Below are 103,061 nucleotides of genomic sequence, written 5' to 3' on the forward strand. Positions count from 1 at the left end.
ACTCTCCTTCCCACCCTACTTGGACTTTCTTGCTCTTTTTACTACATCAGTGCCACCGATAGGTTTACATTGGAGTTATTTGAAAACCCTGTAAGTCTCATACAGAAGCTTAGGGTAATAGGCTGACTAAAAATTATCGGTACATCATAATTGGTTAACCCCCTGTCTGTGTGTGTGTGAGACAGAGAGAGAGAGAGAGCATGTGTATGAAAAGTCTAAAGAGTGGATTAATCATTTATTGAAAAAACAGCAGAAACAAACACAGCCTTGTCAGTGCAGAAGCATCAGTGTCTTATTTGGTTTGCTGGACTGGAAGCTGCTGTTTTAGTTGGCTGGTGCTCAGAGATCCTCATATCCACAGGTCATCATCCGACTAGGAGACAACAGTAAAACACTGGAGAATCTGGATCAAATACAGTACAGCAGAGGTATGGCTAATGTAAAAGTCTAAAACCAGCCCAAAATATCTGCTTCAGGACTGCACTGCATGGACTACAACTGCAAGTGTTTAATTTGTCTTCACTGTATGATTCAACTTTCATGCACATGCTGTATTTTTTGTGGCAATGGTAATTCTAGGCACTAAATAATAAGCAAGTGGACTTGCTTGGGTTTGTTGAAGACATTTCACATTTTATTCAAGAAGCTTCTTCAGTGCAGAAATGAAGAAGAACTCAAGAACCATCTGTTCTTGTTGCCTAATCCTAGCCATCCATTGCAGCATGTGTTTTTGATGACGTCCAACCGTTGGTTGCCATCTGCTTTTGCTGCGTAAACATAACTATGTGCAGTGTAATCCCACCATGTGCTTGTGTTGACCTCTCAGATCTCGCAGCATCCTGGAATATAAATAGCAGACGCAGAAGGATGCCCAGAGCAAAATATGTAGATGTCCACTGCAAAGCAGTGGGATGTGAATGTGTTGGTCTCTCAGTACTTTCTGACTTTCTGTCATCAGAGAAGGACTCACACACAGAAAAAAAGTAATCAGACTGAGGTCTGTATTTCAAAAGTCTGTATTACACATGTTGCAGGGCTGTACAGACAGTGAAAAAGTGCAAACGTGTATGAGGGGGAAAAAGTGCATACATTTCAGTCCATGTAGGACTTTCCCCAGTGCAGAATGAAGTAGCATACTGGTTCACCACACATATATAGGCTACTCATACAGGAGCACCTATTCAGTCACCAGGAGCTTGATTATACACACAGTCAGTTACCAGGTCACATCACAACAGTCAAAAACATGGTTTCAAGAATATGCTAGAGTATATATGCATACAACGATGGAATACAAACTGGAAATGGGGCCAACTGTTGCATCACAGAAAGCAAGTTATGTCCAATTCTTTATTCAAACCATTTAGTTGCAGTGTTTTTATGTAATCAATATATTGGCACTCACACTGAAGCCGAATTTGGTCTATGTCCCCCCCACAATGGTAAGTAACATCACGTTAATGCCACAGAAAGCCAAATCTGACACAGAATGATTGCATTTTGAAAAATGAAAACTGCTGATTTGAGTTTTTACCTCAAACAGCTGCTCACTATACAACAAATGTTGCTCAAAAAAGAGGGCAATTGTTGGGAGCTATTTTTAGCGATGGATTAATTCACATGTGGTGCCCTAGTGAGGATTTGTGGCAGCAGGATGACAAATGTGGGATTGAGTCAAAATAAACTACAGTGTGTGTGTTTATGGTAATGAAGAAACATGTCACCCAGTGCAACAGTGTGGCTCACTGATGTGTTTTAATTGTTTTTGAACAACAGTGGAGGCTTGTGGTTCAGGGGAAGAAGATATCTGGCTTCGGTATCTGCAACGGTAACACTATCATAACATAGTATATAGTGTAACCATATGTTTGTCTGAGAGTCAGTGATCCCAATGTGCATAATTACCATATTGCAGTTTACCATATTCTAAGCCACAGAAACTCGTAGCATCCCAGAGGAGGAGAGCGTTTGCATGCTGTAAGATTTTAAATAAGATTAATACTGGCCCACTCTTTAGGTGACATATCCTTGATCCCTTCAGATTTCTTTTGACTGATGATAATTAAAAGTGTGTTCTAGGGAAGGGTATTTTTCTGTGCTGAATGTTATTTGTAGAGTCTGGGTGATGATAATAGATGTTTGTTCAGTATTTTTTAGATATTTTCTATCACCATTGCATCCTGATGTTTGTTTTAAAGGCCATGTTAGCTGTGGCTAATCACGCTATGTGCATCGTCAAGAAAAAGCCATTAATTGAATTGTCAATCAACCTCAGCTGCTATGACTAACAACAGGGAAAAACAGTTACTGTCAAGTGAATGCCAATTCAATTCAGTTCAGTTCAGTTCAATTTTATTTATAAAGCCCATTATAACAAAACACAGTTTGCCTGAGAGGGCTTTACAGCAAAATTATATTTGACAGAAAACTTTCAAATGTTAACTTTCGTCCTAAAACTCAGGTCTTCAAAAGTCTGTCTTAATGTGAAAGCACAATAAATAATTTTTATGTGTATCAATCAATATAAATCTGGGTTGTATTCACAGACCATATCCTAGGGCTAAAGTAGAGCCAGAGTTAGAATAATAGATACAGGACAGGTCAGTCTTTACTTTAGGAGCCTCAAGTGTTCATTCATATATGTAGCTGGTTCTAAAAGATGTAGCATCCCCGGTTGAATGATGGTCTCACTCTCCAACTGATGGTTCATAGAATCTTTATTCACGACACTGTAGCTCCAAAACATTGCTCTGAACACACCGTAAGAGCTAGGAAGAAAACAAAAAAATGACAAAAATATTACTTTAATATTCTAATTTAAAATATTATTACCATACTTCTATCCTTTTGAGCCTTACTATATTCCAATAATATTTAACCACATCAAATACATTTTACTGTAATTTAAAGTTTAAATCTGAAATGAATTAAATTTGCTATTCAAGTAAAATCATGAAATGACCCTTTTTAACCGTTTTTAACAATTAGTGACAATCTCCAATAGAGTACTATGATGTAAGCAAGCATATCTAACCTGAAATATTTATTTACAATCTGTTCTACAATAATACAACATAAATTATACAAAAATGTGCAAATTACACATAAACTGTAGTTTCAAAAGCTTTCTCCAACATTCAAATTAACTGCAGTTATTGCAAAACAAATCTTACAGCTTAAACATGAATTTCCTCTTAATAACAAGCTTAATTCAACCAAAGAATAGCAATGACAACATAATTTCGTTGTATGGTGGCTAATATACCAATTTAGCAAGCCTGCACATACAGGCTTACTCAACACAAACTCTGAAAAACTTTAAGAAAAGGCATTATAATGTGACTCAATGTTGCACACAAACGACATATAAACACAGACAAACCTTGTGCCCTTTTCAACCAGGTGCTAAGTAAACAAAAGCATGACGTTTTCCTTTGTCTGGAAGAAGCGCTTGTGAACATTTACCGTCATACACGTATTTTCCTTCCTTATTCTTCAAAATAAAAGCACCGTTTTTTATAATTTAACCAAATGAGACAAAAATCAACATAGGTCACAAGAAAACATCAATAAACGTAACAAACATCATAATTTAGGTAATTTACAAAGGAAGGTCCTCAGTCTCAGAGAGGTTTTGAGGCAGCTGAGAGGACTCCTGATTAATGTCAGTAATGAACTTTTAAGCACTTTTTGATAGGGTGTGAGTTAATAGGACTCAAATAAACCTAATGATGAAAAACAATCCAATAAGACTGGAGACGACAGATTGCAATGCTCCACTGCTGCAACTGTGGAAAAATGTAGATAGCATACAAAAATCTGAAGTGATTTTTAAAGGATCAAAGCTCAACAGTCAACAATTTATTTGTATTTTTAGACATGTTAATCAATATCAAATGGGAGCCATAGGGTGATGAGAGCACTGAGATGGAACCAAAACAGTAAAGTTGTGAATAAGGAAAAAAGCAAAACAATGAGCTAAAGGAGTCTTAAAACTGGTGTAGGGGGATTTTAACCATGTAAGCTTGAGAAAATTGCTTCCAAGTGACATGGAACAAAGCTTCACTAAGAAGTGATCAAGCCATGTCTCTTTGTTATTCCAGAGGCTTTTCACACAGCAGTGAGAGCTTCTCTTAGAGAGTCCGACAGTCTTCCCTCAAAAGTCAGGTTTTAGTTTGTGTTAATTGCTTTTCTGGCCCATGGGAAAGGGGCTTTAGAGACTATACATAAAACCCAGCTACACTCATCCATTTCATACCTTCCATGAAGATTGTAAAATAACAGCAATCAAAAAAACAACAACTTTTGCCCACTGAATTTATTTTGAGACAAGACTTCTTCCCATGCAGGCTCAGTAATGTTATAGGTCAGTACACCTGTTTCCTGGCAAGAGGTTCTGCCTCAAATGGAGAGTTTAAAATCTTGAGAAATATGCACGCCATTATGTGTTCTTGGTGAAATTGTCAAATAGCACTGCCCTGTCAGCGTTTTCAGAGTACAAGTTTGACGCAAAAGCTTGCTTCCGCATCCACATGTAACATTATTTTTTATTTATTTATTTTTTCTAAACCTTAGCATGTGCCTCTTTTGTCTAAATCTAACCATCCATGACTTTGGTGTTGTTGTGTAAACATAGGAACCTGCTGCTCCATCCCACCACATGTGCATTTGTTGACATCATGGTAACAGGCAGCATCATCCCACCATGACATCATCCCCCCATGTACATTTGTTTACATCAAGGTAACGGCATCCCGGAGAGTAAACAGCTGACATGCAGCCTTTGCTTTGGTGGTGCTTTCTGTGACTTGTACAACTTAATCAACTCACAAGCCTGTAAATTCTCCTTCTGACGACTTTTAGCTAACTGACTGCGGGCTAGCCAGGTCGATGTTTTCAACATCAGTAAACACTAAGGAAGAGAGCGAAGAATAGACACCATCTGGTCTGGTCAATGTCCAGGTGTTCATCAAGACTTTTAATATCCTTTGACTTACCAAAACTCAGCAAAATCCCACAAAACGTCATTGAACCAGGTGGCTCTTTTTCTATATGCCGATCTGACAGAGCAGAGGACTCTGCGAGAGGAGGAGAGGAGGATTGTGCTTTATGGTGAATAATGACTGGTGTGTCTGTGGGAAGGTGGGGTTCCTCCAGCTGTGGATAACTGCTATAACATTTCACTGTGCAGAGGCAACTGTGGTGCAGCGCTGCCGAGTTCAAAAGTATTTCAATTTGTTGATGTTAGGATGAGTGGATAGTTAAATCATTCCATAACCAGAAACCATGCATTAGTAGAACCATCTGGGAACATGGACAATTATAGAGGAGCATCCAAAGATGTGAGAAGGTGCAAAAAAGACTAGCAAAATATAAAGGAGCTAATGGTATTACATTTCACTGGAGTTGTACTATGTATTGTTTCTACGTGACAAATAAATGATGTCGATGGTCTTGGTTTTGATGGTCTCGACTACAACACTGTATGTGCACACAATAATAAATTATGTAAAGCTGATTGTGATTCTGATGAATCAATGCAGAGGCCTCCGCTGTCACACGGTTTTTCAACCGGCGCTACACTGAGCATTAGATGGAGACATAGGCGAAAGAAAAGAGGAGGGCCACAAAGAGAAATCCCACTCCAGGTTGCTTAGGAACCTTTCGGCAAAGTGACAAAAGCTCATTAGGAAGGAGATAACGTGATGCTCAAACACTTGCCGCTTGAGCCCTTGGAGAGGGACACAGCCCAGATGAATAACGTACAACAGAGCTTCTTTTCCATATTTAAATATGAATACAGGACACACATGTACATTTTGTTACTGTGTGTGCAATATGTTCTAATCACATTGTCAGCAGCAACAATCTTTGTTATACCCCTCTTTTCTTTGTCATTGATGCTTTTGAGTCTTAAGAATCAGAATTTTTACAAAACTGGTGCATCTAATGAAGACTTCTGTATTCAGTTATTTAAATTTCAGTGAAACCAATTCAAAGTCATTGTGTGTTATTTTAATTTCTTTGAGCATCAGAGAGATCCCATTTTAATCTATTCAAAATATTTGCATACTGGGATTTACAAAAGGTCTGACTGATATATATTTTTAAAGGACAACTTTGTGCCATGTGCATTTTTATGTACATGTCTTAATCTGGAAACTTTTGTATGTTGTCCCTGATATATAAATAAATAATAGTAAGCTAAACTAAGGTGCTGAGTCTATATTTTAGCCAATTTTCCCCTCATTTCCAGTCAGTCCTCTGTTGTTGGCATTATAAGCAAATAGAAAACAGCAAATGTCCTGAGTAGTTGCTACATGCAAAGTTTTAACCAAGAACCATTATGTTTGGCTTTTTTCTGCTTTCTTCTTCAACAGTATTCCAATTAGTGTATCACCAAATTACCACAAACGTGGGGAAAACAGCTCATTTTGCACAGTTTTTATTCTTTATTCTTATTTTTTTGCAGTGATTTTGGAGTAAGATCTGGGTGCCAAAAGGCAAGCATGTGCTTTTGTTTACGTCTCACTGTTAGTTGACATGTGCTTTTGCTGCCTAAACATAACCATGTGCTTTTGTCGTGTCCCCCCACCGTATGTGATTTCATTGACATCCCGGTGTCTGTAATGGCATCCCAAAATGTCAACAGCAGACACAGAAGGATACCTACAGCGTAATATTTAGACGCGAGAGTCTACTGCAAAGCAGCAACATGTGCTGCAGCAACTTGGGATGAGAATATGTTGCAAATACACACAAAAGATAAGACTATACACACAATTCTGAAAACTTGATGCTCATGCATCAACAACAGCACTCCAGACTGCTGAACTCTCAGCACAGTTTAATTTAAATAGGGAATCTAAATCACATTTTTGCAATATTGCAATATTCTGAGCACCAGAAGACATAGTACACATTATCTCTATAGCTTTTTTTGTTTTACTTTTTTTTGTGAGTTTTGCCCAAATAAATAGCATCTGTGTATTCTCAGAACTCAGCCTAATTAAAGCTCACTGGATTGTCAGATGTGCATTGTACATCCTCTCCTCTGCTATATTTTTTCTTGATTACCAACACACGATGGATCCTCCTCATCACCTTCTCAGAAGTCTTCTCTAGCAAATGTGTTGACAGTTTTTCATTGGTTTCATTCATTTTCACACCCTTTATCAAAACAATTTAGACACATCTCATAGAAAGACATAGACATCTGTTGGATAACCTGACATCTGTTCACCACTGATAGAAATTACTTGCATAATTATGAATCTCTAAAGCACCAGTGTGAAACTCAATCAGCAGTCAGTCCTCAACCATCTAGAAAAGATGTCACTTCTGTGGTGCTATTTGTGAACATGGATCAAAGAGGGAAACGGCAAGTAAGCAGAGGAGGAGGCAATAATTCAGCTTTTCTGAATTTGCTAAGTTTGAAAACAAGACCAGGTCAAAAAAATCTGACTGTTTCTGAGTTTGGGTGACTTTTTTTTAACTCTTTAGTGAATGAAGAATGCAGTACAAAAGCTTCACAGTATTAAATGTCTGAATGTGCCTAGTCTGGGTGCTTACTGTAGGTCTGACGTGTATGTCAATGATAGATAATAGACAAGCAAAAACTTCCACACAAAAATAAAATCAATAAAGAAAGCTTTCTTTAAAAAGATCTTCTTCAGAAAAGGAACAGAGTTCAGCAGGATGTGTTTGACTGGTAAAAAATATCTTTGGATAAAAGAATATATTTCATGCTGTAATACGCTTTCTTGCTTTTTTGGCACAGATTATGTAGCCTACAGTATCACCAAATGGCATAGACATAAAGGCAAGTTATTGCAAGGTTGAACCGGTTCATAGTCATAGGTGTTTTTTGTATTTTGCTGTCTATTGTGTGAAGGAATTTACTCTTTGACTCTTGACTACCGGTTGAGTTGTCTGATGAAACATTTTTGCTTTTGTTGCATGTTTTTAATGTTTTTTGAGTAAGAGCCTTTTGAAAACAAAGTGTGCCATTTTGGGCAAGAGACGTTCCATTCAGTTCTGTATGTTAACTGATTTGAAAAGTAATTTCTGAGCTGACGAATGTGTTCAAGTAAATGAAAAAAAACTGTAACTGATGCTAACAGGTATTCATTTGACAGCTGTGTGTATCATTTTGGTGAAAAGAATCAGTTTTGAGAAGAAGGAGAACATAAAGTTTTCACAAAATTGTTAACTCTATTGAGTTTTGTGTTTAGACTTTGGAGACACTGAGTTCTAGTTTAAGGAAATGATTTAAACGATTGGCACCTAAACAAATTCTTTCAAAAAGGCGTAAAAAAGAAATAACCCCCAAATTAGCTAGATTAGTAAAAAGTATGAGAAAATAGCTTGAAAATTAGTTTAAAAAAGAAAACAATACTAATAAAGGAAATGACCTTAAAAAGTGCCAAAAAATAATGCTGTAACATTTAAAAATTGTAATTATGATAATTAGCAATAAATATTGTTCTTCTCTAGCTTTTTTCTTTTTCCCTGGATATTTTCCCCAAACTTTTTAAAAACCATTTTTCAAAATTTAGTAATTTCTTGCAATTTGTGGAACATTTCTTATCAACTTACTTATTGCCTTTTTTTGCCATATTTTTTGATAGAAATCACACCAAGGTGTTTGAAAGCAGTGCAAGAATAGTGATGTCGCTCCAGATTTGTCATGTTAAACATGGGTGTAGGATGGGGCGCCTGGTGGCTCAGTGGATAGAGTGGCGCCCCATATACAGAGGTTGTATCCTCACCACAAGAGCCGCAGGTTCAATTCCAGCCTCAACCCTTTGCTGCGTGTCGCCCCCCTTTCTCTCTCCCCCTCTTCCACTTTCACACTAAAACTGTCCTGTCCATCAAAGGACCAAACCAAAAATAAAAAATAAAATACAACATGGGTGTAGGATTGTCATATGATCATTCTAGCTTGTATGCAAACCATTACTTGTCAAATTATCTGTCCAAGCATGAAGTCCAGTGTGTCCAGTTAAAACTTCTGTGTCAGGATGACATGCTGAGAAAAAAAAATCTTTCTTTTTGGATTTCTTCCAAAACAGTGATGCTGGATAAATGCAGCAGCAAAGGTTTACCATGGTAACCATCATACTTATTATGTTCTACATGCTATGTTTCAATTGCAGATCCATGAGCATGACTTTATGTCATCTTTGGAAAACGCTGCATTCAGTGTGTTCAGGGTCTGTTCCCCTCTGTGCAGGAGAAGGCTGACTTACTGCAGGGAAAGACAGAAAAAGAGCTTTTCAAACTCTGAATCCCCAAACTGTGTCCATCACTCATATATCTTTGGGCCAGGAAGTGATTAGTCACATCTCACACAATTGGGTCTGAATGTCGTCATCAAAGCACAACTTCCTGGCTGGTGCTACCGAAAAGCAGAGTGTCAAACAATGACAGCACAGGATGGAAATCCACCACGTCTTTCTGAAGATGTAATGATGAAATCAGTGCACAAATATAAAGAAGTTAAAGATCAGATATGTATTTGTTTGTGCTCCACTTATTCCCCCAATACAGTATAGAGGTCACCTGATATGGTGATGTGGTTGGACAGAACTTGTGTCCACATGATACGCTGCTGGATGGCATCAGGGTGAAACTCTGCCAGTAATGACATAGTGAAAGGAGCACAAAGGTCCCTATAGGGTGGGAGGGCAGGGGATGGATGGATCCAACAAACCTAGACTTTCATCTTGGAGGTCAATGTTTGCTTCCCGTGCGAATGTCTTCTCCATCTAACCATGTGCCCTTTTTATCTAAACCTAACCATCTGTGCCTTTGTTGCCAAATCCTAAGAATGTGTTTTTGTTGACGCCCCAATGCCACGTGCTTTTGTTATCTAAAACAGAACCACAAGCTTTTGAAGCTTCATCCCACCATAAGCTGTTGTTGACATTCTGGCATCAGTAGTGGCCTCTAGAAGGATCAACAGCAGACGCAGGATACCTAGAGTGTTAAGTCCACTGATGAAGCAGCAACATGTGACGACTTGGAATGAGAACTTGTTGGGCATTTTGAAGGCCATAGTTTTCCAGGAGAAAGAAATATGTTAAATGATATCATTTGTGGTTCGAGTTTTGCAAAAATGTGATTTAGAATTTCAGCTGGAGTGAGAACAATGGAATTGTGCTTAGACTTTAGCAGTGTGCAATCTTGATGATGCAAGAGCTTCAAGGTTTTAGAATGCTGTGCATGGTGTCAGTTGAAAACGCGGCCAGACGAAACCTGTGACGTCTGCATGATATGCCACTGGACAGCGTCAAGTTGAAACGCAGCGGGTAATGATGTAATATAAGGAGCAAGAAGGTCTGTATAGGGGAAGCAAGAGGGGTGGTGGATGGGTCTGACAAACCCCAGTGTCATGTGGGAGTTCGCTGTTTACTTCCCATCTGAATCTGATTCTTTTTTTTTTTTTACACCTTACCTTCTTCCCCTTATCTGAACCATTTGTGCCAGCATGTCTGTTTGTTGACTTTCTGGTGTTAGTTTACATGTGCTTTCGTTGCTTAAACATAACCATGTGCAGCATAATCCCACCATGTGCTTGTGTTGACATCAACATACATCAGGTAGCAGCATCCTGAAACATTAACAGCAGATGCAGAATGATACCTAGAGCGTAATATGGAGATGTGGAGGTCCACTGCAAAGTGGCAATATGGGTCAATTTGGGATGAGAATGTTGGGACTCCTCTTGTCTTTTCTTCTTTTAATCCCAAAAATCTGAGGAAAGTCTAGATTCTTTCCCCAAGAAGAAAGACTTTGTCTCTGCAGCCTTCTCTTGCCACTTTGTCAGTGGATTTCTGCATCTACATATTACGCTCTATCCTTATGCGCCTGCTGTTGATGTTTTGGGATGCTGCTACCTGATGTATGCTGATGTCAACACAAGCACATGGTGGGATTATGCTGCACATGGTTATGTTTAGGCAACAAAAGCACATGTAAATTAACACCAGAAAGTCAACAAACAGACATGCTGACATGTAAAAAAAAAAGAATCACATTCAGATGGGAAGTAAACAGCGAACTCCCACATGACACTGGGGTTTGTCAGACCCATCCACCGCCCCTCTTGCTTCCCCTATACAGACCTTCTTGCTCCTTATATTACATCATTACCCGCTGCGTTTCAACTTGGCACTTTTGGGATGCCGCTACTGATGCCAGGATGTCAACACAAGCACATGGTAGGATGACACTGTAACAGCATGTGATTAAATTTAGCTAACAAAAGCACGCCTACCATATACATTCCTTTTAAAAAGTTTTCTTACACCCCTTAAAATCAGGAAGGCCTTGCGACCGCCATTGGGGACCCTGAGTCTCACCTCTAACCCGGGAGCAGAGGTGGTAGCAGCGCTGAAATGAGGTTTGTGTAATAGGTAAAGCAAGAAAGACATGTTTATGTGTGCGGCCACACTGCAGAAGATTTAAAAAGCAGCTGTCAGCAATTAATACAAAGAACAGCAGCCGTAAATGAACACAAATTGAACAGTGATTTTCGGGAGCTCCTTATCTTCCGATATATTATTTGGCACCCTAGAGATTGAGGCCATTGTATCAAACGTCATGCTTTTTTTTTTTTGGTTACGTAAAGGCAGATGCTATTTAAAATACCACACTGGAGCAGAGTGTTCAATAGCTGTGTGAAAATAAACTAGTGACTGTACTGGCGAACTAAATCCTCATGGTTAAATCGTGTCACAAGTGTGTGAAAATCTCAGTTGGGCTGTGAGAGTGCTCTGTGTGTTAAAAAGATACATTTTAATTGTAGGTGTCAGCCTCCTGAGTACTGCGCAGCAGCACCTTGCACGAGCCGCAGGAGCAAAGCACATTCACAGTGTTGTGAGTGATGACATGTCGAACATAATCGTCATGGTATTTACAGAGATTCATTTTTATCTTTGAGTGAAGAATTAACTTGTATCTGAAATGAAACAAAATGTGCAAATAGAATCACATATTAACTGGAATGTTATGTACCAAGACATCTTATTTCTTACTTTGGAATAAGAAATATCAACCTCATCCCCATAAGAGACTTGTCACCAGAATGAGCAGCACATGTGTACTGTACCATGGGTTGTATGTTGTTGCTCCACACAGTTCCATGCCCAAGGTTTCTCGCCATTCCATCCCTAAAACAAGAATAAGGAGACCTTGGTCCATCAATGAGCTGCAAAAGGCTTCATCTTTGAATGAGGCCTGATCGTCATGTCACTGGGTCCTCCCACTGTACAACACAGAGCATTGGCTGACCTCGCTGCTGCTTATCTCATACACAAAGCAGCCTGAAGGCATTTACTGGCCACAGGAACCACATGAATGTAAAGATGACATACAGTGGGTGTAGATCTGCTGAGAGGCAATGGAGGTGTGAGCACATTGCACTTAGTGTAAAGAAAGCTGTGCCTGTACTGTATTATTGTTGCTGTTTGGAGAAAACCTTGAATTTGTTTTTTACCTTGAGGACAAAGTGTTGCTGTATTCGTTGTATTCATGTTTCCATTAGACGGTGTTAGACGATCATCCGTTGATGTTGAATACAGATAAACATGAAACTGTCCTGGTTGCATCAGCACTAAAGGGTTCATTCCTGTCATGCAGCAACAATTCTGTCCCCATGAGTAACGTGCTTATATTTTCTTTCAAATGTTTATACCAAATGTCTTCATATCACATTATCACAGAATAAAAATCTTTTTTTGGTTTACTGAGCTTCTACACCCCATTCTCATTTAATACTTTGTTTACTACAAAAATAGCTCCGCTTTGACATTTGGGGTAAGATCATGACGCCAAAAGCCACCTTTCATGTGCAAATGGGACAGCTGCAGGACAGCGTCAGGTTGAAACTCTACCAGTAACAACGTAATATTAGGAGCAGTCTGGAGTCTGGTTTTTACTTCTTGTCTGAATGCAATGGGGGTTTATTCTATACTTGATCGTGTGCCTCCTTCCACTAATCCTAATCTAAGGTGCCAGCCTGTGCGTTTGTTGACATTCTGGTTGGTTGCCGAAAATTACTGTGTGCAGCATCATCCCACCATGTGCAATTGTTGACATCACAGTAGCACCATCCCCAATCATAAAGAGCAGACATAAGATGATAGCTGAAAAGTAATATGTAGACGCAGAAGTCTGCTTCAAAGTGGCAACACGTGACAACCTGCAATGACAATGTGTTGGATTTTCTTGGTGCATGGGCTCGATTTTACCATGTCTCCTAGTATATAGTGACCCATTTCATGAACAGCAGACGCAGAAAGATACCAAAAACGTAATATGTCAACACGGATGTCCACTGCAAAGCGGTAACATGTGACAACCTTGGATGAGAACATGTTGGGGTTTTTTCGTGCATGTGCTCGATTTTACTGTGTCTCCTAGAACAAAGTGATACATTTCTACAAGAACTACAAGTCATGAAATTCTAAAATAATCAAATAAAACTAAATTCTTCAATTATTTTATAGTCCATGTCGAATTCTCCAAATTTATTCTTTACAAAAGTGATAAGGCTTTAACATTGCTGGATTACAGGAACAACCCAACAATAGCCAGTTTAAGGCGGGAATATTGCACCGTTACGTCCCCTCACCCTTCTCTATATAATATATGAGCGCAGAATTAGGGGCCAGAGTGGTTTCTCGCCTTTAAGCTGCCACGGGAGGGGGGAACAGCGCCGAAACAGTGTCAGTATAAACTGGACAGCCAGCAGGACGGGACCATGGGCAGGGTGGATGTGACGTTTTAAAGACATCTTCATGTGTGCGACCCACTGTGGGAGATTTCAAAAGCAGCTGTTAGCAGCTAACTCAAAGAAGAAGGTTAAGTGACCTAATGACCACTCAGCACTCTCTGTGTCCTCACTCTCAACTCAAGAAAACAAGATATTTTTCTAGCTTCTGTCGTGGTGATTAATGTTAGCTGTAAACATGAAGGGCAGTTTAAATTGTTTGGTTTTTTTTAAATAATTTGGTGTAGCAGAGCTAACAGGAATTACATTACAGTTAAACTTATTTTTACTTAACTTACCTGTGTGAAAATGCTGTCGACACACGAGCATGTGTCAGGAAATGATGCTGAAGGTGATGCTTGTTTGTTTTAAAGCTGCCCATGATGCCATGCCATGCCTGTTTGTTAAGTCGGCAACCTGAGATAAATTGTTTTCCTTTAAAGCTGGAAATCTAAAAATAAAAAACCTCACTCTATTAGCGTCACATTTCCCATTCTGGCTGTGAGAACAATGATGGCACTTCAAATGTTCATAATCACACTGTTTTCAAACTCCATAAACTGAATAACTGGAGAAACTCAACCACATCGTCTTCTTCTTCTCTTCTTGAAGTTTATTAACAGTTGGTTAACAACGTTTTGGTGCATCACTACCACCAATTGGTGTAGTACTCAGCCTCTGTAATAGCTTTTGTGTCACAAATTCCCACAATGTTTGCGCTGCTGATTAAAGTGATGTGATAATCCTATTCTTTATAGTGATGTGGTTTATTGTAAGGTTCCGTATTACATTCAGTTTGAATCTGGGCTGCTCTAATTCAACAGGTTGTGCTGTAAAATATGTTGGTGTTCCAGGTGCCCTTGTTTAACTTTGATCACCTGGCCCTCTAAAGCTCTCTGCACAGCCCTGTTCATGTTAGTGTTCTCTGTCCAGCTGAGGTTTCGGTTCATGTCTGAATTGAAAATGATTTCTTCTTCTCCTTTGTAGGTTAAATTTTAAAGATGTTACTGGAAAAGAGAAAAAAAGGTTGTTAATTGATGTTAGTATGATTTACAGCCGAGTGTTTGATCCCCCAGAGATGGAATGATGGTAGTGATAGTGATGGTGATGGTGATAGTGATGATGATAGTGATGGTGATGATGATGATGGTGATGGTGATGATGATAATGGTGATGTTGGTGGTGATGATGATGATAATGATGGTGGTGATGATGATGATGATGATGATGATGATGATGATGATGATGATGATGATGATGAGGATGATGATGATGATGTGCTTATGGGACGCACAGCGCTGCTGCTCCTATACCTCCTCTGTGTGGGCGTTGTTAGAAACTCCTGGAGCGGGAGGCGGTGGGAATATTTACGCAGTATATTTCCCTCCCATTGGTCCCTCAGTAGAAGCTGCTGTGATGCGCTGCGGTGACACAGCCAAGTCTCCGGCGATAAAAAGAGCGGCGGAGAACCGCGCAGGAGAAACAGTTGGAGAAGAGCTGGAGGACGGACATTTGATGGTAGATGCGCCTCTGCGAGTCTTAATACGGCTGGAAGTATCTGTCCAACTCCTGAGGTACCGACTCAACACTTTATACTTTCTTGTCTTTCCAGTGTGAGTTCAGACCGCATGTCAGCTTTCTCTGTTTGGAGTTAAATTACAAAGAGGTGAAAGAGGACTTGGCGCCATTACGCATTGCGCACAGGACTACATAACCCATAACACAGACTGTTTTGAGTCACAGAGTGAAGGTAGAAATTAGTATTTTTCAGTACTACAGGTAAAGTCATTTCATGAATTCTGGCACAGCAACTCTGATCCAGACTCACCGGCACTGCCTGTCATGTTTCTGTGTGTGTGTGTGTGTGTGTGTGTGTGTGTGTGTGTGTCTGTGTGTCTGTGTGTCAGGAATCTGGTGAAGAATGGAGTGGTATGTCCTGGTGCTCATGCTGAGCTTGCCGCCCTCCATCCGTGCAGATTGCTCTTCACAGTGTCAGAAATGCATGCAGCAGATCCTCAGCCGTGACGCCGCCTTCAGCAGCCTGGTAAGAGCACAGAGACAACTTCACACCCAGCGCATTGAGGCACAAAGGAGAGACAATTACTGTCATGATTTTCATGTTAAAATTAGTCAGCAGAAGCCTAAATTTGATTTTAACTTTTGATTTCTACTTGTAAGAATCTAAAATCATGTGCCAAACTTCCAAAAGCATTATTTTGTCTCTCTAGCAGTTTCATTTACTTTGTTTAATTATTATTATTATTATTATTATTATTATTATTATTATTATTATTATTATTATCTAAAGTTAAAGATAGCAAATTTGTTAGGTTGAGTATTGAGTGAATGTGCAGCCATAATGAGGCAGGATAAGCTATCGAGAATATGGGATACAGCGACCCATGACATTTTAGGTTTGAAAATTTAACTCATAAATACCGATAAAGCTGATGCCAAACCCTTAGAAATATATTTTACAAACAAAAAAAGGTGTAAAGCTGACTTCCAGCAGCATGCAGCTTGCTGTGGTGACACCCCGTGTGTGCGCACAGATGTTGGTTTCACCCTCTTGTCTCTGTGTGCCTGCAGCCGTGCAGCGCGGAGTGTGAGGGGCAGCTGGACAGCTGCGAGCAGGCTCCGGCGCTGGCGGACTTCAGCCAGGATGAAGTTGCGGGTGAGCAGGAGAGCCAGCAGGCGGACCTGGTCAAACGCTACGGAGGCTTCATCAAGAGAATCGACAAGAACAAAAACAAAATCTTCACCTCTCCCTGGCGCGATAATTACATCCTGAAGGCCGGGGCGCTGCCCAAGAAATACGAGGACTTGTTGAAGAGGCTGGAGGAGAGAGATGCAGACGCGCCGCAGGACGCAGACGGCTCTCCGGAGGACCAGATGCTCCATAGTTATGTTAAACGTTACGGCGGCTTTTTACGAAAAATCGGCCCCAAGTCAAAGAGGAGTAGTTCGGCGGAGGAGAGCCAAGAGCCAGAGGAGCTGCAGAAGCGCTATGGGGGCTTCATGAGGAGGATCCGACCAAAGTTGAACAACCTGAAGTGGGACAAGCGTTACGGAGGCTTTCTGCGCCGGCACTTCAAAATCTCTGTGCGCTCAGTGGAGGAGCCCTATTACTCCTACGATGACTTGAGCTTATAGATGAAACCTGCGGAGAGAAAAACTACAGAGAACTGGTGCAGGTTCACTTGAGATGCCGCCATGTATCCAACAGTATCGTATGCCTGCCTATATGCTTTTAACTGGGTTGCCTTCTGTGTAACAACTCATCTCTGTCTTCTTGGCATCACCGTGTGTCATTCAATAAATTATGCTTGTTTAATAAAAACATGAATAAAACCACTTTCCTGTTTGACCAACAAGGTAAAAGAAAATCCTACTTGTGCAACTGATTTCAGCCTCAATTCCGTCCCATCGCGCTAAACTCCATTCAGAATTTTGATTTAATATTTTCTAACTAATCGATAGACTCATACCTGGACTTGACTAGATTATATGTCTTCAATAAAATATCCATTCAATTCGGCATAAATAATATACACTGATTGGCATTTTAACCCCTTAAAAACCCGGAGTAACACCAATTTTCTTGCGCGGCGTTCAGACTTCTTTCTCAAGTTTTTAAACCTTTGCGCCATCAACAATTTATTGCGACTTCTTCCAAAACCTTGGAAAAGGGTAATGAGCAAATTGATCATAAAAAAATCCAAAATTTGCATGAAATAAGTACATTTAGAAAAGTGTTTTTAAAAGCTAGGAATGTCTAGGACATTTTCCGTGGAAAAGCTAGGGAGAGATAGCCCATATATTTATGATCATCATCATTACGTCTTTAAAATTATGTTACAGAATTTTTATTTATTTATTTTTTTTAAATCGTTCTCTTTCGTTTTTTAAACTCATTTTCGGGTAATTTTCTTGTACTTTATACTAATTTCTTGTTGATTTCTGAGTCGTTTCTTCTTTCCTTACTCATTGCCTTTCCCCATTTTTTGAAATTACTCAAAAAGTTAAATACATTGTAGTCCTCAATCCTAAAATTGGTACATATTCGATTAAAAGCAAAGGTAGGTTTGCAGGAGATGGGTAAAAATAATGGTGAAAATTTAGTCAAATAATTAGATATATGGTGTTTTTTGTTGTTGTTTTATACAGAATTATCCCGAATTTATAATGTGAAATGAATATTTCTCATGATGTGAGTATGAAGATAAATTTAAAATGTTGGAATGTTGAATGGATAGACTGACCCTCACTGCCACAGCACCAAAACGGTGACACATTACAACAAATGGTCAGAGCAAATACGCAGTTGTAATAGGAGTCAGGCTGTTTCACCATACAGGTGATTTTAACAGATATTATAACCTTGGTGTGTCTCGATTCTTCACATTTTCCTCCAAGTAACAGTGCGTCTATTTTTACCATTTCTTTCACAGTTTTTACAAGGTCATATCCTGCAAAATCAACCTTTTGCCAAGTTTGTGTCCATAAATCTAAATCGTTCCACTGAAATTAAGAGCTGGATTTACACATTTCTAAATTCCCCATGATGCATAATAAATAGAGTGATCGTTCACATTATTTAAGAGACCGTTTCTCTGAAGACTCCGATAACAGAAGCTTCAATCTGTGGACTCTGCTCTGAAGCTACGGCTCTGAGGCGTCTCAATCTGCTGGACAAACACACGAACCGCAGTCTGAGTGGCACAAAGGCCATTAACGGTTAGACGGTGGCGCCATCTGGTGGTGTAACTGTTTATTCATTTCTTTTCATTTTAGGCAATTTCTTGGTAAACTGCTTATATCCATGTTGCCCAGGAGCTCACTTGGTAAAGCGGGCGCCTCGTATGTAAAGGCTGTGTCCTTGTCACAGCAGCCAGAGGTTCGATTCCAATTTTTTTCCCTTTGCTGCATGTCAGTCCCTCTCTCTCTCTCCCCCTTTCACACTTAGTCTGTACTATCTAATAAAGGGAAAAAAACCTAAAATATCTTTTTAAAAAAAAAGGCTCACTTCCCTCCTCCCATGTTCTGAAAGAAATCAGACCCACTTGCTCAGGTTTCAAAGGGTTAATAGACAATATAATTTTTCTCAACAGGAATTACCATATTAGTGTATGTAAGTCGCAAAAGTTTTTTTTCTCTTTTTTTTATCATCTCAACAAGTTTGGATTGTAATAACTCCTGTCATGTGTCATGTGATGACTGCTGACACCGTCACATGATGACTGAACAAACTATTAGATGAAGACATCCGGAGAAAAGCATCAGTGGAGCGTTTTTTTGTCAGCTTTAGGTTTTTTTTCTCCTCCTTTTAAGGGTTGAGATAAAAATTTGTATTTGTCATTTATTATGACATTATGTAATAATACACGCTTTTCTTGAAAACTGAGCATTTATTACCAAACAGAACAATACTGCCTTTTTCCAGCCTATATGGTACGAATCCCTACAGAAACAGCGGTATCAAATATATTGTACATATTTACAGGAACACCACTACTGACAGACACACTCCTCACAGCAGATGCCACTCTGATAGAAATGGATCTTGAAAGTTAAAGGACATCTACACAGAAGGCTCATGGGTTTTGTTTAAGGACAAATGAAAACGCTGCATGAAATTATCAGTAAAGGTCAAAATGTGGACCATTATTGGGAAATTTTTCCTTATCATCTTGGAGGGTCTGAGGATAGAGGGATGCTGTATGCTGTACAGCCCCTTTGTAGCGAAGTGTGATCTGTGATATTCGGCTTTCTAAATGAAATTGGCTTGACTTGTAGGAGCCCTGAGCCATCTCTCAGTCCAGGGTCCACACTCGTGAAACAAAGGCAATTACCAGCTGGGAGACCACACAGAACAGCTGTGCTGCGTCTCACTGCTGCTCTGCCGGCTGCTCGCCGTCCTGCTCTTTAACCTGCTCTGGCTGACATTCCTCCTCGCCATCAGCCTGGCCCTCCTCTTGTGAATCCTCTGCAACTGTTGCCGTGGCATCCACCACACTGATGCTGCCAACCTGTTGTTGGACGCCACTTTGTGCAGTGGCCAGGCTCTGCAGCGCGGTCGGCAGCGTCACCAGCTGAAACTGAGGGCCGACCACTTTAACGAAGGCGGTGGAAGCCGTGGAGCCGCCGGCCGCGCCCTCCTGACCTGCCGTTGTGGACAGCACGGTCAGGTTAGAGGCGTCGGCCGCCAGCTCTGACCCAGAGAGCGAGGAGGTCAGGAGGGTGTACCCACCCAGGTTTGTGGCAGAAGGGGCTCCTGCCACGGTCAGCACCTTGCCCAGCGGCAGGCCGCTCAGCTGGTTCAGAGGCAGAGTGATCTGCGTGGAAGTGGCGCTCACTGAGGCGGGGCCAGAGATGGCACGGGTCAGCCGGGGGCGCTTGGGCGTGGGGGGAGCAGGGACTGGGGTGAGGGTCATCAGGACGTTGTTGAGGTGCTGGGATTTGCTCTTCAGCTCCTTGGCTCGCTTCCTGTGCTCGTCACACTGCTGCTCCAGAGCTACAGGTGGAGACACACATCAGCAGAGTGTACAAACACACACAGGCTTCCTATTAACCCCTTCATGCACAATGCAGGGGGGTCATTTCTCTAGGCAATGCAGATTTATTTATATACTGTAGCACTTTTAATAGCAGGGTTTCTCACACATTCGTTTATTCATGGTGGCCTGCCATGATTAAAACATTTGTTGCAACGTAACAAATGGAGCATGACTGTCATTAGGGGTGCTATATACAGCCTACTGCTCAGTTACTCATTTCACCACACTCTCGAAGTGAAGAACGTACTCTGGATACAGACGGAGCAGCAGAATGTCAGTTAACCAGTCATTGTGCTGAGTATAAAAGTTTGTTTTCACTCTGCAACAGCTGCTCCTCTCATCAATCAATCTAAACTGATCAGCTCTGTACGATGATAGACAATCTGATAGATCAATTATCCACACGGTGACTCCAAAACCACAAACTGCTGCTGAGGAAAAAAGGGTGTGGTGAAGAGCTCTGTGTTCATGAGCCACAAAAGCATTCAGCACACACAGAAAAAAACACAACAGAGGAGTTTGCTGAGCTGATCAGTGGTTCCCTGCTGAGCCTTTCTGGTCCTTGTTACAGCCATGGCAGCCGCATTCTGATCAGCTGAAACTGCCTGACTGCTGTCTGAGGTAGACATGTCAACAGTCCACTGCACTCTCTAGAGCTCCAGATGTTCTAAGCCCCCAAAAGCATGATGGGACAACAGTTCTGAGGACTGTTGTACTGACCTGCGAGGCTGCGAGTGTACTGCTCTCTGTAACGGTCCATCTGGCTCTTATGACTGGCCAGAACCTTCTTCACCAGGTCCAACATCCCAAAGTTCTGCACTATATTGTTGAGCAAAACAGCATCTGAAAAAAAAAACATGTTCAATGGGACACAGCCATGTTAAACATTAAAGGGCAATTCCACAGATCCCTTAAAAACGGATGTCCCCGCTGAGCCATCTGATACTTCAAATGTTGTTTTGTGTGAAAACGCTGTGCACACGAGCTCATTTCTTAGCTCCTAATCTGCCTGAACAGATGAGCATTTGGAATATTTCTCCTTGTTTAATGTGACCAAGAACAACAAAACTCTGACACATTCAACTTTGTGTTTGTCCATGCTGACATTTAAAATTAGAGACAACAAAAGATTATATTATGGATTTTTGCCTCGGGGCAGGTCAGTACTTGTAAGGCGCTATGCCAAAGCCAAGCTGTGATGACATGCATTTCCATGACAGCAGGGGATGGTGCATTATGGTGCTGCTTGGTACCAGCCCACCTCCTCCCTGAGCTGTGTCTTCAATCGTTAAACACACATACGTGTGTGTGTGTGTGTGTGTGTGTGTGTGTGTGTGTGTGTGTGTGTGTGTGTGTGTGTGTCAGAGTGCGCTCTGTGTCTCTCTGTGTGCTGAGTGTGTGTTTCTCTAACCTTTGACCTGAAGTGGTGGGTCACAGACTCTCTCCTGTAATCCCTTTAACACCTCTTGCAGCTCCTTCTGGAAATCCTCCATCACTTCCTCCAGCAGTCCAGCCTCCTTCACCGCACGCCAGAATGCCACAGAGTCCTCTGAACACACACACACAAATATATATACTTAACATCATCAAGAATGCAACAGTGTATTCAACCAACTCATTCCACATGAAGGTGAGTGTGTCTGCAGGTTTCTGATCACCTCCGATGGCTGTGACCCACTCTGAAGTTTCTTCTGACACCTCTGGAAACGAGGCTGCTGCTCCGTTCACTACAACACACATAGCAAACAACACTCAGTGAACCACATCACTGGACTTACACCCTGACAGTGTGTCTACATCTGCTGTTGTATTTATTCTGGGTTCTGATGCAGATTTCCATTATGGTTCAGAAGCTTTTCTTGTTCTGCATTGTTGTTTTTATGGCTACAGCCCGGCCAATGTCCACTATGAGTCAAAGATTTACTGAGAGTTTGGGGTTTCTTTTTGTCAAAGGTCAAGGTCACCTTGACCTCTTGTACCTCATTCTTTTGATCATAATATCTCAAGAACACCTTGAGGGAATTTCTTCTGATTTAGCACAAATTAAATCTTCACTTGGAATCAAGGATGAATGATTAGAATTTGGTGGTCGAAGGTCAAAGGTCACTGTGACCACACAATAAATGTTTTTGGCCATAACTCAAGAATTAATTGCCTAAGTATGACAAAATTTCACACAGCTGTCTGATAGGACACAATGATGAAGCACTGAAAATATCCAAACAAAGATCAACTTCACTGTGACATCATCAAAAAACCCTGAAAAAAACACTTTTCTGGCCATTAGTCAACATCCTAAGTCAGGAACAGAGGGGAAACATTTGCTCAGAGACTGAGTTGGTGACACTAATCTTGGGTGTCCAGCTTGAATCTGTGCTGATTGTAGAGATTTTAAAGTCTTCTAACAGTTCCAGCTCTGAGACCAGAACGAGCCCTGAACTCGTAGGACCGCTGATACTGTGGAACTTACAGTCAGCTGATGAGGGGGTGGCAGGAACCAGTTCAGCAGAATGATCGCTGCTGATGGACACTTTGGTTCCCACCAGGTCTATCTTGGTGCTGCGGCATGTGTTGGAGCAGACCTTTGCATGCTGGTAGAAGTCCAGCTCACCTGAGTCCATGATCTTCCTGTCAAATCAAACATATCAGAATACACTACAGTGTTGACTGACCGCCATGTGTCAACCTGAGGCACAACAACCATTCAAACACATTTTTATAGATCTGCTGACACACACTATAATCATCTATACAGCCGTGTACGACTTTGGTTTTTCTCTGGCCTGAAATCACAAACCCTTAGTCTCCCTGATGAGCCTCCTTCAGCACATCCATCTTCACCGTGCTAACATGCTAACTGGAAGCATGTCAACATGCTAATGAAACACTGGCATTGACCAAAGCGTTTCTTTCATGTCAATATTAAATTTCACATTTGTTGTTTTCCTTGAGAGAATCAATCAGAAATGTAATTAACAGAGTTGTCTTGACACTGAACATTAAGCGTTTAAGTGGAGCTTTGGGCTAACAGGTCGTGTCCACTAAAGTGTTTTTATCTGAGGCCAGTGTGTTTTTGTAGATGTTTTGCAATGGAAGCGCTGCATATTTACACCATGCTACAAATGCCAGCAGTGCAACGAGGCGCCTAGCATGAACTCTGTGCCGAGTGCTGCTGGTTGAGCTTTTCTTTGTCAGAGCTGAAAAAGAGGTGAAAAATGTTCAACTAGCCTACCACGAAGACAAACTGTCAGATCTAACATGTTCAAGTGTTAAACAACAACAACAACAACAACAACAACAATGGTGGAGAAATGTGTTCATGTAAAGTATATAGCCTATACTATGTTTCCTCTCATGAACCCACACAGATCTGCAGGTCCATTCTCTCCATCTACATGCTTCGGCCCCTCCTTATCTTAAGCGGGTTCTCTACCTTGTGCCGACTTGTTTACTTCAGCAGATATTCCGTATCATAGCAACCAGACTTATAAGATGCATAAGCAAATATGTCGGCACGAGGTAGCATATGAGGGAAAGGCTGAAGCACGCAGGGAGAGAGAGCGACCTGCTGCTCTGTGTGGGTTCAGTAACTGTTGTTGCTCAGCACTTGGAACATACATGTCAGGTGTGACAGTTTGTCTTTGTGGTATTTTTGTATACATCCTTTATTTAACAGAGAAAAGGAAAAGACTCACAGAGATTTAAAGAGAGCAACCGTGCCAAGACGGTAGCATTATACATTGTTGCAACAATATATACAAGCAGAAAAACACAACTATCACACATTACAAAGAGCAAGCACAGCCTCCAGTTAAAATGCAACACCAAACAGACAAACACATTAATATTAGAGTAGCCGTCACATTGACCAAGGGTGCTTTTTTCTCCATCTTTTAAAAGTGATTTAAATTCACTGCTAGTGATCAGCTTAGACAGTTTTAGGTCTTTCTGTAAGTTATTCTAAGAAGAGGGGGCGGCATATTTAAACCTTTTTGCCAAGTTCTGTGCGAACCATGGGGACCAACATCAAGAGAGCGCAGGCCATATTGATTCTGTTTTTTATACATGTATGTACACAAATAAGAGAAAACCAGCTCAAGTACACTTTTGTGTATAAAAACCAACCAGTGCGAGAGTCTGCAGATGGACAGAGAAGGCCATTTAGCAGCAGCATACAGTGTGCAGTGGTGCACGCGGTTTCCATCACTGTGATTGAATGGCTGAAGCAACAGTGACGAGAGCAGCGCTTTTGAAGCACTTGTTGAACAGTGTAAATACGTGGTGCTCCCACTGCAAAGTATTACAAAAAGAATTCAAAAATACCCTGGCCTCAGAAAAAAACACTTTGGTGGACAGGACCTTTCATAGTCTCAGCACCAATGAAATATATTCAAATGGATGCAGTGGCTGAAGTTTTTTGACATATGTCAGCCTGCCCAGACGCCTTAGATGCAGCCAGTGGTGAAAACTATATTGAAATTCTTTACTGATATAAAATAGGCAATACTGTGCTGCCAAACCTTCCCATTATGATAAAACAACTGACACACATCATAAATTACTGCAGAATAATTGGCTGCTGCAAACATACACTCCACACCTAAAAATACAACAGTGCTCTACCTGAGGTAAGTACCAAATGCGGAAAATAAAAAGATAGACTTTTTCCCTGTTTTTGGTGTACGCAGATAAAAACATTTTGGGGAAGCAGTGAGAGAGAGCATCCTGGACACATCATACAAATACCTCTGGGCCCAAAGCTTTTCATATGAGGCTTACATACAGCTAATCATAACATCAGAAGGAGAAAACAATATTTTGTAGAAATGGTTTCATTATTGGCTAAAAGTGTTATTGCTCTTTCATGAAAAAAGGTCAGTAATCAGAGTAATGGTAAGACTCTGCCCTGAGGAAAAATGGCAGATGGTATTATGGGTAATCAACTATCTTTCACTACCTCTGCGGTCCCTTCATGTGTTAATTAGAGAGGACAGACTGAGCCCACAGGATGAAGGCACCAGGGGGTAGACGATAAGTTAACCTCTGCTACATCCAAATCTGTCAGAGGTTTTCTGTATTTTTTGTACATTAATATAAGATGTACTTAAACTGAAGTGTATCACCCTAACACGATCCTCAACCTACATTTATTTATGTATTTATTTCATTTTGTTTTCATTCAATTATTTAATTTTCATGTTTTAATTTAGTATTAATCTTCTGTGAGTCCACTTTTATGTGTATTTGTGTACACATGTACAGGTATGTGTGTATGTGTATGTCTTTGTTTATTGTTGCTAAAATCAACAAAGGCATTGTTGGAAAAAAAGACATGAATTAAACATTTTTATAGTTTATATTTATATTAAAGTATGGAAGTATCCATTTTTAAATGTAGTTTGGTTTAAAAATTCGTGAAATTATCAATGCATCTTAATTAATCTTCAAAAATCACAATTATCAACACAAATTCATCCCATCTCTGCATTATTCGTAAACACTGGATTTTGTCAAATTCCTGCTGTATTTCTGCAACATGATCCAGTGTGGAGGATGTGTTTAAATGCCTCTCATCCGAATAATACTTAACAAGTCCAAAAGTCAGTTGAGAAATCTTGGACACCAGCGTTCTTAACAGGTATATAAACCTCCTAACTCCAAGATGTTTTCATAAAACGTCCACTGAAATCAATGGAGATTTTGTTGAGTAAATGTTGCACAAACAAGAAGACTTGGGGTTTCTATCCAATAATATCAAACCAAAATTCAGTGTTCAAGTATTTGAAGAGTGCAGACCTGAGCATGGTGCCGTTGAGGCGGATGGCTCTCTTCCAGTCCTTCAGAGTGGATTTCCCCGCTAAACACACGAACTCCTTGGGGCTGATGAGCTGCTCATTGAACTGATCACAGAGGAAAGAAAAGCTGTTAATGATCCACTTCATCTAGATTTCCTTAAGGGGTCACAGTATTTTTCATCCTTGACCCTATTTCGCCATGTTTTTTGTCTAAGTGACTCATAGAGACAGCCACATTTTTAAAAATGGTCCAGTACTGAGAGAGAGCTGTATCTGGAACAAGGAAAAGCGTGCGATGTAATCCCTGCAGGAAACAGAGCATCGTCACCTTACAACCACTGACCGTGTTTGTTTCTGACAGCGACAGGCTCAGATTGTTATAAGAAGTGTTTTACATGACACTATGCTACACCATAAACGTCCTAGCACTGCTCTCTCCAATACTCATGAATGTTTTGAATGTTATTTTTCCTGCAATAAGTCACCTTCCCTGAGATTTCAGAGTGGTCACATTAACAAACACATCTGCAAAAGGTTAGAAAAACATTTTTTTCTCAGTAGGGAACCTTTCCATAATGTTTTCAGACACTCTCAACACTTATAATAACAATCTGAATCTATCACTTTAAAGGGATACTTATTATGTTTAGATGACCTGTGGTAAACCTGAATGCATGTGCCCCCCCTTGTCTCTCAAATTCAAACCGAAATAAGATCAAACGGTAAAACCAGGCAGTGCCAATCAAATGCAAACCAAGATTCTGTTACTGCACTGCCTATTTCTCACCTCAGATGTTTCTAGAAGCATATTTTAGTGCCGCTTTAATAGCGAGAGTTTGCCAGCAGGAACTGGGTGCCATACTGTTTCCTGCACAATAAAAACAAGTCAGAAAAAAAAACAGAAACAACAGAAATGATGAAGTAAAACTAGGCAGCACTGATCAAATATAAATCAAGATTGTGTTGCTGAGTTGCATATTTCTTGCCTAAAATGTTTTCAGAAACATGTTTAAGCTTACTGTTTAAAAGGAATAAAGCATTGTTACTCAGCCAGCCACAATTGTTTCACATGGATGGGAACGCATTACGTCATCCACCTGCAGGAGCATGTATAGTGTGGTGCAGTGCATTCTGGTACTTGAGCAAAAGCGTCCTTTTTCTCGGTTTTCTCTGGTCATGTATCACCAATTTCAAAAGTATTTGTGTCTTTCTGCTGCAGAGACGGACCAGTTTTATGAAAAGTTTTATCTTTTCAGCAGTGAGACACGTCTTTAAGTGGACGTAAATTGACGGTGCTAAATTTTCCGTAGAGTTTACAATGCAGTCTATTTCCCTGCAGCAGCTGTCACGGCCTCTCTCAATCCTGGGAAAAAAAAATTAAAAACGCAAAAAAACACAAAAAAAAGTTTCTCTTTAAATATGACGGGAAATTCACACAGACTCTATTGTTTCAAAATGACAGTGAGTACCTGCACACATTTCACATTGATTCCCGGGCAGACAAACTTCTTCCACACCAGCGTGGCTTTGGCATCTCCACAGGTGATTGGGTAGAAGACATCGGCTTCCACATCCACCTCCTCAGTTAACTTCACTGCAGAGACAGAGACAGAGAGACACCCTCACACAGCCACCCTGTCAATTCTTTTATCTGATCATAATACAGAACCCCAGAAACAAGTCCCAAAATCTGTAAATGACAGCATTTCTGCACCTCTTGTTTTCTCATCTTAAATTCAGTGGGTTTTTTTTTGATTGGGTTTTTGATCAGAAGCCTGAATTAAGGTCTGTGGTTCACACAACCACGAGACTTTCACATTTTGTTCTACGACAAACAACATGTCAGTAGATACCCCAATGTGAACTTTGAAGCTTTCATGTGTCTTAAAAATACAGTTGCTGACAAGTGGCTAAATGAGACTACAGAATGCCATCGTGCCAAACACAGCTTTACAGCCTCTAGTGGTGATGGGGCCATAGTGTAGTTTGTTTATAGCCTTACATTAGCTTTTTACTTCTGGTGATTACATTTAGGCTTAAAAAATCCTGAAAGTGGTTTTCATTAGTAGGGGTGTGAATCTTGAAGTATCACATGATTCAAATCAAGTTCGATTCTTTGGGTCACAATTTGATTCAGAATCAATTCTCGATTCAAAACGATTCCTGATTCAAAATACAGTAGGTGTAATTTCAGGATCTACTCCAGTCTGTTTGCCAGTGGCAAAGTGTGTATGAAATTATGGAGGTTTTATTATGTACAAAAAAAACTTCATCATTTTTTTGCAGTTGTTTGTGTATTATCTGTGCTCCTCTCTGTGAAGATGCAGAGGGCCACATCACACTCCTGACACTTCAGAGAGGGCCCTGATTCTCCTGCCTGCTCTGCCTGCAGTGAACACAGAGTTTACATCCATATGAGGCCCTGCTGCTTGTTACACTGTCTCCTGATTTACCCTTGTCTCATTATTATTATTATAGGTGCTACCAGAGTTTATTCTAATGCACGAGTCGCTACCAATAACACAGAGTGATAGATACAGTAGGATTAGACCAATCACAGTGCAGTTTCCTCGAGATGACAAACCTCTGACCTCTCCATGGAACCATGGGAAGCCTATATGGTGATTAGCATTGATGCTAATATACTTTTATCATCGAAATATTAATAAAATACGGACAGAGGAAACCCAATATCGGATCTATCATCATGTATTTATTGAACAAGGTCCCGTAAAAACACCCTTATTCCCAGGCTGGATTCTGAGGCTTCTAAAAGAGCTACTATGCATCTGAGTCATCCCTCTGAATGGCATATTTAGTAAATATAGACTATAATCTATGTTTAGGATTTTTGAATCGATTCTGAATCCTTAAAAACGAGAATTGAGATTCTTATGTGAATGGATTTTTTCCCCCACTCCTATTCATTAGTAAAGATTTTCTTGCTGAACAAAATGTGTAAGTATCATATCCTTTCCTTCAGAAAAACATCATCCCTGAGGTAATCTACAACTAAAGATGTAAAAAGCATTTTCAACATTGTAAAGATGATTGTGTGATTTGAATTATACACTGAAAAGACCGCTCTAACTGAAACATGTACCATTGCTGAGATTTGTTGATTTCATTTACTTCACAAAATCTCAACAGAAGATTAAAGAACATTAAAGATAAACTCTTCACTACATTGAAATATATCATTCCGCTTTACATTTAAATAACACTAAAAGGTGAGCATGATAGTTTATTCTTCACCTTGGAAATAGTCTGACAAAAGGGGAAAAACCATTGACTGCTATTGATCTGCCACATTTTACAGAGTGTAATACAGTCTTGCAGGTCACATTACCGATGACTGCCTCCTCTCTTGTCAGTGAATCTGTTCTGCTGGTCTCAGCTTCTGCTTCCACTGGTGCTACCGTGAGGATGCCCTCCCTGGAAAACCACATGAAAAACCACAAGGTGTTAAGTTTCAAATCAGCAAACCGAACAGCACAAAGTCCTTAAAAAATACACACTGTACTATATGTCTTGGCACTAAGCTGTGTGTAGTGTGTATGTGTTACCCTGGCTGAGGGGTCAGCTCTGCAGTCACCAGCACAGCTTTATCCTCCTCCACCACAGAGGGGAGGTCCTCGCCCACTGCTTCAGGTATGGTGACGATCACAACTTCGCTCATTTCCTGCATGCTGACCTCTGATGAAGCCATGGAGGGCGGACTGAGCTGCACAGCACACAGCGTGGCAGCAGAGAGGAACAGTCCCTGTTATTAACATCAGATTTTAGACTGGAAAAGATTAATGACAAGAATACAGGTTTACATGATACCATCAAGAGGTAAATTAAACCGACTCAGACTCAGGAGAGCAAAGGGCAGTAATGTGAAATATGTGAAATATTGAGTGGGAGCTCCTTTCAGGGGTCACCAATGCAAAATGACAGGAGGCTAGGGGCCAGTCACTCAACAAACATTAAGAATAAATATATAAATATTTAGCCCTGACCCTCTGGTAATTTTGCTTGAATAAATGAAGCCTGTATGTCATCTTATTTCCATTAGAAGTTCAAAAATGCCAGATTTGGCCCTCAGGACACAGATTTAGTATCACTGATATACTGCTTGGTGAGGGTGCAGTAAAGAAAATCGACACAGCAAAATATTATATCTTTTTGCATGGCAATATTGTTTCTATACACTAAGCCATGTATCATTTTTATAACAATAATTCTAAATTTTACAAAAAAATCTAACTTTTGGTAGCCTACTATTCTAATAAAATCAATTGTTTTTTTTCAATCTACTACAAAAAACCTCTGCATTAAAAATGGCTGTGTGATGAACAGAATGAAAACTTTTTTTTTTTAAGTAGAATAAATAAAACAGATGTTAAAAATGATGTCCTTTGGGGTCATAATTTGCAGTTGAAAAAAAGTAATAAATCACAATACATTGCAATTTATATCATAATATCTTTAAAACTGCAATAATATTGTAATTGAAATTAAGTATTGGGATAATATCGAATCGGGGGGCCAAGACTTGAATAATTAGTAAAAAGTAAGACAGCATTTCGAGGCTATTGTAAATACAAATTTAAAAAATCCCACATTTGTGAGAAAAAAAGTTTGAAATGTATATATTATATTTTATTGTATTATACTTTGCAACTGAATTTAGCAATTAGGAAATAGCTACTCCTGATTTTAGCCCACTATCACAAAATTATAACCAGCATCCACACTTTGAATAGACATTTCTGTGAACTGGGCCTAATCAGAAGAAAACTACATACTGATTTGCCTTGTAAAATACAAGGCACAATACAAGTAAAATACTGCACTCACAGTATTCTCTTAAAGATGGTCCCCAGGGAGGAGTCACGTGGGGATACCTGGGAAATGGCAGCGCTCTAGATCCGCTCCCGGTCCCTGACCATAATTAAGGCAATTAAACCATGACAACTCTCCGCAACTAATTCTAACCACGCTAGGTAAGTTGTGGCTTTATCTACTTACGCAAGTTCTGGATTTTGAGATGAATCAACCCAAACGAAGTGTGCAGACTCGTCTGAAAACTACTGTCCCCGTGGATGCTAGCTCGGCTAGCCCCGGAACTAACCCGAAAAATAGCATGGAAGATCTTTTCTCGGAGATCACGAAGCTCGAGAAACTTTAAATCAGAAGTGGCGACTGATGTGACCGTAATACGGGCAGACACCACCGAACTCAAGAACTCGGTATGTGCGCTCCAAACAAGAATGGATGAAGCTGAAACCCGCATTTCCAATGTGGAGGATAGCGCAGCTAACATGGCCAATGATAACATGCGGCTAACAGAGCGAGTGGATAAACTTTGGCAGAGAATTGAGAACTATGAGAACCAAAGCAGACGAAATAATGTCAGGCTGGTTGGACTGAAGGAAGGCAAGGAGGCTGGAAGTAATATGAATGATTATGTCAGGAAGATACTACGAGATGGTTTTAAACTGGATGGAGAAGAATTTGAAATCGAAAGGAGCCATAGAAACGGAGGACCACGGCCGGATGATAATGCAGCCCCACGTATCATACTGGTGAAGTTTTTACGGTATACGGCCCGAGAGAAAGCTCTTGCTGCTGCTAAGAAAATAAAAGGGCTGAAATGGGAGGGATGCACCATCTCGATGTTTGAGGATTTGACCAAGGAGCGCTCTGACCGGCGGAGGCTGTTCTCTCCCATCATGAAGATCCTGTGGCAGCACCAGGTTAAACACGCTCGCACACCCAGCAACCTTGAGATTTACGTGGAAGGGAAGAGATGGAGCTTCACTGACCCGGAGAAAGCTGAATGCTTTATACGGGATAACATTACTACCGTGGAACAAGAGGACTAAGTGATATACGCAGCACGGAGAGTTGAACTTTATTCTGAAGGAGGCGTCGGGGACGGGGACCAGCTGGGAGCTGTATCATGACCAGGGGGCGAGGAGGAGAATGACGGTGCCACCAGAGGATCCAACACGGACCGGAATCAGCAGAAGATGCTTACACTGTCAGGTTCTGTGTTTGAGACAGTGTTTTTGAGTTGAAAACGTTTTCTTTTTGTTACTGTTTTTGCTGATGTGGCAGGACTTGGATTATGGTTAAGTCTAAATGTTTGTTATTGCAAAGGCAAGGCATGGATCTATTACACTGAAATTTGGAATAGTATGGTTTTACTTTTGAAGAGAGGAAAATATTGTTTTTATAAACTTTATGGGTAGTCAGTATATCAACATTGTTTCATGGAACATTAATGGTTTGCAGCACTCTACCAAAAGGAAAAAAAGATACTTACATATCTAAAATCCGAAAAACACAGATATTGCTCTTATACAAGAAACTCATTTTAAAAAGGAGAAGAAGCTCTGAAAATGAAACGTGATTGGGTGGGGAAAGTATTTCACAATTCTGTATCTAGTAAAAAGCTCTTGGAGTTGCCATTTTGGTAAACAAAAGCTTAATTTCATATTTTCAAAAAGAATTTAAGGACTCTGATGGGCGTATCCTGTGTGTAGAAGCTAAAATTAATGGAGTAATGGTTATATTATGTAATATTTACGCTCCCCAATAAGGAGAGCCCAAATTTTATTTCTAAAGTCTCTAAGATGTTGGGGAGGCCTGGATGGTCCACTTATATTAGGGAGATTTTAATCAAGTAATAGATGACCATTTAGATGTAGTAAATTAGACCTTCCCTATACTCGAAAAGAAAGAAATGCCATACACAGTCTACAGGAAGATCTGAGTTTAATTGATATCTGGAGGCTTGTTAACCCAGCAGGAGAGGAGTATTCTTTTTACTCTCATTCCCACAAAACTTATTCACGAATAGATTTTTTCTAATTTCACACTCTCTCTCATAGATAAGGTTATAGACTGTAATATAGGAGTTATAGCAATAACCGGATCATGCTCTGGTGGAGCTACATTTAGAATCTAAATGTTGATAAAATCAAAGTTGGAGATGGAGAATGAACACAAGTTTATTACAGGATGAAGAATTTGCTAAAAAACTTGGGGAAGATATCTGTAAATTTCTAGAGTTAAATATTGGTTCAACAGCGAGACTAGCTACAGTATGGGGAATGACTCTCAAAACATTCAGTAAGAGGAAAATTTATTTCTCAGAGTTCCTTCAAGAAAAAGGAAAGTCGTAATAAGTTACAATCATTAGAAAGGAAATAATTGATTTAGAAAAACTGTTAGCGGAGCAGTTAGAAGAGGAAAAATTTCATAAAAATCTGTCAATTGAAATATGATTTACATGAAATTTATAATAAAAAAACAGAATACGCATTGTTTAGGCTTAAAACTAATTTTTATGAAAAGCGGAGAAGACTGAACGATTATTAGCGAGACAGTTAAAAGTCACAGGGCATAAATAACACAATTATGACAATTAGAGAAAATAATGAACTAATCACATCCACAACTGGCATTAACAAGATCTTTAAGAGTTTTATGAGGAATTATATACATCTTCAAATATAACAAAGGAGGATGATTTGGCCACTTTTTGAAAACATCACGCTGCCACAGGTTCTCAGATGGAAAGAGATCATTTAGAAACCCCATATCAAACACAGAGGTAAAACTGCTATTATGGCTATGAAATCTGGGAAGTCACCAGGTGTGGATGGCTTCCCAGCTAGAATTATAAGAAATATCTGGATGTACTATGCCCATTTCTTACAAGGTTCTGCAGGAAGCATTTGAGTGTGGATCATTACCCGACAAGCTTTAATGAAGCTATTATAACCCTACTACCAAAAAGATAAAAAGATTTAACAGACCCTGCAAATTATAGACCTATAAAGCTTAATTAATGTTGATTGCAAAATATTATCAAAAGTATTAGCTCTGAGATTAGACAAAGTTTTACCAAAAATAATACATAAGGATCAAGTAGGCTTCATAAAATAGAACATCAACTGATAACATGAGAAGACTCTTGCACCTACTTTGGTTGAATAAATCTAACCTGCAACCTGTTGTTTGCCTTATCCTTGATGCCCAGAAAGCTTTTGATACGGGTGGAGTGGGCCTTTCTTTTTGAAACACTATCAAGATTTGGGTTTGGCTTTAATTTCTGCCGATGGAGTGCGGATCCTATATTCAAATCCGAAAGCTGCTGTTTTTACAAATGGCATGATATCTCAGTTCTTTAAAATATCTAGATCAACACGCCAAGAGTGTAGTCTTAGTCCATTATTGTTTTACAATATTTCTCGAACCTTTAGCTGTAATGATAAAGAGAGGAACCAAGAATTGAGGAGTTACTGCTTGAGGGCAGGGAACACAAACTTTTCTCTCGGATGATATTCTGGCACTGTGTGGGGATCCAGCTAGTTCTGTCGCACAATTACTAGAAACTATTAAAACATATTCTAAAATTTCCAGGGTACTGTATTAACTGGCATAAGTCAGAGGCCATGCCAGTTTCCCTGGTATGCTCCCCTACTTAATTCATTTAATTTCAAATGGCTCCCCAAAGACATGGAGTACTTAGGAATAAAACTAAATTCAGATATAAAAGAAATTATTACAAGCCAATTTAGAAAAACTATTAAACAAAATTAAGACTAATCTGGAGAAATGGGATAGGTTGAATTTAACACTATGGGGAAAGTAAATACTATTAAAATGGTCATTGCTCCCCAAATTAACTATCTTACAGGTATGCTTCCTCTATGTATTCCCCACAGCTATTACTCAAATATAACAACATGATAAAATGCTTCCTTTGAAGTGCAGAAGAAACCCAGAATCAATTTAGATAAATTATACCAGCCAAAAAGAAAGATGGGGGCTATCCCTACCAAATATATCCTATTATAGCTATTCTTTTGAAATGGCAAAACTTGCAAAACACTGGAATGTAAAAGAAATGCAGACCTAGACTGGATCTTGATTGAGCAGGAGCTCACGTTCCCTTCTCAAACCCACAGAGAATCTCTCACAAACAATTAAGCAAAAGGATGACAAATATGATGAACCCAATTTTAACTCATTCAAGGAAAACTTGGCGGGACATGCATAAAAATTGTAAAATCTCTCATAACACCCAAAAATATGCATCTATTTGGCACAATGCTAAAATAAAAATAGGTAAACAAACCATTTACTGGGCCCAATGGTTTGAAAAATGGCATTAGAACATTAGATGATATTTTTTGAGGAGGAGTAATTTGTCCTATCAAACATTATTAGAAAATTTAAACTTAAAGGAAGAGCCCATTTTTGGAAATATTTACAACTCAGACACTGCATTAAAAGATAAGATACTTCTACATGATGATGCTAATATTATTGATCAGTTCTTAAAATTACCATCAAGACTTCAAACAGCCTCCAAGTGGTGAGATATGTCCCTGGAAGACCAGCAAAGGGTGTGATTATTTAAAGGAAGCTATGGGAGAAAGATTTGGATTGTCTTTTGGATGAAGGAGTGTGGAAGGGGGATTCTTTCCGACACTGAAAAATATGTCAGAGAAGCAAGGAGCAAATATATTCAATATAAAATAATACATAGATATTACTATACCCTACTAGACTGAATAAAATGAAATTAATAAATGATGACTTATGCTGGAAATGTAAAACACAACGTGGTACATATCTACACGCAATGTGGCAATGTACTCAAGTTTTCCCATTGTGGGAAAACGTTTTGAAGGTAATAGGGAATTGGCTAGGATGTATTCTTCCAATCTCACCAAGGCTCTGTCTCCTTGGGGACAGAACAAAAGTACCAAATTTAAACAAATTTAAATATCGAATATTAAAATCTGCTCTATTAACTTGTGCTCGTCTGATTTTGAGGTGTTGGAAGAACTGAAACCCCAACTATGGAAATGTGGAAAGTTCAAATGATGGAAACGGCTGCATGTGAAGAAATGTTGATGAGACTGAACGGTGGGAATGAATCTGCTAATGAACAATGGGAAAGGTTTAGAAATTTTGTATGTACAGGAAACTGAAAAGTAAATATTTATCTGTCAATGTGACTTGATATGATGATAGTATTCAGGGTGGTTCAGGTCTCGAAGAGTAAAATTTAAGATTTTTGATGCCTTGGGGCTTGGCAAGCCAATAATTAATTAGTACTTTGAGAACCTGCAACTACCTTATACCACACCTACTGAACACCCATTATTCAAACCTTATTGTTGAACCTCTCAGTTTTATTTTAGATAATTGGTGATAGACATTGCCTGCTGGAACCTGCCAATTTGTTCTGTTTTATTGTATTTGTTGTTGTAAAAATTAAAATTCAATAAAATGTGAATTACAAAAAAAAGATGGTCCCCAGGGTTTGCACAGAACTTGGCAAAAAAGCTTTTACATATGCCTCCCCTCTACTTAGAATAACTTAGAGAAGGACCGGAAACTGTCTGAGCTGATCACTATGGGGGAATTTAAGTCACTTTCAGAAAATAGCACTGTTGGTCAATGTGATTGCTACTCTAATTGAATATTGCACATATTAATGCACTTGACTGTTGTGTGTTGCATTTTAAGAGGACATTGTGCTCTCTCTTTGTAATGTATGACTTGTGTTTGTCTGCATGTATGTATTGTTGTAACCATGTTTTATGGGTTAGGGTTAGGGTTAGGGTGCCTGGCCTGGTTGCTCTTGGAAAGGAGATTTTAAAAAGTATACATATATGCATATATATATATATATATATAAAACACATTTACATCTGGTAAGAATTTAGTCGGAGTATTTTCTGTCATATAATGTCTTCTGTAGCTGGGTGTTAACTCATTTGTTAAGCAGTTACAAACATATTCTGACCACTATTACTTGGCTGGCACTGTGACTTACCGGCTTTGTGATGGCCCCAAAGAATAAACATGAGGTCGTGAAGCCTTTCTTAATATTGAGAGGTGTGTGTGTGTGTGTGTGAAAACACCATTACAGTGCGTCTTATCGCCACATACATAAACATTTAGAGTCTCGTGAAGGACTTGAAATCAGCCTTGTGTGTATAGCATATATGCCGTAAGGCTGCTTGACAGTAAAACGGTAGTCTTCCTGGGAATATCTTGCGGTGGCTCCGTATATGTCGTCTATACATTAAGATCAATTTCCGTTTGTAAGAGTTTTGAATGCAGTTTGGTGAGCCCTCTCACTGAACGTTAGCCGACTGTGCAGGAGCGCACAGGACAGAGGAATGCGTTATTTCAGACAGCGAAGAAATCTTACCTGTTTGTCCAAATTAAAGAATCGTCTTCAATTGGTAAATGTTTCCTCTTTTTGTGGTGAAAAAGTGAGGCTGTGTGAGTGTTAGCCGACACACAGGCTAGCTAGGAGCTACAGCTAGCTAACAGGAGAGAGCAGCTGACAGAGCCGCTGAGCTGCAGGACTCTCCTTCATATCTCACACACACACGGAGCCTCCCGGTTCTTAAACATTTAAGAGACTACTGGCTGAATCTCACCCTCACACCATTTCATGTTCTTTACTCTGTCATTCCTTCTTTGTGTTTATTTGCAGTGCTGCCGCTTCTTATTCCTCTTCTTCAGTTATATTGGCGGGCAACACAGCAGCGTTACGGTGCATGCCGCCACCTGCTGTACCGGAGTGTCTTCTCCTTCTTCTTTGAGGTTTATTGGTGGTTGACAAACTTTCCGGTGCATTACCGCCACCAACTGGAGTGGAGCAAGCGATTAGACAGTAAAATAACTAACTAAATAAAAAACATAGACTCTAACTCAGTTTATCTCAGGAACTTAATAATGTCATGCTTTGTTTTACCTATTAATTTCCCCAATAGCCCTGTTAATGTAAAGTTGTGGAGTTTTGCCTTCTTTAGTGACTGAACAAGATTCTTTCTGTGGTTACCGTAATGCTTGCAGTCAAGTACCACATGTTCAGCTGTTTCTGGCTGGTTACAGTGTGTGCAGTTTCCAGTTTCCAGTTTCCGGTGCTTGTACCGGAGTGTGTGACTTCGTGACTTTCTTTTGTTCCATAAAAACTATCGAATGAAATCTTGCATGAAATCTATCCAGTAAATTCTGTAATTTCTAAATATGTAGATGTTGAAAACCCTTGTTCTTTCTGTGGGCTTGCTTATGATACTTTTATTCTCTGAAACCAAGAAATAACAAAATATCCTTAAAGAAGTAATATCCTGGACCTAAACATCGTTTCATTTCGATATAAATGAAGCTTTAGATGTAAAGCCCTTTACACCAGTACTTTTTATTTCCTATCTCTAAAAAACCCTCTAAAATAACCTGCTGCTAAAGACCAATAAAGTGCATCTATCTATCTATCTATCTATCTATATAGATGGAGGGAGTTCTACCCATGGACTGTATATAAATATATCTTTATATACTTATAGGCTATAATATAACGTTATAGTCTATGGTTCTACCTGGCAGACCAGTCTCAGGCAACAATCTCAGCCACGGAGAAGCAGACCTGCGCATTACAGCGGGCCGATGGGAGAAAAATATGGCGACCAGCTCTGTATTCACTAATGGTGTTTACGTCCAGTGTAAACAGTAGTAGACTCGTCCACTTAGTTGAACTCAAGCGCACTTACTGCTGTGGTACTTGACAGATGCTTTGCTGACAGAGAGGAAATGGCTAACTGTGCCTGGTCAGAGAAAATACTTCAACTCATCCGCCGAATGAATAACTTTTATTTAGCAGGTACACAGAGACACTGAGTGAGAATTCAACACGCGGTCGACGGTATGAAAAGCTGTTTTTTCACTAAACATTGCAATCTTGCTCCCACAGGCTCCTGTCGTGCTAAGTGCTTACGGTTTGAGATAAACAAATCTCAAGTGGGCTGGGTTCCTCCTCATGTAGCTGCACTGCTGAGCCGCTATCCAGAGGTGTTCTGCCCGCCACAGGGGGGCGCTGTGACCCTGTGTCCCAGCCTGGACTCTTACCAGCGCAGGTCTGAGGCCGTGGACACTGTCCTGCAGAGTCTCAGACACGAGCCCTCCCTGACCTGCCTCAAAGGATGGAGAGACGAGGTGAGACACACACACACACACACACACACACACACACACACACACACACACACACAAATGCAATGAGGAGCTTGATTAGAATTGACCCAAAAACTAAATGAACTATATTTAAACTATATTGTAAAAAATAAAATACAAGAAAGTTAACTGACATTTTTACAGAAAAAGACAAAGAAAATGTTAGTTTTAAAAAAGAAATAAACAAAAAAAAAAAAAACAAGTCAATGCCCTGAAAAAAGCACTTAAAATAATAGTGATTCCGTGAAATTATTTTAAATATCCAGTTATGATAATTATTATACAGTTTTGAGGACATTTTCTCCCCTAGCTTTTTTTTGGTTTTATTTTTTAATCTCCAAATCTACTTATTTCTTGAAATTTCATGGAACATGTCTTGCCAAGTTGCTAACTGCCTTTTTCCCCATGTTTTTGAAAGAAATCAAACCAGTGTTCTGGTTTCAAAGGGTTAAACAGCTTTTAAAAGGCATCTGAACACCGCACAAGAAAACTGATGTTGATCCAGGTTTCAAAGGATGAATAGATTGACCAGTGACTTTAGAATGAAAAAAATATAGATTTGGACAAAAAGAGTTTTGCTGACTTTGGCCTCCTTATTATTTAATTGCGAACTGAAATAATATTTAAGGTTAAACAGAAAATTACAAGCAACATTCAATATTGGTATGACCTACCAACCATGTAGAGTGTTAAAGAGATGATGTTCTTTGTCTATGGACGCCTGTAAGTTAACATTGCCCAGGTTTTCTCAACAAAACCCATGGGATTTTTCCATTGGATTTTTGATCATTGCAGAAAAATAAGCTCCGTGGCAAGCAAACATTTATGACACTTTTATGTTTTATTCAGAAGGATAACCTTCAGATATGAACACCAGTTTAAGGATTTTAAAAGGAAATCAGAATCAGAATCAGAATCTGTATGTATTGTTCATGATGGTGACAGCAGAGGGGAAGAAACTGAGTCGTGAGGTTTTGGTCCTGATGGACTGCAGCCTCTTGCCAGAGGGGAGGGTCTCAAAGAGATTGGGGTGAGGGGGGTCGGCCACAATTCTACCTGCACACCGCAGGGCCCTGGAGGTGTACAGGTCATGGAGAGATGGCAGGTGGCAGCCAATGATGATGATACACTGCAGCCTGTTCTTGTCCCTCGCCGTTGTTGCAGCGTACCAGACTGTGATGGAGGAGGTGAAGATGGACTCAATGATGGAGGTGCACCATCATTGTCTTTGGCAGGTTGAATCTCTTCAACTACCGCAGGAAGTACATCCTCTGCTGTGCTTTCGTGATGAGGGAGCTGATGTTCAGCTCCCACTTGAGGTCCTGGGTGATGCTGGTCCTCAGGAGGTGGAAAGACTCCACAGTGGAAACTGGGGAGTCACAGAGGGTGATGGGGGCGGGGGCTGCAGCGATTCTTCTGAAATCCACTACCATCTCCACTGTCTTCAGAGCATTGAGCTCTAAGTTGTTCTCGCCGCACCAGTTCACCAGATGGTCACCTGTAGGCGGACTCATCCCCACCAGAGATGAGTCCAATGAAGGTGGTGTGTCTGTGAATTTGAGGAGCTTGATGGACTGATGACTTGAGCTGCAGCTGTTTGTGTACAGGGAGAAAAGGAGAGGAGAAAGAACGCAGCATTGAGGGGAGCCATGGCTGATGGTTCTGCTGTCAGAAACATGCTTCCCCAGCTTCACCTGCTGCTTCCTGTCAGACAGGAAGTCTGTGATCCACCTGCAGGTGGAGTCAGGCACGTTCATCTTGGAGAGCTTGTCCTGTAGCAGAGCCAGAATAATTGCATTATAAACAGAGCTGAAATCCACAAACAGGATCCTGGCGTTGGTTCCTGCTGAGTCCAGATGCTCGAGGATGAAGTGGAGGGCCAGGCTGACAGCATCGTCTACAGACCTGTTGGCTCTATAGGCAAACTGCAGGGGGTCCAGGAGAGGGTCTGAGATGTGTTTCAGGTGTGACAGTACAAGGTGCTCAAAGGACTTCATCAGCACAGAGGTCAAGACGACGGGTCTGTAGTCACTGAGTCCAGTGGTCCTTGGTTTTAAATATGCAGTCACCAGAAGTAAAAAGCTAACATTAGGCTATAAAGGAACTACAGTATAAAGAACCGTAGACTGTATATACCAATTGTTACACACAGATGTCAGTAATGCCATCAAACCCTTTTTTATAGCATCGAGTAACTAATTAAAAGTAAACTTATCAAAAAGTGAACACTTGAACACACACACACACACACACACACACACACACACACACACACATATACTGTATATATACATGCATACATGCACAAGTCACAATGCCACAAGTCAGCATGTCTCTGCCAAAATCTTGCACATAAACAAAGCAAACCGAACACTGGTTCACCTCTTAGCACATCTACAACACAACACAACACAACACAACACAACACAACACAACACAACACAACACAACACAACACAACACAACCTGATGCTGAAAGAACAAAGCATATGTACCAACAACACAAAGCATCAGGAAACATTTCTGCTAAAGAGCTCGATGGCTAAAGAACAGCTGTCTGACCTTATTCAACAATTAAGTTTCGATCTCATTCCTCTTGACTTTAGCTCCTTGTTTACTTTCCTCACTTCTGTTTCTTATCTCCAAGGCCGCAGATAATTCAACATGCTAAGTCGGTAGTAAAAAGACAGCAAGGGCCAAAACTGCATGACACACCACAGCGACAACAGATGTTCACCGCGGCCAACTGTTGGCTTGGTGTGTCAGGGCCTCTAAACTGGACTGGATCTTGGACTGTAAAAATAAGAATAGTAAAAATCACACCCTAATACCTAAAATGACCCTCAGTGTTGTCAGTAACACCACATGATTACAGTAATTCTGAAGCATTCCTACCTTTTTTCAGAAGTACAGTGTGATGTCAAAATTCTTTGACCCTCCCCTGATGTGGATGGAAAGAGCAGCTACAAGTAAGTTTGGCACAAACAGCGGCAGCTCCATAATATTTGATTAATATTAGTGTTGCATGAGCTGACTGTGATGTCACACCTCAGGTCTTTTTGGGGTGAAGCGCTATGGAGTCCATATCAATGGCTTCACTGTCAGTGACAGTGGGGAAGTCAGCATGTGGCTCGCACGACGCTCCGCGACTAAACAGACCTTCCCTGGACTGCTGGACAATGTGGTGAGTACACTGACACTAGGTGGGTTTCCATGACAGATTTACAGTGATATTTTCGAAATGTTGATAAAGCACAATTGCAAGATAACTGTCTCTATTGATTGATAATCTGAGACTTCTCCTCTGGTGATAACATTCCAAGAAGCATGGTGATGGCTGCTCAAAACATTAGCAGCTTTATTTCTATTGCAGCCACCACACTAGCCGTCATTATATCCAATCCAAGGCCACGTAGGCGTGTTATGCCATAATGGAAAGACGAGCCCCTTATATGTGGGAGCAGCCACAAATTAGGGATTTCTGGGAGATGATAGTCCACATTTCACATTTCAGAAATTGTGGATTAAAAACTGCTCAACTTTTGAAGAGTTATGTGATGCAGTAACACCTCTTGTAGCTCCTGCTGCATCATGAGGCAGCCAGTTCCTACTGACAAGCACATAGCCATAGCATCATGTGACCTAGAAAAGAAAAAAAGTGTTTCCATTGTAGCTTTGCAAAATATGATTTTTTCAAATTACCTGAAATGCCACCTCATGCAAGCGTAAAAACTTTTTATTTGTGATAAATGGGAGTTTTTTCAAAATTGCCATTAGGCGAATTATAATCGAAATTTCAATTTGCACAATTTGATGGTTAATGGAAACCCACCTACTTAGAAAGTAGGTGGGTTTCCATTAATTGTACATAAGGTGCGCAAGTACATACAGCAAACTGTGGTAAAAGATGTGAATTAAAGGAGAAGTTCACCATTTTAAATTTAAATCTTTTCTCATTCGGTTTTCCAGAAATGAATCAAGAAGGCTCATGTGTTGTTGTTTTTTTTTGAAGGCAGCAGGTGGTCTGGCCGCTGGGGTTGGCATCAAACACACTCTGGTCAAAGAATGTCAGGAGGAAGCATGTATCCCAGAAACCATTGCTGAGAAGGCTCATCCTGTATCCACAGTCAGGTGAGCTTGATATCACCACTCATCAAACAAAAAGATATTCTTGGAGTGAAAGGATACAGCTGGTGAATTATTGTCAACAAACCTGAGTAAATGACCCAAACCAGCAGTGAATGGTATATATAACAAGTATAGTGTCAAAGCCTGATATATCTTTTATCTTGTCTTCCTCTGTGCCATACAGCTCAATTTTTGTCCAAAACTAAACAAATCAGTGAGCCAAACTGCTGCACTGAGTGACATGGCCCCTTATTACCGTAATCATTCACATTAAGGATCCATCCGCAGCTGAATATAGTTCCTAAGAAATGCACTACTGCCTCCTGTTTGAGTAACGTTTGATCAAAACTACAGTGGTGTTTAAGGAACTTGCAGAACCGTTTTTTTAAATGAAATTACATGTTTGTGAGGTGTTTTTACAGATTTATGTCTTTAGCAAGAATCAGTGGACCTGGAGCCGAGGATCACAGACAAAAAGTCAAAACGTATTGAGAGACGAACTAAAATGTTGGTTTGGGTCTGCACCTTGGATTGGTTGAGTATCAGAAAAAAAACAAAAGAATAACACAGACTCTGATGCCCGTCCATTTATTGCAGTACTGGTGCCTGGAGCGACCAAAAAGGACAAAGGAAGACTTGCTTTTCAGCAATTATTTCTCATATCTTATAAACCAAATAAAGCCATCTGTGAATAAGTCCTAATTTGATAAAATAGCTGACAACAATGGATTTCTGTTAAAAAGACCCTGACTATGACCATGACACAGTTTCACTGCACATAACTGTTAACAGAGAGTCAGCTCAAATCATACTGTAAAAATCAATGATTTCTTTCAGAGGTTTTCTAATATCAGAAACATTTTGTACCTGTACCTGTACTGTTGTGGAGAAAATTCAAAGGAAAGTTAGATCAATTTACTTTAGAACACTCAGAATTTCCTTATATTTTAAACTTAAAAAAATGTTTTAAGGAATACCAAGTATTTATATTATGTGGAACTGTGGCATAAACGTTTTTATCACAGGCTTCTGGTGAATTAAAAATACAAAAACAGAAAATGTATCAATGAATTTTCATAGAGGTCAGCGTTTAACTATAGCAGACTATATGACAGTCTCTGTCAGTGAAGTCTGGCTTTGAAGAAAGCCGCCAAAGTAGCACACATGTAGGTTTTTCAAACATGGGTAAACCTGCTAAAAATAGGCTATAGACTGCTTTCACTTTGCCTGTAGAGCAAAGCTGTGTATCTGCGTCAGATGAGTCTGCCTTTCTTTGTGTGTGTGGGTTGTTTTGGTGTGTCACGTTTTACGTCATGGACAGACAACAGGTAAACTGCAGACAGCGGCAGATCCCTCCACTGCACCTTTTGCACATACATTTTGTGTCCTTTATATTGTTTTTGGAATTTTATATAATTAAAGTGCTTCTATATTTTTTCTCTTATGTTCTATTCTATTTAAAGTCACTATTTTTTTTCTGTCCTTTATGTTAATTTTTTTGCACCAAAACATCAAGTCACATTCCTTGTATATGTAAATGTACTTGGCAATAAAACCAGATTCTAATTCTGATTCTTCAATGTTTTTTCTAGCTACACCTATGAGGATGAAGAGGGCTTGTTTGCAGAGAGTCAGTTTGTCTTTGATCTGGAACTTCCTGTGGAGTTCAAGCCCAGAGTCGGAGATGGAGAGGTGCAAGATTTCTACCTCCTGCCCATAGAGAAGGTCAGCAGTTCTGACGTATTCTGAACACTGATCCTGCTAAATAACTATATTTTGAGGGGTAATGGTAAGTTTTATATACCTAAAATATGAGAAGGGTCATTTGTGATGGTTCCATCTTGGTTTCAGGTGAAGGAACTGATAGCCACTGATGACTTTAAACCCAACTCTGCCATGGTGGTCTTGGACTTCCTCATTAGACACTCGTTTATTGAGCCAGACTCAGGTTTGTGGCCATCTACAAAATGTCTGCTGTTGAAATCAATTAGAAAATAAGATGATGACTTCAGATATCTTCTCTGTTCATTTCAGAGCCATGCTATCAGGAGTTTGTGACAGGACTCCATCAGACGTTAGAGTGAAGCCGAGGAGTGAGCCCGCTGTCAGAGGACAACACACATCTACACTGTTGTTTACATTCATCTTTGCAAATACGGCTGTGTCCCTAGTTTCTGCTTTGAGAAAACCAAGACTCCACTGACTCTGGAATCTGGAGCATGAAGCTGTCAATGAGCTTAGTTCACATTATTACTGGTGAACTGAGGGCTGGATTTGGGATAAAGGTTTTTCCAACAAAACTCTGCAAAAAGTTGAACATGAAGTTTCTTATTGCAGCTCACGAGAAAATTTCCCATCTCTCCAGTGGTAAACAAAAATGACCCCACCAAAAAATTGCCATTTAAATAATGTATATTAATACCAGTTTCCACTTTCACTGACTTCAATCTTTTAAACAACACTTTTTTGCATTGTCAGATTTAAAAACAAAAAAATGCAATAAAAATAGCGTATGTTTATGTTAGTTTCTGCTGAGGAAGATCTTTTAACCAACATCACTCCTGATCTAACTAACTAACAAAAATTAATTTGTTTTCAGAATTTTAACCCTATAAATGCCAGTTTGTTTACATGACATCACTTTTATTATTTTTTTTAATGCAAAAAGATTTTATTTTCCCTTTACAAAATTCTAAGGGGACTCATTTATTTTTCAGTGTCGATTATTAGCAACAACATTGATTTTGATGCATTTTTATTTTTTGAGCAGTGTCAGATTAAAAATTAACTGTAATTAAAAAATATTATGTGCTTGTATTATTTTCCATTGAGTAAGATATTTTAACCAACATCATTACTGATCATAACCACCACAAATTAATTCAGCTCCAGAATTTTAACCCTTAAATTGCAAGTATGTTTATATAACATTATTGTTGCTTTTATGAAAAAGAAAAACACAAAAAGGTTTGTTTTCCCCCTACAAAATACTATGTTGAATTTATTTATTTATTGACACGTCAGTGATTTGCAAAAACACTGATTTTGATCCAATTCATTTTTTTGTGCCATGCTAGTTTAAAAAAAAAAACTGCAATAAGAACAGTATATCTTTGTTTTTTTTTTTTGTTTTTTTTACTGAGCAAGACATTTTAACCAACATCACTTCTGATCATAACTATGAAAAATTAGTTAATCTCTAATATTTTTACCCTTTAAATGCCAGTTTTTGGCATGATGCCACTAAATGATGTGAACTGCTGTGACCATGCAGCCACCAGTGCTCCTCGTTTCCTCGAGATGGCTTAAGGAAGTGAGTCTCAAGACATACACACTGAGAGAATTTGAAACAGCACACTGGGCAAATTTGATGGAACCTAGAGCCTAATAATTAGACATATCAATCCCCATCAATTAACTTCAGTCCTCATTGTGTGACACCAAGACAAGTTTTGTTATAACTCTTACCCATTTCTTTTTCCTTTCTCTTAATGTAACAGGCTAACATGGCTCTATGTCCAGTTTGTTTTGGGGTTTTTTGTTTGTTTGTTGGCTTTGTTTTTATGTATGTGGGTGGTGTGGTTTTGCTAGTTTGTATGTTACTTTTTTGTGATGAAAACTAAATTTTATATATATATATATATATATATATATATATATATTTTTTTTTTTTTTTTTTTACTTCCTTTTATAGCTTGTATTTATCAAGTCTCCACAAACTGTGGTATTTTGTGGTGGTGCATCATTGCATCTCGCAGGTTAAGGGGCTTAAATTAGCATGTTCACGCAGGTGTTGCATTTTCATCACTGCCAATAATTCCCACTGATGACTGCAGAGTCCTTTGACCCGTGTGAGAAAGCTGATTGTAACCTTTCCCATTGCATACAAAAGCCAGATGTTACGGTGTTAGCTGGGGTTTTTTTGTTGGAAAGGAGCTCAACTGAAATGGTGTTAAGAGACAGAACATATGAGGAGTGACACCAGTGACAGGATTTGGTCATTCTCAGTCACAATTTATTTCTTGTAGAATACATTAAAAAATACAACTGGAGGAATGTGAGGATACGTTTGTATACAAAACATATTTCCTCTTACAAATAACCAATCGTTTAGGAGTTGCTTTCAATTTTGCATCTCATAATTTGACATATCTTTTTCAAAGTGTGTAGACCACACTGACCTTTTGTTTTAAGCTGTGTGCAAATAATACAATATAAGCCAGTAGAATATCACGTAGTTAAAATAACGTACAACAGAATATGAAGCAGAAAAAGAATAGTTGTAGACATCATAAGTGAACAGGCAGAGTGGAAAAAAACACCCTGACATACAGGTACAACATACATTTCAACATAAAAGCTAGTATGTAAATAACGAGGAGTGTTCAATGACGGCTTAAGGACCAATAATGGCTGGGTTAAAACACAGAGGCTCTTAAAATCAGTCATGTACATTTCCCCAGCACTTGTCCAACCTGTTCACAGCATACTCACTAAATGTTTCACTTCTCCAACAGAAATACTGTTTTCAGTCACTAATCACTTCCATGTTGCATTTTTTGTTAAATTGCTAGTCATCTTAAATGAAATGCTACACTTTAATGAAAATGTTTCAAATTAAAAGCCTACTGGTGACAAGAGGAAATCCTGTGACCTGCTGGAAGTATTTTAATGTAAAATCTGCACATTAAGTGTTGCATTTCACTGATGGCAGCTTAAAAACAGAAAAACAGCAAAATTTGAAAGTGCAAATTGTATTTATGTTAAAATGAGAGACTGGCACGGCTATAGTGACTAAAATAGTGCTGTAGAAATCTACATTATGAATTTCTTAAAGGGATAGTTCAGATTTTTTCAAGTGGGATTGCATGGGGTACTTCTTCATAAACAGTATATTACTTACAGTAGATATCAGTCAGCATGTCTACAGTTTGGAAACTGTGCTGCTGTGGAGGAGTCTGCAACAAAACATATTTTGACCACCTAAAAAACATCTCACCAGCAAAATAAATTGTATCAGTTGAAGTAAACGCAATACTGAGAGTATTTTCACTGCTCTACCTTTCTGTTTGACTGGAAAATTAAGCTATTTCATCGCTCTCTTTAAAGCCAGATTCTATAGAGGAAAACAATAATTTAACATCTCTGAACACAGGAGCTGCTGGTCTACTGCTGCCTCCATCTGTTACTTTGTTCGTGTTATTGTGTGACTTTGGGGTTTAAAAGTGTTTGTTTTGATTAACCGAACTCACGAATATTACAAACTGACTAACTGATAGAAGCAGTGGTATATCAGCAGCTCCTCTGTTCAGAGAGCATAAATGGGAACTGGAGTTGTCCATGGCTTCCCTGTCTGAATGGACTGTCTGACAGAAAGGGAAAGCTGTGGAAATTCTCTCAATATAGTGTACACCTAAATTAATATTGTTTTTTAGGTGTCTAAAATTCATCTTGTTGCGGACCCCTCCACAGCAGCACATTGCTTAGCTTCCATGTCAGACTCCAGCCTGCTTCTCCAAACTGGGGCGTGCTAACTGACATCAACTGAATGTAACACACTATTTATTAGTACCTCATACAACCCAACCCCAAAAATCCGAACTATTCCTTCAAGACAACAGCAAAACATGGAGGAAGAGTTAAGTTTTCATTAACAGCAAATTTAAACGGGAGCAGATCGGAAAACAGGAAGGCTTCTTATGAAAATATGAGGAAATATAATTAAAAATACATAAACAGGAAATTAGAAATAAGGCTTGTCTCTAAAATAAACCTGTTTTACATAAAGGACTTCGCTTTGTGGCTAAGGATAATTAAGGCCCCACTACTGGTTGAGTAACAAAAAGGTTTCATTCTCTTCAAAAACGTGGGAAAACACAATGAGCAAATTGCAAGAAATTGTTAAAAAGTAACAAGAAAACAAGCTTGAAATTAATGTTTAAGAAAAGGACAGGGAGAGAGAAATATTAGAAAAATATTTTTTAAAGGCAAAAATGTCCACAAACTATATTTATGGTTATTAGAATTACATGTATTTAAATGTGTTACACAATCTATAACTTTTAATTTTTAGCACCTTTTTCAGGCCATTTTCTTGCTTGTTTTTGACTTTTTGTTGTTGCTGTTGTTTTGGTTATTTTTGCTAATTTTCTGAATTTTCTTGTAGCTTTTTATAGATCTGTTACTCACTTTTTTGGTCATTTCTTGTTAAGTTGCTAATTGCCTTCCTCCCATGTTTTTAAAAGAAAAGCAGATTCGCTAAGGTTTCACAGGGTTAAGTGTTACATTCATTGACATGGAGGAGGATTAGGGCCACATTGGAAAAATCTCAGGTTTTGAGAATGAAGTCATACTATTATGAGGAAAAAAGTCTAAATTTTGAGAAAAAACAGTCATAATATTACAGGAATAAAGTTGTAATTCTACAAGAAAAGTTGTAATATTACATGCTTAAACTTAAAAATATTCAAATTTAATCATGTATTTTTTTTGTAATATTATGACTTTATTATGACTTTATGTCTCATGATAATCATGTATTTATGCTTAACTATCCAAACTCAGCTTTTTAAATGAATGAACATTATCAGATAGTAGAGGTTGATAAAACAGAAGCATGGGACCATATAATGTTAGGTCGGTCTATGTTTCCCCCGGGAAAGAAAGGAGGAAAAAAAAAGACAAGCAGAGTCACACTGCAAGCCACGAAGTCTTCCCACAGTTAGTTAGGCAGGCACACATCCGTGGGTGCTCTGACGCACCTCGTCTCCTCTGGAGCTGCTCTCAACCACTAACCATAGAGCTACGGTTTACCACTCCATTCAGAGAACTGGAAAGCCTACATACCCTCCCACACTTTAAAAAGTAGGATTCTTTTCACATTCTCTTTATAATTTCATGTCTAATGAATCCTAAACACAAGATTACAGTATTTTTATTTGAAAGCTAAGAGCTATAACCTTATACTCCCTTTTCCCAATGCATTTGACCTTTCTATTTCCCCTTTAGTCTGGTTTGACTTTTCTCTCTGATCCCTATACCGCCCCGTTTATCTGTGTCTACCTTTGGGTCAAAGCAGACACAGAGGAGGGATGGTTTTTTTGGCCCAGTTTATTTCCCCCTCCCCATCCTGTGAGACCTGACACTCTATAGCAGAGAGCAGCCGCTCTTCTTGCCTCGCCTCCTGGCCTGCAGCGCTGCCCTGGTGGCCATCTCAAACACCTCCCGCACTCCATCCTTCGTCTTTGCTGAGCACTCCAAGTAACCAAAGGCATTGATGCGGTTAGCCATGTCCCTCGCCTCGTCCGACTTCACTGGTTCCTGTGCGGAAAAAAAAAAGAAAATCATGAACCAAAATAGTCGACATCATTTTACAAATGTAGAAAACGCATTTAAAATCGGTTTCGACAGATTATTGGCCAGGCCGATTATCAGGGCCGATATTTGGCATGTTGCCAATTATCTGTGTCAGCATTTTATTTTAATGATCACTAATATAATTAATTAATTAAAAAGTGTGTGTATTACACTCAACTAACACGAGGCAAGGCAGTCTGCTATGCTTGCAAAGAAAGCAGCAGCATGGGAGGAACTTTCACTGTGTAAAACCTCAGTAAGCTATTTTTATTTATTCATTTTTATCAAAAAGTTGCTAGAAAATTGCTGTATATGATGGTGAATGTTTCAGCTTTGATCCAACATTTGCTAAAGGCATTTGAATAAAGTTTTGTGTTGGAGTTTGTTATATGTAAAATTCTAAATTTTGACAGAAATATTTTCATTGTTATTGTAAATGCATATCGGTTCCAAATACCGGTTGTTGGTCTGTTTAAGGTACAAGGTAGGTTTATTTTGTCCTTTTTCTTAAACGAGGTTTAAGAAGAAATGAAATTGAAGTTGATCCTTAATCCTGCTACATCTTCTGGCATCGAAGGAGGAGTTGAGGAGTCTGGGGAAAGAAACTGCTGCTGTGGTCTGGTGGTTCAGAAGCAGATACTTCTGTATCTTTTCTCAGATGGCAGCAGGGTGAACAGACTGTGGCTGGGGTGGCTGCTGTCTTTCAGTATCCTTTAGGCTGTGATGTTCAGGGCACTTTTAATCACCTGCTGTAGAGCCTTCCTGTCCTGGGCCTTGCACAAGCCATGTTTCAAGTCAGTAAAGCTCCTCTATAGAAGTTAACCAGGATCTTGCTGTAGAATTTAGCCTTCCTAAGTCTCCATAGGAAGTAGAGCCTTTTCTGTGCTTTAAGTACTAATTAAGTATTAAGTACTAATAACTGGTATCGGCCCTAAAAAACCTATATAGGTCAACCCCAAATTTTAATATCAAACTTGGATGACAGTGTATGTTCAGACCATTACTGGTCAAAATGAGGACTCACTTTAATGTATGACATCTATGCTGATGACAGCAGTTGGTACTAACATGAAATACTCGTGGGTCCATCCACTAACTCCTGTTACAGGATGTATCTACAGCTCAGACACTCGGTGTAAACATGTCATTTTTGACTAACTTTATTATACACGCTACTTGCCAACGCTGACATCACTTTAAAATAATTGAGGTGTTGAGATGTTTCAAAAAATGATTCTGTTGAAAAGAAAAAAATGACTGACTGACTCATGTACCATACTAAATTAAAGAAGTATACGGTCGTGGGATTAATTCTTACCTTTCTGTAACATAACTAGATCTGCAATGTATCTCATTATTTTCCATTTCATTAATAGTAGAGTCACTATAATTGTTAAAATACAGCCTGCTTGTTATGGCAGCTAACTTGCATGTCCACCTACAGAAAAACGTCACCCCTGGGGCACTTTATAAAGGGCAGCACACAGCTGCTTCACTAAACTTTGAGGCCACTTGTCTGTAAGATGGTCATATTACAGTGTCAGTGTGAATGGGATACTACAGCACCAGCAGAGTAATTACTTAATGTGAAAAGAGGAAGATTCTGGCAGTCCTTCAGATCATTTTCATAAAGCCCACTGAGTTTTAATCACGTTCTGATCGATGTGCTCTTTGAAAAACCAAGTTCCTGCTGAGTTTCAGCTGCTGCTTCAAAAATACACCCAGTTTAAGACATCATGCTCAGTTTGTTCAAACACAAACAACACTCATATGGTTGCAAGTTTCCTCTGCCTTTATATGATCAGATAGTGACTAGTCAGTAATAATCTATTAGAAATTATGAATTTCTTCACTGACCTGTTTCATCTTAGCTAATTCTCGGCGCGTGTGCTCATCATTTCTCAGGTCTTTCTTGTTTCCCACGAGAATAATGGGCACGTTGGGACAGAAGTGCTTGACCTCAGGAGTCCACTTCTCTGGAATATTCTCTGTATCAGACACAAGGTGAACATGTTGAACGCGGAGCAGATGCAAACAGAATGCTTGTGAAAAACAACAATGGCAAAGAGGAAATCTTACCCAAACTGTCAGGGCTGTCAATGGAGAAACACATGAGGATTACATCTGTGTCGGGATAGGAGAGAGGCCTCAGGCGGTCGTAGTCCTCCTGACCCGCTGTGTCCCACAGAGCCAGCTCCACCTATAACAGGGCAAGATCACAGTTGCCAGTAATTAACTTTAACCCAACACTTAAAGATCCTGTCTCCTGACCGGACCAGATAACATGGTGGCTCTGCATTAAAAACCAACATGACTGTATAGAAGATAAAACTCCATGGGCTCAGGAACCCTTTAGAAAACCTTCGTCAGTAAATGCAGTTCATCGCTGCATCTACAAATGCACGTTCAGACTCTGCAGAGCAAAGTAAAAGCCAAACATAAACAAAACACCGAAATACGGCTGACTTCTGTGGTCCAGACTGTTACCAGCTCAAGGTTTATAGCATCTGTGATGGTATAGGGGGGGTGTTAGTGCCCATGGCATCATGGGTAACGTCACATCTGTGAAGGCAACATGAATTCTGAAAGGTCCATACAGGTTTTGGAGCAACATATGCTGCCATCCAAAGGGCATCATTTTCACAAACGTCGCTGCTTATTCCAATGGGACACATTCTGCATACAGTCCAACAGCATGGCTTCATAGTTAAAGAGAACAGCTACTAGACTGACCTGCTGCAGTCCAGACCTGTCTCCCACTGAACATGTGTGGAGCATTATGAAGCTAAAAATAAGACAACAGATACCCCAGACTGCTGAGCAACAGACATTAATAGAGCAAGAATGAGAAAGAATGTCACTTTCAAAACTCCAACAATCAGAGTCCTCAGTTCCCAAACACTGACTGAATGTTGTTAAAAGGAAAGCTGATGTAACAGAGGTTAACATGCTCCTATCCAGACTTTCTTAGAACTTGTTGCAGACATCAAATTCAAAATGAGTGTATAGTAAAAGTTTAGGCAAGTTATAACATTACATAACTTGTCTTTGCACTGAGGTCTAAAAAGATTTGCAAATTGTTGCATACTATTTTCATTTATGTTTTACACAACATCCCACCTTTTTTAGAATTGGGGTTGTACTTCAAGGAGGAAATAGTTGGTGTAGGACCTATGATGATATTGATATTAAGGCTTGTATAAACAATTTGAGCTCATTTCTTGCATATAGATATTCACATGAAAAGAGCTTATCGTTAAAACATTGTGACAGTGAGTGTAAGTGTAATACTTACATATCCATATGTATATATATATATATATACACATATACATACATATATATGGTTCAAAATTTCACAATTAACCGTTAATAGACTACTGTAAATATAAAAAAAAGTAGTATAATGGACTTACCTGTTTACCATCCACCTCAATATCTGCCACATAGTTTTCAAACACTGTGGGCACATAAACCTCAGGGAACTGATCTTTGCTGAACACTATGAGCAGACAGGTCTTTCCACAGGCTCCATCTCCAACTATCACCAGTTTCTTCCTGATTGCAGCCATCTGAAAGAATCCCAGCAGAACACAGACGTTTACTAACACACAGGATATGGGATGTTTACAGGTACAGGCAGGTCAGGGATTTAAAAAACACAGTGATGACTTACTTTTAACCAGAGTTATTTTGTGTGTGGATAGCCCTGATGTAGAAACATATTATGGACACTGTTGTATGAAAACTTTTGTCAGAGGAGACACAAATATTGTGCAAATAGTGTGCATCTACTCATGGACGACAAGCTTGTGTTGTGAAAGCGTCAGATGTAAACATTTATGGTGTCCTCCGCAGCTGAGCTGTAACATTAGCTAGCTCAGTGGTGCTACGAGAGCTAGCTGTATGTACACTTCCTTCAACTCGGTGGTACAGTTGGCGGGTGGTAGAAAGTAAATAGGTTCTACTTGAAATTGTTTTCAACAAAGTCTGTGGATTATCTTGAGTTCAGGAATTCTGGAAGGCGACATTTGCTGATCAGTATTTTAAATGTATTTTTGGGAGACTTTAAGCACTACAAGCTGAGTGCCATTTAGTTCCATTATACTAGAGCGAAAGCAGACATCTCTACAGCTGATATCTCCAACAATCTGCAACTCACACCCAAACTATCTACATTGATAAATAGCACAACAGCTAAGAGGCAAAAATATGTATTTTTTATTTTGGCGATGGACTGTCCCTTTAATATGTGTCGATTACGAAACAAAATCTATCTATTGTACTATCTAATGACTGTTGTTGTCATTTTTAATCCAGAACTGCTAAATGTTATATTGGGATACACATATGTTAAGCATCAACGTTGTGTCAAAAATGACATTTAGTAAAACCAATGATATATTTCAGTGGATGGTTCTCCTACTTATTCAGAGGACATCATGTACAGCCAATCTTTCTATATAACCAGCTGTACGGCCGCTTCAGAGAATGACATGGCTTACCGTGTGGTTCCACTGTTAGCAGAGGTTAGTTAAAATGGTTCTAACAGAGCGTTTAAGCCTGTTAGCTACCTGTCGTTTCTGTGGAATTTGCCAAGTTTACGCTGCACTATAACTTCACTTCCTCACTGCTGTTTTTCTCGAATGTAAACGGTCATCTGTCAACTTAACCTTTGATGAATTGCCTACTTGGCAGATAACTTGCAATCCTAACGTTACCTTAATTTCTACTTATATTCTCATTTGGCTAGCAGCAGTTTCCATTCCATCTAAGGAAGCTAACTATTAGCTTGCTAACTTTGCTCAGTTTTTCAAGACAGCTGGCCTGTTGTCAGGATCGACACATCACATTTTAGGCCGCACTCTATCTCTCGACTCTAGCAGCTACCCTTTCACACAAAATAACGAAGCAGATACCTGTTGTGAGTAGTCTATTACTGGTAATTTTACCGTTTTATTGGTGATCCTCGCCTTTCTTTAGTTTTCCTCTCGGACCTCTCAGTCCCGCCCCCGACACTGCCACGAAGATTAACCCCGCCCACTGAAAAAAGTTGCATTATATCTTCTTCCTTATTTTCTTGTTTCTATGTAAACATATAGAAAAGTGTCATTATGGTATGCCCACTGCCGATTTAACCAATGGTAAATAGAAAGGTTACAACTCTGTTTTTTATGAGAGAATAATGTCTTGTCTGTGCTAATGGGTTAACTGGAGTACACGTGCATGTTTTAGCATTTCCTCACATGGGAAGCATTGTTGTAACTGTAAATAATTACAGTCATTAAATTACAAAATAAATGTAATTGCAATCATATACAGCTAATGGGAAGAAAATGTCATTAAATTACAGTCACTGATCAAAATGTTGGTGATTACAAAGGCGTTACATATGAAAAAAAAAACTTCAGTAAAACGTTGATATGTTGAATAAAACATGAATTGTTTTGATTTACGTCTTTCTGCCGCGCAGGAATGCCTTATTTTGGCAGATTTTTAGACAATGTGGGTCAGCATAGCCATTGAGACAAATTAAAGCGCAACATTTATGCACTTGTGTTTTTAGGTCTTTTCATCTTTATTGCCTTGTTTAAAATATTGGTATACAGATCAACATTTTATTTTTCAAGATATGGTGATCACATTCGAACAAAGTATGCTCTCTCTCTCTCTCTCTCTCTCTCTCTCTCTCTATATATATATATATATATATATATATATATATATATATATATATATATATATATATATATTAAACTAAGTCAAAGAAATAGGCTTTTCTTTGTAATGCTTTACAGTTTTATTCAACTGAGCCTAATCACCATTTGCAGAAACTTAAAAAAGACATTGAAGCAAGAGAGCTCAGAGAACTACTGGTACATTTATTTATTTATTTTTGATCATGCACAAAGCAACTGTGGGGTAAATTGTCACCAATCATATGTGCCCACACTTTGTACTTCACAAATACATTGTTCAGTCTCACTGAATATGATGGAAACCACTTTTCACAATTCAATTTGATAAATTTACTCATTATTTTGACTAACTTTATGTTCTGAAAGCCAAACCTTTCAGCTCATGGCCAAACTTTCCAGAGCTGACTATCCAAACCAAACATTTCCCCTATGTATAAATTTAAAAACCAAAAATTAAAACAAATAACCGCTGTAGGCTTTACGAGATTTCAAGTTAATTTTGTATTCATGTTTTGTTTTGGGTTTTTTTTTACAGACTTCTGTCGGTCTGTTATATTTTCCACTCTTCATTTCCCAATAAAGTTGATAGTGAAAAAACTTGTTGATCACGTGATCACGTCAGAGGAAGTTCATGTGAATGAGCCAATAGGCAGCAAGCTGGTGACGATGACGTTAGCCATTGGTTGTTTCAAAAGGAAAACGATTTAAGCGCTAACGGCTCGCAGTTTGATTGTGTTGCTCCGGGAGCAGACGGTGTCGGTAAGCTTTACTTCTCGGCGTATTTTATTTATTTAGTAGTACCGTCACATCGATAATTGTCAACCTGTGTTAAGAATTAACGTTTATTAACTTAAAAAGCGCAAGGACTGTAGAAGATATGTATGTGTTCATTAGAATTAGCTGATAGTTTGATACATATAATGTTAGCGACGTAGGAAGGAAAGTTGTTTAACGTTAACTAACGTTAGCTAGTTTTTTTTTATCTGTCTCGATACCTTATCGTAGTATATCTCATATGTATATATTAAAAAAACAATAAACCCGGCTAACGTTAACTTGCATTACCACAGCAATTTAGCATTTCTTATTGGCAAAAATGAATTCGCCATTTTGTGAAGCTTTCCCCAGTTAACGTCACACCCAGCCTGTAAATACAACTATCGGATGTGTTAGTTATAGTCAGTCGCTAACGTTAGCTTGGTTGATAAACGTTAAATGGGCGCAGACTTCAGCACAGGGGTCTCTTTTAAATTGAGATTTACGGTGTTTATTGGTTTCCTGTTTAGGTGGGTTGTCGAATAACACGTCTCGAGATGATGGCCGAAAGTGACTCCGGTGATACCTCTGAACGCTACGAGTTTGACGCTCCGTCCCATGTAGTGGACTTAATGGAGCTGCAGAATGCAGAAAACGAAGATCAATGGTTTGGTAAGCCAACCTTCAATATTTTAATTCGCCTGCTAGTAAGTCAATGCTCAATTGTGGAAACAGTAGCGTTGGTAAACATTTTCTAAGTCTTTGTTTTGCCCACAAACGTTACATCCCGAAACAACTTAACCAGGGTGTCTGCAAGTTTTAGGTCTCAAATGTCTTGTATGTTATTTTACAAATAGAAGGCCTTGAAAGACAATAGTCTTAAATTTGAATTTATGAAGTCTTAGTTACCACATTCAATTTCACGTATCCATCTTTTAATTTATTCTGTCAAAATGAGTGAAGTACTTTTGTATGGAAGCTCATTGTTCTCATGTTTCAAATATTTAAACTGAACACTGAACATAATATTGTTTTGCTGTTGTTGTTGTTGCTGTTACTTACTTGTTGGCAAAACGTGGAATAACCCAGCTCACTCTAGTAATCATATCCCTACACAAAGCCTACCTCTGCATGGGGCCACATATATATTCACCTTTCTAATACTTACATGCAATGCTTGAATGAGATTTTTTTTTCCAAAAATCTGCTTCAAATTAAGTTAATATTTGTCCTGAAAAGATCTCAGAAAGCATGAAATTGAAATGTTTGCTCCCTGCAGACACCCTGCTAACATGTATGTGATTTCCTACAATGTTTCCTTAGTCCTATTAAATTTAGCATAAGCCAGCCCAATGTTCAGGAAGATCTTTGTTGTTGATGGTTTTGTTGCTGTTGTCAGTCACCATGAACCACATAAGGCAAGTGCCCCTCACGTGCGCTTTTTACAGTGCTGCCATCTCTGATGAGTTCAGGGATGTGTATAAAGCCCTGTGCATTTATTTTGGAAAGCAAAGTGGTTGTGTTTGGAAGACAAAAAGACCTACAGGAAGTGAGTGATGTTGGTGATGCCCACAGTAGCTGTCCTGGTGCACAGCCTGGATCAGTGGTTCAGAGCTTTTGGAATGTCTTCCTTTTCAAATTTACAAATCAGAACACGTATATTGCCTATATGTACATTGGCGATATTATGTGAAGGTTTCCAAAGTAGAGAAAAGGTGGTCCCACCCAACTGTTCAGGAGGACTGCGCTGGTCTAGTTAGTCTGACCTGTCTCACCATGTCAGTCAGGATGGGCTATTTCCTTTTGTTGATTTTAAGCAGGATGAGAGTTGGCGTAAAAGGCATATGGAGTATTTTTGACATGTAACTAGGGATTCATGGTAATATCAGCAGCATGTCATCAGTATTATCACACAACAGCTTTAAAATGGAAAAATCAGCATTGGCTGAAAATGAACATTGCTGCTGATATGACAGGCAGATGAGATGATGCTGTAATTATGCGACATGAATTTGTTCAGTAGGTGAAATTGTCCCTGATTTTGGCTATTGTTGGTCAAATTGAAGGTCATCCAAGTCTTTTAGAGTGGGATAAATTTTACAGTTTTAATTAAAAATTTATTACATAAGAGTAAATATGGCATGTTTTAAATGTAACCTGTATTTAAGAAGTTTTAACTTTTTTTACCAATGAATGCGTATTCTATGTTTGTATACCAGTGGTCCATCATGATAATCGTAGGCATAATATGTCACTTCCACTAAAGGAGAGACTTGATGTTCTTTGCAATTAGGTGGAAAAATGTGTGCATATATCTCTATCAGCAAAAATACAATATTGTGCATCACATGTAACATAAGAAGTGTTGCTACAAAAATGTAAAATGACAGTAAAGGCTGCCACTATTTAGGGTAAATTAACCAAAGTATCTGTAAAAGGCATCCATCTTTTTAACCTTTGACTGTCTCTGTTGTGCAGAACAACAGACAGATGCAGCAGATGGCCATCTGAAAACTCCTCTGAGGCCTGGACGACCCTTCAGGCGGAGCCAGGCGGACCTGCCAAGAGCCATTGTGGTCCCTCAAGTCAAGTTGGACGAGGACACTGGTTGGTTTTCATTGCATTATAGTTAATTACTGTTGATGCAATCATAATTACCTTTTTTATTATGGTACCAGGTCAGAGTTGGAGTAAAAATTACTCAGCCCCAGTTGCTTTGAAAGGTGGGTCTGAAAAGTGGCTTGCTCCTGCTGCAGACAGCAGCTTCAGTCAACTTGGATTCACAGCTGTTACAGTGGCTTCCATTGGTGACTCAAGTTACTGCGATGAAGTCAATACTGCAAGTATGACTGAAGAGTTCACTTGCAAAAAAACAAAAAGGGCATTCTTAAAACAAACACCAGTTTGATATTACACACACACACACACACACACACACACACACACACACACACACACACACAAAAAAAAACATGATTTGGGGGAAAAAATAAAAACTTATATGTTTTGGTAAATGAACCCTCAGATATGTAAGTGAAAGACATTTAGGCCAGCCTTCAGACTGAATGTAATTTTTTTTCTTTATCACCTGGAAAGACTGAAAAGAACCCTTTGCGTATTGACAATAACTGTTTTAAACTGAACTCTTGTTTAGTCCTCTAGATTAGTCTGCAGTCTTAGGTTATACAGTGAGTGCTCCTCATGACATGAATCCACATGGACTATTTCAGGTCCCAGTACATCCACATCTCAGCCTCCAAACATTGTCACATCATGGGGTGCTGGATCTCCGGTTCGGGCTGGTGCTCGACCAAAGAGGAAGACTGCTAATCAACCTCCTGCCCAATCACGCAGGTAAAGTCCCTGTGATGACTAAACTTATACCACAGTGTGCAACTGTTCTGTTTTGCTACACAGCATATCAAATTCATCTGTTGCACTGATTCATAACGCCACACAATCTTGCCTGATGATACTTGCACATTAGTGTGGATAATTAACTGCACTAAAGCAACCAACTGTATTACACCATGTGACAAAGTACATTAGCAGAGGAGGCTACATTTGTCTGAATTCCTGTGTGAGAGAGAGAGAGAGAGAGAACTTTTCTGCCAATATGCAGTTTTAATTGGTTGAATTAGGTCATATTGTCCCTGGTTTTGGCTTAGGTCAGGATTGACACAGGGAGGCATCATGCAAGCCTGTTAAAGTGAGAGGAATTTTACACCTTTGTTTTGAACTTTCTACACGAGAAGAAATATGGCATGCTTTGCATGTAACCATGGTTAAATTAGTTTTATTGTTTTGTACAGTAAATGTGTATATTTAAAAAAATAAATGTGGCATCTGCCACCAGTAGGCCATCATGATCAGAGCAGGTGTAGTTCGTTAATACCATGACAGGAGAGATTTGTTGTTCTTTGCAATTAGGTGGAAAAAACATGTACAGATATTGTATCTGCAATTAGCCAAAATGAGTCAGAAAATATCAACAAAATCCAATGTCTTGCATCCCCAGTGCTGGTTTCAAAGTTGAGAGCACAACTTTTAATTTACACATCAAGTTGAGTTGCCTTATTACATGGAGTATTATTGCACCTGTAGAGACAGCTGTGTAATGTCTGTGGCTCTGTTCTTGGTTTGGGCTGTGGAGACTTCAAATTATACAGAAAGCAGGGAATGATGTCTGAAAGTTCAGCAGTATTGGGGGGGTGTAATAAAAAGTGCTATTGAGTTGTATCATGGGAAATGCTGCAATGCATCAAGTGTTTTTGGGTTTAACCCATACTTGAGATTAAAAGTGTATATTTCTCATGGATATATTCCTTTTAGGGTTTCCAAACGCAAAGAGATGAGCAGCTCTCCAGCTCCACCACCATCAAAGAAAAACAAAATGTAAGTCTCCAAACTGTCCTGTTGTAACCTCAAGATGCCATTTGCAGCAGCAAGTCCTCCAGACCTGAAAATCCCCTGAACGCTGTATAGGTCCAGTATCAGCACAGACGGGTTCCTTTTTACACCATCTACAGTTCCATTGCACATATGTGACCGTGTCAAAGGCCCTGCTTTGTGTAACTTTTGTTGTATTTCAAGTTTTAAACTATAGTTGTATGTTCCAGAACTCTTGTTGCCCGAAAATCCAATAGTGCCCTTCGAAGAAAGGTGCAGCAGACTACCAGGAGTGGGCCTGTGACCCGGGCGTCCGCTTCTGCTAACACAGAGTGAGTCTATAACACCAGTGGAACCAGTGTTTGTCAGCCTCTTCCTAGAGTTTGTTTTGGGATAACACAATCGACTGAGAGGTCTGCTATGATCTGCGGGCACCTCTCCAGTGTGCCCTATTTATTTTTGCTGATGATTGTGTCCAACAGGCCAAATAGCTCTGAAGAACAGGAGCTGGAGCGCATCAGGAACCTCCAGAGGGAAGTGGCTCTGCATCGCAAGAAGAACGAGGCCAGCTACAAAGCTGCTCTGGCTGGCAGTGAGTACTTCTTACTGACTTCATGTGCAGAGGCATCAATAAACGCATGCAACATCTTTTTTTTTCCTGGTTAACAAGTCATTTGGCAGCATTTATAAAGTTGTGCTTTAGGTTGACTTTAATTCCTAAAAGGCATTCTGGGTTGCTTTTATTTCAGATCCACCACCAAAGAAGATGGTCTTGTCAGCCACTGTGCCTAAAGAATTCCACTTCAACACAAACAGCCGTGTTAAGGCAACAACCTCATCCAACACATCGCACAAGGACGTGGACTTCATCACTCAGCTTCGCAAACCTTCCTCCCCAGTAAGTGCTTCATACGCTAACGTGAAACCTGATTCAGACCAGTAAAGCTTCACGTAAAACATGTGAATGTCACTGGATGCTCTGTGCACACATCAGGCAAGTGCAATAATGCAGCTTTCCTCTAACTGCTACTTCAGCTGGATTAAAATGCAAACAGCTACACATTTATAAAAATCATAGCTTCTGCAAATATTCATTTTGTGTAAAACATGACAGTAAAAGTTAGTATACTGTCTGATGTTGTTCTTTCTTTACATTAAAAAAAATTCAGGCAAAGGCTATAAAAGGTGCCACAGTGCCCAAACCCTTCAACCTATCGACAGGCAACAAGAAAGGTGGGGAGACGGCTGCCTACGTGCCCATGGCCCAGCAGATAGAGCAGTTCCAGAAACGAACCCCTGATCGCTTCCATCTACACAGTCGCAGGAGTCGAGAGCGAGGTGAGTTATTTTCATTCACGTTCTTGCTTTTTAGAGGAGGTAACATCAAAAACCGAAAAGGATAATAATAAAATGGGAAGAATATTAAGAATATATAATTATAGGAACTGTATAGCCCCCCCACCACCACCACCACCACCACCACACACACACAGACAAATTATGTTACAGAATTTTTTTTAAATTTTGTATATATTTTTTTATTTTCAGGTGTGAAGCTGCTCAAACTAATTGGTGTTTAATTTGTGGTCTGAAACAGTAAACTCATCAGATTCATCACATGATATCATCATGTCAGTGCCAGCCCATGCTGAAAGAAAATCCCAAAGAAAATACTGATGTGAAACAAATTGTGGATTTAGCTGCAGTCAGCATCCTCTGCAGCCACATGTGAGCAGATGTGCACGATAGAAAGCAAGCTTACCTAAGTTCACCTAACATCCTCAGACTGAGCCATCACTAATAACAAGGATTCTTTGAAAGTTACATACAGAACCTTTAAAAAAAAAAAAAAAAGATAAAATCAACACAGGCTAAGAATTGCCAATGCCTATCATAGCAATCACTCATGTTACCATATTAACAATAGTATATTAATAGTAAAAGTGAGTATAATAATCACCTCTGTATCGAAATGATAGTAAAATGTACACTGATCAGCCAAAACATCGACACACCCCACCATCCCAAACACTGCTACAGACCAAGTAACAACCCCTCCCTCATGCCAGCAGCACTCTCAGGGCCTGCCCCACCCCCAACAGCAGAACAATGAGCCATATCACAGCACAAAAACTGTTTAGGAACGACACAAGAGTGTGATAAGGATATCAAGGAGCCGACCTGAGCTTAAATTTTTCAGGCCCAAGTCTGATTGAACATTGGTGGCACATGCTGGTATTGCATTGTAACGAGATGATCAATGTTATTCACTTCACTTGACTTTACTTTGATTTTTTGGCTGAATGTTATATGCTTTTTAGTGACGCATATCCAGCAGTAATGGCATATAGGGCAAATATTAATATCAAATATCACATGACATTGATACCTTTTTCAGTATGATCATCTCTTACATAGTAATTATTAATATGTCTCAATGTCAGTAGCATACTCGACATGTTATGCTGCTCCCTCCCACATGTGTTTTTTAAAGACGTTACAGTGTTTTTCTGTGTAGTGGAGGTGTAAGTGTTGTTTTTTTTTTGTTTTTTTAAATCTGTTTCTTCAGGGCCATCCCCAACGAAGGGTGATCACCTGAAGCTCACCCAGCCTCACACCCCACACCTGATGACCCGCCAGAGGAGCCGGCCAACCACTGTCAAGAGCAGTGCTGAGCTGGAGGCTGAAGAGCTGGAGAAACTTCAAAAGTAAGAACCTTTTCCTTCAGTGATCGTCCACATGTGCACAGATATAAAATAGGCAAGACATACCAGAAAATGTTGATACCTGTTGTTGTTGTTGTTGTTGTTGTTGTTTTTTTTTGTTTTTTTTTTAATTTAATGGGCAAGCAGCATGTTTGTCGATATTTCCCGCTGACTATTTACAAACACTTTACTTGGTTTTTGCCCTTATTTACCAAAAAGACTGTGTTCCTACAAAGCTGTCTACATGGCTAATGAAAATGAATAATTCCATCTACATGCAGCTGTGCTCACTCCAATAAACGTGCACCAACATGTCAATAATATTAAAATATCAATGCGGAACTTCTGGAGCTGCTTGTCATTTTGCTTCTCAGCATCAAAATAGGATTTTTTTTACAGTTTTCTGTTGAAAAGTTGTTGGAACATGTCAGCTTAGCCTTCCTCTTTTATTCCTTTAAGCACCTTCTTGAAAGTCCTTGTGGGTTGGCGTTATGTTTGCACATATCCTAACTCGTTAATATCCAAGTCTTAATGTTTAACAGATCGCTTGTAAGGGTGGGCAGATCAATACACTTTGCAGCTCTACAGTGAAATTAAATTTTAAGTGAAATGAAGTAAACAAGGTAAAGCAGTTCTTACCACATTATCTTGATTGAGAATGAAAGGACAGCATTTGTTGACTGATGTTGGCTCGTCTGCAGTCAGTTTCGACCCTTTAAGCAGCGCTGTTCCTCAGTCTAATTTTATCCACAGGTCTGTTATGATGCACACACTCCAAAATAGAATAGATAATTTCTTCCTGTCCCAGCATTCACAGGTTGCATTTTCGGTGGCACTGAATGTGTTTTAATCACAGGTGTAAGTTCAACGCCCTGGAGCTGAACAGGAAGATTCTGGAGAGTGCAGAGTCCCTAAAGAAGCCAGCAGTGAAAGAGCCCACCGTACCCGAAGGCTTCGAGCTTCAGATTGAGAAGAGGCTGCATGAGAGACAGGCCACCAAGAAGCCTCAGGAGGGAGAAGAGAAGCCCAACACATTTAAAGCCCAGCCTCTGCCTAAAAAGATCCTGGTGGGAGTGGTGGTGAGTGTCAGTCCTGTGAGGCTCTGAAGGTTATTTCCATATGAGTTCAGTCTAAAGAGAGTTTCCTCCTGCCAACAGGGTCTGCCTGACAAGAAAGTTCTCCATCCAACTGTGCCAGAGTCTCCAGCTTTTGCCCTCAAGAAGAGGGTTCGCATGGAGCCCAAGACTGAGGAGGTAAGGCCACATCCCTGTTTTGATTTTCTTTGACCTTTCTTTGACCGAAAGTAACCCAATCCCCCCTTTTCTGGTCAGGTGAAACCGCCTTCTACGTTCAAAGCCCCACCAGTGCCACACTTTGGACTCCCCTTCCAGCCCCAGCTACAGGAGAACCACCACGTGGAGGTGTGTCCTTTCTCCTTTGAAGACAGGGAGCGGGAGAGAAGGGCACTGAAGGAGAAGAGGCTGGAGGAGAAGCAAAATGAAGAGGTACTACTACAGCCTGTGTCCCCACACGAGGGATGCACTGATCTGAATTTTTTTCTCTCAATACCGATACATGGGCTTTGTGTAACGGCCGATAACCGATACCGATCCCATACCATTATTGAATGAATAAACTGTGTACCTCATCATGTGGAAGAGACTAAAGGCATCAGGCTTGACTTAAACATTACTTTCTTTACTTTGTACAAACCCAAATTCCAATGAACAGAATACAATGATTTGCAAATCCTCAACCCATATTTAACTGAATACACTACAAAGACAAGATATTTAATGTTGAAACTGCAAAACTTTATTGTTTTATTTCCAAATATTCACTCATTTTGAATTTGATGCCTTCAGCACGTTCCAAAAAACCTGGGACAGGGTCATGTTTACCACTGTGTTACATCACCTTTCCTTTTAACAACACTCAGTAAGCGTTTGGGAACTGAGAACACTAATTGTTGAAGCTTTGTAGGTGGAATTCTTTCCCGTTCTTGCTTGATGTACGACTTCAGTTGCTCAACAGTCTAGGGTTTCCCTTGTCGTATTTTGCACTTCATAATGTGCCACACATTTTCAATGGGAGACAGGTCTGGACTGCAGGCCGGCCAGTCCAGCACCCACACTCTTTTACTACGAAGCCATGCTGTTGTAACACGTGCAGAATGTGGCTTGGCATTGTCTTGCTGAAATAAGCAGGAACATCCCTAAAAAAGGCGTAGCTTGGATGGCAGCATATGTTGCTCCAAAACCTGTATGTACCTTTCAGCATTAATGGTGCCTTCACAGATGGCAAGTTACCCATGCCATGGGCACTAACACACCCCCATACCATCACAGATGCTGGCTTTTGAACTTTGCGCTGATAACAGATTGGATGGTCCTTTTCCTCTTCTGCCTGGAGGACACGGCGTCCATGATTTCCAAAGACAATTTGAAATGGGGACTCGTCAGACCACAGCTCACTTTTCCAATTTGTGTCAGTCCATCTCACATGGGCCCAGAGAAGGCGGCGGCGTTTCTGGTTGTTGTTGATATATGGCTTTCAGTTTGCATGGTAGAGTTTTAACTTGCACTTGTAGATGTTGCAATGAACTGTGTTAACTGACAATGGTCTTCCAAAGTGTTCCTGAGCCCACGTGTTAATATCCTTTACAGAATGATGCCAGTTTTTAATGCAGTGCCACCTGAGGGGCCGAAGGTCACGGGCATTTAATGTTGGTTTTCGGTCTTGCCGTGTACGTGCAGAGATTTCTCCAGATTCTCTGAATCTTTTGATGATATTATGGACTGTAAATGATGAAATCCCTAAATTCCTTGCAGTTGTACATTGAGAAACGTGTCAACAACTGATGGGATTCTGTCAACAGATGTTGTCAGAGGACTTTTATTTTGAAAGCAGGGAAGTTTGAGTAATATCAGATCAGTGAACCCCTACCTCAGACCTCCAGAAGAAAGACCCAACCATTAAATCATGCTCTGGTGTTCCCATGTTTCTAGGTGCCACAGTTCAAGGCACAGCCCCTGCCAGACTTCGACACCGTGGTCCTCCCTGAGAAGAAGAAGCTGGAGCCCACAAAGCCCGAGCCCTTCAAACTGCTGCTGGATCAGCGGGGAGCTGTGAGGAGCACTCGCTGGGAGCAGATGGTAGCACACAGTCTGTCACCGGTTTTATTCTCAATAATCAGCTCCACCTTAAAACTCAAGCATAACTCCTGTGCCTTGTATAGATGAAAGAGGAGCAGAAACGGGAGGAGGAGGCGGTAGTATTCAAAGCCAGGCCCAACAAAGTCACTCATAAAGAGCCGTTCCTGCCCAAAAAAGAGAGCCGGGCTACAGTGGGTAAGTCACATGACATGCAGAGCTGCACCACAAATTACTACCACCTCGTGCATAACATATAATACTGCAATTTCCCCCCAGGGAAACAAAGTATTTCAGATTCTGATTTCTGATATATGCATCAATAACAAACACGTCAAGCACAATCATTTTCCATCTCTGTTATGTGGCAGCTGATCTGGTCTCTGCTCAGAGCGCTCCTGAATCTCATTGTTTTCCGAGTTTGACATTTACAGCCACTGTTATTTCCTTTTGAATTAGCCGCTTTGCCAACAACTGCTATTCAAGGTACAATGACAGAGTTGTCTCGCCTTAAAGAGGCAGTAACAGCACTAAAATAGTATCTATTTAAAAAGGACAATTCACCTGGCGAGAGTGATGTTTTGACAAAGTGTTTCTGTGTGCCGCAAGAGATTTCAAAAGCTGCCAGCAGCTGACTCAAAGAAGAACCGCTTCTAAAAAATGTCTGCAAATTTGAGAAACATTGAGGTCTGGGAGCTCCTTACCCTCTGAACAGAGGAGGAGACCAGCTGCCATATGACATTATTGTAATTACTGTTGTTGTTGCTGAAAAAGTGCTGCTGACCCGCATGTTATACCTCCTCAGAGGCTGATACTGTTGTGTTAATCGTCATGTCTGTTTTGTTTCAGCAATGCCGTCATTCTGTCTTAAATTACACACAGGGAGGGCTCAGCTGGTAGAGTGGGCCCCCATGTTCGATTCCAACCTGTGGCTCTTTGCAGCATGTCATCCTCTCTCTCCGCCTCTCATACACTTCAGCTGTCCCAAAAGTGACTTTTGGGACAGCTAAAAAAAGGAAGAGGCGTCATGAGTGGACTTTGTAGTAGGACCGTATAGCTCCCTCTGTGTGAAAAGGGCTCCTGAAATCTGTGTGCCAGTCTTCAGACCTCCTGAGGAGTCGTGCAGCTTCGTGCTCTGAGGCTGAAGCATGAACTGCTGCGTCTTGTTGTCTTTACCACCATCTGTCGCAGCACTAACACATTCTTCCTGCCACAGTTGTGGAGGCCTTTGAGCTGTCGACAGAGCGGCGGGCCCGAGAGCGGCAGGAATACGAGCGGCTGGCGAGCGAGAAGGAGGCTTACAGGATGCTCATGGAGGAGGAGAAGAGAAGAGAGGAGGAGCAGAGGGAGAAGGAGGAGATCGCCAGGCTGCGCCAAGAACAGGTCACTACAAAACACTTTAATTACAAACATTCATGGCGTGACGACACGCCCTGTGATGTATGATGGGATGGATTCTGTTACACCTCCCTGAGGATCAGCAGCTCAGTCTGGCAGCTTTAGTTTCTCTGTCCAGACGTTACAATATTTTTTTTTCAAATGAACAGTTTCTGCTCGTTTTATCCTTAAGCTGCCACACTGATTAACATATTAACCCTTTGAAACCTGGAACCACATCGGTTTTCTTGTGTTGCGTTCAAACACCTTTCACAAGTATTTAAACCTTTGAAATGTGAGCAATTTGTTTTCTTTCACAAATATGGGAAAAAATGCAGCCTGCAAAAAATCTGAAATATAATAAGAGAGAGAATCATTAACTAGGGAAAAACATACAACAACAGAAATTAAAATGTAGTTGTTGTCTTCTAGCACTTTGTCTGTTTCTTTATTGTTCTGTTACTTTTCTTTCTCTCTTTTTTTCTCTAACTTTAGGTTATATTCTTGCAACATTTAACTAATTTCTGGGTCATTTCTTGTTATGCTGCACATTGCCTTCTTTCTGTGCTTTTGAAAGGATTCAAGCCAATTTGAACTCGTTTCAAAGGGTTAATTGATTAATTACTAGTATTTATTGTTTTGTGCTATGTTAAATTTAATCTCATTTTATAACTCAAAATGTTTTGTTTTTTTTTCAGTAGTAAATGATACATTAAATCTAACATAGCACGTATTATATATTTATATATGTATGTGTATACACTGTAAAAAGTGCAGCTGTGTGTTTGCAGCCTGTCTGACATGACTGTTGTTCCCTTGCAGGTTCACGCCGCTCAGCCCATCAGACACTACAAACCTGTGGCCGTGAAGAAGAGTGAAATTCCGCTCACTGTCCCCCAGTCACCAAACTTCTCTGACCGCTTCCGCTTGTGATGAGCCCGCTGCGCTCCGTCTGAGCTATTAGAACTGCAACTGTTCGATCTTTCTTCAATGAGTTGTTACACCTGTCACATTGTTAGTGGGTAGAATTCTGGCTGTAAAGTTGTAAATGAGTGTGTGTATTTGAAATGACTGAAGCTCTGTTGTTTTTTTCTTCTATTCCATGTAGAGCTTTAGATTGTAACCATGTGCTGTATATTCTCTATTTTAACAGACCAAACGCTTGGCTCAGTATCGTGCCCGCACATTTCTCTCTCTTTCTCTCTCATTTTTTTAAACTTTTTTTTTAATATAACTTCTTTAAAATAAAGATCTTGAAATATACCAGTGATTATGGAGATCTACTTTGAAATTCTGACAGAACTAAACTTTGCATTAATATTAACTGGCAGTAAAACAAGGAACCTCAGCTTAACACCTGGAACATGGTGCTGCCGTGCTACATCCTCATTACTGGTTTATTGTACAGACAGGGTTCCCACAGTCATGGAAAACCTGGAAAATTGAATTTTGGAACAAGTAAAAATCATTTAAAGTTTAGGAAAGTCATGTAATTTTGTTGTGTGTAATGAAATTGTTACAGTAATCTTTGCACATGATGTCATGTGATGGCAAACTTATTATTACCTTTCATCATTTTTCTCTCTCGTCCGTCTCTTAATGTGTGCCAGCTTGCTAAAATTATGTTTGATATGTTTGAAAACCACCAGGTGTTTGGGAAACCCGGTAAAGAAACTTTTAGCAGTTAATTGATTTTTCTTTTGGATGATTTTTTTTATTGCCTGAGTTAAATCTACCTTTCTGGTCTTTATTTTTAGGTTGTGTGTGATGTGAAGTTTTTAGTCTGTATTGTGCTCACATTGTGCACTTTAATTAAAAAAAAACAGTGCTTACACAAAAAATACTGAAATACAGATACAATGTTATCATGAAGATGAATATACTTCCAATAATTTAAAGCCCAAAATCTTTAAATCCATGTCACTCATAAACATTAACTCTTTTGTCTTTTCTTTACACAACACAAAAAAGAACAAAAACAATGAAACAAACAAAAGCCAGAAAAAAAGCCTTACTTCCCTTGTCTAAGTGTTTTTAAGACCTTTGAAAGATTTAGTCAATTTGATAACAATTAAAGCCTAGTTTTTAGATTAGTGAATTCAATGCCTTTTCAGATTTTTAAGGATCCACTAGACTGTTACCAAATAATTTGCAGATGCTTCAGCTGAATATGTATAATATACAACCAAACTATTTGATGGAGGTCAGTTTTTGAGCCATGATGAAGGCCAACGTGTGTCCTCCATCAGACAGTAAGGCTTATTTTTAGCCGAGCCGATATCTGAAAACTCATGCTCCGACCAGCAGGTTAAGCAGGAGGAGTCAACAGTCACTGGCCAACGTATAAAAGTAAAAAAAAAAAAAGAAATAATAATCACAGTCCACACTGTTTCATTTCACCGTTTTATTCTGCTTGTGTTGATAGCACAGTGACGGCTTGTAACAAGAAATAACAGTGTTAGTATGTTTCACTTTTACTGACTCAACTGAGCAACATCAGTGAGAGCATGAGAAAAAATAAATTCATTCCAATATGAAATCTCACAAAAAGCAGATATATTGTCAATGCAAAGAAATCTGGGAGTGTGTCTTTTATCATATAAAATATTCACAAAATAAATAAGAAAGGCTGAACAGGCTTTGGTGTGTCACTTTAAGAAAGAGAAAAGATCAAGTTTGGATACAGAAGAAGTCAGCGTAACTCACTGAAGTCAAATTCAACATCTATGTTTTTCAGAAACACTTGGAATAAATCTGTGCTGAACTCTGGTGTTTTCCTGAGAGACGTCCAGCGTCAGACAACGATCTGATCCACAGCACACAGTCCAGAGCAAACAGGAGCCCTCAGTGATCCCGCAGCTGCTCCACAGAGCGCTGAAACTCTGCTGCTTACAGGGTCATCAGGGTCATAAACTATATTTATCTAGGTAAGATGGAAATATTTTGGACATAGAGAAATGAACTAACTGGTCACCACTTGAACAGAGAAACTGCAGAGAGCAGCTGTGGTGCTGGAGGATCGGGCCAGTGTGTGTCCTGTTAGGTCTGGACCAGCTGGTGATGTGCGCCATCTTTGGAGGTTCAGGGATCCACGAAGGACACTGCGATGTAGCGGACCCCGGCGGTGGTGGGCAGGCCTTCGTGGTAGTGGGTGAGGCGGCCTGGGTGCATGAGGGCCCAGCCTTTACGGGGGGCCTGGATGGAGCAGTCATAGCGGAGGAACCTGCATCCACCGCCCTGCAGTCACAACACAACACACATCAGCTGACAGCTACACGAGCACCTGCTGGCTTTACTTGTTTGAGCAAACTTGAAATAACCTCCCAAAATTCTGACAAACTGAACGAGGTTTAGTGAGTTTCATGAGCAACTTGTCAGAAACATCCTTTTTCGACTGAAGGACCTGGACTAAATTTAATGTTAGATGGATAGTTCAGATCTGTGGAAGTGGGGATGTATGGGGTTCTTCTTGGAACTTAACTGATTTTTTTGGGTAGCTAAAATACATTTTGGTGCTCCACATCAGCACATTGCTTAGCTTCTGTTTCAGACTTCAGCCTGCTTCTCCAAACTGGGACTGTGCCGACTAACATCAACTGAATGTAACACACTTGACTAAGAAAAAGTACATCATACAACCCAACTTCAAAACATCAGAACTATCTCTTTGTTACTAGATTTAGGGACGAGTTCCTGAAACTAAATTTGGGCTCTGCTCAGAGGGTGATATATGTGGTGTCAGCAGGGCTGTCCATCATGACTGGGTAATATATTTCTAATGTATATAAAGACTGTATATAAAGATGGATGACGACAGTTTCCCCAAAGTGTGGCTTTTGAATCCGGATCGCCCCCTGGTGTCTGACTGCGGTATAGGTCATAAACCCCGCCTCCATGTTAGTGAATGTCATAGGCCAAACTAAAAACTTAAAGCACACAACAAATAAAGTTTTCCTGAAGATGGTTTCTGTCATCACCCTGATGTTTGTTCAAGTGATCATTTTTATAAGTTCAGTTTTCAGCAGTTATTAGATTCTACAAAAAGGGGGTGCGCTCGCATGGCCAGACAGGCCGGACACCGCGGATATCTCTACTGCGCAGTCACTGGCTCTCAATGACATCACCCTCACAAGATGGCAAGGGGACATTTTAACCTCACTTCAGCATAGCGGGGGTCAGTGGGGGCGTGTCGTCCATCTTTATTTACAGTCTATGGGTGTAGCAGACCAGTCAGATGAACACTGGGAGATGTGGTTGAAAGCTCAGCGGCAGATGATTCTGGTGTTTTTTGTAAAGTCTCCTGGTTACAAAATACCGTAGAAACACAAAGACCTGGTGTCAGAGTCTAACAGGGTTCTTGTAGTCGGGTTTGTGAGGATGAACAGTTACAGGCTGATGAGCTCCTGCAGTGTAAAACAGCTGATGGTGTAAATCAGCATCAGATCAGCTCTTCATCAACATCCTCAATGTGTTCATCTTAACTGTGTTTAACTGGGTGCTATTTAATCATTTAACCACCACTAACAAATCATACAGCCTTTTTCTTGTTTCAAAGTCTTTTTCAAAGAAAAAGCATCCTGGCTGGGGATCAGGGGTGGAGCCACATGTTGTAAACATCGGGGGCTCAGCACAAGCCGAAGATGGTCCGAGGTTTGCTCAGCCGGGAGGATTTTTTGAGATTACAGAATCAGGCAAACACACAGCTTTATGAATCTGGTGAAAAGAACGCGTCTGTATGTTTCTGCCTCTGTGCGTTCACACACAGTTTTAGTCGTCCATCTACAGAGTTTCCACATCTGGCCCCTGGTGTTTTTACTTGCTCTGACAGTCAGAATGTCTTCTTTGATAAAACCATGCTGTGATTGACAATACTGACCACTTTGAGAGGCACATTAGGGGCAACCAGGCAGAAAACTGCCGGAGTCGAATTAACCATTTTGCCCCAATGTTTATTGTCAAATAGAACATGACTTTTTAAATCTCATGGCAGAGACAAGCGGAGAACAGATCTGGGAAATATCTGGTGTTTGTTGCCAAGTTTTTGGTTGATTTTGTCTTGTATGATTTCCAGGTGTCTTCTTCACATCCTGTGCCATTTGCACAAGCATAGTAATAAATAATCATCCATGTGAAACACAGTCGGTGTGTATAATTTTATGGATTAATAGAAGCTTTGATGCCGATCATATGTATTTATGATTTTCAGTTTCAGCCCTAAATGCAACATCAAGACAAAAAACTATCCATAAAGTCCCATAATCTCCCATTTCTAAACATTTTTAGGACTTTTGAAAGATCGACTGAAGACATTTTAATAACTGAGGCTTTATTTTTCGATGAATTATCTCAGTGTCTACAGGCGGGAAGCCTGTAATATTAAGACTTGTTAGGTTCAATGCTCAGAAAGCCTTCAGTGGGACTTCCTACGTACAACACGCTGTATTATCACATCACTAAATCACTAAACAAATGACAGAAAGGAATTAGCAGCTGTTTCTTCTCATTTTTAATCCATGTAGCGTAAACCAATAACTCTGTGGACTAACGGCTGATTGTTTAGTCCTGTATATTGACGATGCAGGGAAACAACATGGATGCAACGGTAAAAACAAAGCTCCTAGCTTCAGCTTCATGTGTCATGCAAAGAAGACAGACTCACAAACAGAGAAATGACACAAATGGAAAGTTTGAAACACCAGGGGCATAGATGAACATGCCAGAAATATGATGGCATTCCATGTTGAATGATATGATGATGATTTCAGCACCATGCTCTGGCAAACTTCTGTGCTCCCCTGTGTGGTTTGAGCTGTAAATATTTCTCTCTGTGCAGTGTACTCAACTACTGATCAGTCTGCGGCCACTTAATTCACATATGTTGTTTTGTCTTGCCCTTATGTGTGGAATTATTATAGAAATGATAACATTTTTCTGATTGCGGTGGCCATTGCCAGAGTGATAAAACAGCACCAAAATAGAGCTTGTTTAATTTTGCAAAGTGCCAGTGTAGGATCCCCCACACCCCCCGACAGAGGTCCTAGCTAAGATCCTAATATCCTAAAATCCCAGAAATGTTCTAAAATCCTAGAAGTGTAGCAAAAATCCTAGAAATGTCCTTAAACCATAGAAACCTCTTACAGTCCTACAAATGTCCTAAAATCCTGGAAGTGTCCTTAAACCCTAGAAATGTCTTTAATTCGGAGAAACATGTAGGGCTGCTGGGACCGGCCCTCTGTCATTTTGCAAATGTGGTCCCCTGGCAGAGCCAGCTGAGTGTCCCTGTGCTAGCTTTTCCAGGTGTTGTCTTGTACAAAGAGTGTCACGTGTAACAGGATCATATGTTGAGAAAATAACACTTTGTGCTGACAAACTGCTCTTTTAGGATGCAGTAACCATGAACGCCCTGTTGGATATGTCAGATTTCTGCTGACCTCTGAACTCACTCACCTGGTAATCAAGGCCCACTTGGTTGAGTGCAATGTTTATAGTGAATGTGGAGGCATCATGGTGCGGTCTCAAAGAGGGCTGCTCATCTGGTTTATATCTAACTACAAAGGCCAAGTCAAACTGAGCCTGCAAACACACAGACAGAAAAGAGTCATGCAAGCATTCGCAGAGAGACTGCTGGTCTGGCCGCAGGCAGTGTGTGTGTGTATGTACACATGAACACCCATCGCAGCTCCTGCTCAAATCAGAGACGCGTCAGCTCGAGTCCCGCTCCAGCATTCACTTCCAGAGACGGAGCAGAGAAGCAGAGAGAGAGCTGCAGATCACCTGCATCATCACATCCTAACTGCTATTACCTGCCAGCTGCTCCCATTTACCTGGTAGTCAATGTCTTTGCTGTTGAGAGCAATGTTAATAGTGAATGTGGAGGCGTCGTGGTGAGGCACAAGCAGCGGCTGCTCGTCAGGTTTGTACCTCACCACAAAGTTCAGGGGGGTGGAACACTGATGAGAGAACACATGTTAGTCAGCACAACCAACTGATGGCTTACAGTCTTTGTCAGTTATCCTAAACATCATCTGACACACATTATTCAGCACATCTCAAATATACTGAAAAACACACTGTAAAAAATGATTTGTTTTAACTGAAAAAAGTTAGTGCCTTTAAATTGTAAGTTGACTAAATTTGAGAAAACAAGTTGAGGTGATTTTGTAATAATTCAACTTAACTTCTTCAGTCAACTTAAAACTTTTGCTCAAAGTTGCCATTTAAAGTCTTTAGACCTTGATTATGCCTTGAAGAGTACAGGTTTTTCTTGAATGCCGTTGCCATGGAGAAGCACTATTTGCCTTGAAACAGGAAGTTGTTGTAAGTTCACTTTACATTGCCCAACTGGCACCAAACATCACATGCTTCATGAGGCTGCTTGCCTTAAGACATCAACATGTCAACTACGTGTCACACTCTCTGCGCCCCCTACTGGCAACAGGAACTAAGCCTTTTAAGACAATTATCATTTAATTTATATGAAATTTACATGGTTTGCTGTACAAATTCACAGACATTTGTACAGAAATGAACAACCACTTCAGCCAGCACCCTGCCAGAACCCCGGACTTGCACACAGGTGCCAGGGCCCGTTCATCACTGCTTGCAGTAACTAACTTTTTAAAGTTATGACAAATAGTTTCTTTTTACAGTGTTAACAGTGTCTTTAAACTGCTGACTTCATCACAAAAATGTTTGGTATCAGAAATGTTCTGGTTTCCATTTGTGGTCCAAGTAGCAAATTGAGTGGCAGGTAAACAGTCTTTAGGGAAAAGTGCTGTTGCCAAAATGCAATCTCAAAACCAAATAACAATCATCAGAAGATTACTTTCCTTTTTAGTAGTTTTTTCTCTGATTCATCTGTACTCAAAAATAAACCCGGTTTTTGCATCTGAAACCTCAGCTGGTAAAAATAACTCTTCTCACTTTGCTGCTCTATTGGACTGACAGGTGCACTGTGGGACCTGCAGTACAAGCACTGCAGCAATGTCCACTCTGCACCAAAGCTGCAACAGAGTAGGATTACTGACAGTGTCAGTTTATAGAAAACATCACTTTAAACACAGTTTCTTCCTAATGAAGTTCAATTAAGGGGATCAGTTTAAGAAAATGTATTGGTGAAAATGAGACATGGAATATTTTAAATTCTTCTAAACTCAGATGTGTTATCATCTCATGAGAATGTGAGACAGTAATGGTTTAAGACGTCTTACCTTGGTGTAGTAACCAGGATACATCTTCTCTGTTATTGGAGCGATGTACTCCAGTAACAATTTGTGCCATTCCCTTTCGTAGTTGATTTGATTCATGTGGATATCCACTGTGGGAACATTCTCATAGCCGCCCTGGATTCTGGTGTCCTGACAATAAATACATCAGTTTAGAAAAATAAACTACACATCAACAAAACTTACTAAAGTATTCATCTGACAATCAGAGCGGCCACAGGACTCTCGGCTAGGCACCAGATGTCAAGTTGTTAAACAAATACTCATATTGATGAGGGAGAAGATTTTATTAAACATGTTTCCTGTGAGCTACATGGGGCTCAAATGCAGCATTTTTATTATTATTGCTGACATTGAGTAATATTTATGGAGAATTTTTAGTATCACAGCACTGACGCAAATCAAAAGAAGATGGTAACAAAAAGGTAACAACATACCACATTGCCTCCTCCTGACCACTTCCCATAATGCTCCATCTCTTCAACAAGGTGGTTACAAGCAACATCACTGAAGATTGGGAACCAGTACACATCAGGACAGGGCTGGGGGACAGAGGACAGTTTAACCATATCATATATCATAGTCATATCATATATTCATCTGCTCCATTACAGTTACACACATCACAGTGAGTCCTCTGCAGTGACAGTGTGTTAGAATAGAAGCATGGATTCTCTTTTCTCTGTTGAAAAACATCACTCTACATTTGATCTTTTTCACTTTAGACATCATGTCCTCATATCAACGTGCGCTGAAACTCACAGTTTCAATCAGCTTGTCTTTCATGATGTGAGAGTAGTTCTCGTGGATGTAGCGCTCCTGCCAGTCCTGAAACAAACACACCACATACACACTGCAAATGTTATTTCTCCTCATTTAACTCTTCATTTGCTTAATATGCTGCATGTAGAACCTTTACCGTGTCAAATAGTACTGACAGACAATGCTACTGCTTTACTCCTACTACTTCACTTTTACTATAACCGCATTAAAACACTCTGCCATTGCTCCTATCACTGCACTGGTCCTGTTATTACTGAGACTACTGATATCTGTTGCTGACATCATGCTCTCGGGCTTGTAGGTGAAAGCCCTGAATGATTTAAGGAATCCTTCACCCACAAAATTATTACTTTTATATTAATTACTCTCCACGTGTTACCTTGAATAAGTAAGAAAACCTTGTTTTTCTGTCATGCTCCCAACAAGAACTGGAGAATAAAAACAAGTCCAACATTCTTTGTGCACTGATGTACACTTAACAGCTTCAGGTGATCGTCACTCTCAGCAGTCCTCTGATTGGATGATTCAAAAATGGAGGCAGTCTCTGTCTTTATATATTTGTGGAAAAGTTATGATGCTGCCATAATAACTGATGAAGGTCAGCTAGACCAAAACATTGTTTTTTTCATTCAATAAATATGTCAGCAGTGAGCAGGACAGCAGGTGGTTTCCATTAACCCTCAAACTGCATAAATTAAAATTGCAAATTGAAATCGTGGACTATCACCTCCCAGAAATCCCTCATACATGGCCGCTCCCACGTATAAGGAGATTTCCTTTCCATTATGGCTCCATAACACGCCTACGTGGCCTTGGATTGTAAATAATGTCGGCTAGTGCGGTGGCTGTGATAGAAATATAGCTGCTAATGTTTTCACTGTACTTCTTGGAATGTTATCACCAGAGGAGAAGTCACATAAACACAGAAAATGCAGTTCTGTAATGGAAACCTGACAAATGTGGGGGAGTTTCTCTATTTATAGATGGCAGCGTTTCTAAAAAAAAGTTAAATGCAAGTTGCAATTTTTCGTGGGGGCCATTGAAAAATGCAAAAATACTTGCAATGTTGTATTTCAGTCTGAATTTGTTATTATGAGTATTCTGTGTGAAGTAGAATCTATTTGTATTTGTAATGGTGGGGAAGGGGGGCTGACTGCTGATCGCTGACAATCCTGCCTGTTGCTGCTGTTTGAAGCAGCTCTGAAGGAACGTCTCTGTGAGCTTTCCTCCTGCTCTCTGCCCCGGCATAAGCCAACACAGCAGTGGTGAATTTTAGACTATTTGAACAGTGGTATCTCACAGAGGGGCTCAGTAAATCAACCTGATGGATGCAGCTCTACTCTGAAATGACATTTCCCCATTTTAAACAGCTGAATTTGTGGTAAAATTGGGCTGATTGGACAAATTTGCGCAGAATTCATGGGGACAAGCTGACTTTGCAACATCCTGGAGGGACTGCCTAATTACTGCCATTACAGTAACCAATAACAACACTCCTGCTCCCCCATCACAAAAACTACAGCAGTCAGTAATCCTAACAGCTGAAATGTTCTCACCACGGGGTTCTCAAAGATCTGCCACAGATCGTTATGAAGATGGCTCGTCTCATAGTTGTCTGTCGACAGGATGCGACCAAAAGTGTGCATGTTTGTGACATACATGAAGACTCCCTGAAAGAAAGATTCACATCAGATCAAATACTTTCATGGACAAGTTAACATTTACAATTCAGTTTAGATTATGTTTTTCAATGCAGTTATTCAGGTTCAATTATAAATGACTCGGTTTCTAGTGACACACATTTCACACATCTGTTTTTCTCTTACTGACCTTGCTGCGAATGTTGTGGCAGAACGCCATGTCAGGGTCTAAGATGTTAGAGTTAAACAGCTCATAGTCTGGGAGCTCTGAGCGCAGGAGGCTGGCCTTCACCAGGTACACACTGGACACGTATGGGACATTCCACACACCCCTGAGAAACCAAGACAGTCTTAGCCATTTACACCCCAACAACAGGATCGAATATCAGGAGCAGATGGTGCTACATAGTGAAAACTTTTAACCAGGGAGAGAGAGTCAGGCCTGTATTGGAGACAGACTTTCCCTGTTTCATTAGAATACTTCATTATGTTTTAGTAATACGACCAAAATTAGTGTGTGAATGCAGTTTTTGCAAAGACAGGTGAACCCACTAAATATGACCACTATGGTCCTTCTGACAGGGGTTGCTTGACCTCTGACCTCAAGATATCTGAATGAAATGTGTTCTATTGGTCCCCATGAGTCTCCTTTTCACAAAAACGCCCATTTTATGCTAGTCCAATGCATTTAAAAAAAAACGTGCAGTAAAAATGTGGTTTTTTTGCCTATTGTGTTTGAATATTTCTGCAGACTGGGGTCCCTAAACAGCGTTGAAATTGCAGAAATTATGTCTGGCTGCAAAGCTGTGACTCTTTCAAATTCAATGAGCCCAATTATATTCATGTGTGATGATGTTAGTCTCCATAGTAAGCATTCATTGTAGTGACACCATTTTTTAAAGTCTTGACATTACTGTATAAAATGACCTATAGGGAGCAACCTTATTAACCTTTACAGCCACAATAATGTGGCTTCTCAGCAGGTTCTAAAACATAAGTGTTCACCATCAAATCACCAAAACATGAAGTTCTGACAGAAATGTCGAACGTTTTTGATCTAAGATCACAGCATGGATTTTTTTGCGATGTCCCTTTGGGTCTTGGTGTTTTTATGTGGTATTGTAGAGGGATTCTGGATCATTTTCATTAATTATCCAGCGAGTAAAAATGCATTTAGTTCGTACCACGTCTGTGTAACAAATTGTATTAACCCCAAAACTACCACAACTACTTGTCAGACAGTACTGTGCATGGAAATGTTCATCATTTACTTCCTTCAGAATTTTCCCAGCCCCCACACTGTCTAAACTTTAAAAGTTTGGATAAGCACCTAACCAAAACACTATGTTTACGAAAGATTTATGGCTAAAAAAAAACTTGACACACAGAGATGAGCTGCATCTCAAATTAATCTACAGGTTCCATCTTTTAGATGATGTGAACCACTTCTATGTGACTTCAACTGACCTGCTATCACCTCCTAAAAAAAGGACAAAAATGGTTGGTATGGTAGGGAGGGGTGGAATGAAAGAGGTTAGTTTGAAATGCATTAATGCTTACAGGAAGTGCTGAATTTCACTGACAGTAACTCAGTGACCAAAAAAGCAGAAAAAGAACTGAAACTGATAAAGTGCAAGCAGATGAAAATAAATGCTGAGTGTGAGATGACAGGTTTTGTACTGATAATGCTGAATTTACCATGTGTGCTGTAAGTTATCGCCCTTCACCACCACATGATCACTGTCATCAGGTGCACTGTGCATACGGTGTTAATTCTATAGATTGGTTTGATTTGATTTGGTGCATATCTGCAGAGTTCTGTAATGTGGTCTGGACTGCTCTGTCAGTGGTTCTTCACTCTGGTTTGTCGATAAAATCTCAAGTCTTTCGTCACTAAAAAGCCCCATGAAGTCTTCATAAATTTTAAGGAACTTACACCCTGCGTCCTTGAACTATGTCCACGTAGTCCTCAGACCTGGCATAGTAGCCCTCTGCACTGAGGGCTCCCCAGAAGTTGCTCCACAGTCGACCAGCGCGAGTTATCATCGGTGCCACAATAGGACTAATGAACAATTAAAATAAAGTTACTGGTGCATATATCATCAGGCCATATACACTAAGTAAAAACAGAACTCAAAATAAATCATAAATCAACAAATGAATAAGAGTAACAGAAATGAAGAGATTCACTATGTGTGGTTGTGCCCACAGCAGTCCTACAACTTCAGCTAGCACAAGATCATTGTGAATATTTGTAATGGTGATAAATATACTCACAGGTTTTGTTCAATGAGAATTTTAAGTGTGTTCTCGTTCTTTAAGACCACTTCAATATCCAACGTGAAGAAATAGTCACAGTCATTATCCTTCCGGCACATATCACTGAAACAAAGGAAAGACACGTTATGTTGTGTAATATTCAGGGGCAAACATAAACAATATGATCGTCAGACATGACATGATTTGGTATGTGTTCCAACACATGGCACTACACTGTTGCCTGTCAGCTTGCATAGATTCAGTTGTGCTGTGTGCACAAGCTCCTGCTGTTTCCATTAAAGTCCCCCTCCACTTAAAAACATGTTTTTCTTCTGTTAATTATCCTAAAATGTCTGACCTTGATTATACTGACTTGTACCTGTGCAAAGTTTGTCACAAGAAAGATGTTTTCACATTCCTCTGCTGAGGGTGGTGATGTCTTTGCAATTCCCTAAAATCTGAGATTCAAATGTACTTGAGGCAGCTAGATTAGGTACATCACTAATTTGAAAGTGAAGTTTGAAGTCGCTGTCTAATATGAAAAACATGAACTGACAGGGGAACAGACTTCAACACAGCACCTGTAAAGAAACCTGAAATGACTAGAAACCCCCAGCACAGAGCGGACTGTCAGTACAGAGAGTAGAGTTCGCAAACATAGTTTTGAATTTAAATTACACAGTGCAACATTGTAGCAGATATTATTGTATGAATTATATAAAAATTGTCCCCCTTCCTTCTACTGTCATGACTGTTGAAATTAGCTAAAGAAACAAAGACCTTTTTTGTACCAGGCTATAAAAATGTTTATTTCTCCTGTAAAGTTAGGTATGTTAACATGGGGGTCTATAGGTCATGAGGCATGGACTCGTTTTGGAGCCAGCCTAAAACTGCAGTTTTTTGGCACAAAAGCGTCACTTTCATTCTTAACACTCAGCCATTAATTTTTGTTTTTCTTGTGTAGCATACGAGGACATCAACTACGTATCCTTGTGCAGCCCTGTGTTGTACAATGACAGTAAATGAAGCTTGAAGTCTGAGAGTGTTAAACTGACACTTGAGGTGAGCAGAAAGAAACCTTTGAGCATTAAGTGGTTCTTAAGTGTTCTTGGTACCACAGCACCATAGGCCAAAGATTGATGATGGACTTTGCTGTTGTATCATCAGATCTGGGGGTGTTTGTCTTAGACACTTGGTTGAAGAGAAGAGCCGAGCTGTCAGCTGATTACCACCGGGTGATGAGTTGGATCAGGTGGCGGGGAAGGCTGCCAGACAGACTTGGTTTGTTGACTTCAGCTCAGCATTCAACAGAATTTCCCCCATGAAGCTGATTGGAAAACTTAACACTGTGGGCTTCAGTACAACGCTCTGCAACTGAATACTGGACTTCCTCACATGCAGACCCCAGAGAGTTCGAACTGGCAGTCACATCTCCTCTACATTAGTGCTCAACACTGGAGCCCCCCCCCCAGGGCTGTATGCTCAGCCCCCTTCTGTTCACACTGTACACCCATGACTGCACTCCCAGACATCAGGAGAACTCTCTAGTGAAGTATGCTGACGACACCACCATCATCGGCTGTATTACAAACAACGATGAGAGTTCATACCGGGAGGAAATCAACAGTCTTGCAGAGTGGTGCACAGAGAACCACCTACTGATCAATGTCAGTAAAACCAAGGAGCTGATTGTTGATTTTAGAAAGAAGGACACAAAGACACACACCCCTGTCTACATCAGTGGAGCTGAGGTGGAGCAGGCGAACAGCTATAGGTTTCTTGGAATTACCATCACTGAGAACCTATTTTGGGCATCACACACCACCACCCAGGTTAAAAAGCACAGAAAAGGCTCTACTTCCTACAGAAACTTAGGAAGGCTAAATTCCAGAGCAAGATCCTGGTTAACTTCTACAGAGGACCAATAGAAAGCATACTGACATGAAACATCACGAAATGGCATGGTTCGTGCATAGCCCAGGGCAGGATGGCTCTATAGCGGGTGATTCAAACTGCCCAGAACATCACTGGTTCCCATCTATAGAGCATCAGTGACCTCGGTGAAGTGAGGTATCTGCACAGAGCCCAAAAGACACTGAAAGACAGCAGCCACCCCAGCCACAGTCTGTTCACCCTGCTGCCATCTGGAAAGAGACATAGAAGTATTCGCTGCAGAACCACCAGACTACAGAGCAGCTTCTTTCCCCAGGCAGTGAGACTACTCCTCCTTCGATGCCAAAAGATGTAGCAGGATTGAGGGTCAACTTTAATTTCATTTCTTCTTAAACCACATTAAAGAAAAATGACAATAAATCTACCTTTTACCTTGTACCTTGGTAAACCCAAACTTGTAGTGAGGGTGACCTGGGAGTGTCTGGCTGAGACCTCCGTCTGTCATGTCTTCAACTCACACCTCTGGAAGATTTTTTTGTGCATCTTGGAAGAGGTTAGGGACAAGGAATCTGAGTGGGCCATGTTCAAAACCTTAATTGTGGAGGCAGCTGCTAGAAGTTGTGATTGGAAGGTCTTCAGAGCCTGTCGTGGTGGCAACCTAAGAGGGAGGCCGTCAGGCTGAATAAGGTTAATTGACCCAACTGTCTCTTGAGGCAACAGAAGGGTACCGGTTGCCCAGAAGGGTTGCAGCTAAGATGGTCGCCAAAGCAAAAGCCAGGGTGAGGTAAGAGTTTGGGGAGGCTATGGAGAAGGGCACTCTGTTGGCCCCAAGGAAGTTCTGGCAAAACATTAGTTGCCCCAGGAAGAAAGCGCAGGGCTTGTCTCAGGAGAAGTGCTGAAAAGACTGAGGATATTGTTGAGTGGTGGAAAGAACACTTTGAGGATCTCCTGAAAACAACCTGCAGCATCTCTGTGGAGAAAGCAGAGTTTGAAGACTTGGGAGAACCTGCGCTCATATCCATGGCAGAGGTCTCTGAGATATTCAAAGGGAATTTCAGTGGCAAGGCACCAGTTGGGGATGAGATTCGCTCTAAGATGCTGGAGGTTCTGGACATTGTTAGATTGTCACAGCTGACACATCTTTCAGTGCTGCATGGAGGTTGGGTGCAGTGTCTGTGGAGTGGCAGACTGTAGTGGTGGTTCCATTTTAAAAAAAAGGGGGGGATTGGAGGATGTGCTCCTATTATCTGAGTATTCCACTACTCATCCTCCCAGGGAAAGTGTATTCCAGGGTGCTAGAAAGGAGGCTCTGAACTTCAGATTTAAGGGAAGTAACGCTGATTCTGTCCTGGTCATGGAACAGTGGACCAACTCTTTACCCTTGCAGGGCTGCTGGAGGAGTCCTGGGAGTGTGCTCATCTGGTCTACGTGTGATTTTTGGACCTAGAGATGGCCCATGACTATGTCTTCTGGGTGGGGTTTTTTGCAAGAATATGGGGTGCTGTGGGTCGTTGCTATGAGCCATCCGGTCCTTGTACAACTAAAGTGAGAGCAGTGTCCCTGTACTTAGTACTTCAGTAAATCACCAGACAGCTTCTCAGTGTCTCTTCGAAAGAAAAAAACACTACAGGATTTGCACATTAAACCAAATCAATTTGAAAGTAACACACATAACTTCTTTATGGCTGTGTTAATGGAGCTTTTTCTGATTCTTCAACACAGGCATTTTTTTTCTCATGACCAGAATTTCAAAGGAGAGCACATATGATTTTGTGCAACACGGTTTCTCTCAAAATATTTAATCATACAGCTGATCAGAGTATAACTCACAAGCCCAGGTTGCGGGAGGCATCTTCGTCCATCGCCTCTTCAGGCCCAATGAACTTGACCTCCTGATATAGGCTTCCATGCTCCTTCAGGAAGGAGCTGACCTGACGCTCATGATGAGCTTCCTGAAGGGAAAGAGGAATAAACAGATAGAGAGTGCAGAGCAGGAGTGTGAGTCACTTAAGACACTGAAAATAGCACTAAATAAGCAGATATGACAGTTAAAAACCCGTCATTACAGCACGTTTGTACACCCAGTAGCTTTTTTATAGACATGACTGTCAGCTCTGTTTGCTTTTCAATGGTGTCATTGCAAAAGGCGTGTATTTTGACTCTCAAAATCATCAAGTTCACCTCACTGCATTAACACTTTAAATGCTTGCCTTTTTGTGCTTGCTTTTCTCTTTCTTTATTTACAGGCTTTTGACACGGTCACTAATGTCTTAGCTAGGTATGACGAAATGTGTGTGTAAAGTGGAAAGCCTTAATGTCAGAATAAATATTTCATTTAATTAAAAAAAAAAAATTTTTTTATTTTTTTACATTTTGGTAAATTTGCACCATGAAAAGTTAAGCTGCATTGCCTGCAAGTACGTGAGTTAATACTTCCTATTGACATCAGTATCAAATTGTTAAAATTGATTCCAGCGGTGTGTGTGTGTGTGTGTGTGAACGTGTGCTCAGATATGACTCAGTAATGGTTCTTAGAAAAAGGGGTACAAGTGAATGAGTTTCAAGGGGGTTAATAAACTTTTGTTTTCAGTCTGTTTTTATGTTGTCTGTTGTTTTAATCATTTACAAGTTTACAAGACTTGAGAGGGACACTAATGGACAACCGGCCAATTCATAGAAGCACCCCTTTACAGGGCAAATATCATACATTCCAGGACGTTGCAGGCAGAGTGTCACACACACACACACACACACACACACACACACACACACACAGAGGATACAAAGGAAAAAAAAACTGACTATATATACAGTGAGAGGGGGCAAATTCCAGAGGACCACTGGCCCATTCATGTGCTGTGCATATATGTATACATGCCTGTATACATATCCAAATATATCTATATATCCATATCCAAAACCCTAACCCTTCCTGAGATATGAGGTTGAGTATGACGTTCAGAAAAGTGTTTGTAAAACATTAAGATGTCACATTGAGGTTGACCTTTGACCTTCTGTATGTAAAATGTCATTACTTCATCATTTTACCCTATCAGACATTTGGGTAAAATATCTGATAGTGTCTTAATTAGTGTATGAATTCTTAAATTATGGTCGCAATGACCTTCGACCATCAAAATCTAAGCTCACCGTTGACTCTAAGTAGCACTGTACACAGGCACAGAGGTACAAAAAAAACTGTCACAGTTCTGGCTTGTCTACAGATCACTTTGGTTCCTGCACACATCATATCCCACAGACCAAACTACAGGAGTATGCGTGGCTATGCTGCTGCTGTTACCTGGTTGTAGATGAAGAGTTTGAGTCTGTTCTTGGGATACTGGAGCTTCAGTAGACGTTCAAAGAACACCGTCACAAAAGGGGTTGGCTGCTGAATGAAGATGCCAATCACCACCAGTGGGTACTCACTCTCCTGTTGGAAAAACACAAGCATCATATAACATCCAGGAGAGAGGGATTATCACTGCTACTGGCACCAAACCTCAACAGAACAAAACACCTCAAACAGTTAAAATCAGTTCTCAGTATTGATTAAATGTCGATAAGGGAACTAAGACAAATAAAGGAACGATAAAGGAACAAAGACAATCCAGTCAGGAGATGTGATGACAGACCTTCAGAGCTGTCAGTGGGTGCAGATCCTCCTGACACACTGTGCATCCTGTCTCAAATGTCCATGTGTTGGGGATGTAGTTACCCAGGTAGTTGATCTGGAGCTGAAAAACAAATATGTGTTCATGTTGACTCCGACTTCCAGCACTTACGAGACAAGACAAGACAAGAAAAGACAAGACAAGATAAGGGGTTGACCAATATTGGTTTTTCAGGGCCAATACTGATACCGATTATTGGAGGTTAATCAGAGTTATAACCGATTTTTGGAAATTATATGCATTTACAATAAAATTGAAATGTTTCTGTCAATTTAGAATTTGGAATATAAAAAACTCCAACACAAAACTTTGTTTAAATGCCTTTAGCAAATTTTTAATAAAAACTGAAACATTCAACATTATATACTGCAAGTTCCCTGCAACTTTTTTTTTAAAGTTCAGTAAAAATTTAAATAAAAAAAATAAGGAATAAAAATAGCTTCTTGAGGTTTTACAAAATAAGAGTTATTTCCATGGTGACACTTTCTGGACATGTACTGGAGACTGCCTATCCTGCTGTTGGTTGAGTGTACTACGCACACTTTTTCATTTATTAACTTTATCAGCCATCATTAAAATAAAACGCTGATAAAGATAGTAAGCAAAATGCCAAATAAGGGCCTCGATAATTGGCCAGGCTGATAATCTGTTAATGCCTACTGTACACCAATGTTCTTTTTAATAACTATTAGCAAGAAGAATAACAGATGGATCGTGAATGCTCCTCTAGCCCTCTGGGTAGGCGGGCTGGTGTGTTACAGCAGACTTATTAGCCTGTTTGATCACTCATTCAGCGAGCTAAGATCTACTACAAGACTATACAGCTAATGTGAGTAGTTCACTTTTCTTTTTTTTTTAAAGATTATTTTTTGGGCATTTGCCTTCTTTCATGGGGCGCCTGCTTTATCTACTCAGCCACTGGATGCCCTGACAGAAGACATTTTTACAGGACATGTAGTGAAATACGCTGTTTGATTTCATTTGAATGAAGTCAAATTTTTCATAGGACAAGTAGTAACTACTCTGAATTTTGTGTACTTTTTTGTAAATATATTACAGAAAGACCTCATTACACAAACTACATAAGTCTGAAATCCTGTTTTTTCTCAATTCAGGATGACATTCAGGATTTTTGCTATTACAGAAACATGTTTGAAACTGCATTCAGGGAAATATCCTGTCTTTATCTAAGGATAGGAAGTTAACTACTACAACAACCCTTGTCCACCAACATAAAGGTGGTTCTGTTCAGGTTCATGCACCTAATTTTGGATCACTAAGAGCATTTTGACCAAAAATAAACTGGTTCAAAACCAAAAAAAAGTTGGTTCTCAGCTGAAACCAAACAGTAGCAGGTTTTCCTTGACCTGAAGTGGGAACTATAACGACATCAGAGGGCTTGTTAAATTCCACAGTTTGGAAAGAGAGGCTGGAGAAGTCAAATAAGAAAAAGTTGAGGGGGGCATACAGTGGTCTCTTTAATGGTTAGTCTATGCTTTTGTAGAGTAAAAACAAATATCTGTAATAACAGAACAGAAGTTCGCACGTGATCAATGTGATCTGTGATTTTGCCACAACTTTTTGCTTTCTTTGTGCACTGTGCAACACACAAAACTGGTGGAAACGAGGGCTGGTTTGCTAGATAGCACCAAGGTTCCAAAAATACTGAACCGATCCAATTCAAGAACAAGAGCTAATTTTTTGGAGAAAGGGTATTAGAGAGTTAGGGAGTTCCCAAGTTAGGGTGGCAACTTTGTCCTAAAATTCAGAACTCCCTAAAATGGAAGCAGCACTGTTGTTAGGTCTGTATCTCAATAATATTAAAGATAAAGAACAACATGAACACCAAAATATTTTTAACTGAACGGCTTCTCAAGCTGGGTGATGCTTAAAAAAACCAACCTTCCTGGTCACTTGTACTGACTAGTTGTTCATCACTTGTTTTTGCTCCATATGTTTTCATGTTATTCACAAAAAAAATCACTAAAAAACTTCCTGAAAAGATGGGCTTTCCTCTACACCACAGACACAATTAGTGCCTCCAACTCCTCATAGCTAAAACTGCGTGCCTGTCTTTTCTTGTCCATGATAGTTAGCTAGCTGGCCAATGAGAGCTGTTGATATGATAACTTGTTCATGCCGAGTAGCCTACAAGTACTTTCTGTTTTTTGTAAATTTAATTCATACAATATTCAATAAACAAAATTACAACTATTAAATACAATGGACAGAATACCAAAAAAGAAAAACAAATCAACAGAAAACAAAAACAAAAAGACAATAAACAAACAGACTGCCAGCACTCACTCAAGACAAAGAAAAGAAAAATGTTTATATACACGCCTACCAGTGCTTTCTAATCAAACACAGAGTTGGTCTGTGTACATTCATGACAGATACAGGTCCAACGAGACAAGAACCGATTGAAGGATCAAATTTACAGTTCCAGTTGGGTTTCAGTTTCAGACAAGAGGTCTGAGATAGGAGAGGACACAGCCCAGAGTTAAGCAAAGGGATTTTCCTATTTTTGAAACTTAAGCTGAGATAGGAGCAGCAGCCAGAATACCCGTCTGTAATGAGGCCCCAGGAGCACACTAACTTACTATATGGACTATTAAAAGCTGTAAATTAATCATTCTTTCCTCTCTGAAGTTTTCAATCTGATGAGAGCCTCATTCAGCTGCTCTCTGTTGGATGATGTGCTGACAATAACTTGTTTGCATGAGGTACAACAAAACACAAAGACAAGTGTCTTGTTGGTTTCAGACTTACACTGAGCGAATGGACTTACCGAATGAAGACATCAGCTGCTGATCTCGCCCACAGTGGCTCTGATGGTTAGCTTTATGAGGCTACCGTGCTTAGAATGTGATTGGTCAATGTGATTGGTTTGACAGGTCAGTACCTTGGTTGGTCCATTCCCATGAATGATCACAGGCAGGGTGTCATACAACACATTTCTGGCTCGTACACGTCCATCCTCAAACTTCAGCACCACCTCATCTGGTAACACACACACACCGATTATTGCCCTGGGGCTGGCTACCATGTTAAGTATTTGGCCATGGTAGTTGTGTCTAATATATTCCAAAAACAAGTCTGGACTTATCCAGCAGTAATCCCTCGCTTGCGGTGTGTTTATCTGCAGTCACTCTGCCTGTGATTTTCTGATTTTCTTCTCATATAACTGTGCACTGGATGTTCTGTGCTGCAACCTTTGGGCAGTGGTCTGTGGCCCAAAGCCAATAACAGTCTGCAGGTGAGGTCAGGACAAACAAACTAAACTGATGGAAGCAGCGGTAGACCAGCAGCTCCTGTGTTCAGAGGTCTTAAATCAGTTTTTCTCAGTGGAGTCTGGCTTAAAGAGAGAAAAATTATGGCTTCATTTTCTTAATTGGAAATCAGTGTCTGACACCGAGTCAGTGTGTGTAAATATGTAAGTGTATGTATATATGTTAGAGATGAAGACCACAAACTAATTAACTGATTAGCTGAGAAGGGGTAGAAAATAATAAGTTGATACTTCCTCCTGCTCCTTTTTGAACATGTAAGACGCAATTTCTTGTTGCTTATTTGAATCTATTGAATGAAATTTTTGTATAGGTTATCATCCATTTTGTTATTGGCATTTTGTTTCATTTTTTACCTTTCATAAAAGAGACATAGTGAGGATTAATGGGAGCAGACTGGAGTCCAATCATGCCCCCAGACTCCTGGTGTTGTCACATCTGTCTCTCAGTAAACTAACAAATTCCTTCCTCAGCCTCAGAAGAAAAAAATGCTGCAGACAGCTCTGAGAGTTCAGCTCATGTCTAGACATGCAGCCTCAGCTAAATCTCTGCCACTGTAAACTCTGGAACCTCCAAGGTGATCGAGTATCAGAGATACAGCATATAATCCACCATGCTGATCAGACAGAGAGGAAGTTAGCCACTGGTTACCAGCACATTTTCTGAAAGACTTGTAGCTACTTTTATTGTTAAACTGTGCACCCACTTATTCAATAGGAACAACCATTGCCCATTTTAAAAGGCACAGTTCAACCCATATCAAAAATATAGATTTTTCATTCTACCTCTAGTGCTTTTTATCAACTATAAAGTTTTGGTGTAAGCTGCAGAGTGTTGGAGATATCGCCTGTAGAGATGTCTGCCTTCTCTCCAATACAATGGACTAGAAGCACTCAGCTTGTGGTGCTCAAAACACCGAAAATAAATAAATTTAATAAACTCAACAGCAATGTCTCCTTCCAGAATCCTGACTCGGTTACTTAAGATAATCCACAGACCCTGCTGGGAGCAGTTTCATGTTTGAACTGCATCTGCTGAAGGATGAGAGGCTTGTGCTTGTGTCTGCAGTGCAAACATTAATGGCGCCCTCCTCAGCTGAGCTGTAACCTCAGCTAGCACAGTAGTGCAACTGGCAGTAGATGCATGCTTCTTTCTGCATGGTGATTCGGTTGGCCACTGTAGTTTGGTAACTGATCTGTATGCATTTTTTTGTACTGTACTAAGCACAGATTTGTGACTCCTACATTGGGTTATGAATGGAATTGTGGGACCTCTGTAGCCAATAAAATAGGCGTGGTGTGTTGGGGGATGCTTCAGTTGTAGCAATGTGTTGGCTTCATACACTCACTCAAGACACTCACCAAGGGCTCCATGGAGGTTCTGGAACAATCTGCATTTGCTGTCCAGTGTGATGTTGATGGATTTCTGAAACAGGGAAACACATTTTAGAGAATATTCTCAGCCATCCAGGTCACAGTGACCCTGAGTTAGGGGTGTCCAAAATCTTTTTAAAAGGGGTCAGATTAGTTCATGTGAAAAATAGCTGGGTGCCAGCTGTTTCTCACATCAAGTCGGTTATTTTAGAAAAAAATGTGTTAAATGCAACTTTTTCATCATGTAAATCTGTGTAAAAGTATTAAACATTCCACCACTTCTGAAAGTGGTGGTGCTCACTGTTGACTTTACGCCTCTGGCTTTACGCTGTAGCCATGTCTGCAGGAAACAAGGGAAACGTCTGCTGTTAGGTAACCATTCTGTTTGCTTGTTTACCATCTATACATGAAATAAGTTGTGCTGGGATAGTTTCTAGTTAATGCATGTCTACAAACTGTATGATCGTCCTGCCATTTTGAAGTGAAAATACAAAGTGATATTGCTTGTTTAACCAATTTTATGTGTTGGGCCACATACAGTGTATTTCGAAAGTCAATAAGAGGGTCAACAACAACTGAAATGGATTAAATAACTTGAATTTAACTCAAAAGGTAAATTCAGTACAAGCATTGTCAGCACTATTTCTATCAATAAAACAACAGAATCATGTCATCCTTTATAATATGCTAAATACACATTCTCTTTTAAACTTATACTGTTCTCATTCACTAATTAATTCCAGTCACTTTTTTATATGTTAAGCTACCATCAATAAAATTCTTAAATTTCTCAAAAAACTTCCTTCAGCTGTTTCAAATTAAAAGCCTACCAGGCACAGGGGTGAGTATGCCCCCTGGGCTACTGGAAGGCTTTTCATGTGAAACATCTGTACAGACAGGGCTGAGTCTCATTTACAGCCATTTAACAGCAAACAAAAAACTACAAAATTAGACTAATGAGAAATAGTATTGCCGTCAGAATGACTACTTTGGAAATGTATATTACACTAATACTCCTTTCCCAGGAAAATTAACGTGTGAATGCACTTCAAACACAGGTAAACCCGCTTAAAATAGGCTATAGACTGCTTTCCCATTACCAATAGAGCAGAGCTGTATACATGGCTCTGTAGCAGAGGAGTGTGCCTTTGAGTGTGTGGGTTATTCTGATGTATCCGTTCAACATCACGGACAGACCAAAGAACATTAGAAACATTAGAAAGCAGCATGGACAGATGTCTACGGAAACTTTGCGAAGGTTACTTCCCTTCATATATCTCTTGCTAACTCAGACTCTCTTTCAAACTCAGTGTTGACTAATTTGGATCCATGTTTGAGCATTGCTCAGGTGGAGATAGACAGTATTGTGCGGCGGCACATCATTGCATCTTTCCGGTTAAGGAGCTGAAATTAGTGCGTTCATCCGGGTGTTGCATTTCCATCACTTGCTATTGGAGCCAGAGGCAATAAATACCAATGACTAGTCATGTGACCCAGGTGTAAATGTCGACAGTAAACAGTCTCATTGCATTAAAAAGCCAGATGTTAGCTGTTGTTAGCAGTTTTTTGTGCAGTGGAAATGAGGCTATATATTTTTTTTGTCCACTGTTAAAACTACTATCAATAAATACATTTCTAAAAAAACTTCCTACAGATGTGTCAAATTAAAAGCCTATCAGGTACAGAGCTGAATACGCCAACTGAGCTACTGGAGGGCCTTAAGTGTGAAACATCTGTGCAGAAAGTGCTGAGTCTCACTGACAGCCTCTTAACAGAGCTAAAAAAACTGCAAGATGAGACTAACAAGAAATAGTATTGCTGTCCTAATCAGTAAATTTACATTAAACTAAACTTATAAAATCAGGTAAACTGGGAGGAAGTGTTATGTTTGCATCTATGGTAAATGAAAACAGGAACAGATCAGGAAAAAGGGAGGCTTCTTGGTAAAAATACAATGCAACATACCAATAAAACAAGGACAGGCTGTCTCAAACATGAGCCTGGTTCTCTCTGAAAATGAGGCCACTATTTGAGAATCTTATGGTATATAATAAAATATCACAGAGTAATCATATAGGTACAGTTGGTGCCGGTGCCGGGTTGTAATTGAATAAATGTTGTGGTTTTTAAAGTCACATAACAGACACTATTACATTCATTATAGATATTATTCATTAAATTTACCATGATATGAGTTCCCTATAGCCACTAATGATAGGATGGAACAGATTAGCATGTTATAAATAATTATATGTTTGTTTCCCAGTGATAGTCTGGCGACCTGTCCAGGGCGTGCCCCACCTCTCGCCCAATGACAGCTGGGATAGGCTCCAGCCACACAGTGACCCTTACGAGGACAGGTGGTAATGGACAATGAATAAATGAATGTTCACTTCGAGACTGTATAGCAGCACTGGTGTTACTCAGAGCCATTAGCCTGTGCGAGTTGTAGGTCCTTGGGGGCTCACTACTTTTTTAAGCAGTGGCTAAACAATCTAACACTATTTGGATAAAGTATTAGGTCCATTTTGTTTTACCAGAAGTCGCCATCATCAAACCCACTTCCATTTAAATAAACAATAATTTTAGCATGTATAGAACCTGTGTACTTTCACATCCAACAGGCAGAATTAAGGGTTTATTTCACCCAAACCAATGTCAGTGAGTCAGTTTTTTTTTTCTTTTGACTCAACATTAAGTGTGTGTTTACAATAACAAAACTGCTATTTATTTGAATGGAGTCTGGTAGGTTTGACAACAGCAACGGCTGCTTTTGGTTAAACAAAAATGATTTTACTCTTTAAGAAATACATTGACATCTATAGGGATCCTTTCAGTCATCTTGCCCGACACTAACAATCTGAGCCTGTCAATGGCAAAAACCAACACTTTTAGTGAACGTACACTGACAGTGCAGACATACCCTTAGTGTTAACACTGCAGCCTAACCACTGCTCTCGCTCAATACTGGACCAATTTTTAAAAAGATGTTGTTCCTGTTGGTCACTTAGACACAACAAATGGAAAAATGGGATCTAGGTTAAAAAAGACTCTTTAAGTCTGGATTTTTCTACATTTATTCTCAAAAGGGTGGGATGTTTTGTGGGTGTTCCCGTAAATACTGACTGTATCTATAACAATTTTACAACAAACTGCTATTATTAATGTTATTATTGATAGTCCTACTATTTAATGTGACCTTGGCACAAAATAAAACAAAGGACAGATCATTAAAGTAAACAGCGAGGTGTAACAAATCTTACCCTTTTAACTGGATCAATGTAAATCTTGGTGAAGAACAGCTGGTCACTGTCACTGTCTTCTCCTGTCCAGTCAGCAACCATTTCTTTGATGTTGGGAAGGTATCCAATGAAACCTGACGGGACAAACAAACCCACAGGAAACAGCCAGGAAATGAGGTCTAAATCTGTTCATCAAACACATTTTTATTTCCATATCCATGCCTATGAGCTCTGTACTATTGTGTTTATGTTTAGCACATCAAGCAAAAGTGAAGTTTACTGTTTCTAACTGCCATGACTACTGACTGCTGCCAGGTTCACTTTCCATGGCCTCAGCTCAGAGCTAACTGCTGACTAAAGACCTGCTGTTTGTCTGCTATAAAAAGAAATGGCCTTACTCCTTCAGGCACTAGTGCTCTGTCAATGTGCCCTGTTATTTGAAAGGGTTGTTTAACCATGATGCAGTATATTTGTGCCCTAATGTCACACCAGAGCAACCCATGTACCCCTCTAGTCAGCCCCGATGCCCCCAACAGTTCCCATGGTCAGCCTGACTGTCTCTCTGTGCAAGCAAAGGCGCTGCTCTGCTAAAGGCCCACACGCATCAAACCATCATCAAAGAACTGGTGTGGCTGACCAATGAACTGCCTGTCTAGGCCAAAAAGTTGACCTTGAACACAACACAAAGATTATAGCCAACAGCTAACAAGCATGTAGGGCAGAGATACTCAACATGCTTTGCTTGGGGGCCACTTTTGATAAAATGACAGGAGGCCAGGCCACATTTGCAGGATTTTGATCTTCTTAGGATTTAAGGACAATTCTAGGTATTTAGGACATATCTAGGACTTTAGGATTTTTCTATGATTGTAGGACATTTTAAAGTTTTTCAGAGGTATCTCGCATTTTAGGAGGTTTCTAGGATTTTGGGTCATTTCTTGGATTTTAGGACCTTTTACGATTTTAGAAAATTTGTAGGACATTAGGACATTTCTAGGATTTTGGGTCGTTTTTGGGGATTTTTGGACAATTCTACGGTTTTAGGAGGTTTCTAGGATTTCAAGACATTTCTAGAATTTCAGGACATTTCTAGGTTGTTAGGACATTAAGGTCTTAGCTAGGACCTCTGTCAGTGGCTGTGGGGGATCCTCCACTGGCCCTTTCTTTGATAAACAAGCTCTGTTTTGGTGCTGTTTTATACACTCTGGCACCTTATGTATAATAAAAGTACAAAAACAATTTGTGAATCACTTTGTTTTTATTGTGAATTAGAAAATGACTGAGGGCCACCCAGCACTCGATCAGGGACCAGATTTGGCCTGCAGACCGTAAGCAGAGAATCACTGAGGGTCTGCATCTGCAGCAGAGGAAATAACTCTACAGCAGCAGGCGGCGGTCATCTGTATTTGTCACTGGAAGAGGTAAACCAGAAGACCAACAGGACTTTAGGGCACAAGTTAGCCAGTTTCAACTTAAAGTTGAAACAACAGCATGCAGCTACAATGGGAGGGTGGAAAATTGATACAGCATAGTATTGCTTTATTTTTGTGTGGCAATAATGTATCATTGCACAGACGCCAAGTACCAATTTTTTAATATATGACTTATAAATATTCTAGATACAAGTAAAGTGATAAAATAAACAGCTTTTTTCAGTCCACTAGATACAATTTGCTGCAATAAAAAGACTTTATCTTATTAGATGAAACAGTTGTTTACAAAGTTTTCCATTGGGGACATAATTTCAATTGACTAAAGGTAATAATTTTCAATATATGTTATCGCAATACTCAGCCTATCGCAATCCATTTAAATTCACAATGATACTGTATCTGATTAAACAATAACAGAAACAATTACAAAGCCACTCCTTCTTAACTTAAGTTGACTGTTTGCTTTCCTCACTTCCCTTACTGTTCTTGTGCTCTGAGCTGAACTTCCAATCTGCCGCTGCTGATTCAACATGCTGAATCATTCAAAAAAGCCAACACGCATCGACTAATGCCAAGAGTCCAGGACACACCACCAAAAAAAGGTCAGCTTAGTGTGTGAGTCTCACATGAGAGGTGTCTCTCTGCTGCTGCCACATCCAGAGTCTATACACACACATTACTGTTTCACACATCAATCCAAACATCTTTCCGGGTAAAAGTAGACATTTTCTCAACCTGTGACAGAGCATCACGGAGCAGACCAAAAGTTTGGCTGCATGTACTGTAGATCTCTGCTGTTAAATAAAAACTGCTAATTCATAACTGCTGGATCCATTGTTTCTAGCCCGGGGCAAAATCAAACTCAGCATCACCAACCATTTTTAACCTCCAAGCTACAACCTCAAGCCAACCTTTCTGATTCCTAGAGCTTTATGGAAATACTACACATACTACTGTATGTGGAAAGTCTGAGGGCAGAGGATGTTGTAAGCAGTACAGACCATAGAGCCTTTTTTGGAAAATTTTGTATTTGTATACTAAATTGGGCTATATAAATTGAACTGCCTTGACTAGATACTGTGAGTAGGCACCTCCTGGCAGGAATAATTCAGGGCAAAAACTTACATAGTATGAAAAGATGAATTTCATCCCAGTGTCAGAGCCATGTGGCCCTCTCCGGCTGTGTGACTGACAGCATGGCTGGACATACCTCCTGAGCCTAGAAACCTGTTGCCCTCGATGACGTGGGGGTGTTTGTCCTCCAGGTGTCTGTCGGGCCAAATCAGAATCTCCGAGGAGAACACCACCTTGTGTTTAGCCTGCTGGAACTTCTTGAGCAGCTCTTTGGGGCCCGAGGCGAAAACCACATCGTAACTGTGTGAAACAGGGAGTCAAAATAGCAAACTTTACTGCGCTGTGTGGCTCAGCAGTGTGTGAAGCCGGTGACATCGTTAAGACAAATGAAAGGGTTGGAATATAAGATGCCAGCAGGCTTTATTTGGAGAGTTAAGTTGCCAGTGGTTGTGTTTACCGGTGTTTGAATGATCTCTTCATTTCAGTGTGTGTACAAGTTTGTGTTTAAGTACCACAGCAGTGGGTTTGCAGATTTCAGCCTTTTGATACAAGTCACATATATTCCTATTATTACAGTAATTAAAGGGACAGTTCACTCCAAAATAAAAAATACACTTTTTTAAATGATGTCCTGCTGTGGACAGCAAAACATATTGTAGCCACCTAAAAAAATATCAGTGTAAGTGTTGACTATATCTGAATATTGTCTCCTCTTTAGCTTCCACGACAGCTGATGGAGGCAGCAGTAGAGAAGCAGTTCTGCCATTCTCAGGGGGATAAATGACTGTTTTTCTCAGTGGACGGCTTCACATCCCTGTCGGTAAGGGCTTACAGTAAGGTAAAGCACTGAAAATATTCTAAATATAGCGTACACTTAAAACTGATATTGATTTTTTTAGGTGGCTTAGAACTAATTCTTGAAGGCAGAGTTTGCTCTGCGCTGATTTTATACCCTGAAGTTATTGTAAATAAACATTGTGATTCATTCTACAGCAACTTGCTGAAAGGCAGCATATCTCCTCTTAAGTGGCGGAGTCTGGCATACTTACATACTCTGTCCATAAATCAGTTTTTTCACAGTGCTTGTATACTGGTACAAGGATGGTGGTCCAATTAAATGACCTGATCGTGCATTTAAACACGCTGAGTGTGTCCCTCAGTCTAACTTTTCAGAGTTACAGACCACCCAAAGGGAGGAGAGTGGGCAGCTGGCCAGCACCCTGCTGTGACCCGGCAGTGGGGGATTTGCACTGGTTGAATTCCAGCTGCTACAGATGCCGACATAACGTTTGGTCTGCTATAGCCACCAACCAACCATCTGCTGCCCCCTCTCCTCCTGGAGAAGCAGTCAACAGCAGCAGGGCGCTATGCAGAGGGACAGTGGGGTGGCTATCTCACTAATTCCTTTCTTATTTGGGGTTTGATAAACACAGAGAGTGGCTAGAAGGGGCTGAGAAAATGTGATCTTTGTGACTCTACAAGAAAATACAATTACAACAACACTACAGTAATCACGTGAATTTACCACCTCCGGCTCGATCAGCATTGATATAAACACAATACCCAAATAAGCATGCTAATTTAAGCTCCCTAACCTAGGAGTTGTAATGATGCTTCACCTCTGAATATCATGCATCTCCACCCAAGCAGCGCTCGGACAAGTTTAAAAGACAGAGATATTATTGAGAGATATATAAAGAGAAGTAACTGCCAAAATGTTTTCACTGGCCTTCATGCTGCTTTCTATTGTTTACCTGTTCTCTGGCCTGTCTGTGACATTGAATAACACACACAAAAAATACAACCTCTATACACACAGACAAGCAAACTGCTGCAGAGCCATGTACACAGCTCTGCTACACTGGCAATGGGAAAGCAGTCTATAGCCTATTTTAAGCAGGTTTTGTTTAGAAACCCTGTGTACAGGTGTTGATTTTGGTGGAAATGGGGTATAAGGGAAACACTGGGTTGTTGTAAAAAGTGTTTGCATACACTACAGACGTGGGAGCTGCATAAGGAGGGTGTATTTTCAAATTCAGCCTTATTGCCTTTTCCAGATTTCTGCCTACCACAGCTTTAATCAAACAGACAAAATGTATTAATCAGAGCTGTTAGTAGGTGTATTTTTTAAACTTAACACAGAACCAAGCTAGCTATTTCCCCTAATTCCAGTATTTATGTTAATCTTGGCTAACCACATCCCGACTCTGCTCTGCATTTAACACACAGACATGACATTAAAATCCATTATATAGCTCATCCTTAGAGGAAAGACGAGAAGAAGAAGAATATTTCACAAAGTATTGAAGTTTTCTCTTGCCCACTTAGGGACAGAAAGAGGCAAACAGCTACATTTAAGATAGGATAATACATACTCATCTCTCAATACTTTTGCAAGCATTCCTCCTTACAGTAAATAAAGATGACTTATTGTGCTGTTGCATAGCAATGCAGTGGAGACTTGATGAGCGCACAACCACACAACAGTCACGCTGCTGAAAAACACTGTCAAATCTAAATCTTTTTGGTATTATTTAGAAAGTGTTCAGCGAAAAGTTCTTCTAATACCAGCATGTTAGTCAAGACACTCCACCTTTCAATGAAAAGGATGATTTGGTCCTTATTCTTCATCTCCTCCAGAGCCGCTTTGAGAAGTCGAACTTTCTGGCCCCCACCTGGAGCTGACATGTAGTTGCCTCCACTCCATTTCTCACCCTCACCAAGAACCTTAAAGCAAACACACACATTACTGCAATTTCATGAGATGGATTTAAAGATGTTCATCCTAAAATTCTTATTTTATGCAACTAAAATACAAACATCTCATCTACCAAGTTTTACTTTGTATTAAATAAAAACAGGGGTTTATTTCTGAGACTTAAATGCATAGAAAAATTAAAAAACAATGATTACATTAAATGGAAGCTGGGGAAACAGGCTAGACAGCAGCAGAGTAACTTTGATTGCAGCAGGGTTCCTACCTTTACAGTGTAGTTAAAATGTTTAGCTGACTTCAAGAAACGCTTGAAGCCATCAGTCTCTTCGGTTGCAACTGTCACAACTAGGAGTTTCTCTGGAAGACAAAGCATTACAGAGGAATTCAGACAGGAAATATGGAGACTTCTTTTTTGGCCTTTATCCTCTACGACACACATACATTTATTTTTGTCCAGTGTGTTTGTGTGTGTGTGTGTGTGTGTGTGTGTGTGTGTGTGTGTGTTTTGCAGGTCAACACAATAAAAATAAAGTAAGATGAACTGACTGAAAACTTTATCTTGCTAGCAAAATCAGATGTTGACAGAGATTTTCCTTAATTTGCAATATACTTTGATCTATGCTGTTGCTATATAAAGAATATCACAAGACATTTAAAATCACAGTAATATTGTATTGTGACTAGGGTTGCAAATCACAAGCAGTTCCCTTCATCACTTATTCCCACCCCTAATAAACATATCCATAACAATAACTTAACATAACTGTCATAACAACAGTGCATTTGTAGTAGGGAAACACTGGAAGATATATCTACTGTCATTCATTTAGGCCTCAAGTATCTCCATAAAATAAATCTGATAGTTTAACAGATTTTATCAATAAAATCTATCAAACTATTAGATTCATTTCGCTCTCTTTTAGTTTACCCTGTATTCTGCCCTGTACTAATTTCTATGACATTTCTAAGGGAGAAGAAACAACGGGTTTTGTTATTAAATCAGGTTGATTTTTTTCTTAAGAAAATTTTCAATACTTGATTTTTTTAATGATTAATTAGACTGCGTAACTCCCTGAAAGCATGAATGGTTTCGGGGAAATTTCCAAAGTCTTTGAAACAAAGACAAGTCAAATTGTTGTTCTTTATTGGGCTAAAAAAGGCTTCATTCAACACCATCTCTCTACTATTAAAGTAACTATAGGCTCCAGCTAATATTCATGTAGGCTATGAGAGCAGCTCTAACAGCCAACTGCGCAGCGCGCAGCCCGTCCACGTCAGCGGCATGGAGTCCTCAGCACACAGCGCAGCCTCTCTCGTGGAAAGAGGGGACATAGTGTTAAACTCCATCTTTAAACTCTTTTTATAACCAAGAAAAGCGACAGAAAAGTCATAGCATAGCGCAGTTAATGTCCTTTGCAAATTGTATCTGCATTCTATCGGCAAATATCGAGCGCCAAACACAACGCGTGCACTAACTTAATCTCAGTTTGTATATCAGCTAGCCTGTTACTGTAGCTAACACTAAATACACAGAGGGACGTTATTTTGCCATCATGGTTTATTTGCTGCCAACGTTAAAACTGCTAGAACGTTCTTTCACGGTTCTAACTGACATTTCTGTCTGTCGGTAGGCAGGGCCATATCAGCGGTAGAGGGTTTAGCTCAACCAGAGACCCCGAGTTGGGAGTCTCCCTCAGTCCACAGTAGCCGGACTGTCCCAAACTTCACGGCTTCACACCGAGACTTTATTACCGCATTATTAGCTCCCGCATGTGCAGACAACGCAGACTGAAGGACTTCACACACAACCACCGTCTCGTTCCTGACTTACCATCGCGGATTCGCTGCTCTTTACAGTTTGTTAGAGAAAAAAGTGCACAGACTAAAATCCCAGAAAATAACAGCAAGGACGAAAGTTTCATTTTAGCGAGTTAAAGTTAAAATCGTGTCGCGAGTCCCGGTGTAAATCCAGCGGTGCACTTTTCCAGACGTTTCCCTGCGAAAAAGCCAACTTCTCACTTCTCCTGACTCTGTGAAGTCTCCCAGCACCGCCTGCCCCCTCTGCCCCCCTGTGTGTGTGTGTGTGTGTGTCTGTGTCTGTGTGTGTGTGTGTGTCTGTGTCTGTGTGTACCATTCTCTGTTTCTGTTGAATAAACGGTCTAAGAAACAAGGATAACATCAGAAAAACTGGGGTTTTTTTTAGTTTCCATGTAACTTATTGATTCCTAACACTGAAAGTTTAGTATTGCAGTAGTCATGTTGCATCCGCAACGCCCACTTCCAAAAATGGGAGAAAAAAAACTGCTTGAAAATGAAGATCCAGCTGTTCTGTGGACATGAGCACTTGCACGTAGCCTCCTATATTCCATATACTAGTGTATTTCTGTTTTTTTCAGTCATTATCAGTGGTGGAAGAAGTATCCAGATCCTTAATTAGGCAAAAGAACTAATACGACCCTGTGAAAATACTAAAGTACAAGTAAAGGTCCTGCATTGAAAATAGTACTTCAGTGAAAGTAAGTACAGGCCTACTCTGAAAAATGTGCACTTTAAGTATTAAAAGCAAAAGTAAATTATTTAAAAAAGAAAAAATAAACTCAAAATTGTTTTTTAAAAAAATAGAGAAATCACCCCAAAGTCAAATTATTAAAAAAAAAAAAAAAAAAACACACAAGAAACCCCAAATAATTACATGCTAATAAATAAATAAATAAAATTACAAAACCT

At 39.9% G+C, this 103,061-nt stretch overlaps 6 protein-coding genes across 10 annotated transcripts; 3 read left to right on the forward strand and 3 right to left on the reverse strand.

The window, feature by feature from the left end:
- The first annotated feature begins 15,238 nt into the window (after positions 1-15,238).
- Positions 15,239-18,725, forward strand: pdyn (prodynorphin). The gene is made up of 3 exons (XM_042492610.2): positions 15,239-15,351; positions 15,685-15,821; positions 16,367-18,725. The coding sequence occupies exons 2-3, from the start codon at positions 15,699-15,701 to the stop codon at positions 16,928-16,930; spliced, it is 687 nt and encodes a 228-aa protein (XP_042348544.2). The 5' UTR covers positions 15,239-15,351; positions 15,685-15,698; the 3' UTR covers positions 16,931-18,725.
- A 440-nt stretch (positions 18,726-19,165) lies between these two features.
- gmeb2 (glucocorticoid modulatory element binding protein 2) lies at positions 19,166-37,742 on the reverse strand. 3 transcript variants are annotated; one of them, XM_042492704.2, is made up of 10 exons: positions 37,363-37,742; positions 29,696-29,853; positions 29,479-29,564; positions 27,599-27,723; positions 26,131-26,234; positions 22,805-22,962; positions 21,993-22,061; positions 21,746-21,883; positions 21,055-21,177; positions 19,166-20,291 (listed from the first exon to the last, which is right to left on the reverse strand). In XM_042492704.2, exons 2-10 carry the CDS (start codon positions 29,836-29,838, stop codon positions 19,666-19,668), a joined length of 1,572 nt encoding a protein of 523 aa, XP_042348638.1. In that variant the 5' UTR covers positions 29,839-29,853; positions 37,363-37,742; the 3' UTR covers positions 19,166-19,665. The 3 variants fall into 3 exon arrangements, with proteins under 3 accessions (XP_042348638.1, XP_042348639.1, XP_042348637.1); XM_042492705.2 differs by having other exon boundaries at positions 29,696-29,916; XM_042492703.2 differs by having other exon boundaries at positions 29,696-29,892; positions 37,363-37,741.
- Positions 37,743-38,558: 816 nt separating this feature from the next.
- On the forward strand, positions 38,559-45,822 carry tpk2 (thiamin pyrophosphokinase 2). Its single transcript, XM_042492167.2, has 8 exons — positions 38,559-38,820; positions 38,911-39,152; positions 42,076-42,139; positions 42,224-42,354; positions 43,183-43,301; positions 44,891-45,023; positions 45,150-45,246; positions 45,333-45,822. The coding sequence occupies exons 1-8, from the start codon at positions 38,751-38,753 to the stop codon at positions 45,380-45,382; spliced, it is 906 nt and encodes a 301-aa protein (XP_042348101.2). The 5' UTR covers positions 38,559-38,750; the 3' UTR covers positions 45,383-45,822.
- A 1,469-nt stretch (positions 45,823-47,291) lies between these two features.
- Positions 47,292-55,695, reverse strand: rhoaa (ras homolog gene family, member Aa). The gene is made up of 5 exons (XM_042512511.2): positions 55,607-55,695; positions 54,071-54,226; positions 52,734-52,854; positions 52,512-52,642; positions 47,292-50,618 (listed from the first exon to the last, which is right to left on the reverse strand). Exons 2-5 carry the CDS (start codon positions 54,224-54,226, stop codon positions 50,445-50,447), a joined length of 582 nt encoding a protein of 193 aa, XP_042368445.1. The 5' UTR covers positions 55,607-55,695; the 3' UTR covers positions 47,292-50,444.
- A 1,285-nt stretch (positions 55,696-56,980) lies between these two features.
- On the forward strand, positions 56,981-69,995 carry tpx2 (TPX2 microtubule nucleation factor). The gene is made up of 17 exons (XM_088082673.1): positions 56,981-57,112; positions 57,640-57,781; positions 59,588-59,716; positions 60,340-60,463; positions 61,442-61,504; positions 61,729-61,830; positions 61,981-62,090; positions 62,248-62,396; positions 62,668-62,836; positions 64,068-64,206; positions 65,060-65,282; positions 65,361-65,456; positions 65,535-65,708; positions 67,212-67,358; positions 67,442-67,553; positions 68,572-68,738; positions 69,555-69,995. Exons 2-17 carry the CDS (start codon positions 57,667-57,669, stop codon positions 69,663-69,665), a joined length of 2,130 nt encoding a protein of 709 aa, XP_087938799.1. The 5' UTR covers positions 56,981-57,112; positions 57,640-57,666; the 3' UTR covers positions 69,666-69,995.
- Positions 69,996-71,121: 1,126 nt separating this feature from the next.
- Positions 71,122-102,393, reverse strand: plod1a (procollagen-lysine, 2-oxoglutarate 5-dioxygenase 1a). 3 transcript variants are annotated; one of them, XM_088082672.1, is made up of 20 exons: positions 102,166-102,392; positions 100,600-100,691; positions 100,212-100,345; positions 97,755-97,918; positions 95,133-95,245; positions 91,858-91,921; positions 90,112-90,209; positions 87,168-87,269; positions 86,834-86,965; positions 85,363-85,484; positions 81,658-81,762; positions 81,317-81,442; positions 79,571-79,712; positions 79,297-79,410; positions 77,720-77,785; positions 77,395-77,499; positions 76,943-77,089; positions 75,557-75,682; positions 75,180-75,305; positions 71,122-71,969 (listed from the first exon to the last, which is right to left on the reverse strand). In XM_088082672.1, exons 1-20 carry the CDS (start codon positions 102,254-102,256, stop codon positions 71,814-71,816), a joined length of 2,325 nt encoding a protein of 774 aa, XP_087938798.1. In that variant the 5' UTR covers positions 102,257-102,392; the 3' UTR covers positions 71,122-71,813. The 3 variants fall into 3 exon arrangements, with proteins under 3 accessions (XP_087938798.1, XP_042347462.2, XP_042347461.2); XM_042491528.2 differs by lacking the exon at positions 75,180-75,305 and having other exon boundaries at positions 102,166-102,393; XM_042491527.2 differs by lacking the exon at positions 75,557-75,682 and having other exon boundaries at positions 102,166-102,390.
- Positions 102,394-103,061: the final 668 nt, after the last annotated feature.

This window comes from Plectropomus leopardus, chromosome 9 (genome assembly GCF_026936395.1).
Source record: "Plectropomus leopardus strain MGB_pleo_1.0 chromosome 9, ASM2693639v1, whole genome shotgun sequence".
In the NCBI taxonomy this organism is placed as follows: domain Eukaryota; kingdom Metazoa; phylum Chordata; class Actinopteri; order Perciformes; family Serranidae; genus Plectropomus; species Plectropomus leopardus.

Excerpts from the sequence above, each read along its gene's own strand:
- pdyn (XM_042492610.2), top strand. The coding sequence starts at position 15,699 with ATGGAGTGGTATGTCCTGGTGCTCATGCTGAGCTTGCCGCCCTCCATC. Across the intron at positions 15,822-16,366 it reads ACGCCGCCTTCAGCAGCCTG|CCGTGCAGCGCGGAGTGTGA; the intron begins GTAAGAGCACAG and ends GTGTGCCTGCAG.
- gmeb2 (XM_042492704.2), bottom strand. The coding sequence starts at position 29,838 with ATGGCTTCATCAGAGGTCAGCATGCAGGAAATGAGCGAAGTTGTGATC. Across the intron at positions 27,724-29,478 it reads AAGAGAGGAGGCAGTCATCG|TGAAGTTAACTGAGGAGGTG; the intron begins GTAATGTGACCT and ends CTGTCTCTGCAG. Across the intron at positions 21,884-21,992 it reads GTGGGTCACAGCCATCGGAG|AGGACTCTGTGGCATTCTGG; the intron begins GTGATCAGAAAC and ends GTGTGTGTTCAG.
- tpk2 (XM_042492167.2), top strand. The coding sequence starts at position 38,751 with ATGGCTAACTGTGCCTGGTCAGAGAAAATACTTCAACTCATCCGCCGA. Across the intron at positions 43,302-44,890 it reads CATCCTGTATCCACAGTCAG|CTACACCTATGAGGATGAAG; the intron begins GTGAGCTTGATA and ends TGTTTTTTCTAG. Across the intron at positions 45,247-45,332 it reads GTTTATTGAGCCAGACTCAG|AGCCATGCTATCAGGAGTTT; the intron begins GTTTGTGGCCAT and ends TGTTCATTTCAG.
- rhoaa (XM_042512511.2), bottom strand. The coding sequence starts at position 54,226 with ATGGCTGCAATCAGGAAGAAACTGGTGATAGTTGGAGATGGAGCCTGT. Across the intron at positions 52,855-54,070 it reads TTGAGGTGGATGGTAAACAG|GTGGAGCTGGCTCTGTGGGA; the intron begins GTAAGTCCATTA and ends GCCCTGTTATAG. Across the intron at positions 50,619-52,511 it reads AATTAGCTAAGATGAAACAG|GAACCAGTGAAGTCGGACGA; the intron begins GTCAGTGAAGAA and ends TTTTCCGCACAG.
- tpx2 (XM_088082673.1), top strand. The coding sequence starts at position 57,667 with ATGATGGCCGAAAGTGACTCCGGTGATACCTCTGAACGCTACGAGTTT. Across the intron at positions 65,457-65,534 it reads TGGAGCCCAAGACTGAGGAG|GTGAAACCGCCTTCTACGTT; the intron begins GTAAGGCCACAT and ends TTTTCTGGTCAG. Across the intron at positions 67,554-68,571 it reads AGAGAGCCGGGCTACAGTGG|TTGTGGAGGCCTTTGAGCTG; the intron begins GTAAGTCACATG and ends TTCCTGCCACAG.
- plod1a (XM_088082672.1), bottom strand. The coding sequence starts at position 102,256 with ATGAAACTTTCGTCCTTGCTGTTATTTTCTGGGATTTTAGTCTGTGCA. Across the intron at positions 86,966-87,167 it reads ACCCACTGACAGCTCTGAAG|GAGAGTGAGTACCCACTGGT; the intron begins GTCTGTCATCAC and ends TTTTTCCAACAG. Across the intron at positions 77,090-77,394 it reads GGTCAGGAGGAGGCAATGTG|GACACCAGAATCCAGGGCGG; the intron begins GTATGTTGTTAC and ends ATTTATTGTCAG.